Below are 110,771 nucleotides of genomic sequence, written 5' to 3'. Positions count from 1 at the left end.
TGCCGGTGCCCATGGTGAGTGCGGGCCGGGGGGTCGCTCCATCCCGGATCCCGGGGGCGGGGCAGATCCGGGACGCGGAGCCCGGGGGGGGGGACACAGGACGTTGCCCCGCCCTATCCCCGGGCGGGAGGGGGCTGCGGTGCGGCGGGCCCCGGCGCAGGGAGAGGCGGAGGTGTCGCTGGGGGTGTCCCGGCGAAGCGCCGCCAGGGGGCAGTGAGTTGACGCCGGCCCGCCCGGGGCAGCGTGTGCGCGGGGCTGTCTGCTCCTTTGCTCGCTGCACTCTTGGGCTTTTTCCTGGGGCATGAGAGTCTTGCCATTGTCTTTGCTCAGTAATATGGTCCTGGACTTAAAGGTGACCTTCAAATAGGGTGACCAGACAGCAAGTGTGAAAAATCGGGACGGGGTGTGGGGGTAATAGGAACCTATATAAGATAAAGACCCAAAAATCGGGACTGTCCCTATAAAATCGGGACATCTGGTCACCCTACCTTCAAAAGGGAACAAAGTTGGGCTTGTTGGGCCCCTTTTTCTTTTGATTTGTGTAGAAGGGCCGAAAACTTAGATTTATTTATTTTTGGCCCCTCCTGTTTTGCATTTGTATAGTCCAGAAGACACTCCACTGTCTTTGGTGCTAGTGAAATGACCTCAAAAGAGTCTAGAAAATGAAAACTGCATTTGAGAAGAGGAAGGCTTTCTTATCAGACTGCTAAACTGTTTTATACCTGTTTAACATTAGTGATTAAAAGCTCTTGGTGAAAGGACATCTCTTTTAAAGAATCAGCTTCTCTTCACTGTCAGCCAAGTTGTGAAAACTAACAGTTCACATCCTCTGAGAAATCCTTGAGGTCTTCCAGCAAAATTAGAGAGGATCACAGCTCCTGTTAGTTTTAGGACTAAAACTCCTTTTTAAAAAACAAAACCTAGACCTTTTTTATAGCTCACAAAGAAGCAAAGTCTGATTTAAATAAAACACCTTTGCAAGAGCTCTTTTGTAGGTGTGGCTGGATATGTTGGAATTGGGGGTGGAAGAATCATAAATATTAAATCAGTTGGGCTACTTCTTGCAAGAGTTTGGGTTCTCTTGACTATTGTGCTTGAAATTCTGGGTGAAAGAAAGCAGTGTTTACTTATTTAAATGATCTAATGCTATCTAATCGTCTTTCTCTTCTCTTTACTTGTTTGTCTTTGCAGGGGAAGAAGTTTTTTCATTTTGGAAAGGTTCTCTTCAGCAACACTACAGTTTTCCTGAAGTGTAAGTGCTTTTGGTGGATGAGTCTGTTATGCTAGTCTCTACTCAACCTAGTAGTCATCGCAATGTAGTAATACTTGGATGAAAGTGCTTGTAAAACTGTGAATTATCCAAAGATATTAAACTGGTTACATTGGTAGATTAAAATCATGTGCCCATACTGATACTGTTAGATCTGTTAGCAGCCTTTGACACCTTTGTTTAAATGGCGGTGTTAACTTGCTGCAAATTGCAGTAGGAGTGGATGGTGCTGCTCTTGGGTGGCTTCCTTCTTTCTTGGCTAAATATTTCCGGAAAGTGATATGGGAAAGTTGCTTCTCTTTCCTTTGGGTACCATAATATGGACTTCTGCAGGGATCTGTCTTGTCTCCCCTCCTGTTGAATGTGTGGCTGTTGGGAGGGTTAGTCAGAAGATACATGCTGCGGTGTTTTCAGTATGCTGATGACATTCAGCTCTGTCACTGTCTCCTGATATAGCCATGATAGGCCAGTGTCAGAGGAAGATTGGGGCAGTGGTGGAAGCCAGCTGGCTGATGCTCAGTCTAGATAAGACAGGTACAGTTGGTGAGTTGGGGGAAGCAATTGGATAATATGGTGAAGATGATTTCTCTCCTTTCGACAGAGGCCTTGGCTACACTCGCGGATTCACAGCGCTGCCGCGGCAGCGCTGTGAAGCGCGAGTGTAGTTGCGCCGCCAGCGCTGCGAGAGCTCTCTCGCAGCGCTGCAAGTACTCCACCTCTCCGAGGGGAATAGCTTGCAGTGCTGCGAGGGAGCGTGCAGCGCTGCAGGCGCTGATTACACTGGCGCTTTACAGCGCTGCACTCGCTGCGCTCAGGGGGGGTGTTTTTTCACACCCCTGAGCGCAGCAAGTGCAGCGCTGTGAATTGCCAGTGTAGCCAAGGCCTGAGGGTGTGTTCCTACCATTTGTTTACCCACCTTCATTGGGAATAGTATGGGGTCTTCAGGTGCTGTTAGAGGATCAAATAGCAGCAGTGTCCAGGAGAGCTTTTTACCATCTGTGTGTGGCCAGGAGACTGAGACTGTGGTTGGTTTTTTTGTTTTTCTCTTCAAATGCAAATCCTTTTGCAGTGATCCTTGTCTTTGTCACTTCAAAACTGGATTATTCCAGTTGAGACTGCATGAGGCTATAGTTGAGGTCAATCTGGAAATGTAAGGTTGTGTAGAGTGCGGCAACCTGCCTATTAACTAGTGGTACTTGGTGACAGCACACGTTACTGGTGCTCCATGATGTGCCCTGGCTACCTGCTGGTTTCCAGATGGAGATGCTGGTTTTGATATATCAAGTCTTAATTGGGACTTGATACTCTGATACTTGAGAAGACCACCTCTCCTTGTGCCATATTGCTACATTTGCAATCAATGGAGCCATTTGATTCATAGATTCCAAGCCCAGAAGGGACCATCATCTTCATCTGGTCTGACCTCCTGTATAACACAGGCCTTAGAACTTCCCCAAAATAATTCACAGATCATATATGTTAGAAAAACATCCAGTCTTGATTTAAAAATTGTCATTGATGGAGAATCCATCATGACCCATGGTAAATTGTTCCAATGATTAAATTATCCTCACAGTTTAAAAATTTACACTTTGATCGGACTCTACCTTGATTTAAACAAGGTGGCTGATGATAGTGTTCTTTGTGAGGGGTCATCATCTCAGGAATAGGCTTTCCCCACTAGTCCAAAATGGCCCAAAGTTCCAATGAACTTTATAGCACCCTGCAAGATGGCTGTTATGCAGGCTGCTGTGGAGGCAAGCCTTGGAAAGAAATCCGATATGTTGGTGAGAGGGATGGCTGGTGTTTTTAAAAATTTAAGGCATGGGCGTCTAGAGCCTTAGTACTTGACCCTCTTTATTTCTGTATAAATCTTATTATAATTATTAATTTGCATTACAGTAATGTGTAGAAATCAGGGCTGTAAGTAAGTGTTGTAAGACAGATTGTGAAGCATTTGCAATTGAAATAAATGAGCAGGCAAAGGGCAGGAGGGGAACCAGAGGCACATAGAAATGAAATTTTGTCCATGGTCACACAACAGGTCAGTGGCAGAGCTGTCAATAGAATCCAAGACACTGTGTTAAAGAATGATTTCACACATCTTCAGTCACCCAAATGGAATCCTGTAACATCAGAATGAGTGGAATTCTAGTCTCCATATGGGTCACTTTGTGTTCTTTTGAACAATAGTGACTGTCTCAGAAGAACACACTTTCTGCTCTTCTGCTGCTGGTCCCTTGTTTGAATAAGCATATTATTCTTCATTGTTTATTGTAGTTGGGCAGGGGAGTAACATTATATATGGTACTAGTCCATTAACAGCTAGGGGAAAACCTGGCATATGAAGGCTTGTTATATTTTTTTCTGTCTTGTTTTCCTTGTAGTTGAAGGAGATGAGAAGGCTTGTGATCCCTTGCAGGGTTACAATGTTACCTGGTACTTTAGATATTCTGATTGCTACAATGAAGTCTCCAACTTTGGGGTAAGAATCATCTGGAACTGCATGGTATTTTTTTTTTTTTTTTTAGTCATGGTGGCTTAGTGCAGGGGTGGCCAATGTGTGGCTCCGGAGCCACATGCGGCTCTTCAGAAGGTAATATGCGGCTCCTTGTATAGGCACCAACTCCAGGGCTGGAGCTACAGGCGCCAACTTTCCAATGTGCTGAGGGGTGCTCACTGCTCAACCCCTGGCTCTACCACAGGCCCTGCCCCCACTCCACCCTTTCCAGCCCCTTCCTCTGAGCCTGCCATGCCCTCGCTCCTCCCCCCCACCCCAGAGCCTCCTGCATGCCAAGAAACAGCTGATCAGGAGGTGTGGGGAGGGAGGGCACTGATCAGGAGGGCAGCCCGTGGGTGGGAGGCGCTGGGGGAGGGGGAGGGTAGAGCTGATGCGGGGCTGCTGATGTATTACTGTGGCTCTTTGGCAATGTACATTGGTAAATTCTGGCTCCTTGGGCTCAGGTTGGCCACCCCTGGCTTAATGGATTTGAGCTTGGATATTTCATTTATATCTCATTCCTGTCAGTCTGCTGTTCTGTGGAAGGCATCTGTACTCTGGTGATAAGACTCCTCGGTAACTGAGAAATGCAGAGGGCATAACCCAAAGCTTATTGAATTCAAGGGGAGTCTTTCTATTGACTTCAGTGGATTTTGGATCAGGCCAGTGCTTACACTAATTTTCTTCATCTAGATGCAGAGGATAAAAAGCAACTAGAAAAACCTAAACAAACCCATCAACTCTGATTAAAAACTCAAACACTTAATATTCAGTACAAAAAAATATTAGAGAATTTAGCACTCCAAGGTCAGCAAATACCTAAACTGAGTTTGTATTCAACCTTAATTCTTCCCCCATTGCAAATGCTATTTACAAGTCTGTACATTATATAAACGCTATTGTCTCTCAAATACAGTAGAACATACAACTTCTACAACTTTAGATACTTCTGTGTGGCATTTTGTGATAGTTTTCTTGTTTACTTAATTTTCATTCTCAGGTTCATAAAATGTACTGAATATAACTTATTATATTAAACTCTCTTCTGTCTAAGGTATTTTAATAATTTAGACTTCCATGTTGCAGATTTATGCTTCTCCTCTAAATTTAAGCATATAAGTAATCCCACTGATTTCATCCCGATTACTCATCTATCTAAAATTAACCACAGGTGTAAATGTTTGCAGGCTTGAAGCCTTAACAGCCATGTTGACTTTTTTTTTTTTTTTTTTAAACCAGTGGTACAATCTTATTTCAGGTGCAGTTGATTATTAAGCAAGTTAGCTCTGAACTTAGGTTCCTTTTATATGGTAACAAATGTTCACTATTAGTATTGTATAATATATGTTGTATATTTATAGTTTACAGTGCAACTTTAATGAAAATAACTTTGTAGACTGGCATTCAGTTCTGTATGTATATAATTGTGTAAGATTATGTTTAAAAAATCATGGAAGAACTAGTTGCCACTCTCTGGTTAGAGAACGGAGAGTTCAATTATAAGATGTGTTTTGATCCCCATTCTAAATTTACATGGAAGGGGTTTTTACTATGAATATCTTTGTAATTAATTTGGGTGGATTCATTTTGTATGGACAGGATGGGAAATACTTTTTTTGTTTTAGATGTCCTATTCTCTTCATAGATGTTTGTACGTTAAGAGAAATTGTTACTTTCCAGTTTTTCTAGCTGCGGAGAAAAATCATTTTGTATATCAAATGCTAAAACATAAGTTATATTATGTGTCTGACAGGATGATCAAGCAGTGTCTTATTTTGGAACCACTGCTGAAGCACATACGGGTTGGTCAGGATCCTACGCCATGGCTTCACTCTTCTTCCCCAACTGTTCTGAGCTCTTCAAACCACAGGTATGATGTTGGTGAAGGCAACCTACCTTAAAGAGGAGAAGATGTATCTTTATGTGTATATATAATTTGTTTGGTTGTCTGTTATTTGTTAATCATGATTTCTTTGTTTTGGTTTACTTAATGTTTACAGTTCAAAGTCTGGCCCCAAAAAGCAGATTTAAATGGTGGAGTTTTCCATATTGGCAACACTGTGTCTTCTCCATATTGGGGAATGGCATAGAGCTCACTGCTGGGAAGGTTGTGGGTGTGTCCATGTAGTCAGAATGGGTGCTGCTTTTGGGGGGGCTGTGGGAAGTACACAGCAAACTGGGCTTTACATTCCTTGCTGAATAATACCCTCAGCTTTTTGCCAGGTGAGTGTACAAGACTAACATTTAAATAAACATAAATTTAAAGACTAGGTGGCTAGCTAGATTATATAACACATTGTCCATAAATTAGAAACTTCAAGCAACTGAAGTCCACATAGTGAAAGGGTAAAAGAGTACTTAAAGCATAAGACCAAACGAGAGGGGGAAGAAGAGGGCCCAAGTGGGCAGTGACACGTGGAGGTATGTGCTTGTGGAAAGGAATCCAGGGGGAGTGTACAAGTACACGCCCTACACCAGTTGTATCTTGCCACGTGAATCTGCACAACTCTATTAATACCAAATGTCAGTAAATGTACTGTTTGTTTAACAGTTTGTACATAGAGATTTCAAGGAGAAATGTATAGCTTGGCATCTGTATTAGACTGTTCCCAGTTGAAACAAAGGACATTCTGTAATGAACACCAGGAAACTTCTCTTAACTACTGAATCTGGCATACTCAGTAAGCAATGAGGCATAGTTAAAGGTGACTGGAAAAGGATTTTTTAAAAATCATATTTGTGCTCTTTTAACTACTTTGATGTATAAAGATGGCTTGAAACACATTTTAAAATATGTTGCCTGCTTTTACATTTAGAAATATCAGAACTGTCAACTGTTTTCTCTGCTTTTACTGGAAGAGCTCTTGTGCATCTCAGCTATGTATTAGGAGGCCATATATTAATAGAATGGCCAAGGTGGCAAGGGTGGGATTTTCAAAAGACCATAAGGGTATGTCTACACTGCAATAAAACACTTTATCGCTGGTCTGTGTCAGCTGACTCAGGCTGCTGGGGTTATAAAATTGCAGTGTAGATCTTCAGGCTTGGGCTGTTTGCTGAGCTTGACTGTCTGCACTGCAGTTTTGTAGTCCCGCAGCCCAAGCACCCCAAGTGTAAGTCAGCTGACACAACTAGCTGTGGATGTATTATTGCAGTGTAGACATATACCCTATGTGACTTTTCCTTGGGCGCCTTTGAAATCACAACCGAAATCTTGAACAAAGACATCCTTTCTCCCAATGTGTATCAGCTAATAAACGATTGTAAACAGTCTGGCAAAGACTCTTTCACACTCAGTTGCTTAGCTTTCAGGGTCTTCTAAAGTAGTAGTTTCATTAGTTCTCCAGTCGCTGTACTATCTTTCCAGGTAGTCAAGATCTGAATTTCTTATGTAAAAAACAAGCAGCAAAAAAAAAATCTGCAAATACAACCCAACTAAACCCACCCTTTCAGGACTCTTTTATGCATAAAGAAAATAAAAGGGCTTGGGTCCAACTTTTTTCTTCATGAGTTACCTCTCACAGGGAGGTGCCTAGAACTCTCTAAGTGGTGCACACTTTATTATGGGAATTAACTTCTTTACTCCCCAAATTAAATGTCGGTTCATTTCTAAAAAAATGAAACCTGTTGTATTTAGTAATTCTGTCTCCTAAAAGGACTAGTCTAAGCAAGTGCACAAAGCTTTATCCCAGCTGTGGAGAGAGTTTGGGTTAGGGAAATGAGAGAAGGGCTTCTCCCTGTAAATTAACCCTCTGTTGCTATGTTTCAGAATGTGCTTTCTTTCTTGTAATCTAATTTTAACAGCAGAAGCACTGCTGGTATAACTTGTCTTTATATTTCTAAGGAAGTGTTTATATATATATATTTTTTATCCTAAAGATTTTCTATAAAGAGTATATTCCCCTAGAACACCTCTCAGATGAAAAACAAGAGGTAATTACTTTTCTTTGCTGTACATGATTTTAAAATGGGGTTGATGGTGGTGTGTGTGGGGGGGAAGCTTTTGGAATCTTGATTAATTGCTGCTTTTTATGTCTTTAAGAGTTTAAAAGATAAGGAGAATGCAACAAACCACACAGTGGTGGCAGAGAAAACTGTAAGTATCTGAGGATTTTAGGCATAAAGGGTGGTGTGGAATCTAGCAGCTCTAAATACAAATTTTTTTATATTTGCCCAAATTCTTTTTAGTATCTATTAATGGTAGTGCTATTAATTTTGCTACACTGAATTTTATGGAAGCTAGATATGTTTTAGCCGTGTCATAGTGTAATAATTATGTGGAACGTAGGTAATTTGGCAATAGTTCTAGGTGTTCCACATTCTTCATATGAAATGTTTAGTTCTTTTAAGTCCATATTCTCTCAGGATTCCATTAAAGGTCAGACTGGTTTTATCAGAAATAAAATTAAATACAATAGTTAGGTTTAAATTTTTAACACACTAATGTTGGTATATAATCTATATCAGCTTTAACAGATTTTTATCATTGATAATTTTGTCTTCTCAAATATCTGATTTATTGGCAGATCTGAGTTGTAAGCATGAGGGATGTCCCACAGCCAATAGTAATTTCTACAGCAAATGATCAATATGGAAAGTTCTTATTCCATCTCAATAACCTTTGCTGTTTCATGTTGTACAATTTGAATTGCTACTATCAAAGCCAAATAATTCGGTATAGTTCTGTTGTTGCTGTTGCTTTCAGAGAGTAAGAAGCAAAATAGTCTTGCTGAATGTGTTAATGTTAGTGGAGCTGAACCCAGGAAAGCGACTCTTTTCTGACATCACTGTAGCTTTTGTGGTAGTCTGTCTGATTAGCTTTACTAACTTTCTGTGCATTGCATATAAACCACATTTTTTTTAGGAGCCTGGCTCCGGTGTATTACAAGTGTGAGAACAGGTCGGAGATTGAATGAAAAGTATTAATATATATCCACTAGGTGGACATCTCCCATCGTGTTATGTAGTCGTATTCATATATTTCCTAGCATAAGGGCTTTGCGGGAGAACATCATGGTTGTAGCCTCATCTGTGAATACTGTGCCTGCTTAAAATCTTTTCAGGAGTCTTATCAGAAGATGTTAGTTTTGCATTGATCTGATTTGCTCTGTGTTGGTCTGTACATACATCTGGAAGCTTGTTTTTCAGGCAAGGAATGCTGTGATCCAAACCCGGAAAGATGGGCCATATATCTTCATTGTGCAAATTGGGATTTCAGCCTTGAAGGAGTCTAGTATCAACATGAAAAGGAGGGAGATAATGGCACCCTCCTCTGATCCAAAAGAGAGTCTCTTTACAAGTAAGCTGTCTATAGCCATCTTTCATTCTCTTATTTATTTTTGACTTATTGAATGCTCTTATCAGACATTCTTTAGGTGCTTTTATGTAACATATACTGTGCAGCCTAGTGTCAGTTTAAAGACTTCCATCTTCTATCTCACACACAATTACATTCTCCATTACAGCTCCCCTCAGCCTAAGGCAATAGATGAGCCATGCGTGGTATCAGGAGGATAACAGCTTTGGGCTTTGTCAAACTAATGGTGGAAACTATCGAGTCGTCAGTAATTCAATTCTGAGTATTGTCCCTCCATGTAAGGATCTCGGGAGAACACCCAACTAATGTAGTTGTTTATAGTAACACTCTTAAGTAGAAAGAGCAGGAGTACTTGTGGCACCTTAGAGACTAACAAATTTATTTGAGCATAAGCTTTCGTGGGCTACAGCCCACTTCCTTGGATGCATAGAATGGAACATATAGTGAGGGGAGATATATACACATTCAGAGAACGTGAAAAGATGGGAGTAGCCAGGCTTCAAGTGATGTAGCATTGCAAGATCAAAATTAACACCTTGCAGTTGCTACTAGCAGTGACTTGGAACCATGTGCACACCTTTGAGGAAATACTAAACTCTTTAGCATATCTTAAATTAAAATGTTATTGGCATGACAATTGTTTTAAAAGTGGCTACAGAGCGTAGGCAGTTAGGAAAAATAAGGAAATTCAAAATTAAGGCTTAAATGTTATCTTGAACTAGCCCTAGTCTGCACAGGTTCTTCGTAGCACAAATTAATATAATTTACTTTTCACTAACGACTACGATGTATAACCGGGCATGTCATTTTGAATACAAGCATGTAATTCGTTGTTTTATATAAGGCTTAATCTTTTTTGTGATTTAAGTACAAATTACATTTAAGAGGTGCTGCACTATGTAAAGATTTGGAATATCTCTGTTATTGTGCTGATGTCAGAATTAGGTGGTTTTTGGTTCCTGTTCAAACCAGTTGGATTGTGTTTTGACAGTGACTGTGGAACTGAAGGGTCCATATGAGTACCTCTCTCTTGCAGACTATCCTCTCATGGTTGTAAGTAAAACTGGCTTTCTTTAGTTCACCTACAGAGTTGACATAAATCCCAGTAAATTTTTTTTCTTGAGCAGTGTAGTCAACCACAGTGACTTAGTGGCTCAGCATGAATAAAGAACATTGTTTTTCATGTATTTTCCCTACTCTGCAAAGTTCAGGAATTAGCATGTTCCAGTGTTAATTTTTTTTATTGTCTGAGTGCTATAACATAGCTGCTGTAGACTAGTCGTGACAGAAGGCAACAGTATCAGTTATCCACTCATGAATTGCAACTTTCAGTACATACTCTCCTGGCTTAGGTCATCTGGGGAAACTCATTGTTCTTTGTTTTTGCTTAATGTTACCATTTTGTGTGTCATTGCTTTTTCTGCTCTTCAGTGGTAGCCACCCCCTACTGTTCTTCACTGTCACCAGACAGTGACCGAATAACTCAGCTTGTAGCTGACTCAGTTCTTAGTTGTTTCTTTCCAGGAGATGAAGTGATTTCCTGCTGGCTGAAGAAGTAAAGGGACTTAAACAAAATGTTCATCCCCTTTATAGAGACCTTGGGAAAAGACTGACAAAAAGTAATGTCTTTAGTCTGATTGCAGTGATCTCTGCTACTGGGCGGGGGTAAGCAGTAGTCTCTGGTTGTGATTGAGATGCTGCACACTTCGCTTTCTGCAGAAGTAGAAAGCATCCAGCAGAATTTTCTAAGGCTCATTTAATCTGTGTGAGTGACCCAATGTGAGAGATTCAGGAAAAGGGCCTTTAAGTCTAGAAGGCACCTGTGATGGAGGGCCTTGACTGAAGCTGCTGTGGCTAGGTCCTTCTATTTGAATTGTATGCCTAACCTGGACATGCAGGTGTATAGGGAAGAAAATCCTATCCTGATCAGGAAGTGCGTTGAGGTTCTGCAGTTTGTCTCTCGATGGCCTAGTTTAAAAACCAGTTCACTGCAGGGAGAGACTGCAGTTGTGCCTATGCTGTCCCACTTTGTTCTGGCCATGTAGTTGATCCATATTGAGTGGCCATTTGTTTTATGTGCTTTATTGTCTTCATCCTCATCTTTCTTGCACATTGAGCCTCAATGATCTATTGGAAGTTCACCATGATCTGGTTGGTGTTCTGATGTTTCTAATCCATCAAATAACTTATGAAATCTGTTTTTCAACATGTCAAGTTTGCTTCTATGCAATGCGTGTCTGAAAGATCTTGATGACTTTACTTAAGTCCCTTAAAAAAGTCACTTTGGACCTAAAACAGCAGAGTGTTAGTTTGAACATTCTTTTGTGATTAATTTCTGAGACTTTTTCTAGGTCCTGTGTCTTACTCACCTCTTTTGAATGATCTCAGATTTGGTCAAAAACTTTGTTTGCTGGCCACATGTGTCAAAAGGTGATTTTGGGACTGGGGGAAATGACCAAACAGATCTGTAATGAAAAGCAAGTCTCTTTCCTACCTGGGAGGGGAGGGTTCCAATAATCACCCCGTAACTTGTGCTTTACAGAATGGTATGAGAAATAAGCCTGCCTCTTACATTAAATCTTTCCAGGATAGATTCAGGAAAGTTTCTGAAATGTCCCTTAAGGGTGGCAGAGAAGTTTGGAACTACAAGAACAAACAGGTGCAAGGGGGGGGTAATATTTCTTGGTGTTTGGGGGATGATTTGTACAAGCGCAGATTCTAATTGGAGTTTTTTTAGGCTAGTGATATTTGCTTTACTCTTTTGGAAGAATCAGCCGAGAATAAGTTGGGAAGCTCCTCTTATATAAGAATGGAATCACTCAAACTCAATTACATTGATTCCATCTGCTGGCAGTGAGAAATTTGTACCATGCCTCCAGAATGTTACAGAACCCCAGGAAAGAAATGTGAAGTGGAACTTTTTTTAAACTTTCCACAGTAGTTGGATATAGACATTTCAAAAGCTGCTGTGCTTTACCAAGAAAATAGAGCTGTATTAAATCCATGAACTGTCCTTCCGTGGAAATGATGTTGGGTCTAACCATTCTATTAATCCCTTCCTGTTTCCCTCCTCATATAATAGTTTTTCATGGTGATGTGTATCGTATATGTGTTCTTTGGAGTTCTGTGGCTTGCATGGTCAGCCTGTTATTGGCGGGACCTTCTGAGGATCCAGTTCTGGATTGGTGCGGTTATCTTCCTGGGAATGCTGGAGAAAGCAGTCTTCTATGCAGAATTCCAGAACATCCGCTACACGGGAGAATCTGGTATGTATCAAGGACAGCTTATAATTATGGGTATATCTACACTGCTGTCAGAAGTGTGACTCAGCACATGTCAACATCCTGAGGTAGCTTTGATTTAGCCAGTTGAATAAGTCTAGCAGTGGAGCTGCGGCACTAGGAGCTGTACAAACCCTTCCGGGACCCTAGATATGTATTTGATCAACCAGTATGTGCTGCTGTGGCTTCGCTGTTATTGTTTGAGCTAGCTAGATCAAAACTAGCTCTACATATTCTGCAGTCACCCCTCTGATTGTAACGTAGTCATACCCATTGTCATGGGCAGGGTAAGGTGGTAATGACTCATCCTAATATATAACTAATTAGGTAATGTATATTCAATAACTATTTGATTAGTTGGGCACCTCAGAACAAGGAATAAGTAGTCAACGTTTTTGGGTTCTGTTCCCAATTGTGCCACAGGCTCTCTGGGTGACCTCTGGAAAGTTAGGAAACTGAAGTCTTCAGTCTTCATTGTCCCATCTGTAAAAAGGGTATAATACCTACTTTATAGGGATAATTGAATCCTGTTTCTAAAGTGCTTTGACATTCTCTGAGACTTAAATTCAGTGTGCTATGTAGGTTATGTCTGTATAGGAAAATCTTGCTAACAATAAGGATAGTTGAGCACTGGAGCAGGTTGCCTAGGGAGGTTGTGGGATCCCTGTCATTGGAGGTTTTTAAAAACAGATTAGACAAATATCTGTCATGGATGGTATAGGTATACTTCTTCATGCCCCAGTGTGGAGGGAAGGATTAGATAACTTTGAGGTTCCTTCCAGCCCTACATTTCTATGAATCTATAATGTAGTTTTTTAGAAAATACTTCAAAAACATTTTAGGATCTGACTTAAACTAATTTAAAGCTGATACTTGTGCTGTTTTGCTCACCCGTACATCTTTTTGTGTTAGAAGTTTGTGCTATAGTACATCAAAAAGCCTTAAAACACAAGGTAATAGATTACATTTGCCAAATCTAGATGCAACAAGTTGAGTTATAGACAGAGCTGGGTTGTGAATTAATGGGTTGTGTGACTTGCTTTGGGATATATGACATTTCACCTATCTAGATCACTAATTATAATCTGGCTCAGGCTGGTAGCAACCAAAATTAATTACTGTACCAACTCACTGTCAGATTGCAGTTGAAGCTGATTGGAGTGTGTTGGGTTCTAGGTGGGATGCACTAGCCCAGGGCTTCGCACCAAGATCTTAAAGAAGGATCTGAGTGAGTGAAACTACAACATGGTCTTACAGAATTTTTACATGCAGACGTCCTGATCCACAACGTAGAGGATCTTGTTAGTTGACTACTTGGGATGCTATTAATGCCCAGGAGATGCTTAAGGGCTATATCCAAAGTATTTGCAAGAAGGAATGGGGAAGGGCATTACCATATTTTGGTTTCCACATGAATTAAGATCATTAGGTATTCAGTCTGATTTAATGACTTGTGTATACCCTGTGGTGAGGTATGGGACTGAAATAACCTTCAGTTCATCTCTCTGCTAGAAGATACTTAAAGGTAGGTTTTGTCTAATCTATGTTATATAGACTGCATGCATACAGACATTTTCTGAGAAAAGTTTCTCATTAACTCCTTTGGTGCTGAATGAAGTATTCAGCTCTTCCTGGAAGCTTGCTCCAACAGTAGATAATAAAAAGATTAAAAACACTGATGCATTTTAATTTGCCTGCGTTTCTTGGAATAGTCTTGACCACTGTAGTGTTGCTCTTACCTGCAGCACTTACTCAGAACCTGAATTATATGTTTAGTAACCAAGTTTCTTGTGCTTTGTTCTTGGTAGTCCAAGGTGCACTGATACTTGCAGAGCTGCTTTCTGCAGTGAAACGTTCACTGGCTCGAACGCTGGTCATCATCGTGAGCCTGGGATACGGGATAGTTAAGTGAGTAACAACCTCATCTCATGTTACAGGCTGAACACGTTTCTTTAAAGTGGTTAAATGACATTTGAATGTTATTAGCAAACTTGGAAAATGGATGCTGCAGTGAGACAAAATGAAGTAAAATGTTAAATACAAAAACTATTGGAACCAAGAATGGAAAGAGAATTTTAAAGAGAGAGAAGGCAAAAATCTTTCTGTAGTTCAACACTCTTCTCTTTTTAAAATAGGCAAATTAGAGACCCTGTTAGTGAGGAAGCTGACCTATCTACTGAAAAATGACATTTCGTAATGCATATGAGCTTAATTAAATGTTTCTTGAAAATGTTAAAAATTAACCCTGTTTAAAAAAAAAAAAAAAGTAGCTGCTGACAGCACTAAGTAATGGATTCTGTTAACGCTGTCACTCTCCATGATGTAGTCAGGTGCGTGTGAAGGCTGTGCGCATGCATGAACAGATACTAGTATGCAGTGAATATAATTGAGTACAAAGTGCTCAGTGTCCAGGAGAGGGAGAATATCAGCAAGTAGGTGAGTTATGGGGAATGGTAGAAGTGTGATCATTAATTCAAAATATTTTCTTTAAACCCTTTAAATGTGGATAGTAACGGGACTAAAACAGGTGGAGATAACTCTGTTCTTAAGTGCATTTGCTGAATCTTCTTGAGATGGGAGGAAGTATGGAGATGAGTGGGTGGGGATGACTTTAGATACCCATTTGGGGGAATATGCAGTTCTGGTTCTGATCTCTTTTAAGAAAGATGTGGAAAAACTAGAGAGGATGCAACAAATGCAAAAGGATTAAATGATAAGACCTATGATGAAGGACCAAAGGCACTAAAATGTGTGTAATCTAAAGGAGAGAGAAAATGGGGGACAAAGCTTGGCATAGAGATCAGAATAACTCTATAAATGAAGAAAAGTATTTCAGAAGATGGTAGAACCAGGATTAAAGGAAGCCAAGAAAGGAAAATGTTAAACTAGATTTTGGGGATGTTATTGTTCTTAGACTAGACTGAGATTAATCCATTATCTCTCACAATGAAAGAGTCTAAAACTCTTTTGAATGTTCAAAAAGCGGTTAGAGAAGACCACTTGTGTATGTATATTATAAATTCCCATAAAGTGTGAGACAAACTTTTTCTGTGTCTGAAATTAAGTCTGGGTCTTGAAGTGGTTTTTATCTTACACATAGCGTGTGAAACTTTCATTGTACTGTACTCTTAAAATCACACCTTTAAATTCAAGCCTGGACAAAGCCTAACATGACACCATGAGCCTAGAGCACCATGACAAAATAACTTCCTAGGTCTATAACTTGTGATGAGAAACCTTGAATCGTGTGTCTTTTGCCAAAGTGTGTGTGTTAGCTTTTTTCACTTTTTTTATATTTCCCTGCAGGCCTCGTCTTGGAGTCACTCTTCACAAAGTAGTTACGGCTGGAGTGCTCTATTTATTATTTTCTGGCATGGAAGGTGTCCTTAGAGTCACAGGGGTCAGTAGACACTTACCTGTGTTTTCATGTGTGCCACAGATGTAGCAATTGTTGGTCTTGTGTGATTACATATACTGTAATGTAGTGAAGGATCCTTGGGTTGTGCTATAATAGGGAAATTTGGAGAATGAAATTCCCAGCGCCTTAGGGGGGAGAGAGTACAGTTGTGGAGTGTTGTTGAGAAGGCTTTATTTTTCCAGCTATTTTCCCAATTTCTTGCCATGTCTCCTCCCCAAAATGTAATTCTCGGCAATGGAAAATAATTTTGGTGCTTTGAAATAGGAATACTTGAAAATAAGTGGGGTTTTTTGGGTCCAGAATTGACAAAGTTTTGAATTTGTGCCTACTAGTCAAGGGAGGTTTCACTGGGCCTTGTGCAGTGAAAAAAACACGCTGGCAAATAGAAATGGGTGCTTCTTGCCGATTTTTCAAGGTGCATATTTTAATAGCCCGATGAAGACTCTTGTAACTCTTAAAGCTTTTATTGTAGTCATTTTTTAGGTTGATGGAGTTCGGCTTCACTAGGACAATATCAGTCCCGCAGTGGCACTGCTGCTTTTCACACTCTAAAACGAACCTATCAGAAGAGTCTTTGTCTTTGGTTCTGCACCTGACTTGATTGAATTCTTGGGACAGCTTATTTTGACTGTGTCTCTTATTTGATACCCTTTCAGCTTTTCTATGGCGCTATGGCTCTGATAGCGAACTTGGGTCTATCAGTGATTGATGCCTGTATTATTTTGTGGATATCCTTTCAGAAGTTGCCCAATATGACTAATTTTTCTAGGAAATGTTCAGTGCCTGGTGCAGAGACCAGTACAAGTGAATTTCTTACACAAATTCATTCAGGATGTTATTTTGTTATGTGCAAGAGGACTGTTGATCACATCTTGTATGTTTTCTCCTAGTGGGTTCCATCAACTTGTGCTGTTTTGTTTAAATTTAGTGCTCAACAGTGGAACAGGTGGTCTTTGGCGCCAACACAGTACCTGCAAAGATCTATAACAATCTTTCTGTAAGAAGTGTCGTTATTGCAGCGCAGCACCATCAAGGCTGTCTGCTCATTAGGGGTGCCTTTTCAATGAGTTACTCACCTGACTCTAAAAACTTACTTCTTGACATATCAGTCGCTTGTGGGGATCAGAACGGTGTGTGGCGTTGTCTGCTTTTAACTCTGCTACAAAATACTCTGTCCTTTGTGGTGAACACTAATTCAAACCCTCTGCTTCAACAGCAAAGCATAGGGTCTTCATAGCTTTCCAGTTCTGTATTTATGTTCTCTGATGGTAAAATGATAACCTGGGACTGAATGCTTGATGATTTTTGGGGTGTGTGTGCTTTGCTTTCCCAATCATTTTGTTCTCACTGGGTCTTTTTCTTTATCTCTAGGCACAGAATGATCTTGCCTCCTTGGCTTTTATTCCCCTGGCTTTCCTAGATACTGCCCTCTGCTGGTGGATATCCTTCTTCACTGTTTAATTTGGTGCAGTGTTTTTTCTTTGGAGTTTGGTCTTCAGGGAGTCTTTCCGCAGAAAACATTTTTTGCCATCTTGAATGACATGCCATCTTTTTGTCGAACAGCTACCATAGGCCCTGTGGCCTAAAGGTTCAGGTAAGCTCTATTTCCATAACTTGTGTAACAAAATTTAAATTGCCAATGGAGGTTTGTGAATTGGTTTTGAAACAGGTCCTAGCCCTTACCATAGTGAACATGTAGTTTTTGTGTTGTGGTGTTCTCTGATTATTGATGTGAATTTACTCTAAAGTTGTACTGAAGCAGTAGTCAGAACAGCAGTTTTTGGACTATGGTCTGTCCTGACCTTACTGTGGGTGTTTTTGTTTTTTTGGGGGTGGTTTGGTTTTGGGTTTTGGGTTTTGTTTTAAACTGGTAGAAAACTCTTTATTTTGACAACACTAGTGCTAAAATTTCTTCTCAGAACTTGCAGGTCTCATAAAGCAGTTTGGGGACAAGAAAGAGTTGAGTTAACTTTTTAAGCAGTTTTCTGAATCATTTTTCTAAACGTCTTCCCAGCCTCCTCTTCCACGTTTGCCATTTGTCTTCTGCTGCGCTGAGACCCCTTTGAGTTTAGGACTTGGCTAGGTTTAATATAAGCTCCCGAAACTACCAAACCTGAAAAATTAGGATATGCCAAAGTTCACCTTTCTCTTTCCAGGCCAGGGCAACCCCCTTATTCCTCTTACAATTATGTCAGTCTTTTGTCTAAACACATGTTCGATTATTGTACAAATAAAATTGCAGGCAAGGTAGGTAAAGACAAACATGGATGTGCTGTCCATTTATATTAATCTCATGACCAGGTTTTAAACTTATTTTTCTCTTCTCAAAATGCATGTAAAGTTTTCCCGCGAGTATGAGTTACTGTAGTGTAGTTGGAGTATAGTTGTGAAATTTTGCATCAGGCTAGCTTACTGATGTGGTGATATCTGAGTACTAGGCCTGGATGGGGCTGGGTGATGTAAATGGATGGGTATGGAAAACTTGTTGTAGTAAACCACTGTTCAGGAGCACTGTCTCTGGATGACCACCTACTGCTGTGCGGGAGGGCTGGGTCGCTGTGGTTGTGCTGCTGTTAGAAAAGGTTGCAGGGGCGCTATGTCTGCATGGCTTGATAGTGTTGCTTGAGATGTGTACAAAAGCTGTATCCTACTTGTTATCAAGAACTTGATTCTTAAGCTTGCTTTCCTTGACTTGCCATACATATTCATCAGCTTGACTCAAACGATGAAGCTGCTAAAACTTCGGAGGAACATTGTGAAACTCTCTCTTTACCGGCACTTCACCAACACTCTTATCTTGGCAGTAGCAGGTGAGCTGTGGATTCCATTCCTCACTAAATAGTCTACTTTCCAGGTATTATGGGTCTGGTTTAGTTTACTAAAGCTCTTCTTTGGGTCAGTTTATTGGCCTTTTGGCATTTCAGTGTTTGCTCTTGAACACTCAGCCTTGCATAGTGGTGTGCTTCTGACAGATTTTTCTGACTACCCATAAACTGTAGCTTCAAATTAGCATTTATCTGATTAAGCTTAATAGTTTTTTGGAGTTTTTCATTTTGGTCCCCTTTCCTCTCCCACCTCCTCTCCCCAGACATCCTCATGCTTCGCTAGCAGCTACATCCCATGCTGAAATCTGCTGCTGCTGAGATGGGTAGTGGCTTCCTCCAAAACTGCAGTACCACTTTGTATTGGTTAATAGGGGATTTTAAGATGTGTTATGGCTCCACCATGCTGACAGCTTAATCTTTGAGCAGAGTGGTTTCGTGAAAAAGAATGTTTGCTCATTTTAGAAAGGAGAGGGCAGGCTATTTTGGGATGGGAAATTGCAATTTAAAGTTTGTACCTATTTGCATCAAATAAAATCTAGCTAACATCAAGGACATACCTAATAATGCTACCAGACTCCTAGTTTTTCTCACCCATCCACAAACCCTATCCAGGCAGTGAGCAGATTGCTTTTAACTCAACTCTTATAAGGGACTGAGATGTTTGACACTTGTTTTACAAAATGTGCCCATTAAATAGATGGGTTTGGTTGACATTCTTGGCAGCATCTGAAACTAAGCCGCTCCAAAATACAACCAGTATAAAAAAACCCAACCCATTCTTTAAAGCCCACTATGGGGAACGCTTAGCTTCTGCATTAAAACTTGCTTTTGGTTCAGGGTAATAAGATCTAAATTCCAGGAATGGTGGGTGGGAGGCTTGGTTACTTTAAAATATTTTGTACTTGTAATTGATGATAAAGAGGCCTGATGTCTTTGAATGCCAGTATCCTAATCTGTCTCTCTAGAAGAAGGAAAGTAACATGACAATGGGAAATGGAGGTTTGAGGTTTAGCTTAGACTTTTTTACGTGAGGTATATTTTTTCATTTTTGAAGAGATAGCATATAGTATTTGAAGCCGCTGATCTGAAATATCTTGACTTCTTGTCATAAGGTCAGTTTCTGACTGGGTTAACCTAACTTTTATTTTTTTCCGAAGGCTGATAAATTGAGTTACGTGCAGTTCACTCTGAAGGTCTTTGGAATGAAATTTTTTAAAAACAAGGTTCTGCTGATACTGTACAATCATTAGATTCCTTGGCCTTTTTCATAAGATGGAGGGGTTTTCTTTGTGTAAGTCATGCAATGTATTGTGTTCTAATTGATTGCAAGTATGCTTGCTCGAGGTGACTATTCTTCACTATTGCTGTGGATGTAGCTTGTAAAGAACTTTAGATTTCATAAATGTTAAACTGTTACATTGTCTAGAATGCTGCTAGAAGGAAGTTTTATGTAATTCTTCAAAAAATAGTCCCATGGGGAAGAAGGAAGTAGTGGGGGATCATTTCCTGCCATGTCTTGGACAAGGTGTTGAAAGTATGCCTTTGGGGAAACAAGAACACTGAATTCAGCTCTTAATTTCAGTGGCTGAATTAACTGATGTGAGATGACTTCTGGAGAATCGTTCTCTCTTTGTGATTGGAAGAAAAGGATGTAACAGAAAAAGTTACAGTAAATTGCTGATGGTTTAAAAAGACTTTTGCCTTTGAAGTCCCGGGGGAGTGATTACTTAGTTCTTAGTTTTTCTATCACTAGAGTATCTAAGAGGTAACAAGCTTCATGCATTCATGTCTGACTCACCGGTTTTACCAAGTGTTCTTTTTTTTTGCCTTCAGCATCTATTGTATTTATCATCTGGACCACCATGAAGTTCAGGCTGGTGGATTGTCAGTTGGTGAGTTTGCATCTTGTACCTAAGTGGTTTCCATGATTACTACTTCCTTTCTTAAAATCTGGATTTGGAGGTAGGGGAAGTGAGGTTGGGGAAGCTGGCAAATGCTCTTCCTATAGAGTCCCCTTCATGCGGAGGAGCATACAGTGAAGTCTTAATACATGGAAATTTACACCCTATGGGAAGCCATTTAGTACAGAACCGCAACTTTACTCCTTATCACAGGTGTTTCTAGTTCACCAGTTTAAAAAAAAAAAAAAAAGGACTAAGGGCATGGATTCTCTCTGTTCCTGGCATGTTTTACTTCTCGTACTTTTCTTGACAGGACTGGCAGGAGCTGTGGGTGGATGATGCCATCTGGCGACTGTTGTTCTCAATGATCCTTTTTGTCATCATGGTTCTGTGGAGGCCGTCTGCCAACAACCAAAGGTTTAATGCGTCTTACCTTTCTTAAAGTAATCTTGAATTCTTAAAGTCAAGTCTATCCAAAGAAAGCATTTCCAGCAGTCCTGGTGTACTACATGGTCACTTGCTAAACTTTTCTCCAGGCTCTGTGAGCTGTGTGTGTGTGGAGATAGATAGATAGATAGATAGATATATATATAGGGATTGAGAAGGAAGTATAGTTCATGTAGTCTCTCTCCTGACCTCAGAAAGTGGAAGCAACATTTGTAGATTTATAGGCTCTCCTTAGTGACATTTATTTAAAAAAGAAGAATGGTATGAGTACTTAAATTACCTCAGCTTGTGGTTGATCAAAAATCTAACTTACAATTAGAGTGAGCTGTCCAGAATAGTCAAATGATAAAAATGGCAAGAAATCAGTCTCTTCAAAATGACATTTATGTAAGATATTTTGACTTTGTGCATCTGTCTCATAGTGCCTTCGTTCTTTTCCTCTTCTCCAAAGGTTTGCTTTCTCACCATTGTCTGAGGAAGATGAGGATGAACAGAAAGAGCCCATGTTAAAGGAAAGCTTTGGTAATGTTGGAATTATTAATATTAATGTGGGAGACCGCCAGACACTAATTTAACCATAAATTCCTTTAAGTCCAAAGGCCAAATGGTGTTTTATACAGTTGCTCTAAACGTACCTAACAGCCTAAAAGTAAGCAGTCACTACATCCAATACAGTAACAAAGTATTCATAAGCATGTGATCAGTATACTTACAAATAGGCCAGACCTAGAGAAAACCGTCTTATCCTGGTGTGCTCCAGCATGATCAGGTAGGGTCTGACAAAGAAGCTTCAGATTCATAGCTTTTCTTTATACCCTTCAGCTAACTCGCTAGTTTTAGCAAAAGTCCAGTTTGAAGCAGTTTCTCCTTGCTTCTTTCTTTCCTTCCTCCAAGGCCTTCCTTTATCTCCTTCCCCCAATCCTTGCTCACCAGCAGAACAGTGGGAAGGTTTGTGTTTGTTTCTCTTAAGACATTTTTTTCTTATTCTTGTTACTGCAGCTCTTTATTTTATTAGTTAGTTTTTGAACCGTACTTCCTTCCCACACTACAAGTAATACTATTTATTGTTCTCATGGCCGCCTTTTACTTGCTAATTAGAGCCCCTTCCTTACTGGCCACAAACCTGAAAGCAAATATATTATTTTCTCAACCAAACTTAAACTAACATTTTAATTCTTTTAATTTCATAACTATCCCTAAAGGTAGGAACAGAATTTTTCTGATTTTCCTTTCTGTGGGGGTGGGAAAGGAATCTTAGTTCTGAATTAATCAAGAACAGGTATAGCAGCACTGTCACCAGAAGCGTAAACTTCTCCATGCTGCCACTAGATTTAACCCTAGCCTTCAAGGAACACCACCACTAACTGTTCAGTCTCTACATGGCCTGTTCAATCTTGTCCACTAGGAACTGGACTGAGATCAACAACTTATTTAATGTAGGCAACTAGCCTTCAGATGGTGGGGACTTCCAGATGCTACTGCTGGACAGCAAAGTAAGATGGGTTTGAAATGATTGAAGCCCTGAACCCTCCAGTCCTAATCATTTTGCATTTCAGAAAGGCCCACAGAAAAAGTGGGGGAGCTGATTCTACAGGAACAGTGAAATGGATAATGCATAAAGTAGACTGAAGAAAGTAGAGTTATAGTTATCATAGGTGTTCACTGAGCTTCACTTTGAGCTTGCCTAGCCAGTGCGGCAATGCACACTAAGGGGAGTGATTTCTAAAGTATGTGAATGTGGTGTGCACTAAAGTTCCCTGGAGCGCTTTAACATAGTGCTGTTTCCACACCCACCTAGGGAGCATTGTCACACCATGCAGACCAATCCTTAGTATTGTTTGTTAAAAACATATGAATTTTTCTGAGAAGTTACTTTTGGTATCTGGAAAGGGGACTCTCCTTTTAAATAGGTAGCATGCCCTTTCCTCTAAATAATGATCTTTGGTTTCAGTGGAGTATTCCTAATAGATATGCAATCTACAGTTTACATACTGACCTAGTTTAATCATCCTGTTTCTACCTTTTCTCCCCTTTGCAGAGGGAATGAAAATGAGAAGTACAAAACAAGAACCAAATGGAAATATGAAAGCAAACAAAGCTGTGAGTATGCTCTTCCCACCTTGGCCCTATCACTAGGTAAAGGTAATGCTAGATCACTCAGTTGATTGCCACTTAAATAGGAGCTCTGTAACAGGATCAGACCAAGTATCTGTGTTTGTCCTTTCCAAGAAGTGTGAGTGATTTGGGTCAAAACATGGTAATCGTGGTGCTTGTGAACAGATTTTGAGTGTTGGCCTTCTGGTAAATCAGAATTCAGTATGTGCTTTGAGAACTTGCACATAATGCATTTAGAGACAGAACTGTTTCATATTACACCAAGTTCTCTGAAACTGGCTAATTTAGCCTTTGTGTAGCTAGTCTCTCAGGTTCTGAGATTGCTTCAAAACAGAAAAATACGTGGAAGCAGAACTGGGTTCAAAGGGAATTTACACTACTTACCCTGAGTCTCCAAATTCTGTATGCTTTTCAGTCAGATGCATGACCACCTGAGGTGCATGTATACCTTTTGTGAGTGCATGTAAGACTTCTGCAGTTTCCACATGTGACCCTGTAAAAACTCAGGATTTATTCACAATGAGGAGGTAGAAAATGCATTACAAAGTTGTTTCTCAAAAGCCTTTAGAGTGGAGCTCATTTTTTTATCTAAAGCATGCATAAACTGTAGAACCCTGATGCCCCCTGAAATCTCTGTTCTGCTTTGGCAATAACAAGGAGTTCCTCAAACTCTTGAGTCAGCAGCAAGGACATTCAAATAAAGATGACTTCTAATTCACAGATATCCTTAATATAAAGATAAAGCTGCCCATTGTTTTCTGTTCAGCAAAAAAGCAAAGTAGAAATATATTCAGTGCTCAAACATCCCAAGTAATATTATATATCTCAAATCAAAACATCAGTTCATACAAACTGGTGGCAAAGTTTACAGATGATACTAAACTGCTCAAGATAGTTAAGACCAAAGCAGACTGTGAAGAACTTCAAAAAAAAATCTCACAAAACTAAGTGATTGGGCAACAAAATGGCAAATGAAATTTAATGTGGATAAATGTAAAGTAATGCACATTGGAAAAAATAACCCCAATTATACATACAATATGATGGGGGCTAATTTAGCTACAACAAATCAGGAAAAAGATCTTGGAGTCATCGTGGATAGTTCTCTGAAGATGTCCACGCAGTGTGCAGAGGCGGTCAAAAAAAGCAAACAGGATGTTAGGAATCATTAAAAAGTGTGACAAAGTTCCTCCTCTATCTTGGTGGGTCCTGCGTTTATTGGTGGATTTGCTTGCCTCAGAGATTCACCATGTGGGTTGGGGAACAGCCCAGAGACCTTCTCCTCTGGTAGAACCCACAGTCCAGGTCAATTGGGAGGTTTGGGGGGAACCCGGTCCTGCCCTCTACTCCGGGTTCCAGCCCAGGGCCCTGTGGACTGCAGCTGTCTAGAGTGCCTCCTGGAACAGCTGCACGACAGCTACAACTCCCTGGGTTACTTCCCCATGGCCTCCTCCCAATACCTTCTTTATCCTCACCACAGGACCTTCCTCCTGATGTCTGTTAATGCTTATACTCCTCAGTCCTCCAGCAGCACATCCTCTCACTCCCAGCTCCTTACACACACACCTCACTAACTGGAGTGAGAGCCTTTTTATACCAGGTGTCCTGATTAGCCAATCTGTCCTAATTGATTCTAGCAGCTTCTTCTTAATTGGCTCCAGGTGTCCTAATTAGCCTGCCTGCCTTAACTGGTTCCAGCATATTCCTGCTTGTTCTGGAACTGCCCCTGTTACCTTACCCAGGGAAAAGGGATCTACTTAATCTGGGACTAATATATCTGCCTTCTATCACTCTTCTGTAGCCATCTAGCCTGACCCTGTCACAAAAGGGATAGAGAATAAGATGGAGAATATATTATTGCCCTTATATAAATCGATGGTACGCCCACATCTTGAATACTGCGTACAGATGTGGTCTTCTCATCTCAAAAAAGATATACTGGCACTAGAAAAGGTTCAGAGAAGGGCAACTAAAATGATTAGGGGTTTGGAACGGGTCCCATATGAGGAGAGATTAAAGAGGCTAGGACTTTTCAGCTTGGAAAAGAGGAGACTAAGGGGGGATATGATAGAGGTATATAAAATCATGAATGATGTGGAGAAAGTAGATAAGGAAAAATGATTTACTTATTCCATAATACAAGAACTAAGGGTCACCAAATGAAATTAATAGGCAGCAGGTTTAAAACAAATAAAAGGATGTTCTTCTTCACACAGCGCACAGTCAACTTGTGGAACTCCTTACCTGAGGAGGTTGTGAAGGCTAGGACTATAACAGCGTTTAAAAGAGAACTGGATAAATTCATGGAGGTTAAGTCCATTAATGGCTATTAGCCAGGATGGGTAAGGAATGGTGTCCCTAGACTCTCTTTCTCAGAGGGTGGAGATGGACGGCAGGAGAGAGATCACTTGATCATTACCTGTTAGGTTCACTCCCTCTGGGGCACCTGGCATTGGCCACTGTCGATAGTCAGGATACTGGGCTAGATGGACCTTTGGTCTGACCCAGTACAGCCGTTCTTATGTACAAATCAACAATCCTCCTAGTTCTATAAAAATGCTAATAGTCTCAACAAAAATTAGGAAGGTTACCTTAATGTATGGTATACTCTTTAATCTTTTAAATCCAACATTATGAATCATATTTTTGTGTTTTAACTCAATGTTTTATTAATTATCATAGCATTTTAAGTTAATTCTTGGCTGAGTAGGTACTGGCTTAAAATTGCTGAAAAATGTTTAAAAAATGTATTGTGACTTCCCTGATCCTCTGAACTTGATTCCTTAATCCAAAAATAACTATTTGCATTTCTTGTGTGAGCATCCACTGTAGTTAATGCTGAGCTTTTCAGGTAGGCTAGAGGAAATGTATTCATTTGCAAACCCCTTCAAAGAATCTTGTCATTTTTGGTTTTTATGTTTGTTTCTGTGCTTCTAGCAGGAAGATGATCTGAAGTGGGTAGAAGAGAATGTTCCTTCTTCAGTGACTGATGTGTGAGTATCTGTACTGTGACAAGCAGTAGTAGCTGCATTGGAGTCAGAAGCACTGGAAGTATAGTTAGAATGCCAGCAGTTCTGATGCTGGCTCTGTCTGGGCAGGTACTGAACCCTTTCTCGAGTTGGCCTCTGACTTTAAGGGTATGTCTACGCAGCATACTAAGCGTAAATTTTTAGCCATGTGTAATACTTAATTGAGTTTATAAAGTTTTTTTTAAAAAAATCCAAAACTGCACCTCCTTTAAATCTTGGTGTTTGTCCTTCTCTTGCTGCTGTGTTGAAATTATCCTTAAATGTAATGCATCTGCTGAAATGTAGACTGGGAACTTTTTAAATGTTCACTGTAGTTGGTAATGGTAGGTACAAACAGTCCCTTATGAGGATTTGACCTCAAGTTGAAAATCAACAGTACTACAAGTGAGGCTTCATAGAACAAGTAAGTCTCTGGTTCAATATTTTGGTTTGGTTTTAAGCATTCAACATTTGTATCGTTAGAGGTCTCACACATAGGTAAAGTCCTAGTCCTAGTTAAAGAACCAAGACATTTAAAAGATACAGAACAGAGCTGACACATTCTTGTGCTCTGTGGATGGAGAAATCAGTGTGACTCTGACAATGAGTAGTGATACTTGTATGATAGAAACTTGTTCCTGTTTTGGCTTCTGTATACCACCTCATGACTATGAATAATGAGCTGAAGTCAGTGTTAGCTGCCTGTGTTTTGAATCCCATGTCTAATGACTTATTTGATTTTTTTTGTGTGAAGTTAAAACCAGATTAGCTTCCCTCAGTAGTATGCTCTGGATGTACACTTGAGTGTTTTTCCTAATATAATATATAAATTGTGGATAACTTTTATTAAGTTTGGTAATTAAGACCATGTCTGAGCCTTCTGTTTAGTGACACTGGACATTGGCAGTATGGAAGCCCACTGTACACAACTGGTATCACTACTGCCTTAATATAGTGATTTTTACAATTTAAAAACTTTGGTGTTCTATGCCTAAAAATATCTTTGTTAAATCATATGTAAACCATGATGGATACTAGCTTACAATTCTGATACTGGCATTCCAGTAGAAGGCTCAGATCCTGGATTTAAATATACATTTCTGTTTACAAAAATACAATTCAGTTTATACATGATAGGATACTAAGTTTCAGAATACTACACTGAGGAAAAGAGGTGTATCTTGTGAAAATTTGTCATAATTTGCCTGGGGTTTGTCTTTATAGAATGAGTAAGGATTTTCTTTTTTAAAACACTCTAATTAGAGGGTATTGAAAGCTAGTAAAAGGCAAGATACTCCTCTCCACCACATAAAGTAAATAAGAGGCTATAGAAGACACTTGCATTTTACTTGAGAGTTTTTGAAAGTTGATATCTTCTGGCTGATTTCAAGTGATAATGGGAATTTGCGAGCTGAAAAATGAAAGCAGAACTTAGAAACTGATTTTCGTATTTGATGATACTACTTAGGTCCCATCTCACTCTGTTAATATCTTTCTCTGTCTTCCTCCAGTTCTCTAATTTTAGCGAAAGGTTGGTCCTCTTCTCCATCATAACCTACTCCCTGTCAAAAAGCTGGCGGTGTTAAAATTGACATTGATATTTTCAGTCATTTAGTGCCCTGGGTCTGTGTAACAATCTTTGTTTGTTTTACTGCAGTGCTCTCCCAGCTCTTCTGGATTCAGATGAGGTCAGTAAACAAGCCTTCAGCACAAATTGAAGTCTTATGACATGCCAAGGGTGTCATGAGTCTTTCATGAAAGAGGTTGACTTGGCCTGTTAGAACTGAGCTCTATGTTCCTATAAATGCAGCAGGAAAGGGGAGAGAAGTACTGATGTTATAATTGAATGAAATACAATAATTTGCCCTAAATATGAACAGTATAAACTAGTGTTCAGCCAAAAGACTTTCAAGAATGGTAGAACCTGTGCAGCAGATTGCAATTTATCATGAAACAATTGTTTTAAATGCAAATGATTTAAAATACTAGGCGCTCCCTTCATGCAGTAGTGCCATGCATGTTTACTCAAAGTAAAGCTGCATTTCCACGTCTCCTTCCACGTTTGTGTGTGAATTCCAGTAGCGTGTGTGGTAGCAAAACAGCTCAGTTTTTGGCTCTGCAGATGCCATTACATAAATTAGCAGCTATTTCTAGAACAGTGGTCCCCAAATTGAGGGGTGGGGGAGCATTGGGGGTGTGTGCGCGGTGGGACCTCGGCCAGCCCCGGTGGGGAGGGAGCACCATGCTTCCAGCTCCACTCTGCCTCCAGCCTCACTTCTCTCCCAAACTCATTCAGCCCCAGTCCTACTCTGCCTCCAGTCCTGGCCCAGCCCCCATGGGGGGGGCCGGGAGGGAGTGCCACGCTTCCAGCTCTGCTCTGCTGTGATTCCCTCTTTGCCCCCAGCCAAGCTCTGCCTCTAGCCCCAGCTCCTCCCCCATCCACAGTTCCGCCCTCAGCTCTGCCTTCAGTCCAAGCTCTGGTGCTGGGAAAGCCTTGGCGGTGCTGTAATGGAGGGCAGGCACAGACCGATTCCATTAATGCAGGGGTTCCCAAACTTGGTTCGCAGCTTGTTCAGGTAAGGCTTGTTAGGGTAAGCCCCTGGTGGGCCGCGAGACACTTTGTTTACCTGAGCGTCCGCAGGTACGGCTGCTTGCAGCTCCCAGTGGCCGTGGTTTGCCGTTCCCAGCCAATGGGAGCTGCGGGAAGCGGCGCCCCTGGCCGCAGTTCGCCGTTCCCAGCCAATGGGAGCTGCGGGAAGCAGCGCGGGCCAGGCCACCATTTCCCGCAGCTTCCATTGGCCGGGAACAGTGAACCATGGCCACTGGGAGCTGCGAGCAGCCGTACCTGCAGACGCTCAGGCAAACGTGGTGGCCTGCCAGGGGCTTACCCTGAACAAGCCGCAAACCAAGTTTGGGAACCCCTGCATTAATGGTAAGTGGGGTGGGGGCAACTGGAAAAGTTTGTGCACCACTGTTCTAGAAGTTGAGTTTTGGTTAATACCTTCATTTGCATGTTGCTTTTGGGGAAATAAAGGGTTAATATGTGAAATCTATGCCTCGTGTTGAATTACAATAAAATCAGTCACCCAAATAATGCTATGAATGTTAATGAGTTGATTAAATTCTTGACAAATGTGTGCTCTCAACTATATCTGGAACCACTAGGCAAAAATTGTTCTTGCTTAAGAGGACTTAATGAGAGAGATGATGATGGATTACTCCACAAATTATTTGGTGAATAGTTTTTTCCTTGTCTTTAGCACATATTTTTCTTTCCGCTTTTTGTAGTATTAGATGAGTTCCAAACTTTAAGATTTGATTAAGAGTGCCCTTTTCATCTATTTGGGAGTGACAAAACACAAACCTCCTGCTAGTTAGGGAGAAACACATTATGTCAGTATTTGAGTGTGCTTCTCTCTAACCAGCATACGAAGTTCTGTAATGTGTACATGACAAGTATCTTCACACATTCAGAGTTAATGTTGTAATGATCTCATCTAAACAGAGATCGAGTAGCAGTGTATATTCAGAAAGGTAACTTTGCCCCATATGTGCAGTTAGATTTCTGACTGGACAAATTTATATCTTGTCAAAATTTGAGCACTCTTTATATATCTCTTATTCCGTGTATAACCACTGTTCTGCAATGCATGTGTGTATCTATAAACATGTGAAGAGCGGGCTCTTAGTTCTGAGTGATGTAAACACAGAGACACAATTTACAAACTTCAATGACCTTTTTTTGAATCTTTCAGGAAAGAATGATTACACATTTTGAAAGATCCAAAATGGAGTGAAGAAGAAGCTTCTTGAAAGTTCTGTTTCCCGTAGGCTGCCCAGTGGATCGGGTGCATCCTGCTGATCTCTCTCTTGATCTTCACCTTTGGAACTGGACACTGTATTTGAGTGAGGGCATCTTACACAGTTCACTGTGGAAGAGGTTCGCAAGGACATTGATAAATCTTTGGAAAATGTTTGAATTTATGGTGTTGCTGCAAGTTTGGATTTTTAAGTGATTTAAATGTGTGTTCCAGCACCTTCTGTAACTTTCTTCAGATATTTAATCTGTCAAACTAAAAGTCCTAACATCTGACTGAGGGACTATGAATTCAATGTTACAATTAACTTCCACAGGTCAACTACCTGTTTTTGGTGGAGGGTAGAAGAAGTTGGTGAAGAGTTATTTTAGAAACAAGCTTCCCGTTTTATTGGAAATAATGGCTAATAGATGGAGACTGCACAGCTGGCTTAGAAGTAGAGGAGGTTTTTGAGTAAGAAGCCCCAGTAATTGAAGGAAATCAATTAAGATACCAAAAAGGAAATATTTGAAAAAGTTACAATATTGATGTTTTTAACAAAACCAAGTGCAATTTTATTAACACTGTGTAGGAAAGATTTTCTATTTTAAATGTCATTGACCTAGGAGCAACAGTTGCATAACTTTAGCATTTGTTGTTGTGGCACATCTCATTGCCGGCAATGTGGTGGATGCCTGAAAAATGACTTACCCATACCTTCAAAGTGTTGCGTGGCCTAATAAAAACTTCCTGCAACACTTTGCTAATGTTTGTCTGACTATGAAGTTAAGCAAATATTAACTAGATATTTCAGTAGAACTCTACTCTGTGCAAGTGACCTGTCTGCCAAGAGGTCCATACTCATCCATGAGAAGATGGCACCACCTCCCAGAAGGAGCAAGTTCTGCTTTCCCCTGCAGGCAAAAGTTTGCTGGTTTTGATGCTAATATGTTCTGCTAGGATATTTCCGCTCCTGGGGTCTTAAGGGGAAGGGGCGGGGGGAGTTTTAAAAGTCACCTGTTACGTAAGTGGTTTAGTGATCGGTTTTCCTGTCCAGTCCATCCCTGTGGCCAACAGGTGCTCTTTGTTCATTTGATCAATGTCTGAGTTGCAGATTTCTGTTCTGTACAGAATATTCTTCTCACTTTTTAAAAGCGGGGAAAAAAAGTCTTTGCTTTTGATTTTTTAATCATCTTTCATACTTTCTAGCCTGGAAGTTTCACTTGCAATAATTTACATGTGCATGCTCATTGTAGGCCACTGGTTTGCACGTGTAAGTTCCACGGGTGTGAGTGAGGCTATACTTGGCCTGCAGAGTCTTTACTACTGATAATGACAGGAGGCAACAACAGCTTGACTTTTACATCCCATGTGGAGTTTGCAGTACCTCTAGTTAAACAGGTTTTTACTTGTAAATTGAGCACATTTGATTCAGAAATTGATGAGATAATATGTAACGCTCAAAGTGCCCTTGATAGAGCTGCTCTTGTGGAGGAGAACTGCACTAAAATCTCAAACTCATAGACTTTAGATGAACACAATGGTCCCTTCTGGCCTTAGTCTGACCTCCTGCACATTGCAGGCCACAGAACCTCGCCCATCCACTCCTGTAATAGACCCATAACCTGTGTCCGAGTTACTGAAGTCCTCAAATAATGATTTAAAGACTTCAAGTTACAGGACATCAGCCATTTACTCTAGTTTAAATCAGCAAGTAAACCATGCCTAATGCTGCAGAGGAAGGCAAAAAACCTACAGGGTCTTTGCCAATCTGACCAAGAGGAAAATTCCTTCCTGACCCCAAATACGGCAATCAGTTGGACACTGAGCATGTCAGCAAGATCCACCTGCCAGACACCTGGGAAAGAATTCTCTGTAGTAACTCAGAGCCCTCTCCATCTAGTGTTCCCATCCCTGGATATTTGCTAGTAGTAGTCGCAGATGGGCCACATGCCATTGTTGGTAGTCCCATCATACCATCCCCTCCATAAACTTACCAAGCTCAGTCTTTGAAGCCTATTAGGTTTTTTGCCCACACTGCTCCCCCTGGAAGGCTGTTCCAGAACTTCACTCCTCTGAGTGTTAGAAAGCATCATCCAATTTCAAGCCTAAACTTGTTGATGGCCAGTTTATATCCATTTGTTCTTGTGTCAGCATTGGTGCTTAACTTAAATAACTCCTCTCCCTCCCTGGTATTTATCCCTCCTATGTATTTATAGAGAGAAATCATCTCTCCCCTCAGCCTTTGGTTAGGCTAAACAAGCCAAGCTCTTTGAGTCTCTTCTCATAAGGTAGGTTTTCCCTTCCTCTGATCATCCTGGTAGCTCTTCTCTGTACCTGTTCTGGTCTGAATTCATCTTAAACAAGGAAGACAAGAGTTGCACACAGTATTCCTGATGAAGTCTCACCAGTGCTTTGTATAATGGCAGTAACACTTCCCTGTCCCTATTGGAAATGCCTCACCTGATGCATCCTAGGTTTGCATTAGCCTTTTTCATGGCTGCTTCACATTGGTAGCTCATAGTCATCCTGTGATCAATTCTTACAACCAGGTCTTTCTCTCCTTTTTCACCTCCAACTGATAAGTCCTCCGCTTACAGCAGAAATTCTTGTCGTTAGTCCCTAAGTGCATGACCTTGCACTTCACACTATTAAATTTCATCCTATTTCTATTTCTTCAGTTTTCAAGGTTGTCCAGATCTTCTTGTATGATATTCCAGTCCTCCTTCCAACTTTGCCATCTGCAAATTTTATTAGATCACTCCCACTTTTTATGCCAAGGTCATGAATGAAAATGTTAAATAAAATTGGTCCCGATATAGATCCCTCAAGAACTCCACAAGTGTAACCTCCCTCCAACCTGACAGTTCCCCTTTCAGTATGACCCACTGTAGTCTCCCCTTTAACCAGTTAATTATCCACCGTTTTAGTTCTCATATTAATCCCTGTCTTCTCCAATTTAATTTATAATTTCCCATGTGAAACTGTATCAAATGCCTTACTGAAATCCAGGTAGATTCAATCTACTGCATTTCCTTTGTCTAGAAAATGGATTATCTTAAAGAGAGCAAACCATGTAAAACCATGTTTGCATGTTTTGTAACACCATAGTCACATGCTTTCATTGGCCAGTTTCCTCATCCAGCAGTCTACCCTCACAGTTCTTTAGTCCAGCTTCCATCTGTGAGTCTTGAGTTTTCCCTTCTGCCTTCTCTCGCCTTCCATCCATCATCTGCTTGAATCCCCTTTGAAACTCAACCACGGTTTACACCTGCATCTCCAAACCTTGGATCTTCTCTTCCAATAGCTCTATCAGGCAGCACTTCATACAAATGAAGAAGTTTTTGGGCTCTTTGGGTACCCACTCCAGGATAACGTACATCCCGCAGCGTCCACATCCAGTCATCTTCACTGTTTCTTCCATTTCTTGGATCACTACCACTGCTGCCTTTGTGTCTGTTATAGCATTCCCCGCCTAAACTCCTTTCAAGGGGGGGAAAAACCCTGCAAGCTCAGAATACCACACTCCCTCGCCCAGACTCCATTTTCTGCTCTGTTTGCTATCTCCTGCTGCTGGCTGGCTGCTTGGCTGCCTTTATAGGCCCGCTAATCAAGGTTCTGTTATGATCACAGGCTCTGCTTCTCTCACAGCACTCTGCCCCTACCAGCCTCTGCAAACTGAAAAACAAAAAGCAAACTAGCAAGCAAACAGACTCTCAAGAACTTAATCTCTGCCCTTAAGAAACAGGGGCTTGCCTCCCTCCCTTCTCTAACAGCTCTACACTCAAATTCCTCTGTTTTCTGGCTCTGTTTGCTGGCTCATATGCTGCTGCTCACTGGCTCTTCTGTGCTAGTCTTCATATTTTCTTTAACTCTTGTTTGATATTAAAGATGAATGGAACAAAGAATCGTCACCTGCCCTGGAACTGCAACATGGAGATGGGTATGGGGTGTGTCTGTGTGTGTCTGTGTGTTTTTTAACAAAACCTAGGCCAGGGCACTGGAAGGACCTAACTCAGTTTGATTCCTTCTGCTGAGCAGCTCTGCTTTGTGATGGGAAATGGACAGAAAATATTCTTTGTTCTTCAAAAGAGTTGCAAGGAACTTGGCTTCTTTAAACAATAATCAAACTCTAGTTTACTATTTCTCTTTTAACCCTCAGGTGCCTGCTCTCTTCTTGACCTCTTCTCTGATTCCTTTCTAATAGTTGTCCGATTCCCTGTTATAAATGAATCTCAGCAATAATGGTGATGTCACTTGCTGGTTGAAAAGCTCTTGAGATGGTTGTCCAGGACATAATTTGAGTTTTGAATCTAAGCTAAGAGGTATTTCAAACAACTTTCAAAATTGGTAAAACTGGCTAGGTGTGCAAGAGGTTTAAGAGTAGAATAAATATAGCAGAGATCGCATACTCTCAGCCAACAGCTATGCTGGGCTCTTGATCCATGCTGTTACTTGACTCTTCTCAAGTGGTAAATTGATTCAGTATTGAACCTGTCTCTCCATCCTGTGGATGGATACTACACCTAATCAACAAAATGCACACTGTTTCAGTATGTATTCTACACAATTTCTTGCTCTCAGCTACTTTCCCTTTTTTTTGTTTTGACATAGGTTTCCTATATCTTTCAGGGGTGAGAATCCATTTCCTCTCATGAAATAGCTTGATGCTATGGGCTCAGCTGTACCATCACTCTGGATAACTTATATTTGAGAGTAGTCTTATGAGCAGTAGGACACTTCACAGTGCAAGTGGTTACTCCTGAGGGAATTCTGCACCAAAAAAATAAAAATTCTGCACACAGTATTTTAAAATTCTGCAAATTTTACTTGTTAAAAGGTGGAGGCTCCAGTATGGCATTGGGGAGCACAGGTGGGAGATCCCTGTGCAGCTCCCCCTGGGACACAGACTCAGTGGTGAGGCTGCCCCTGACACAGCACAAGGGCCGGGCCTATCCCTCTCTGCCAGATGCACCAGCTGTGGGCAGGCAGGCTCAGCAAGGCAGGATCCGATTGTGGAGGGGATCCAGGTGTGGGTTAAGAGGGTTCTGTGTGGAGCAGTCTGGGTGGCTCATTGGGGGATACAGGTGTGGGGGGGATCTGGATGCACAGGGGCGTGGGGGAGTTCTGGGTGAAACGGTAATGGGATTCTGCAGGGGTGTCCAGGTGAAGGTGGTTGGGGCTCAGTGGGGGGGGGGGCACTGGGTGTTGTGGGGATAGAGCTTGGCAAGGGGGTATGGATGTAGGGGGTTCAGTGGGGAATCCAGATGCAGCTGGTTGGGGAGTGGGGGGGAGGAGCCGGGTGCAGTGGCTCATCAGGGTGGTCCAGCTGCAGGGGGCGTGGAGCTCAGTGGGGGGGGGGGTTCTGAGTGTGGTGGGGGTGAGGCTTGGTGGGAGGGTCTGGGTATAAGGGGGTCTGCATGCACAGGGGTTGGGTGGATGGGGGAGCAGCTCCCTGTACAGGGATCCCTCCTTCTGCAGCTGAGGAGCTATGGGTACAGGAAGGGGGTGAGGAAGAGGAAAGGGGAGTTTGCAGAGCTTCCTGCAGCTGGGGTGAAATCTGGGAATGGGTCTGACCTGGAGGGGAGGAGGAAGTCTCATCCTCCCCAGCCCAGCCGGGAGTAGCAGCTGAGCGCAGGGTAGGAGCCACCAGCTAGGTCTTTCCCAGTCCTGCCTCCTACCCCATAGTGACTTACTTCTCTGCTGGCTGCCCTGGGCCCCCAAAACATACTGCTGGGGAGGATCAGATGACTGCTCTTGTGGCTTCCCTTTGCTTTCTGGTCAGAAAGGCATTTTTCTGCGGGGAAGCAAAGAAATCTGCGGGGGACATAAATTGTGCACATACACAGTGGTGCAGAATTCCCCCAGGAGTAAAGTGGTGCAATATAAACTATGACTTCACAAAAGAGGAAGCTAAAATCCTGTAAAATGATTAATTAACTTTAGTTACATTTTCTGACTGCACAAAAGCAGTAGTGATTAAAAACCAACTGTATATTCACTCTTTAAAAAAAATACAGGTTAGATTTAAAGCACAAGGCACAGATGGCTTAATTTGAAGACTTAAAAGGCAACAGTGGGTGCGAGAGAAGATGACAGATTCATTTTCTTCCAATGCTGTCTGAGAGCAGAGTGTCCAGGGGCTAGAACAAGGTGTAGAAATCAGGACTGCTATGGGTTTTTTAAAAGCCTTGCCACTGATTTCCTCTGTGATGTTGGGCAACTTTTTAAGCTCTGGGTGTTTTTTTTAAACCTGTTTGTAAAATGGAAATAATATTTAAGCACAGTACATTTATTAAATAGGTCAGTAAAGAATATTTGAATAGTCTTTGTTCACAAGTATATTATCTTACTCTTTTTTCAAAAAAGGGTTTTTCTGCCCTTAACAAGAATGCCCTCTTTTTATCAGAAATTGGACAGAGTAACATTTAAGTGAATGGGGAGGAACAATAGATCAGTTAGAGCAGCAGTTCCCAAACTGTAGGGCATTCCCCCTTTTGTGGGGGTAGGGTAGTGGGGAGAGAGCGCCCCCAGCAGCAGCAGCGCCATTCTGCCCCTGATCAGTTCTGATGACAGGCCAGCTCAGCCTCTAGTCCCAGCTCCTCCCCTATCCCCAGTTCAGCCCCCAGCTCCACCTTCAGCCCAAGCTCCTCTGCTGAGCCAACTGTGCAGTAATGGGGTGGGTGATATGATAGGAAAAGTTTGGGTACCACTGTGGGTGACAAAAGTAGCACATAAAATGAGTGACCATGAGGAAGAAGGTATGAGTCAGGATCTGATGAAGGTGGTAGAAGCTTGGTAGAATTAGACGAGGGAGAGACTAGGGTCAAATGGTGAAGGGAAGAACCATCCCAGTAATGAGGGAATGAGAATGAATAAGGCTCACATACAATTGTTGAAGAGGGTGATAGTGACGGAGTTTGGCTTCCACCATATGAAGTAAAGGGTACAATTGTATCATAAATACTGTAGATACATAAAGTGATAATACATCCTTACTGATAGTACAGAAGTCAAAGGGAGTAATATGTTTGTTTCAGTACACTAACATCACTACTATTCTCACTTTAACTGCGAGAGGCAGTAAAAAGTAGGGTGACAAATGGTTGCAAAGGCATGACATGATTATATTATCAGAATGTAAACTTCATTTTATTAAACCTGATACTCTTAAGCTTTATTCATTTTCTACTGTAAAGTGTCAGGGAAAGGAGAAAAGATCCTAGGCTCGATGGCCAACTGATCTTAGCAAGTTGATAAGTTGTGCTTTTGGTGCATAGACACAGGCTGCCCCTTGGTGTTTTAGCTCTAAGGAAGCAGATGATGCTGAGGTCATGAATGTGCACGTCTAGGAGTGCTGGAAAGGAACTGCCCTTTTTTAAATTTTAGTTTGGTCTTAGTGTGAGATGGGTCATGCTTACTCAGGTGACTCTAATAACTCCTGTTACAGGGTGGGATGCACTCCGCCCCCTCCTCCCCCCAAGGCTCTCGGTACCTTAAAAACTGGGGAAACGGTCAGAAGTAAACATCAGCTTGAACTCCCTGTGCCAGCGCTTGTGTTTTAACTGGATGCCTTCCTCTGTGCCCCAGTATTTACTGCTTCACGGCCAACGGCTGCAAGGATGGTGGCTGGATGATTCTGCCAAGCTGAGCAGCAGTGAAGTAGCGAGCATTGTACCTATTTAAGGAGGCAGTAGCCTTCGATATTTCTACACCCCCCCCCGCCAATACCTACTAAGAGGGACGGGACGTTCACGGCTCTCAGGGCCTGGGTTCCTGGCCGCTTGGCTCCAGCTGCAGAGAGCAGGTTGCACATCACTCCTGGTGAACAGCGGGTTTGCTTGGTGGTCATGCCGCTGAGAAGTGACAGTCACAGCGCACAGACTAGCTCTGAGCTACAGATCGCGGGGAGAGGGGCTGAGCTACTCCGCGGGGAGGGAGCGAGCGGGCGGGCCCCACGTGCCTGTGCAGTGCCTGGGCGGGGGGATCGCGAGGGGCAGTGCCAGGCAGGGGGCGGGCCGGGCTGGCAGCCGGGGTGATTCTCCCCGTGCGGGGGGGAGGGAAGGGCCCTGGAGCGGAGTCCGGAGTAGGTGCCTCTAAGGGCACAGGTTTCAGAGTAGCAGTTTCTAAGGGCACAGGCCTTGCGGGTAGGGGGAGGAGCCGTGAGCGGGCGGCACCCACGGAGCGAGGCCGCTGGCTCGGGGAGGGGGTGGCGCTTATGGCGGGAAAGGAGCCGGGGGCGGAGCTTACCCTGTGGAGGAGGCGGAGCTTGTGGGCGGGGCTCCAGTAGGGAAGCGGAACGGGCCGGGCGCGGGGGCTGCTGGGAAGGGTCGGGATCAGCTGGGCCTGTACTTGGGGCCGCGGGGGCCCCGCGTGGGGGAGACGCAGCGTCTTCCAGCCTGGCCGGCCCGGGGGTGCGGCTGAGGCGGCGCTACCAGCCCGGATCTAGCGCGGAGAGTTGCCGCCATGCACGACGCCTTCGAGCCGGTGCCGATCCTGGAGAAGCTGCCGCTGCAGATAGACTGTCTGGCGGCCTGGGGTGAGCGGCGGGGCGACCCCCGGGCTCCTCCCCACGGGTCTTCGCCCCTCCCCCGGGGACCCCGCGGCGGGGTGGGTGAGGGCTGGTCACTCCGCCTGCCCCCGGGACCAGCTCCGAGCCGCGGCCCGCTTGTGACCCCGCGCCCTGACCGCCGTGGCTGAGCCTGCTGCCCCGGAGACCAGCGTCTCCAAACACCCCCGTGACACTGCGCTGCCGTCAGCCTCTCGGCTCGCTGCGGCTGTTCCCGTCCGTGGGGTTCCCCACAAGAAGGGCTCGAAGCTCTTTCTAAAAACACACGCTCCAGACTTTGTGGTGAATTTTGGGGTCTCCATAAACCACTTGTGTGACCCACCTTTAGCGTGGCCCAGGGCTACGGCCAGCGGGGATTGAGCCCCCGTTACAGGGAACAGAGAGAGTGGGGACTGGAATTGGGCTGAAGTGGGATTTGTAGCCTCCACCCATCAAAACTATTTTTTTTGAAGGGTAGTAGAAGTGACACACTTTGGTCTGTGTATGAGTCTGGTTTTTAAACATTTGGGTGAACTGACTGATCTGGTTGCACTCAGTTTGTATCAGTGTCTCTGATACTTGAATAGGTTTGTTTCTTGTGGGATGGAATTTGTTCTGGTCTTGTGCATCGTCCTCCATGTTTTCTTTCTCCATTGTTTAAGTGTGAGTATGAATGGTAGAAAATGTATTGTTGTGTAGCACAACAAGTGTCACTTTGCCTTGCCCTACCTGGTGTGTTTTATTTGTGAATAAACCCATACTTTGTGTCTTAAATACAAAACAATCTGACCTGGTGGGTTAGAACTGTTACCTAAGGCTGTGTATATACTATGGGACTGTCTACGGGCATAGCTACAGCACCGTAGCTATGCTGATGAAAAGTCATAGTGTAGATGCAGTCTTTGCTGGCAGAAGGTGATTTTCCATCGGTATAGGTTACCCCCTCCCCCCAAAGTGAGGTTAGCTAGGTTGATGGAAACATTTTTCCATTGAACTAGTAGCATCTACCCTGGGAATTAGCTATGTCGCTCAGGGCTATGCCAACCTATGTCAACTCAAATTTTAAGTATAGATCAGGCCTAAGTGACGATTCAAGTTACTATTATTACTGTAGATGGTGCAGTGAATACTTACAGTAGTATAAAATGGTCCAATATTTATAAATATGGCTTAGCTAGTTTCTTCCTGTAATTGTTTCTTATTTGTAGATTGCTTGTTACTATAGCAAAGCTGTGATATTAACAAATAAAGTTTAGCAAGCAGACAGTTCATAGCAAATTTGTGTTAGTGATACCTAGGTGAATAGGTTTTATTTATCATGCACCTTTGATTGCCTCGTCTGTGCTCTAATCAGTTTTCTCTGGGACTCTTTCTAATACTAAACCATTGGAGCAGTTTCAAATAAATGTTATATTATGGAACAAACTCTTTCATGTAAAAGAGTAACTTTGTCAGAAACTTCGCTTGTTTTTGGTTAAGCCTTAAAAATAAAACACTGAGACTTAAATTCGGTAGCTAAATTGAATATATTCCATACAGTGGCACTAATACAGTGGAAAAACATTGAAATTGAGAAACTTCATTGCAAAACAAATTTATTTGTTTCATTGAAGTCATAATCCTGTGGATTTTTTGAGCAACACAGTCTCATGGAATAGAGATGTCCTTCCAGTTTTATGACTTAATTCTTGATTAAATAGGAGAAGAGGTGGCTCAGGGGAAGCAAGATCTTGTTAAATCACAAGTAGCTTTGAGAAAATACGGTGTGAAAAAGGGAAAGGTAAATTTCATATGTTTAGTAAAGTTTTCCCTGTTATGAAGCTAAAGCTTAATTGAAATTTCATTAACAAGATTTTTGTGGATGAGTTGCATAGCAATACTTAGATTCAAAGCCTTCTAATATGCAATGTACCAAAGTGTGTGTGTGTGTGTTTGTGTGGAATAACAGTGGATTTTTCAAGTGTTCTACTTTGTAAATCCAAAATGACTTTTACGTGTCACGGCAACTCAAATACTATTTCTTTGTATCTAATGTAATCACTTCAGACATAACTGAATAATTCATGTGGACCACTGTGACTTCTAAATGTTTAACTACTGTGTTCAAAGTCAGAACTCACAAATGGTAGTATCTAAATTTGTCTTGCTCCCTCCAATTTTTCACTGTGTAGACCAGGCATCTATATGCAGCAGCCAATGCTTGAAAAGTAGTTTATCTTCTGTTTATGTATATTTATGAAGAATGCGGCGCTCTCTCCCTTTTACTGTACTTCATTATGAGTAGTGCCCTACCAAATTCACAGTCCAGTTTGGTCAATTTCATAATCATAGGATTTAAAAAATCTTAAATTTCATGATTTCCACTATTTAAATCTGAAATTTCATGGTGTTGTAATTGTAGGGGTCGTGACCCAAAAAGGAGTTGTGGGGGGATTGCAAGGTTATTGTAGGGAGGGTGGCGGTACTGCTACCCTTACTTCTGCACTGCTGCTGGCGGCAGCACCGCCTTCAGGGTTGGGCAGCTGGAGAGCAGCAGCTGCTAGCTGGAATCCCAGCTCTGAAGGCAGAGCCTCTTCAAGCAGAAGTAAGGACGGCGCCCTTTATGGTATTGCCACCCTTACTTCTGCGCTGTTGCCTGCAGAGCTGGGCCGCCACTCTCCAGCTGCCACTCTCCAGCCGCCACTCTCCAGCCGCCCAGCTCTGAAGGCAGTGCAGAAGTAAGGTTGGCAATACCATGACCCCTCTAAAATAACCTTGCGACCCCCCCGCCCCCTGCAACTGCCTTTTGGGTCAGGACCTCCACACAAAAGACCAGCTTTCACGGTCCAGGACACGTTTTTCATGGCTGTGAATTTGGGAGGGCCCTAATTATGAGCAAGTAGGCTCCTGTGTCGGGGCTGTGTTTCATACTTACTTCCTGATCCCTGGCAACGTTTGTTTCCCAAAACAAAGGTTACTCCATATGTAAGCACTTCCTCTAGGACAGGAGTGGGCAAACTACAGCCCGGGGTCGCCTCCGGCCCTTCAGATGTTTTAATCCGGCCCTCGAGCTCCTGCCAGCGAGCGGGGTCGGGGGCTTGCTCTGCGCGACTTCCGGAAGCAGCAGCATGTTCACCCTCCGGCTCCTACGCGTACGGGCAGCCAGGGAGCTCCACACACTGCCCCCGCCGCAAGCGCTGCCCCCGCAGCTCCCAATGGCTAGCAAACAGGGCCAATGGAAGCTGCAGGGATGGCATCTGCATATGGGACAGTGCGCAGAGCCGCCTGGCTGTGCCTCTGTGTACGAGCTAGAGGGGGGGACATGCTGCTGCTTCTGGGAGCTGCTTGAGGTAAGCGCTGCCCGGAGCCTGTACCCCTTACCCCCTCCCACCCTCTGAATCCATCGATCCCACCCTTCTGCACCCCAGAGCCCGCACCCCCAGCCAGAGCCCTCACCCCCTCCTGCACCCCACCCCCAATTTCATGAGCATTCATGGCCCACCATACAACTTCCATGCCCAGGTGTGGCCCTTGGGCCAAAAAGTTTGCCTATCCCTGCTCTAGGGAAACAATGGAAGAGCCATGCACGTTCCCCAGCTGAAATTTGCCTTAGTATGTTTTGGACCATTCAACAATGGGCTTCAGTTTAAGAAGATGAAGAATTTTCAGATTAATTTTAGCTGAGAGTCGTATTCTTATTGGTACTGATAAAAATTCTCTTATTTTATAGAGGAATGGCTGCTCGTTGGCACCAAACAAGGACACCTTCTTCTTTACAGGATCAGGAAGGATATAGGTGAGCTTGTACAAACAAAGCCAAGCTTTTGCGCAATATTATGCCAATGTATCATTCTCAACTCTTCAGTGACTCTAATAATACTGGTACCTGGTACATTTAGTATACTAAACAGCAGACTGTCACCTATAGTTTATGAAAATGTTTATACAGGGCCACTGCAGTATGTACAGATCTTACTTTCCTTTCCTTCTTTTCTGTTTACTGTCTTATAGAGTTTACCATCTGCTTTAAAATTACCCTTTCTCTCACGATTCCACCAAAGCTAATACTAATCTCTGAACTATAATGGTTTCCACATTTGTATTTACAGTAAATTAATGTAATGTGCATGAATACAATACCCACCATGCATAAACTCTAACCGAACCTAGTGAATAGATCAGATTGGCAATGCAATAAAAGGGCAACTTAATTAAAACGTGAGGCCCACCATCTTGATCAATATACATAATAAAATTAAACCTGGTTCAGAATCTTAACATTCTAATCTAGACCAAAAAGTACTCCCCTCTCTGTCTTTTGAGGAAGCAGTCACAAGTGGCCTTAATCCATTCTGGTGATGCCACAAAGAGCGCCTATTGTATTTAGAATCAGATATAAAATTACTCATGTTAAACAGATCTATATCTCAGCTATTTACCAGTTATAATGTGCAGAAAGCTATACTATTAAGTGTACCTAATTTAATAGCTCATTGGATTGCAAAGTAAAAAGGGGTGGCACATCTGTCTCAAATTACACCTGCTCTCAGAAGGATGCTATTTCTATTGTAGCCACTTGGATTACTAAACCCTAATTCCAGCTCATTTTTCCCAGCCTCCATAGGCAGTCTGTTTCAATAGATCATGCTGACTTGAGTTGCTAGTGTCTTTTGTCTCACTTGGTAAATTTCTCCCCCTTTTTGCATCAATACCAGGAGAGGTTACGTCATCAGAAAGTGGCTGTAAGTTTGTATCCATAAAACTTTTAAACCCTTGTAGTGAAGTGTTTTATTCTTTGTCCATCTTGCAGTGATGTGCTTCCTGGAGATCTGAGTTGCTGGTATTTGATTGGCTGGGAAAAAAGGTGCTTTAGTGCTGTCTTCATAGCTTGAGGTTTTTAAATATTTAATTAAATTATATTAGGATCTGAGATTACAAGGCAAGGATTTAGCTAATGATGGGACCTTCAGATTTGCTGACTTCATGAAGTTAAACCACATTTTTGGACTCCCCAGCTAGATATCTATGACAACCTCAGATTCCCCAAACTGGTTTAAGAAAAAGGAAGCACACACTTCTTACAAGACATGCAATCTTCTGGCATTAGCTGCTTTATTCGATATCTTTATTCGATATCTGCTATAATTTTGTGGGATTTAGAGTAAAAGTTTATGCAGTAATAAATCTGAAGGCAACTGTGATTTTATGTCACTCGTTAATCTCTGCTTGGTAGGTTGCAACAGATTTGAAGTGACACTAGAGAAATCCAACAAGAACTTCTCAAAAAAGATTCAGCAGGTAGGAAATGGCAGTTGTTGACACTAGGGAAAATTGCCAGTGTTTCCACTAAGAGGGTGCAATGTGAAATACTTTAATCTGGAATCTCCAGAAGGCTTTTTTTTTTTTAACAGTAAACTTTGTTGGGAGTGGCACAGACTAGCCTAACTGTGCGTTTGTCCACAGTCTCTTCCTACAGTAGGAAGGAACTTGGTTTGGTGGTTACAGCAGATGACTTGGAGTTAGGACTCCTGGGTTCTTTTCCTGACTCACTGAATCACTGTGACCTCCAGCAAATCATATATTTGTACGATGGAGATAATACATTGCTGTCCAACCTGGTGAGAGAATTAATGAAGTAAAGCACTTGATTTCCTTAGATGAAACATGCTATTAAAGTGCAATTATTGTTTTGGCTATTAGAGGCTGGAATCTAGAATAGCTGTGTACTGACTTGCTGTCAGTTTTGCCACCATTTTAATTTCAATAGATGTGAGCACATTGAATGTATCATTGCAGTAGAGCACCTTGCATTTTCATTGGAGAAGAACAATAGTTTTTAAGGAATCATTTACATCCTTTTATTGGTAAGGCACCAGAACATGGTTAAATCTTGTTAAAGGGATCTACGTTGTTAAGCTTTCTCACTAGGAAAGGATATACAGGTCTGTCTCATCTTACACTGGGGTTACGTTCCACAGTCACCGCCTAAAGCGAAAATCGCGTATAGTCAAAATTACATTGAGTGTAATGGCGGGCGGAATCGCCTGCACTACAGAAACAGTATTTAAATTGTTGTTTTTCTCTTTTTGGGGGTTTTGTTTTTGTTTTTGCTGACCGCGTACAGCTGAAATCGCACGTGTTAAATGCGCCTAAGATGCGACAGACCTGTAAACAATATAAGCTAGCTTTATCAGACATTTCATGAGTATAGGTGCAGGATTGTACAGTAGCTGTAGGAATGCCACACAGAAAGTAACAGTAGCCCCATCTTCATTGCCTTATGTGGGTAAATAAAACTATTTGCATAGACTAATTAAATCTCTGTCCAAGTTGGGGGGGCGGGGGGCAGGGAAGAGCGTTTTGGCTTGTAGAGATGTTGCTTTAATACAATTCTCTTTTCAGATTCATGTTGTTTCCCAGTTTAAAATTCTGGTCAGTTTGTTAGGTAAGTGAAGAATATGTTTTAGTATTCAATTTGTTCTTTTTTTTGTGCAATTACTTGGCTGAGCATGAACCCCGCTCTTCTCTACCCTCCCTCCCCCCCAGTACAGACATCCGTTTGTTGTACCAAGGAAAGTGAATAATTCACACTCTCACCTACTAAGGCTTATTCTTAAAACAGTTTGCCACCTTCTTGATTTGGGGAGGTCCTTCACACCTGCATGAGGGTCTAGTTGTTGAAAAGTCATTGGGTCTAGAATTCAGGCCTCTAATTTGCAGGGAAGTGTTATGCATTATAGATTAAGAAGCAGCTGGGCTACTCTTAAGCCAGTAAAGACATCTGGGGAACAGACCACAAATATTCAAATAACTTATGCAAGAGTTTTGAGTATTTTGAGTACTGTATGTTGGGTGAACTTATTCTTGAATTATGATCTTCCTTGTCTCTTTTTACTTATGGTACAACACCCTCCTTTTTGACCTCCAAGTCCCAGCAATCCCGACTCCAGCATGTGTAGAATGCTGCTGCCTGCGTTCTCGTGCGTACAAAAACTTGACCACACCAGCTCCAACTTTCAACTCTATTCACCACCCACAAATTTCAGGAGCCAGTTCAAAATGGTTGTTTTTTTTTTTTTTTTAAATAAGAGCTTCCATCATGAACTTGCTGTGGCCTGCTTTCTCTTCTGTCCTACTTCCACTTTGTTTGCTTGTTAGCACCCATTCTTGGTTCCTTCATGCAGTCTTGCCACGGTTGGTGTGAGAGTCTTCTGCAACCCAGAAACCTTTTTGTCTCACTGATTGTTTTCAAATTGTCTGGGGGGGGGAAAAACCCGTCCCTTTCCTATCCTGAAACTCTTAATTTCTCTCACTAGTTTGGATCTGCTTTGTAAACATACTTAAATTTATAAAGTGTTTTGTGATAGTTTGTGTAAATTAAAAATGAGTTGCATGTGTTAAATTATTGAACAATAATTAGGAATTTTGTCTAAAACAGAAAATAACATTTATGTCCACGACCTGTTGACATTTCAACAAATCACCACAGTCTCTAAGGCAAAAGGTGCATCTCTGTTCACCTGTGACTTACAGGTAAGTGGAGGCAGGTTAATGTTGCAAGCGTTCTGACAAAGTCTCATAACAAGGACTAACTTTCAAATTTCTCAGAGGGTTTGGTATGTTAAATTTAAAATGAAAATAACTGTATTATATGAGAAATTAGGAGATGTTGGGGTTCAGCACTTCTGAAAATCAGGCTGCTTATTTACATGTTTAACAATGGACTTAAGAACTTCACTCCAGGTATACCAAGTTTTAAAAATGTTGGTCTTGGTCCCTCCCTTCACTTTGTAAGAGTATACTTGGTTGTAATTTTGGCCTTTCACCCATTGATTCAAGACTTAACTGAATTTTCATCCTAAGTGATGAGATTTTTAAAGGGTTCTTCGAGTGCTTTTTTCATTTGGAAGCCATCCGCATCTTGGGACTTAAAATGGGGCTTACAAAGGTAATGGAATCACCATTTGAGTGATTCTTTGAATTTTCACTTCACAGTCTTTTTCTGAAGATTGTTTCTGGTAACAGTTACATTAACCTACAGTGTCTTGGAGACACTAATGTCTGATTCAATCTATATAATGTTCCATAAGGATAAGGTGGTCCTTCATCCGGGTCCTACGGTCTTATAAAAATGGTCTCTTATTTACACGTAAATCAGTTCATCAGTTTACCTGTACTTTGGTCCCCAAGCCTTGCTCATAGCTAGAGGAGACGCAAGTTGATGGTGTACCTCTAGTGCTTTGATTTACTCTTCACAGGAAGCTTGGTCTTTGTAATTAGGCAAGCCGAAACTTTTGCCCAGTGATAAACATTTTCTCATAATTATTTAGTCTTGGGCTTCTAGTGTTAACATACAGCTAATGCTAAATCTTATGAAACATGCAAATCCAAGCGTTACAGAGTGTCTTGGTGTACTTTTTGTGTGTGGGAGTCTGACTTAACGTGTACTTGCAGTGGTGCTTCTTGTCAATAAACTGTTCTAATTAACTAGTATACAAAACATAGATCATAGATAGTTCATTAATATGATCATGTCTCCCTTTCTTTGAATCCCTTGTTTCCCACTCCTTCACCACATAAGTGTCAAGTTTTTTGTCTTTACATTCCAGGTCCTGACTAATGCCAATTTCTAATGCTTATCTGTCCTTGTCTTTTTCATATTGCCACAGTCCTTTCCACTTCACCAGTAATATTATTTTCCACCTCTATCTTTTTCTCCCACCCTGCTCAACTCCATGTGGAACCCCTCTTGGAGCTGATATGTAAGGCACTGCCCTCTCCATATTCATATTCCTACCATGATGCTGTCAAGCAATTAATTAACTAATGATGAGGTGGAAGGGTAACTGGGGACAGCAAAACACCATTGACCACTTAGAGTAGGAGAAAAAGGTACAAACAACTTCTCTTGTTGACTGAAGGGTCTTGGGGAAAGACAGTGCCTTTCTTTGTTTGTACAGCACCTAGCACATTGTTGGAGCTACAGGAAAAATAGTGGGAGTAGATGGCTGAATAGTCGGCAATGGGAATTGGTGGCTTTCACCTCTTCAGATCTAGCTCAGGGTAGTAGTGACTGAGCCCTTACCATCTTGAAGGCTGGCTGGTTGACTACATGAAAGGGTTTGGTGCATCTTGTCCTTGGGGAAATGGAACAGGTGTCTTCATTGCATAAACCACCATCACAATGTTTGGTCTCTGCAGAAAGGTCAGTCTATGCCTGTTCATTCAGTCTTTGGCCTATCTTTTTCTGTATAGAGGCGGTCTCACCAAAATAAGGTTGAGGTACAGTGGCAAATGTGGGTAAGCTTATACTGCTGCTACCCAATTCAGTCTCCAGAGCTGTTCTCCTGGTAGCTTTCATTAACAGTAGAGTTCTTGATAAAAGACCTATTGTGGCCTGGATTTATCTTGCATTAATTATTTCAGAATACATCTCAAAGAATCTTTCTTCTGGCCACATGCACATCTGAACTCAAATTCACACCTTGATTGACATCCACTTTGGGTTTGGCCCAGTGAGAAAATAGTCCATGGTGACCTGATGGGAGCATGAAAGTTTACTCAGCTGCAACTTAGCTCTTCTATTGGCCAGTTGTGCTATAGGTTTAGGATTATTTATGGCCCTATATTATCTTCCTTATTTACCTTCTAATCCTAATGCATGTGAGGCTGTCTGTTTTCACAGCACTCTGATACAGGGGAGGAGGTGCTGAGGATGTGCGTGGCAGTGCGGAAGAAGCTACAGCTGTATTTCTGGAAGGACAGGGAGTTCTATGAGCTACAGGTGAGATAGTGGTGTGGGAACCACTAGACTGTATGAGAGCCCTTGCCAGAGTATCAAATTGTTTTTAATACCCCAGTTTAATCAGCAGTATAATTCAGAATTAGTGCTAGGTTCTGCTTCCAGGGTACACTTGATAATGCTGGTGCTGCATGGTTTAACAAAGAAGCAGCAATTGAAAGCAAAGTGTTGATACCATTGAAATAATGGATTGGGAGCTAGATATGGATGAAAATCACCAGGAGCCAATAGACTGACTCCTTTCTTGAAGATGATGGGTAGTGATAGAAAGATACAATTTGTATACAATCCTAATTGTCCTCTGCATTCTAGCTCTGGTCCACTTTGAGACCCAATTAAATAACTGTTCAGAAAGGTCACACTGTCTAGTTGCAGAATGCCCTGCTGCTGTGCAGAAAACTGGAGTTGGGACATTCTAGCTGAATGCTGTCGTTCCCTGGCCAGGAAGGGTTGGGAGTGATTCTAAAGTAGACTCCACTTCTTAAACAGATATAGCCTGCCCTTTCCTGCAGCAAACATGTTGCTAGTGAGAATTATTCAATGAGCATATCACTATTTTGCAGTAATATCTAATGTTTGAGGACCCTACTAGCTACAGAACTGCAATCTTAAAAGAAACCTTTCCTATTGTGTAAGAGTGAAGAAAGGGTTATGTGCTCAGTGTTACTGTACTGCCTCCTCCGCAATTAAATATGAAACAAACTTTCCAGACCACAGGTTAACAGGAGGCCGGGGAAGGCATAGTTAGCTCCTAAGGCAGCCAATATGACTTATTTTCCTTTCATCCTTCAGGGGGACTTCAGTGTGCCGGATGTGCCCAAGTCTATGGCATGGTGTGAAAATTCTATCTGTGTAGGTTTCAAGAGAGACTATTATCTGATAAGGGTAAGTACAGGACTTTGAACTGAGTATGTAAGGGGATGCTAATCATTTTAGGGAGAGTACATAGACTGCTCCCAGGGAGGGAGGATTCAGAGTGAGAGACAGAACTATTTATCATAAAAATGTGCCATTTTTGACATGCTGTCTTTCAACTGACACCTCCTTCCACAAAAGCATGCATGTTCCTTTAAATTGCCTGTCTTTCTGAAAGAAAGAAACTATCTTGCTGTTGCAAGTAATGCCTAAGATTAGTTTAACTGAATTAAATTAAGAAAACATTTTTTCATCTGGGCAGCACTTTAACTCAGTTTCATAGTTTCCCTTTTGTTTGGTGTATTTACACCTCAACATAAGAGGGGAAAATATTTTAAAGATAACCTATTCAGTAGGGTTTTTTAAAGCGAGGTTATTCAAGGGGCAGAGTAACTTCACCAAAATTATTTTAGTCCTTTAGCTGAAATTAAACAGCTTCAATTTGACAACATCCCTTTAAATATCTAAATTCATCCACTGTTAATTATTTCAGATTCCACAGCAGGGATGTAATGAAGTAGTGCCTTCTATTCGTTGGTTAATTTGACAGAAACATTAACAATAAAGTCATAACTATTACCATTACTATAGTTTTCCATCTTTATCATTTTATGCTGATATTTTAGGAAAATGGAATCCATACCTATGGTACTGTCACTTAAATAAGGCCCATATATGAATGAGAAGGGTGTCCAAGGAAAATCCATGGACTACTGCACACTTTTACTGACATCAGTATTATCGTGCTATACAGACTGTATGTCTTGGTGGCTAAATAACAAGATCATCCAGTTACAGTAATCTATTAGCAATAGGAACAGGCTTCCTCAAATTAAGAGAGAAACACAAATTTATTTTTAAATTGCAATGCTAACAAGTAATATTTTGATACATACAAAAGATGACCTACAAATAGCCTTCAAAACTACCTTCATGTGTTAATGGATATTTTGAGACTCCTGTATCACTTTCCCCAAAAAAAAAAAAAAAAGCTATAAAGTCGGTCTTTTCATCAAGTAGTCTTCTATAGTTTTGAGATGACAACTCCACAGTGAAAGCTGAATGACCTTTCCCCTCCCCCCTTCCTCTCACAGGTGGATGGAAAAGGGTCCATCAAAGAACTGTTCCCCACAGGGAAGCAGCTTGAACCATTGGTGGCTCCCTTAGCAGATGGAAAAGTTGCAGTTGGTCAAGATGATCTAACGGTAGTACTTAACGAAGAAGGGATTTGTACTCAGAAAGGTGCCTTGAATTGGACAGACATTCCCATAGTTATGGGTGAGAACCAGAAGTTTTTTCCTTGCTGTAACCCAGCCAGAATTTGTCAGCTTTCTGTTCCTTATGAGTGGAGCAGATTTAAGGTTACTAGCTTAATGTATGAGGCTTTGATTGTGTCGCACTGGTTTTATTACAATCATCTGAGTGCTAGTTAGCATGACCTATTGATTAGAGCAGAGCGGCATGGGTTATATTTTTGTCTCTACTTCCTTGCTCTCAACTTCTGTGCCCTCAGTTTCTTTTTCAGTACGGTGGGGATAACCCCATCTTTGTAAAGTGATTTGAGATCTACAGATAAGACACTACATATATGCCACTTGTTTTTGTAATTTAAAACCTGATTTTTGGCTTTTGTGAGCAGTTGAGTACTGCAGAATTTGCATGTGGTGAGAGAGAAGTGGCAAGGAAAACTGAGGGGGGGGAAGAGATAGTAATGAATTGTTGTTAATTTCTAGCATTAAGCTCATTGATGGATTTGGGGGATGGGTAAGAGGGGCGTAATGTACTGAAAATTTCTGGAAAGAAGTTATGTAGTGAGTTGTGGCCCTTTCCAGGGTATATTGGAGAAATCCATCTGATGCATGCTTGTTCCATCTCCCAAACAGAACATCAGCCTCCATACATCATTGCGGTGCTACCAAGGTATGTGGAGATTCGCACTTTTGAACCCCGGCTGCTGGTGCAGAGTATTGAGCTGCAAAGACCACGCTTCATCACCTCCGGAGGGTACAAGAGCACTTCCTTTTTCATCTCTCCCTATACCTAGTCTTTCTTCTTTGACAGCTTCTGTGTATTGTGCCCTTCCATACAATCTGAAATACAACTCTGGTAAACTAACACCATGAGTTCATCATCATGTTGTCTCTTCTCTGACCTGTGGAGTCAGAAGTTGTCAACAGCTCATAGCCAGAACCTTAATAATCTGCCTCTTTTGCCCCTACACCATGCTGTGTTGACCTTAGGGTTACTGAATAAGGGACACTGTTCTCTTGTGTTCTACTGCTTTCTTGCAACTAAATTCCTCTGTACCTCTCACAGCCCTCTTTGCTCTGCAGTGGCTAGTATAGACAGAATACTTGTATCCTTATTGCTTAGTTATGTAACCTGTTTTGATTTAATCTAACCTGGTGATTTGGGGGTATAACTGCCTTTTTTTCTTTTTCTTTTTCTTTTTTTTTTTTTTTTGTAGAAGGCAGCTAGAAGCACTGACAAGTTTGCACAAAACTTTCTCTGGGGATTTATTTTTAAAAAGGCTTAAGATTAACAAAATGTGTCTGTGCTTGTGGGGTGGGGGCTGGGGAGGCTCATGTTCTGAGCACAACACAGGAAGCTAGGAAATCCTTAATTCTGTTCTGACTCCCTCCAACCTTGACTAAGCCACTTAAACACTGTTTCTCAGTTTCGCCATCTGTAAGGTAAAAGGTAATACTTACCTACCTCGTGTGGGCATTGAGGATTAATTGGGTGTTTAAGTTGCTCTGAATATGAAAAGTAGATGTTATTCAAGGCAGCATCACTTGACTTTGATGACAGTAAATATGTATAAGCTGATCTCTCATGGCTTTCAAGGGCATAGTGGGGGTTCCCTTGCTCTCTAGTAGAACCTTTGATTCCTGTTTCAAGCTTGATTATTGGGGTGGCTGCAGTAGTGCCTTGACGACAAGCTTCTTGTGGAAATGGAATACTGTGACCCTTTACGAGGGTACCCAGGATTGTGAGGCACTTTACTGCTGCCCTTAGCGTGAAGTAGTCTTGTCTGTGTATCCGTGATCAGCTCCCCGAAACCACCACCAGCCTCTGAAAGCATAAGCACTACCTCCTAGGCCTCTGCAGAGCTCACTTTCTCTGTACAGGTAGCAACAGGTACACAACCCCCGAAAACTCAGTGTTCCCTGCAGCGTCCAGCCTCTATCCGTTGAATACTCAGACTCACCGGGTCTGCTATTCCCAAACATCAGCTTCTAAGATTTGACTCAAGAGGAGCACATTGCTTAACACTACTACACTTAAACTTGTTTTCATTATAAATATATATATTACACTGCTCTACAGCCAAAATGCTTCTGAAATAAATGTAGTCAAACTTTACTAATTCTGGGTCACTGAGAACGAAAATGATGCTTAAAATTGTTGATTGGCTCTAGTTTTCAAGATATGCTATTGGGTCAGTATATACGACCCTTGACTTGGGAATGGCGGAGGATAAGTGAGTTATAAAGGGAAGGGATCTCAATTTAAACCAGAAATGACTAAAATACATCTTTGACTGGATCTATGAATAAATCTATGACTGGGTTTGGACAGTACTTGCTTTTTAGGCAAAACAATGAATGATGCAATCTGAAGCTGGTATTGCGTCATACATGATATGAATTGCATCATGTTATTCCTAGAAGTCATGGATGATGCAATCCTAACGAAGCTTACATCACTCTGCTGAACAAATTGCCCTATATCAGCTCTAGAAATCATACAGTGTCGTGCTCTCTTATTTGTCAGTGTTTGATTTTGCAAAGGGACACATTTCTGTTTAGCCAAAGTGAGCAGAGATGCCTCGTACTTGTGTGAACAGTGCAGATAACTTCTGCTATGTTTGTGGTGAAGTGACTTTTGCATCACAAAAGCGCAGTATAACCACTATGGTTAAGAAAGCCTATCACCTTTATTTTGGCTGCAAAATTGGAGATCAGGACAAGAGGTGGGCCCCACACATATGCTGCAACACTTGTGCAACAAATCTTCACCAGTGGTTGAACAGGAAGAGGAAATCTATGCCTTTTGCAGTGCCAATGATTTGGAGAGAGCCAACAGATCATACCAGCAATTGTTACTTCTGCATGGTGCCTCCAGTTGGGAAAGGTGTGTCAAAGAAGAAAAAGTGGACTGTGCATTATCCAAACATTCCATCAGCTATACGCCCAGTACCCCACGGAGAAGGACTGCCAGTTCCTGATGCACCAGAATCATTCTCACTTGAGTCAGACGAGGAAGAGGATGAAACTTCTGGTCCTGAACCATCAATGTCACAGGACCCACATTTTCTCCCATCCTCCTCCTCTGAACCACACCTCATAATACAAGGTGAACTGAATGACCTTGTCAGGGATTTGGAACTACCCAAGAGTAAGGCAGAGCTGTTGGGCTCCAGACTACAGCAGTGGAATCTCCTGGCAGGTGATGTTAGGGTTTCCATGTTCCGTGACCGTCAAAAGGATCTTGTCCCATTCTTCTTCATGGAAGGTGATCTTGTACCCTGCAATAACATTGATGGTGTGATGGCAGCCCTCAACATCGTTCATGATCCAGATGAGTGGAGACTGTTCATTGATTCATCGAAGACGAGTCTTAAAGCTGTTTTACTGCATAATGGCAATGTTTTGCCATCAATTCCAGTTGGTCATGCAGTCCATATGAAGGAAACCTATGACAACATGAAACAACTTTTGAGGTGCATAAACTATGACCAACATCAGTGGCAGCTTTGTGGCGATTTGAAGGTTGTTGCTCTCTTGCTTGGTCTGCAGACTGGATACACAAAGTACTGCTGTTTTCTCTGCGAATGGGATAGTCGTGCAAGAGATTCCCACTACATCAAGAAAGATTGGCCACTCCGACAGTCATTGGAGCCTGGGAGGAAAAGTGTTCAGCATCCACCACTTGTTGAATCAAGGAAGATTCTGTTACCACCCTTACACATCAAGCTGGGTCTGATGAAGAACTTTGTCAAGGCCATTGACAAAACACAAGCAGCTTTCAAGTACCTCCGTGGAAAATTTCCAAGGTTAAGTGAAGCTAAGATAAAGGAAGGTGTCTTTGTTGGTCCTCAGATTCGTGAACTTCTTCGAGATGATGCATTTGACCATGCACTGCGTGGCAAGGAAAAGACGGCATGGAAAGCCTTCCAGTTAGTGGCAATAAATTTTCTCGGAAACAACAAGGCAGACAACTACAGGTTGTTGGTGGAAAACCTCCTCAAGGCATACAAAAGCCTTGGTTGCAACATGTCACTAAAGATACATTTTTTGCACTCTCATCTAGATTTTTTTTCCAACGAACTGCGGAGCAGTGAGCGACGAGCACGGCGAGCGATTTCACCAGGACATTGCAACAATGGAGAAACGCTATCCGGGCAAATGGAGCCCATCAATGCTTGCAGACTATTGCTGGACAGTGACAAGAGATGCTCCATTTAATGAATACAAGAGACAAGCCAAGAAGCGCCGAGTAGACACTGACTAGGACTAAACTATGTACATAATAGTTTTTTGCCTTTTGTTTCATAATAAATTTTATTTATATAACCCTTTTGCTGATTTTTAAAGTGTTACATAAACAGGACAGGTGAAATATTATCATGTAAAGCAACCATAAACACATGAAAAGACCTAGGTTTACAATTTATGATTAAAACTCTACTATCTACACAATATACATAGACATAAAATGTAAAAACTTAAATATCTTAGAAACAGTAGCCAATCCGTTGTTTTAATTGTCATATTTGAATTCAGCACATCAAAATACATAATAAATAGCACATTTTATCTCTGAAGCAGACGACTTCTCAAAAATTGTAGACCAGTGTTATCAGTGACTAGAGATTTAAGTAAATAATGAGTAATAATATTGGAAACAAATGGTTACATATAAAACAAAATTGTAACATGCTTTCTAGAGACTAATCTTATCTAACAAATTACTCTTTTGTCCAAAGAAATTTCTCACTCAAAGTTCTCTTCAGTGTTTTCAGCCAAGCCTGGTTGAGACTCCTTTTGCATGAAGCAAAAGCACTGTCCTTTTACTTCCTCAGTGAAGGGTGCCTGGGTGTCCCTTTGTACCCCCAAATATACACAAGCAAGCCTTTGATAAGCACCCCAAGATAAGGGTCTCTTCCTTTTAGTTCCTTTCTGAAATTCTTTCTTGCAATCCAGCTGCAGGTATCTGATTGCAGTGTAGACATACCCCGAGTGTCCTCAGGAATTCATAGTGGTGGTTTAATCGCTTTCTGTTTTGCCTTCACCACCATGTTGAGCAGGGGAAAGGAGAACTTGAGTAACCTCACCACTTTAGTATATCTGGTTAAGTCATACATGTGTTAACCAGGATTGACTATTCTTGCAAAATGTGGGATAGAGTTCCTGCCTCACTATTACATCTTGGTAACCTGCCTTTTCTCTTCCAATTATAGTACGAATATTGTGTATGTGGCCAGCAATCATTTTGTTTGGCGTCTCCTTCCAGTCTCCATAGCAACCCAGATCCAGCAGCTTCTCCAAGACAAGCAGTTTGAATTGGCTCTGCAGTTGGCGGTAAGTTGTCTTCTTTAGTGGTGTGGCTGGAATACACTATTTGTATTGCTGGGTATAGAACCATGGGCCAGTCTCTGTAGTCTGTTTGGTAACTGCTGCCACTAAGCACTGTTGCAAGCCCTGAGGTCTTAACCTCCTTGATGTCCACTTCACACAAACTCTCTAGTTCCTCTTGATTAACCCTTTAGCCATTTAACATCTTCCTGTCTCCGGGTTCTACTCTGCTATCCAATGCTGCCCATCCTTGACAAGCTGTCTGTTTTTAGAAGGTTAGGTGCTTTTGGTCACCTGTTCAATCCTGGATTTTCCCATTCTCTTCAATGAATTTCAGGCTCAACACTGTCAATGTTTTTCTTCTCCATTCTCTTTATATTTAAGCACAAGAATTCTTCCTATTATTCCTGGGTTTGTATTTGTGTAGGAAATGAAAGATGATTCAGATAGTGAAAAGCAACAACAGATTCATCACATTAAGAACCTTTATGCCTTTAACCTCTTCTGCCAGAAGCGCTTCGATGAATCCATGCAGGTTTTTGCCAAGCTTGGTACAGGTAACTTGGTATAGTCTGGGGTTGAAGAATGTGGGTGAGGGGAGACTACAGTAAATCTCACCTGAAATTGACGCTGGTTCTGAACTTCATTTTGTTTGAGAACAAGTAGTGTCGTCTTGTGCAGCCCAAAGATTAGTTTGTTGGTTAAATGCTGAACCCCCCCCCCCCACTACTCCACAAAAAGTGTCACAAGTTGGAATAGAAGTATAAGGGGCACCTGTACACTTGCCAGTTCCTTCACTCTGAGGTCTGAGCACCAGCCACTGCTAAAAATCAGTGAGCCCCTATCTGTTTTTCTGCCTGATGGACATTTCATGGAATGGAATAAGAATGAAGTGAGTGAATGTCAAAAGTTCCTGAATAGTCAACTTTCAGCTAAAGACATGACTTTCAGTGAGTCTTAGGCGCCTAAGTCACTTTTGGGCGTTAGGATCTTTTGAAATCTACTCCTGGGACCAGAGGAACAGATCAGGAGCCAGGCGGGTCCTAAATTCTAATCTAAGTAATGAACTTTAGAGTTCGTAAACTGTGTGAAACTGATACTCATTAGTAAAGGGAACTGCTGGTCAGGTCTGTCCTTGTAATCTGTTCAGAAACTCATTGGATTTATTACAATGGTGTCTTGTTCTTAGGAGCCTTTTGCAACCAGCAGTATTAATTCACAGTCCTGCCATTGAACCTCATTATTAGTGTTGGGATTCTGCACTAAGCTCTAGCAACAGAATGATTATTGTGGGTCAGGGAAGGCATGAACTTACGAGTTCTGCTCCAGCTCTGTCTGTCTCCCCCTTGCCTCACTTAACTTCTGCTTCCATTTCCTTGTGTGTAAAATGGGGATATTTGATTAGTGATTTAATAGTGTAGAGACAATTATTTGTAAAGCACCAGGAAGATGAAACTACTAAGTGTTGGGGGTTTGTCTATGATCAACTGCACTTATTACCGGAAAGCTATATAATACTGGTATTTTGAAAAACAAGATGCTATGAAACTTACAAATACTGGTGGTTTTTTTTGCTTAGATCCCACTCATGTGATGGGTCTGTATCCTGACTTGCTGCCCACTGATTACAGGAAACAGTTGCAGTATCCTAATCCTCTGCCTGTGCTCTCTGGGGCTGAGCTGGAGAAAGCACACTTAGCACTCATAGACTATCTAACTCAGGTAAATGCTGTTAATATGTACCTCTAGGGAATTTGGCTTCTGATGCCCAGCCCTGACCTGGTGACTTCAGTAAGGGGGCATTGCATAGCAGGGAGATGTGTCAGAAGAATACAGTGCTGGATTTGGAGCATACCCTAAATGTATCTGGTAGCTATGCTTTCCCTCTCACTGGTTCCCATGGACTACTATACTGTTCTCTGCCTTGAAGCCTTCTGCATAATAGACTGAATGGATAGCTCGTGTCTCTACTTATATTTTTGCTGAATAATAATTAAACTTCTCTATTGATTTTAAGAAATTGGAAAGCTGTTTAATGCCTCTAGCTTTTTAAAAAATGTCTCCATTCATCCTTGCTATTTTGAGGGTTTCCTTCACTTTTTTCTTAACTTTACAACATTCAAATGGGAAATTGGCCCTTTTCTGGATTTCTTAATAAATATGAACATTTTGTCCCTTTATTACAGTGAACAGGTTGGCAGTAAACATTTAAAAAAAATACACATTGAATCTTTCTGGGGAGCCAAAAATAGATGGTTTTAATGTGTCTGAAAATTATTGTTTGATATTTGTGTAACATAGGACTAAAGCAATGGACAAGAGAGCTATTAAGTGAGCATTCTGATAGTCAAATTAATGCTGCAAAGCTCATCTGTTTTCTTGGGACTTGGAGACGTGCTGGGATGAGAATTAATTGATGAGTTTAGTTGCAATAGAATTAATTTACAGGGTGGTTTTCAGATCTTTGAGTAGATGTAACAGTGTATTCCACTTAGTTTTATGTTTGCACAGTACACCGGAGCCGGAGAATTTTGCCTATCAGTACCTGTGGAGTGGTGATGGGGCTCGTGCCTCATGGCCATAGTCCCTCCCCTGGCTATATGAGGGGGTGGTACCACCTGGACTTGCCTCAGTTCCTTCTTACCGCCTTTGGCTGGAGTCGGGAACCGCACAGACGTCCAACCTTGCAACCTCTAGTTCTTAGTGACTTTTCTAGTTGTATATAGTTAATTAGTGTTAGCTTTTGTTTAAGTATTTCTCTGGTGGTGAGCTCACCAGGATTTAAACATTGTGCAGAGGAGCAATCTCCAATGATCCCCATGCACGGTGCTTGCTGTGCTTTGGCTACTAATACCCTGTCTTTACCAGTGGCCTCCATGCAATCTGGGACACTTCTTGGTTGCAGAGGTCCAACTCTCTTCATCTTGTTCTAAAGCAAGATCACTGGGCAGGTCTGTGCCTGTGACAGGCCCAGGCACTAGTGGAATCTTCCCGGCATGAAGCCTCCAGTGTTGTCCAGGTCCGTCAGTCCTGGAGCCGGATCCATCTCGGGCACGTTTAACTGCTTCATCTTCGTCCCTGGACAATTCCGTGGTGCCTAGTTCTTCCTCTCCTTTGGTACCAGAGGATTTCAAGACCTACCAGGGCCTCTTGTGATGCGTGGCTGTTTCCCTAGCTATTCAAGCAGAGTTCCTGCAGGCGAATACCCATACGCTGTTGGATATCCCGCAGCTGTCTGCCCCTGGGAGAGTCACCCTCTCTCTTAATGATGTGCTCTGAGAGCCTGCTAATGTTCTCTGAAGCATGCTGACTTTGATAGCACCTACTGCGGAGCATGTGGAGAAGTGCTATTTCATCCTGGTGCAGGGATTTGAAGGTTTTTACTCTTGTCCGGCCCCAAATTCCCTGGTCATAACTGCAGTGAATGATAGAGCTCAGCAGGGCAGATTTAAGTCTACTCCTAGGGATAAGGACTCTAAACAAATGGACCTGATGGGTAGGAAGATTTACACCTTCTGTTCCTTGCAGATGTGCGTTGCTAATCAGCAGTCATTGCTGTCCAAATATGATTTTGTAAACTGGACGGCTGCGTCTAAGATTGCAGGCCAGCTGCCCAATGCCTTGAGAGAGGAATTTTGGGCCTTTATCACTGAAGGATGCTTGGTGGCTAAGACTTTGTTGAAGTCCATGCTGAATGTCATGGCTACTTTGGCTAGAGTGGCCTCAGCGGTGACCATGAGAAGGGTGTCTTGGCTGCAGAATTTGGGCACTACTCCTGATGTGCAACAAGCCATAGAGGATTTGCCCTTTGGTGGCCTAGTGCTTTTTTTGGACAAAATGGATGACTCTGCATTCCTTCAAGGACTGTAGGGCTACATTATGTTCTTTGAGGGTGTACACACTGTCAGTGCAGAAGCACCACTTCAGTGATCATCATCAGCAGTATTGTCTGCCGTACACACTTGGTCAGCCTTTCCCTCCTCCAAGACAGTGGGGTTACCCCAGAAAGTGGCATAGGTCCCAGAGGAAGAGGCATTTGGCTCAGGGGTTTGGCCAGTCCACATGCCTTCCCCAGGCATCCCCCAAGCACCCATTTTGACTCCTTGGTCCGGGGCAGTGTTCCAGTCATCGCTCCCTTCTCCCTGTCCCCTGATTTGGGGACAGGCTGGCTCGCTTTCACAATGCTTGGGGCTTGATCACCACCGACAGCTGGGTCCTAAGCACGATCAGATTGGGCTGTGCCATCCAGTTCCTTCCATTTCCCCCCACCCCCTCTTCAGGGATCCCTCTCACAAGATGCTCTACTGGCTTTGGGAACGGTGAAGGGGGTTCTGCTAGACCACTGGAGTCAGGGCTTCTATTCCCAGTACTCTCTGGTGCCCAGATCCAAGGGAGAGGTAAGACCCATTCTTGATATTTGTGGCCTTGACAAATATCAGATACATGAGGTTCTCAATGGTCACTATCAACTGTCTTCCCCGCGTTGTCTCAGAATGACTGGTTTGCTGCTAAGGACCTTCAGGATGCTTGCTTTCCTGTGGCAATTCTACCGAGCCACAGAAAATTCCTTTGATTAGTCGAAGCAGAGCTCCATTTTCAGTATATGGTGTTTCCCTTCAGCCTCTCTCTCTCTTCAGGTATTTTTACCAAATGCATGGTTGTGGTGACTGCATACCTCAGGAGGAAAGGAATCCACATCTCCCCATACTTGAATAACTGGCTACTGAGAGGCAAGTCCAGAGAGGAAATCCTTTCTTATGTCAACACTACACTGCGCTTGCTAGACCGTCTGGTCTCCTCCTAAATGCCAGGAAGTCATCTTTGGTTCTCACTCAGAAAATTGAGTTAATTGGGACCCTAATAGACTCTATAAGTTTCAGAGCATTTTTGCTGACTAATCACTTTCAGGTGATTTGCCACCTGTTCCTCAGTCTGCGATGTCAGCCTTTCATGACAGTTTGGATGTGCCTGAGGCTCTTGAGCTATGTGTCTGCTTGCACACAGGTGGTCCAGTTTGCAAGGTTGTGTCTTCTCCCCCTTCAAAAGTAGCTCAGGACAGCTTACTGACAGATTGTTCACTCCTTGGACAGATTGGTCCATCTCCCTCCACTGGTCCTGGACTCATTGCAGTGCTCGATGCTTTCCAAGAGTGTTTCAGGGCATTCCCTTCGTCTGGCCCTTACCAACAAAAAGGTTGTCACTCATGTCTCCCTGATGGGCTGGGGAGTGCATCTGGGATTGCTGCAAGTTCAAGGTCTGAGGTTGGAGCAGGAATCCACTGCCTATCAATGTGCTGGAGCTTCGGGCCATCTATAATGCATGCCATGCTTTTCTGGACCATTATAGAGGCTTAGTGCAGTGGTTCTCAAACTTTTGTACTGGTGACCCCTTTCAAATAGCAAGCCTCTGAGTGTGACGACCCCCCCCCCCCCCTTATAAATTAAAAACACTTTTTAATATATTTAACACCATTATAAATGCTGGAGGTGAAGTGGGGTTTGGAGTGGAGGCTGACAGCTCGCGACCCCCCCATGTAATAACCTTGCGACCACCTGAGGGGTCCCAACCCCCAATTTGAGAACCCCTGGCTTAGTGGTTCACATACATCATCGTGGTGGCATTGTCACTATTATGTCAACAGACAAGGGGGAACATTCTCCAGGATGCTATGCCAAGAGGCAATCAGGTTTTGGCAGTTCTGCATTGAGGAGAGTATCATTCTGATAACTGATCACTTACTCGGGGTCCAGAATCATCTTGCTGACCATCTCAGCAGGTGTTCTTCCCTGAGTCACAAATAACCCGGAGGATACTTGCCTTTAGTGACTATCTTCGCAGCTTGGGGCATTCCGATGATCTTTTTGCTACGAGGGAGAAAGGAAACATCATCTGTTCTTTTCTCAGAGAGCCTCAATCTGGGCTCCGTGTCTGATGCTTTCCATCTCAGCTGGCAGTTGTCTCTCTTGTACGCTTTTCCCTGATCCTGCTCATCCCAGAGGTTATCCTCAAGCTAAAGGCGGACCTGGCCAAGCTCATTCTCATAGCTCCGGCGTGGCCGAAGCAGTGCTGGTTCTCCAACTTCCTTGCACTGTCAGTTCAGCCTCCCATACCCCTTCCCCTCCATCTCGTCCTACTCTCACAGAATCATGGTCACACCTTACCAACCAAATAGCTTTCTTTGACAGGGTAACAAGCCTTGTAGATAGGGAGGAAGCGGTAGGCGTGGTATGTCTTGACTTTATTAAGGCCTTTGATACGGTCTCTCATGACCTTCTCGTAAACAAAGTAGGAAAATGCAACCTAGATGGAGCTTCTATAAGGTGGGTGCATAACTACTGTCTGGGAATGGTTTTCCAACCAGTTATCAGTGGTTCACAGTCAAGCTGGAAGGGCATAATGAATGGGGTCCGGCATGGATCAGTTTTGGGTCTGGTTCTGTTCAATATCTTTATCAGTGATTTAGATAAAGGCATACAGCGTACCCTTATAAAGTTTGCAGACGATACCAAGCTGGGAGGGGTTGCAAGTGCTTTTGAGGATAGGATTAAAATTCAAAATGAACTGGAGAAATGGTCTGAAGTAAATAGTATGAAATTCAATAAAGACATGCAAAGTACTCCACTTAGGAAGGAACAATCAGTTGCACACATACAAAATGGGAAATGACTGCCTTGGAAGGAGTACTGCAGAAGGGCATCTGGGGGTCATAATAGACCACAAGCTAAATGAGTCAACAGTGTAACACTGTTGCCCCACCCCTTACCCCCGGCCCCCCCCAAAAAAGCAAACATCATTCTGGGATGTATTAGCAGGAGTGTTGTAAGAAGGACATGAAGGCAATTCTTCTGCTGTACTCCACGCTGACTCGGTCTCAACTGGAGTATTGTGTCCAGTTCTGGGCACCACATTTCCGGAAAGATGTGGACAAATTGGAGAAAGTCCAGAGAAGAGCAACAAGAGTGATTAAAGGTCTAGAAAATATGACCTATGAGGGAAGATTGAGGGGGGGGGGGGGAAATTGGGTTTTAGTCTGGAGAAGAGAAGACTGAGAGGGGAGAGTTTCAAGTACATAAATGGTTGTTACAAGGAGGAGGGAGAAAAATGGTTCTTGTTAACCTCTAAGGATAGGGCAAGAAGCAATGGGCTTAACTTAAACTGTCATGGGATAGGTCCTCTTATGGATCGGTAACTGGTTAAAAGATAGGAAACAAAGGGTGGGAATAAATGGTCCGTTTTCAGAATGGCAAGAGGTAAATAGTGGTGTCCCCCAGGGGTCTGTTCTGTGACCAGTCCTGTTCAACATATTCATAAATGATCTGGAAAAAGGGGTAAACAGTGAGGGGACAAAATTTGCAGATGATACAAAACTACTCAAGATAGTTAAATCCCAGGCAGACTGCGAATCGCTACAAAAGGATCTCTCAAAACTGGGTGACTTGGCAACAAAATGGCAGATGAAATTAAATGTTAAGTGCAAAGTAATGCACATGGGAAAACATAACCCCAACTACACATATAAAGTGATGGGGTCTAAAGTAGCTGTTACCACTCAAGAAAGAGATCTTGGAGTCATTGTGGATAGTTCTCTGAAAACATCCACTCAATGTGCAGCAGCAGTCAAAAAAAGCTAGCAAAATGTTGGGAATCCATTAAGAAGGGGATAGATAATAAGAGAGAAAATATCCTATTGCTTCTATATAAATCCATGGTACGCCCACATCTTGAATACTGTGTCCAGATGTGGTTGCCCCATCTCTAAAAAGATACAGTATATTGGAATTGGAAAAGATTCAGAAAAGGGCAACAAAATGATTAGGGGTATGAAATGGCTTCCGTATGAGGAGAGATTAATAAGACTGGGACTTCTCATCTTGGAAAAGAGATTATTAAGGGGGGATATGATCGAGGTCTATAAAATCATGACTGTGGAGAAAGGAAGTGTTAAATAAATAGGGAAGTGTTATTTACTCCTTCTGTTAACACATGAACTAGGGGTCACCAAATGAAATTAATAAACAGCAGTTCTAAAACAAACAAAAGGAAGTATTTCTTCACACGAAGCACAGTCAACCTGTGGAACTCCTTACCGGGGGATGTTGTGAAGGCCAAGACTATAACAGGGTTCAAAAAAGAACTAGATAAATTCATGGAGGTTAGGATGGAAGAATCACATGCACTGCTACAGACTAGGGACTGAGTGGCTAGGCAGCAGTTCTGCAGAAAAGGACCTGGGGATTACAGTGGATGAGAAGCTGGATATGAGTCAACAGTGTGCCCTTATTGCCAAGAAGGCTAACGGCATTTTGGGCTGTATAAGTAGGGGCATTGCCAGCAGATCAAGGGACATGATCATTCCCCTCTATTCAGCATTGGTGAGGCCTAATCTTTCATAGAATATCAAGGTTGGAAGGGACCTCAGGAGGTCATCTAGTCCAACCCCCTGCTCAAAACAGGACTAATCCCCAGACAGATTTTTGCCCCAGATCCCTAAATGGCCTCCTCAAGGATTGAACTCACAACCCTGGGTTTAGCAGGCCAATGCTCAAATCACTGAGCTATCCTGCTGGAAGCGGCAGCCAGTACGTCCCTCGGCCCGCACCGCTTCCAGCAGCTCCCATTGACCTGGAGCAGCGAACCGCAGCCACTGGGAGCCGCGATCAGCCGAACCTGCCGACGCGGAAAGTACACAAACCGGCCCGGCCCGCCAGGCTCTTTCCCTGCACAAGCGGCGGAACAAGTTTGGGAACCACTGATCTAGATAATACTTAGTCCTGCTATGAGAGCAGGGGACAGGACTAGATGACCTCTCCAGGTCCCTTCCAGTCCTATGATTCTGTACTCAACTCCCTGCATCTCCTGGTTTGGCTGCTTCATTGCTGAATGAGGAGAAAGTGTGGTATTTGGCAGCTGTTGAACAGGTCCTAATCAACAGATGAAAGCCCTCTACCAGAATGGCCTATTCAGCTAAATGGAAGCAGTTTTTGGTGTGCTCGTCAGCCCTCAAAATTCAACTGACCATGTCCTGAATAGGAGCCAGCTTGGAGTACTCGCTGCACCGTCAGGCATTGTGCTTGGCTTGTTGAGAGTACCTCTGGCAGCAATATCAGCATTTCATCCCTCTACTCAGGGAGGATCAGTCTTCTCCAATGCCATGATAGCAAGATTCTTATAAGGCTTCGTCTCCATCTTCCAGTCTGTGAGCTTGGTCCTCAATGGGACCATAAAATGGTCCTAGTGGCTTTAATGAGACCTCCATTTGAGCCCCTGGCATCTTGCCTTTTTGTTTGTGTCAAGGCTGTGATTTCTGATAGCAATTAACATCTGCAAGGAGAGTTTGAGAGTTGCAGGCTCTGATGGTAGTCTCCTTATATGCAATTCTCTAAGGACAAAGTGACTTTTTATGACTACCTCCAACATTTTGTCAGTTCCATTTGAACCAGGCAGTATATTTACCTCTTTTCTTTCCTAAGCTGCGGTCATCTCCGGAGGAGCAGCGTCTTGACACATTGGATGTCAGGTGATGTCTAGCCTTCTGTCTGAACAGGAATAAACCATTTTGTGCTTCCCCTTACCTGTTTGTCATATTCAGATTGTATGGAGGGGCAAGCAGTCTCTTCAGATTATCTCTAAATGGATAACATCCTGTATCAAGGCTTCACATTAAATAGCTTCAGCTGTGCCTCCTCAGCAGATGTGAGCTCGTCCTATGAGAGCACAAGGAACATCGATAGCACTACTCAGTGACGTCTCAATAGTGGACATTTACAGGGCTATTACATGGTCGTCCATACATTTATGAACCTTTATGCCGTTACTGCATCTTCCAGGACGGATGCAAGTTTTGGTAGGGTGATTCTTGTTTAGGTAGACTCTGAGCCTCGCCTCCTGGGGGTGGGTACTGCTTGTGAGGCAGCTAAGTTGAATACACACAGCTGTATAAGAATGGCCATACTAGGTCAGACCAAAGGTCCATCCAGCCCGGTATCCTGTCTGCTGACAGTGGCCAATGCCAGGTGCCCCAGAGGGAGTGAACCTAACAGGTAATGGTCAAGTGATCTCTCTCCTGCCATACATCTCCACCCTCTGACAAACAGAGGCTAGGGACACCGTTCCTTACCCATCCTGGCCAATAGCCGTTAATGGACTTAACTTCCATGAATTTATCTAGTTCTCTTTTAAACCCTGCTATAGTCCTAGCCTTCACAACCTCCTCAGGCAAGGAGGTATTTCAGACGTATCTACTCAAAGAAGAAACGCTTACTGTAACTGTAGTTCTTCAATATATGATGCAGACATGCATTCCATAACCCACCCTCCATCCCCTCTGCATTGGACTCTAGTCTCTGAATACTTGGTGCAAAGGAACTGAGGGGAATTGGGGCAGTGCTGTCTCATATAGCTGGGGGGTTGGGGGAGTGTGTGCTTATGGCCACAAAGTGCGAGTGCTGCCCTCTATGGGTACTACTAGGCAAAAGTTTCAGGTGTGCGCGCGCACCTAATACACTGGAGCTGAAGTGGAATACATATTTGCATCACCTCTCGAAGAACCACAGTTGCAGTAAGTGACTGTTTTTTATGATTTTACGCCGGGTCAGAAGTGCATTTTAGCAGTTTAATGTAATTGTAGATTGTGTATTAAAATTGGAAGAGGACCCAGACCGCAGTATTGGTGTTCCTAGTACATAGTGTAAATTTTAAACATACTGTCAATAACTTGGGTTGATAGCTAAAAAGCCTAACTACATAGTGATTTATAGGGCCAAGCTATTTTGGTAAAGATAAAAAAACAGAACTTTAGCTAGCGTGCAATCAGTGGCGCTATACCAGCTGAGAATTTGGCTGGTTTCTATAAGGTACTTACAATGCTGACAAACTTTGATAGTTTACTTTTTCTAGACTTAAATAATTAAAAGTAGTGACTAAATGTTACTTTTTCTATTCATAGATTTATTTCACTAGTTTGTGACATGCTGGCCTATTAAGGGTAGATGGTGAAAGACACCACTAAAAGGAACTGGACATTTGCGCTTTTTTCTTAAACAAATGTCAAATCTTAAATTTTCATAAAACTTGGTTAATGTAGATTAACAGTAGGCTTCTTAAATTAATTGGTGGTGTAAAATTAGTATACATTGGGGACTACTCTTGTCATGGTGTGATATCATGGAAGGTGAAATTAGTTGAGGCCCTAGAGCTAAAAGTTCCCTGGCATAAACTGGGAAGGACTGGAGGCAGGCTATTTTCAGGAAGTGATCATCTGTTCTGTAGTGCCCTTCCTCTTTGACCACTTGAGAACAAATATATTGACCAATAGATTACACTGCAGATGACGCTTATTTGCCCAGGCTTTTCCCGGACAAGAGGTTGGCAGAGCAAGCAGAAGTGGGTGGTGGCAGAACTTTGTTTGTGGGGACACTTGAACTCTGGACACTAGTTCCGATTTTATGGGTTTTAGTAATTAAATCTTTGAAATGCACCCAGATTTATGGATGGACACCTCTTAAATCTAAATTGAGATACTTGCGGAGGGACAGTTGCTGGGTGTGTGTAATGCATTATAATTAAGAGGGTTTAGGTTGGCCTATGTTTTCCTTTGGAATTGTATTAGCGGGATGGTGGAATAAAATACTTTAAAAATCTCATTCTGTGTTCTGCAGAAAAGAAGTCAGCTGGTAAAGAAGTTAAATGACTCAGACCACCAGTCCAGCACCTCACCCCTCATGGAAGGAACACCCACCATCAAATCCAAAAAGAAGTTGCTCCAAATCATTGACACCACCTTGCTCAAGTGTTACCTACATGTGAGTTCCCTGCCTAACCCAGCGAGCCTATAAAAATCTATAAAAAGTAAACTCCATTAGGAGTTTGGGGTGGGGAAAATTGGAAGACAGGATAAGGAATAGTTTCATTTGAGATTGTTGAAGTGAACATCTGTCCTTCATGGACTAAGGTGCTTTGTGGAACTTAATTTCATCTCATCTTATTTCTTCGTTAGCAGCAGACAGCTTCACCGAACTTGGCAAGCATATGTTTACTTCCCTGGATTTGCAAGGTTGCCTTTCCTTAAAAAAGAGGAATGTTCTGTTTTGAAGTATAGAGAAATACCTACATATTTGTAAGCATGCTTGTCTCTTATTGCTATGCTTAACTAGATAGAGACAGTTGTCTGAGACCATTACACCTGAAGTTAATGTTTCTCAACAGCTGGCCTCAACCATAGTGAGTAAAGTAGTGCTGGTATATAGGCCACTGGCTATCTGCTTGCTCACTGAACACCGAAGTTAAACTGCATGTAAAATGGACAGAGTAGAGGACTCCCTTTCAAATGTTAAAATCCCACTTCTTGTGCCATAATGGATGTTTTCTCTTTTCTGGATCTCCTCCCCTTCCTGTGTTCTTGATTATAGTGTTGGACACTATGAGCCTGAGTACACAGTTCATGAATCTGAAACCTCTAAATGCCCTTCCCTTGCTTGCAGACAAATGTAGCTCTGGTAGCACCGTTGCTACGTCTGGAGAACAATCACTGCCACATAGAAGAGAGTGAGCATGTACTGAAGAAGGCACACAAGTACAGTGAGCTGATAATACTGTATGAGAAGAAAGGGCTGCATGAAAAAGGTAAGTGAGGAAGGAAGAGGGGTGAATGGAGTGCACACTTCTGCTATACATCTTAACCCATCCCTTGCGGACAAGAGTCTGTTTATCCATTCTTAAACTAACAGTATTTCAGAATGGCCTACCCATTGTAGCAGTCTCTTGATTAAATAATTATTTGACTTTAGGCAATTAACAGGGATAAATACTTGAGTATGTCCTTGCCAAGAGCTGCTTGTGTAGCAAAAAGTTGACATGTAAAAATCATTTTTCCTGTTCTGCTGCATTGGTTAAGCTAATGGGGAGCACACTTTGTTGGCCTGCTCTCCCAGGAACACGAGTTCTCAGTGAATGCAGGAAGCTGCTTTCTAAATTTAAGGATAATCCCCATGGAATTGATCTTACTTCTACTAAAAGCTCTGCAGGTGCTAGTGGATCAATCAAAGAAAGCCAACTCGCCTTTGAAGGGCCATGAAAGGACAGTGCAGTATCTACAGCATTTGGGTGAGTGCAGACCAGGGGTAAGTGGGAATCTCTCTTTTAAAGGGATGCCTCTAACCCTCATTACCTAGATTCTTTTGTGAATTTTCATAAATTGCAGAGATGCCAACCATCCATATTTTCTGTAATCCTCCCAATTTGTACATGTAGTTACAAAATTACTAATTCTGGCTTAAATCTATGAATTTTGCAAACACACACATTTTTATATGTATAACATATAAAGTGTGTGCAAGCATCAGTCACTCACCACCACTTCAGATGAACACCGCAAGTAGTGCCATGGCTGCAAGGGGCTTTCTGCTCCAGCACCCCTGTGGTGCAGTAAGGGCCTGATAGAAAGCAAACCGTGGCAATTTTGAATGGGTTAGGGTGCTGTTGGGTTATGGTAATGCGCTCTGGGTACCTAGAATGTGCCAGGGGATTCCGCATAGGGCCGTTAAAGTGCAACACGCAACATGAGGCTTGGGTAATGAATCTGCTCCCCAAACCCCCTGACAATGGCTTGTTTTCTGGCTGACCCTTACTGCACAGTCTGTGGGAGAGAAGCCAGAGGGGCAGAAGAAGGCAGAGGAAGAGAGGGTACATGACAGGAGGATCATCCTGGGAAGGAGGTCCAGGCCTGGGCTGGCCAAGGTAATGAAGGGCCCCAGGCGGAGTAAGAGGGCAGCTTTCTTAAGGCCAGTATTCCCCTTCTGCCTGTTTTGATGGAAGGACGCAACCAGGGGGGCAGCTCTTGGCCACAGATGGAGGTAGGGGCAGAGGTCCCTGTTTCTGAGGGGGAGGCACGGGGGAGAAAGAAGTCATGACTATGCAAAGGAAGGAACCTCATATAAACGTGCATGCCTCTGGGGGGGAAGGGGGGGTTGCCCCTCAGGAAAATTCTGGTTGCACCTTTGATGGGCGGGATATTGCCATGGGAGGAAGCAGGCATGGTTGTGTGTTTTGGTATGCTGCAGTGACTCGCCCCAAAGTTCAGCAGCCACTACTGTTAATCAATATGACTGATGTGGGTGATTTAAAAATGAGTGAGGATATCACCAAAATCATGATTTGACCTGGTTGTGGCTATTGATGTTTGTTGTTACTAAATGTCACTTCATCTTGAATACTGTTATTACTCTGATATGCACAGAAGCGCTTCTAATATGGATTAGATGCGTTTAGGCGCTACTCCAGACTCCCGTCTGTATTTGGCTTCCCAACTTTGGCAGTTGGCACAGGTCCAAGCAACTTCCCTATTCCTCCCTAACTTTTTTCATAAACATCCCTAAGACTCAGAGCAAGGTTGGCATCTCTGAGATTATAAGGTCAGAAGCGTTATGACCATCTAGTCTGATATAGCATAGGTCTTAGGACTTCCATGAAATAATTCCTGTTTAAAGTAGACAATATTTTTTTAGAAAAATTTAAAAATTTCCAGTGATGAAGAATCTTCCACAATCCATGGCAAGTTGTTCCAATAGTTAATTACTCTGTTTTATTTTAAAAGAGCATCTTATTTGTCTACATTTTGTTACTTCAGTTTCCAGCCATTGGATCTTGTTTTTCTTGTGATTGTATAAGTCTAATGGTACCATAGTATTTGGCTGACTTGATTTTCAAGCGGGAGCTAGCTGAATAGCAAACGGGGGCCATAGCACAGAATTTGCTCTCTATAATTCAAGCTCTGTTTTTTCTTAAATCAAACTTCTAGCATCTCAGGTTTGTGAAAATATTTCACTATGCAAATCACTGCTTGTGCAGGAACTGGTAATTCAGATAGTGGTGAGTGTTATTACTTTGGTTCTTGTTCCAGGCACAGAAAACTTGCACTTGGTGTTCCTCTATTCCACATGGGTGCTCAGAGACTTTCCTGATGATGGTTTGAAGGTAAGAGTTGCTACATTAGATGTATCTTTCGTCTGGCTATTGATACCATTAGTATAGCAGCAGTTGTTTGTCCTTGTCCTCAGAAGCCTGGGTAGAGATTGGAGTCCAATTATTACCATTGAACTCCAGTGCAATGTCTAGTTTTTCACTTACATTCAGTGCAGAAATTATCTTTCTAGTAATGGAAGGAGGTAGATAGAGCATTCCTACGTGTTTCCTTATATAGCCTTCTACTTGAAGATGAGCATGTGGAAATAGTTTCACTACAACTAAAGCTTCACATCCATGCAGTTCCCTCTGCACAGGGGGCTTTTGCTGTAACCAGCAATAAGGGCCCTATGTAATGTTACGATTAATGATGTATTTTGTAGTTGCACACAGTTTCATATGGTATATTTAAATACCAACTATAACTTATGCTCTTGTTTTTCATTCCTTCTCTGCTGCAGCTTCTGGTGGTAGAACACAAGCTTAAGTGCACTTTTTAATAGGCGATGTATGTGATACGTAGGGTAGCAATGGAGAGTGTTGCTGCTCATTCCAGATACAAGGCAGCGCCAAGTGGGTGAATCTGCTGTCATTCTTCAGAGAATTCCCACATTTGATTTGAGGGCTTGTGTGTTGCAATACCTCTGACCCCTATGCCTCAGAAGAATGAGATTACACTCTACATTTAAAAATCAGTCCCTGAATAGAAATTTTGTTTGGCAGATATTTACGGAAGACCTTCCTGAAGTAGAATCCTTGCCTCGAGACAAAGTACTCAACTTCTTGATAGAAAGCTTTAAAAGCCTGGCTATCCCTTACCTGGTAAGAACTTGTAGTGAAAAAAGTGCTGCTAATTTAACACGTCTATATCAAGCTTCTGCTCTTGAGTGTTGAATCTGAAATTTTGTGACGAATACTAAGTTCAGCATGAGGCGAAATAAACAAAATGTACAGTTGTTAGGAGGTGAAAAGCGAGTGGGACTCGAGAGCCATTTTTGACATTCCTAAGTGGTGGTCAATGGAGAAAAGCATGGAACTGTTGATAGACTGCACTGAATCACTTTCTGAAGGAAGAGGAAGCATTTTTTGATGAACTTGTGAACTGTGTGTTTATGTTCACAGGAACACATCATCCATGTTTGGGAGGAGATGAGCTCAGAATTCCACAATTGTCTGATCCAGCTGTACTGTGAGAAGGTGCAGGGATTAATGAAGGAATATCTCAGCTCCTTCCCTGCAGGTACTTCTAATCATGCTCTGCCTTGCCTTGCAACAGGCAGTGACACAGGAAGGGGAGATTGCAGAGCACACTGGCTAGACGTTGCCTTAGAAGTCTCTTGGAAATGTAGGGGTGAAATGGACCTCAACTGGTTATCTGGTCCATCCTCTTTGCTGAGGCAGGATCATGTATACCTAGATCATCCCTGATAGGCGTTTGTCTAACCTGTTTTTAAAAACCTGCGAAGATGGTTTCCACTGCCTTTTTTTTTTTTTTTTTTTTTTTTTTTTTTTTTTTTTTTTTTTTTTGAACCCTGTTTCAGTGCTTAACTATTCTTACAGCTAAAAGCTTTCCTAATATCTAGCCTAAATCTCCCTTGCTGCAGATTAAGCCCATTACTACTTCTCCGTGTCCACTGAAGGGAGGACAACAGTTGTTATCCTCTTTATAACAGACCTTAACATACTTGATGACTGTTATCAGGCTCTCCCTCAGTTTGCTTTTCTCAAGACAAAACACGCTTTCCTCATAGGTCAGGTTTTCTAAACCTTTTATCATTTTTGTTGCTCTCCTCTGAACTCTCCCATTTATCCACATCATTCTTAAAGTGTGGGACCAATTCTACAATGTATCCAGGTCCTTCTGAATTCCAATCCTGTCCTCCAAAATGCTTGCAACCCCTCCCATCTTGGTGTCATCCACAGATTTTATAAACAAACTGTCCACTCCATTATTCATGTCACTAATGATTTAAATTATAGGTTCTCTTTGCTAGTGCACTTCCTAGGGAAAAGAGCACAGCATGCTTCTAATATGGGATGAAGGGAGTACAATAGTGGTGAACTTACATGGAGCTTATAGTTTTGTGTGTTAAAGGAAATTCTAGGAAGCAATGAGAAACTTTTTTTTCTTTTCATGGTTGTGTGGAGTTGAGACTACCCTTTCCTGAATTCTGGGGTTTGGGAAAGAGAGGCTTTCTGCTTCATTATCAAGTGGTCCAAAAAAGGAGACCATAGTCCTCCAACTCCCTAAGAAGAACAGGAGTACTTGTGGCACCTTAGAGACTAACAAATTTATTTGAGCATAAGCTTTCGTGGGCTACAGTCCACTTCATCAGATGCATAGAATGGAACATATAGTAAGAAATATATATACCTACAGAGAACATGAAAAGGTGGAAGTAGCCATACCAACTGTAAGAGGCTAATTAATTAAGATGAGGTAGTATCAGCAGGAGGGAAAAAAAACTTTTGTAGTAATAATCAAGATGGCCCATTTTAGACAGTTGACAAGAAGGTGTGAGGATACTTAACATGGGGAAATAGATTCAATATGTGTAATGACCCAGCCAGTCCCAGTCTCTATTCAAACCCAAGTTAATGGTATCTAGTTTGCATATTAATTCAAGCTCAGCAGTTTCTCGTTGGGATCTGTTTTTGAAGCTTTTCTGTTTCAAAATTGCCACCTTTAAGTCTGTTACTGAGTGACCAGAGAGGTTGAAGGTTTCTCCTACTGGTTTTTTAATGTTATGATTCCTGATGTCAGATTTGTGTCCATTTATTCTTTTGCGTAGAGACTGTCCAGTTTGGCCAATGTACATGGCAGAGGGGCATTGCTGGCACATGATGGCATATATGTTCTTTTTGCAGATACAGACTAACACGGCTGCTACTCTGAAACTCCCTTAGGCCTGGTCTACACTAACCCCCAAATTCGAACTAAGGTATGCAACTTCAGCTACGTGAATAACGTAGCTGAAGTCGACATACCTTAGTTTGAACTTACCGCGGTTCAGACGCGGTCCACACGTGGCAGGCAGGCTCCCCGTCGACTCCGCGGTACTCCTCTCGCCGAGCTGGAGAACCGCAGTCGACGGCGAGCGCTTCCGGGATCGATTTATCGCGTCCAGACCAGACGCGATAAATCGAACCCGGAACTTCGATTGCCAGCTGTCGAACTACCGCGGTAGTGTAGACCTGGCCTAAGAGTTATTCGTGCATCTTTTATTCCACATGTTCCCCAGTGCATGGAGTATTGTAAACAACATTTGACTTCTTGCAAAATAGTTTGGTGAAAATGCTCTGTCTCCCTGTTCCCTTATGTTACTGTGGGAGAACTCATATGACACTAACTCTGACAGTTTTCTCCCCCTCACAGATAAAATTCCAGTGCCTGCTGGAGAGGAGGAAGGAGACCTGGGGGAGTATCGGAGAAAGCTGCTCTGTTTTCTTGAGATTTCTAGCTGCTATGAACCTAGTCGTCTCATCAGTGATTTCCCCTTTGATGGTGAGTGCTAGTCATGCTCTAGCTTCCTTCAGCTTCAGGTCTATTTAGTTTCATGTTGCACAGCAATATCTTTCTGTGCTCGCCTTCCTGTTTATAAAATTATAGTAACTGAAATGGAAAAGAACTATTAGGTCAGTAGTTGCCAATCATTGTTGCATGCACCAGTGTTGGCTGTTTGGGTTTTGTGACTGGTATAGTGGGATTCCCCTCTGGGTCTGTGATGGGATAAGACGAGCTGCTGACTGACTTCTCTTTTAAATTTATACTGTAACCTGTAAATGAGCTTGGATTGCTCCAGACCAATAATGGCCCTTGAAGCATCCTATGCGCATTGCTAAGAATCCCAAGCATGTTCAATAAAAAAGGTGGTGGGGGGCACTGACAAAAATAGTTCAGGAGCCAGTAAAGTGATAGTGTTTGACCTGGTCAGACACCACCGATAGATCATCTAGTTAGTAGTCTCTGACCTTCTGTTCATGCCACAATTTATATTATTCTCCTGCTTTTCACTCCTGTCCCCATGCCATCCAGTTCCTTGGTCTGTTTTGGAGTGGAGCTTGAATATTCCCTTTTCTGTGGCAGGCCTGATTATTCCTTTATGTTCCCCTCTAGGCCTCCTAGAAGAACGTGCCCTGCTGTTGGGTCGTATGGGGAAGCATGAACAAGCCCTCATTATTTATGTCCACATTCTGAAGGATACCAAAATGGCTGAAATGTAAGCCTCTCCCTCAATGTCCATTTTTTGCAAGGGTTTTTTTTTTGTTTTTTTTTTTTAAATAGCTTCTCCAACCATTGCTGCTTCATGTCTCTGTGGGTGGGGTGGGGTTGTTAAATGTTATATGTGCACTTAGAACATGATAGGTATTGTAACCTTTTTGATCTCTCATACCTGCCACGCTTGTTAGTTAGGATTCTCCCTGTGCGCCTTCTGAACACAGCTAGCATCCCCGCATTTCTTGGGGCTTGGCCTTCCCATGCTGTTGCATTTGTCAGTGCCTCAAGCCAAGTACCTGTTTCTTTACTTGGGCTCCCATCAGTCTTGAATAGCAGAGCAGTCGCTCACAGGCTTTTAGTTTTTCACCCTGTAATATAAGCACTTCCTGTTGTCTCTTAGCTTGTGCCCTATTATTACTTGTTGCTTTCTCTTTGTTTAGCTATGAACAGCTCTCATTAGGGTGTAGACATATTAATCTTCTACTGCAATATTCTTCCTTAATTAGAAGGAACTATGTTAGCAAGGAGATTCTTTTCCATTAGTAGTTGATGGTAGTTAAACAGCATGTTTATTATGATGGGGCCTTAAGAACCAATTGAGAGTGAGGCCCCATTGTGCTAGCACTTCACAAAGACAGAACAGCGAACAGTCCCTGCTCTGATCTTACAATCTAAATAGACAAGACAGAGGCTAGGGGAAAGCATACAACACAAGCAGAGGAAGCACTGTCATAATAGTACCATTTTTTTTTGGCAGCAGGCAGGAGAGAGGGGTTAGTTGGGAGGGGCGGATAAGTTGCATAAAAAGAAAAGGGAAGGTGGTGAGGGGGACGGATATGGAGTGAAACTGAGGTTAAGAGACTGGGAAAGTGGGAGGGCTGGAGCAAACAGGCAATCAGCACATGGCAGAGAAATTTCAGTCAAAACTGTGGAAAGTTCTCTGCATGACTGAAGGTCCCTGCCTTGGCTGCTTTTGCAGTTGCTCCTGTGGGCTGTAGTTCCTTGCAGCGTTCCTCTGCAGTTTTTCCCTGGGGTCTCCTGGTGAGGGAGAGGTCCCCATTTGAGTCCAGGTGGTGCTATGGAAGGGGTGGCCCAGCTAGGGCCACATTTTACCCCCTCCCTCACCCCCGTGCAGTAGTCCCTGCTTTGTCTGCTGCTGCAGCTGCTCCTACTAGGTGGAATCGATGGCTGATTCCTCTCTGTATTTTTGAACAAATTCAAAGCATTTGGGTGAAAATACAACTAACCAGCACCTAGATATTGGCAGGTGTGCTTCAAAGGGTTTCTTTGTACTCCTCACTTAAAGTCGTCCCAGTTAACGTTGTTTTGTTCTGCTGATCAGTTAGGGAACATGCTCATTTAAAGTTGTGCAGTGCTCCCTTATAACGTTGTTTGGCAGCCGCCTGCTTTGTCCACTGCTTGCTGGAAGAGCAGCCCATTGCAGCTAGCTGGTGGGGGCTTGGAACCAGGGTGGATGGGCACCCCCCCCCATCAGCTCCCCACTCCCCTAAGTTCCCTGTGCGGCAGCCACCCAGCAGGCTACCAATTGCCGGCAGTTCAGCTGTCCCTCCCCCCACTGCCATGTGCTGCTCCTGCCCTCTGCCTTGGAGCTGCTCCCCGGAGCCTCCTGCTTGCTGTGCAGGGTGGGGGGGAAGAGAGGGCTAATGTCAGGGTGTCCCTCTTCCCCCTGCTCCTGCATCCAGTTTACTCCACCTTCCATAGAGCGGTGGGGGGACACAACAGGGCTCGGGACGGAGGGAGCTTCCTGGCAGCAGCTGCCATCTCAACTTGCTGATCTACTTAAAAAGGCAGTGTACTTACAGTGGGGTCAGCGTACTTAAAGGGGCAATGCACATCTCTCTCACACACACGGTGTGTGTCTCTGTCTGCCATGCTGTCTCCCTTCCCTCCATTCGTGCTGCCTTGTAGAGTGTGAGGCTACATAACAACAATGAGTTAATCCTTGAGGGCTCAGCCAATTGCTAGTTCATCATTTAGCAGTAAGGCATTCCCTGGGAAATTTCCCACCCTCTGACTTCACCACCTCAACCAAGCTTCACAATCATCATTGCTGTGTACCAGTACTAAATTGTTTAAAACTTTGTGTGTGTGTGTATATATTTGTGTGTGTGTGTGTGTGTGTATATATATATATATGTGTGTGTGTGTATAATATATATATATATATATATATATATATAATTTGTCTGGTTGAAGAAAAATTCCCTGGAACCTAATCCCCTGTATTTACATTAATTCTTATGGGGAAATTGGATTCGCTTAACATCATTTCGCTTAAAGTCGCATTTTTCAGGAACTCATTCCTCACATTGCATTCCTCACTTAACGTTGTAGTTACTGTAGCTAGACATGGGGGCTGTTAAATCTAACTTAGTGCCTTCCTCTTCAGGTAACCCTGTTGGGAGGCATTCACCCTGCTGTGTGCTGATCAGGCACCTCTTTTTTTATATTTTAAATTTTGTTACCATTCATTGGCCTGTTACCCCAGGATTTATCTGTTTATTTCCTTGACTGCATTGATAGTCAACCTAAGTCAGGTTTCTCAGATGTTTGTTTTTGTCTGTTTGTTTACACCCCAGAACTCAATTCACTGTCTATTTCAAATTTAAATATCTTGGACTGAGACAAGTATTTTTAAAAAGTTTTAAAATCTCCCCTTTTTACCAGCACCACATAGTTGAGAATGAAAAGTGCCCCTCGTAAATGCTCTGCTCTACTTTTAGTACATGTTCTGTATTGCTGAGGCTGTCCAAACTGTTAATACTTATAGCTTGTGTGGATTTATTGGTTTACAAGACAGTCCCACATTTCATTCATTTCACGTCTGTTGTAGGTACTGCCATAAACACTATGACAGAAGCAAAGATGGCAACAAAGATGTGAGTAGCTTTATGTCCATATTCTTGTTGTTGATGTGAGTGATACATGAATTATAACTATTGTCTCCATATTCAGCCAATTTAAAGTAGACCTATGTTTGCTCAGAACTTCTCAGGGGCAGGGTCCTCTGTATCATCTTCTACTATTGAGGAACTTGTACATTTTCCACAACTTCTCTCCTGTTTGGAATGTTGCTGGGTTGTAGGAAATGGCTGAACTTTTTCATTGGCCAACAATTCTGTTTTACAAGTAGGAATAGAATCCAGCTCTGTCCCTCTGGGCTGTGTTGATGCTGCTAACAAGAATAAAAAGTAGTAAAACTTGCTACTTACTAAAGACAACAGATGAGTCTGAATACACGCAACAGAGCTGTAGAATAAGGAGGTTCAAATTTTTAATATCTAAAACTTGTTCTGTGCTGAAGGCTTGGAAATTAATCAATGCACAAACTTGTTCAGGAGACAAGCTGCTTAACGCTAATAGATTTTAAATCTGTATCAAAATCCCTACTTGCCAATGCCATTGTGTATTGCTGAATTAGAGTTCAGTGGTGTCTGTTTGTTTGCTATACTTCAGTCTTTATTGTGTGAAACAGGTGTATCTGTCTCTGCTCCGGATGTATCTATCCCCACCTAGTGTTCATTGCCTGGGGCCAATCAAGATGGAACTGTTGGAGCCTCAAGCCAATCTCCAGGCTGCCCTGCAGGTTTTAGAATTGCACCACAGCAAATTAGATACTACCAAGGTAAGGATTCCTTCCTTTATAGGTGGTGGTATGGATAGTTGCTATATCTTGAATTACAATGAAAAACACAGGAGTTAAGGGTAGGCCCTGGGAGCAGATCCTAAAAGTATCTGGACCAAAAATAAATGGGACTGAGATTCATTTTTTTCTTTTTCCTACCATACCCCTTCGTCTTTCTTACAACTTGTCCTTGTCCCTTCTAGGCTATAAACCTGCTCCCAGCAAATACTCAAATTAGTGAGATTCGAATCTTCCTAGAAAAAGTCCTTGAAGAAAATGCCCAGAAGAAGAGATTCAACCAAGTACTCAAAAATCTTCTCCATGCAGAATTCCTGAGGGTTTGTACCCACCTCTTTCATCCTCATTTATCAGAGTGGATTTTCAAAAGTTCTGTTAAATGGAAAGACGGTAAAAAATTGAGCTCTTCATTACCAGTACAGGAAACTTGTCCTCTAGATGGTGGTGTAGTGTAGCCAAGATTACTAAATGCACACTAATCAGCAAATCATAACTCTGGCATTTCAGGATAGAGGGAAACTAAAGGTAGTTAAAAATACTATCCTTCTGTCTATTCAGACTAGAAAGGTGGCTGAGGTGTAGCATTACATTGCTTACCATGTTTCCATTCTCCTAAAGGTTCAGGAGGAGAGGATTTTGCATCAGCAGGTGAAGTGTATCATCACAGAGGAAAAAGTGTGCACTGTGTGTAAAAAGAAGATAGGAAACAGGTGAGTAATACTTCCTAGGAGAGCATTCTTCCTAAAGAGGCTTGTGGTACAAAAACAAATTAGTCTGGCTTATTTTTGCAGAGCAGTAAGTATGTGTAAATCCAGGAGCAAACAACTGAGGGAGAACTTTCAGAAGTGTACAATGAATTGGAAACTGTAATCTTAGCAGAGTGGCTGGAAAAAATGCCAAACCTCTTGATGCCTATGACGAAAAAAAATGAACTGCAAAATAACTTCTCTTGGATTGTCAAGCCTCCAGCATAGACACAGTAAAGCAATTTCAAGTTTCATGAGGCTTTTCTTCCAAGATTGATGGAGCAAGTAGTTGATATGCTGACATCACCTGAGATGTTGTCTACAGAGCTCAGAACTCTGTGCAGAGTGGATGATAAGCACTATAAAAAGTTGTTTTCCATCCTGGAATCTGAAAGCTCTTTGTAAACAGGTACAATTGGGTCCATGTGGAGTGGCTCTCATTGGGGTTAATTTAATTAATGGAGATATCTCCTAGAACTGGAAGGGCCCTTGAAAGGTCATGGAGTCCAGCCCCCTGCCTTCACTAGCAGGACCAAGTACTGATTTTGCCTCAGATCCTCAGTGGTCCCCTCAAGGATTGAACTCTCAACCCTGGGTTTAGCAGGCCAGTGCTCAAACCACTGAGCTATCCCTCCCTCCATTGCACCAACAGCCTGCACTATGTAGCTGGAATCATTCCCGCCAGCAACCACCAGGGCAAGAAACAATTCCCCTCCCCCATCCATCCATCTACTCTCTATTTAGGTAACAAGGACGCCACCGCGAGATTAAGGGCAGGGGAAGCGATTGCTAGTCACATCTGCTTCTAGAAGAAAAAAGGTCCACAGCCCAGTAACAAGCCCATCTAAACATCCCATACACAAAACCAGCCTCCTGGTTTTGCACATGGCTTCTTTATATAAATCTTTATAGGTGGTCTCTCAGTTTTGAAAGTATAATGTATATAATATAAAGGCTTTGTAAATCTGAAACCTTAAGTGTGGTGATGGCTACTTTGTGCCTCCAAAATCAACCTGCACCTTATGTGCCAATGACGTTAATACATCTGAGCAGCAGCAATGGTTTTATTTGTGTCAAAACTTCCGATAATTATTCTCCTTCCACCATTTTCATCCCTGGAGTTTTCAGGAAGAAATCAGGCTGATGTGGAGCAGAGACTTTGATGTTTCCTTCTCTCACCCAGTTCAGTGCGTCAGCTCCAAACTAAATCTTGTATATCACCTAACAACCTTTAGCTACTGTTACTGGTGGTGGGATTAATCTCCTCTAAAACATGACTGATATTCAGAATCTGGTGGGGAATAGATCTCTCTCTGCTTGCTGCTTTAATGAGCACAGTTAGTTGTCTCTGAGAGCACTGAATTATTGGTATGCATTGATCCAGTTTTCCCTGTTAAGTATGATCTTGAAGTACTGGGTGAAGGTAGGGTTAGTGTAAGCGTGCAGGATTCACCCCTGCAGCGCCTCCTGCTGGTCTCTGTTGGGAATTAGCTCTCCAGCCGTCGGCGCACCCTCTGCAGGCTGGTGATCCGCCCTACCGCTGGCCCCGTGTCCCTCCCAGGACCCCGGTGCCCCTTTCTCTGGGGTGCTGCCCTTGCAGTAACCTCCAATTTCAGGGTCTCCCTTCCCAGGGGAACCCCCACCCCCTATCCCCACCTCACCTCAGTCTTAGCTACTGCCAGTCATCACTTAGCCCCCGTTACACTGCAGTCTGCCCCAGTGATCAGTCACTCATCACAGGCAAGGGGGGTTTGGACCTGCTGCTTCTACCTTGCCTACCCGTGGGTTGCCTCCTGCAACCCAAGTGCCCCCTTGGCCTTACCCTAGGCCTGCAGCCTGGGGCTTTCCTAGGCCGGAGCTCCCAGGCTCCCTTGGCCTTTCCCCAGCCCTGCTCTACTCTAGGCACTTGGTTAAGCTCCGTGCAGCCAGGCCCTTCTCTCTCTGAACGCAGAGAGAGACACAATCTGCTTGAGCTCCTGGTTCAAGCCTTTATAGGGCCAGCTGGGCCCTGATTGGGGCATGGCCCCAGCTGAGCCTGCTTCCCACTCAGCTTGGGCTGTTCTCCCAGCCCTCCAGCCCTCTCCCAGGGCTGGTTTTAACTGTGCCAGGGCTGGAGCGGGTAGCCACCCCTCTACAGTTAGTATATACTATGTGCTTCATTTTGGGCAAGTTGGTCATTTGGATCATGCCAGACTTAGAAAAGTGATCATGTTAAAATTGCACTTTGTGGTTCCATGTTTGTATAGCAATTACTTCCAAATCAAACTTGGCTAACTAGCATTTTTGAGTCACGCTGCTGCCAAGTCCAGCTAAGTTCTTTGCTTGGGACATCACCAATAAAACTGATGCTATAATTGAAACTTAGTCAGGAATTCTCTTCATTAAGAAAGTAGCAGTCTTATGTAGTCATTTTTCTGACTGTAACAAAAATCAAACTTGTATAGTGAACAGGGAAAACTGTGTATTGATTATACTGACATTTGATCTTGTGTGCTATTCTGTTTCTTTACAGTGCATTTGCCCGATACCCTAATGCAGTAGTTGTGCACTACTTCTGCTCCAAAGAAGTCAGTACGGCAGACACCTGAAACATGTTGCCATACATTAGATGGACTGCATTAGCCACAAAACTCGCATGAAATACAGAAGTGAAGACTTGTTTAGGAAAAGTTGATGCTCTGGAGTTTTGAGGCATGTTGCTAGGAACTTCTTACAAATAGCTTGTACCCAGCGTGTCTCTGGAATGACTCTACCTACAACTTGGCAGTACTGACTTGTTCGAAAATTGACTTTTTAGCTGCCTCTTAACACACCAAGATGAGGAAGAATGGAAAATTGATCAGCAATGAGCTTGTATTGCACTCCAAACCTTGCAGCCTAGTTTCCGAACACTTCTATGGTGTTTACCAATGAGGGCATGTTTTAAAGTAAAAAAAAAAAAATTTCTATTCAGGTAAAAACTTCTTGATCTGACCTTGTTTGTGGCTCACTCTAATATTCCTCAAAAGGCAAAATCCTTGAAAAGTCACTGCAACTGTATTAACACTGTATTGAAATCTACGTTTATCCACCAAGTTGGGGGAGGGAGGGAGTAAGCAAGGGGATGAGAGGCTCTTGTGCCTGATACTTGAACAATTGTGTCTGACTTCACCTTTCTCCCAATGTTGGGAATAACTAGATGTTGAACAAAGGAACTTTTATCTTTGATGCCAAGAGTGCTTATCAACTCCCCTTCTGATACACAGAAGTTCCACAGGAGTTAGTCACACACTATAGGCTTCACTGGTAAGCATTTATTTTCCCCTTTTTTGACTTTAGTTTGTTAGAGGTATGTAAATATGAATTAGCTCACACACTGTTTGCACTGTGTACAGTCACTTCCAACATGAGTGGATGCTTTTGAGAAGCAGCAACAACTATCTGAAGAAGGGAAGCTCTCACTTGCACTTGTACCAAAAAGAACACTCCCTAAAAGTAACACTTTTGACAGGGACTGAAATGTATCTCTTGCTTGAGCTTCTAGAGCACATTTGAGATCCCTATGCATGTAAATAGCTCTTCAGTCTCTAGTTCTCTCTCCAGCATTAAAGTAAAATATAGACTGCATTTCGATGTCTCTGAGGGCTGTAGATCAACTCCCTTCTGCCCAGGCTGGTATTGTTGTTTTTTTTATTTTTACTTTGGCCTGAGGATTCTAAATACACAAAACTGGATTCAGTATACTTCTTCATAGTCTGTAATACTTTTGTCTTATTTTTCCATGAACTTTAATCTGTAACGAAGTTGATATAAGGGTACTTGCATGTTCACTTACTGTACAAAGAATTTGAGCAGCAGTGAATAAAGGCAGCAGTAGCACATGGTTCAGTGTAATTGAATGTGGGTAATAACATCCCAGTTTAGCCATACTTCTATAATTAAGTATTAAATGATATGGAACATGGCACACAATTATTATACACATTTTCTTTTAAAATCTATCATACTCCCCAAACAAGGAGTTGAGAAAATAAATTTTAAAAACAAACCCATCTGCCCAGAATGTCATTGAATTTCACTGTTTACATGTTTAAGTCCTTTTTTTAAACACTTTTAGCAACAGGTCTTCTGTAGGATATAATTGATCCTACCTCACCTTCACATACCCTGGTTATGTAGCCTGCTCCTTCTGCCATCGTTTTTTGTTTCAAGGCTATGGTTGCCAATAACCTTGGATGTCTTGGGTAATACTGCTGGTGGTGCCTTTCTGTAGAGGTTAGGGGAGTTCCTGTGCTGAGATGGAGTTACTTTTTTAACTTTCTATTTGAACAAGAGAACCTAATACATGCTTGTATTCAATTTGCACATATTCTTTATAGTGTTTATCTACTAGTTCAGGTACAAGAGGAAGATGTTTTGGGAGTTGACAGTGAAAGAAGGGTATCTATTAAGGCCCTACAGTTTTTGCATACAGAAGTCAAGACCTTTCTGATATTGGTAAGGAGGATAGGTAATTCAGACTATCTGCTGCCAGTAAATCTGCACTCTCTCACAGTTGGGGTCTGTAATGTACTCTTCTTTCACAGTGATGCTTATGTGCCTCTGTTCAGCTTTTTTGCATACATTTGCAGAGGTGTGGTTTGCGCTACAATTCTGCTGTCTGTTCTCATCCCATGGTTTAGATTTACTAGCCATATGGAAGTTTTGTTTAAAGCAATATATTGTAATAATAAATATTGTGAACCAGTCTGTTCATTTTATTGTGTGGATGAGTAGCTGAGCTGCTCTGGATTTACATATTTTCTTTCCTTTGCTCCTATAAGAGTCAGTGACACACAGTTGAGATCCCCAGTATTATTCCTATTTACCTGCTATTAGTCTTCTGAAGTCATTTCATGTTACTGAAAATAATGCAGGTGGCACTATCCTGTTTTTAAAAACCTGGGCCAAGGCCCATCTTTCTTGCCTGTTGGTTCCTGAACTTGAGCACCATCTAGAGAGCTGAGGCTCTACTATTCACTTGAATGTTTTAAAGCTCATATTTTCTATCCTTTGTTTTTTTTAATTATGCTTTGAAAGTTGCTCCCATTCAAGAGGCATTTGCTCATGTCAGACATTCATAACTTAATTACTGAAGTGATTTTCTTTGAGCAAGACTTCATATTTTTAGCTCTTGCTGAGGTCTACAAAACAGTTTGGGAACATAGGTTTAAAGCTGATATTTTCCAAGGTCCCACAAGAAATCTGTGGCAGAGCCAGAAATAGATAGAACTCCGATCTTCTGACTTCCCCATTCCAATGCCCTAGCCCCAAGACTATTCTTCCCCTCTGCCTTAACATTGATTGTATAATGCTATTTTTTACATGAAATAGACAATATTTCTGTGGTATAATGTTTTTACAGGTGAACATATGTCAAGGCATTGGGAGAGAAAAATACATCTCAGTCCTGTCAGGAAATGTAAAAGAAATGTGTTCTGAGAAACTTTTCTGTGTCTTCATGTTTTGTGTAAAGTTGAGTGTGCTGGTGCTTAAACTTGCCAGTATCCCTTGTATCTTACTACTTCACATGCCTGTCCACAACGATTTCACTCTTGGTGCGCATGTGCCCCAGGCACATGAGATTGAATTCTTTTGGCCAGCCATGTCTGTGGCCAACCTGCACCCTAAATGCCGTCATGCACCACCATCTAAGGCCAGAATGGGTCCAAATGTGCCTCATTTGCCTGTACAGGTTCCATCTTAGTGCTAGAAGCAGTAAAAGTGTCTACTTTGCACACTGCCAATTTACTTAACCTTGTATATAATAATGTAGTTAGTATAGTTGGCGGCAGTGTAGTTAATGAAATTCTTTTTTGTGCTTGGCAAATGTGTGTATATATATTTCATATACTGTACATAGATAAGTTTTTAGTTAACCCAGACCCCTCCTGTACAGGTATCCTAGCATCATGGCAGACGCTAAGTAGCTAGGAGCCTTTTTTATATGCTTTGATGCCCATTAATGACAGGCACTCCGCGTGCTTGCTTTGTCTCTGAGAATGTCCCAGAAAGATCTTCCATCTTGCATTTTCTCCAAGCATACCAGAGAGCAAAGGAGTTGAGGCTGAAACTTTTCCTCCTGGAGAAGCAGATGCAAACCTTCTCAGACTCAGAGGAGAGCTACAACCAGGACTCAGTCATCGGGTCTGTCTCTTAGAGAGCTGTGATTCCACTCCAAGCTCCCATTCTGTATCCACTCGGGCCCTATTTATCCACCATTATATTGGTGTCTGTCTGACAGGCAAAAAAGAGCACCAAGCCAAAGATGAGCTCAGATGCAAGCAAGAGACAGAAGGGTCGTCACCTGCGTAACTTCTCAGGCTCATACATCTAAGAGCTATAAGCCTGAGAAGTTCCAGGACTGACAGCCAAGGCAGCTTACATGGTACCCTCTAAATTAGCTGATCACACTGCCCTCGGTAATAACTCCTCTGCACTGTGTGTATATTGTGGGCCCAGTACTGATTGCTCTGTGGTACCCTCTGCCTTCATATTATCTTGGCACTGAAACCTTATCCAGTGGTGAAGGACTTTTTGATAGGCCTGATACTGGAGTCACCTCTAAGTGAAAACAAAGAGTTGATTTCCAAACCACCAGCCTTGGAGTCACCAGCACGCCAGGCTAGAGAGTTGTCCCCGTACCAATATCCATGATACAAAAACAGGGTATAGCTGACAGGACTGCCCCTCCCTTAGGGGATGTATACTTCTTCTTCGAGTGCTTGTTCACGTCCATTCCACATTAGGTGTACGCGCGCCGCGTGCACGAACGTCAGAAACTTTTTCCCTCAGCGGCTCCCGTCGGGCCCGCAGGGTCTCCCTTCCCGCCAGAGCGGCGCCCCGCCCCAGCGTATATATACCCCTGCTGTCCCGACCCTCCCTCAGTTCCTTCTTACCGCCCGTGGCGACGTTGGAACAGCTCTTCTCTCAACTCGAGAGTGTCCCTTAGCATAGTCATTAGCAGTAGTTATCAGTTCTTTGTTATAGTAAGTGTTAGAGTTAAGTAGTTTTTTAGTTGTTACAAAGACCAACCAAACTCTTGGTGATAGGGGTTTGGTCAACCCCGGCACCGGCCCTGGGCGGCGGGGCATGCCGCACGCCCAAGGCTTCAAGGCTTGTGCCACGTGCCGCAGGCCCATGCCAGTGAGCGACCCGCACGAGTCGTGTCTCCGTTGCCTGGGGGAAGCTCACCAGAAGGAGCGCTGTAAGATTTGTAAGGCTTTCAAGCCCAGGACTCAAAAAGAGAGAGACATTCGCCTGAAACAGCTCCTCATGGAGATGGCGTTACAGCCCTCCGCTCCCACGGCACCGTCGGCGTCGGTGCGAAGTGCCCCGGCATCGGTCCGCGACCCAACGCAAGCGGTGCAGACTAAACCTGCGGTGCCGCCTCGGCGCGATCACGCCCGGCACCGGTCTGCTTCGCCGGCCAAGCCCAAGAGCCAGCCCAAGGCCCGGGGTCGCTCCCCGCACAAGAAGGCGGCACCTACGAAGACCGCTAGCGCGCCCAAGGCCGTGCCGGCCCCGGCACAGGTCCCGGTACCAGTGGCTCCGGCGCCGAAAGGCCCGTCGAGCCCCGGGACAAGCGCGTCGAGTGAGGAGGAGGGGCTGGAGGAACTGTTGGAACAGCCCTCCACCCCAGACACATTTGAGGCGGCGAAGGACCTCATTGAATTGTCCTCCGTCAGCACACTCCGCGCCAAAGACATTCCGCCGAGACTGCCTTCCAAGGGCAAGCTGGCGATGATGCGCCCGTCGCGGTCGCCATCTTGGCACCGCTCCCGGCGCCGGTCCCGGTCGAGCTCCGCCTCGGTGGACTCCCGGCTTCCCGCCGCGCAACGGGCCTCCACGCAGAAGGGCCCCGGCGCGAGCGAGGCACTGTCCCAGCAACCCGGCCCGAGCAGGCACCGGGGCGCTTCGACGGCGAGGACCCCAAGACCGTCCTCCCACAGCCGTTCCCGGTCCCGCGGTCAACGGTACCGTTCCAGATCCAGATCGGTACGGCGCTACTCACGGTCCCGGTCCCGACGGCACCGCTCCCCGACACCGGATCGGCACCGCTCCACGGCACCGCCGTGGCCCTCCAGGTCGCCGTCGCTGGCGTCGGAAGTGAGCTCGGGGCGGTCGAGGTACGATCGCAGAGGGCATTCCGCTACACGGCACGAGACCTCTTGGCAACCGCACTGGAGCCATCCGGGACAGTGGCCGTTCTGGACCCTGTGGGCCTATCACCAGCAAGGCCCGCCATCCAGAACTTCGAGGTCGGGCCCTTCGGGGGACCGGTCCCGCTCCCCACGGTACCGTCCCACCTCCCGTGCGGAGGCTACGGTCTCCAGACCGCCTGAGGCCGAGAGGGCGGACTCGGCACCGAGCCAGGCACCGTCCGTGGCCCAGGGCAGGGGACGCACCCCGGAGGGTCAGCCCGCTGAGGAGGACTTACAGGAGGATGAGGACGCTCAAAAAGCCATGACCTCCTCCTCCTCACCAGATGAAGCCGTGGCGGGCACAACAGTGTCCGGCCCTCCCCCAATTGACCACCGGGCACACCAGGACCTGCTCCGCCGGGTGGCCCTCAACTTGGGGTTGCAGGCGGAGGAGACGGTCGAGCAGGAGGACCCCATGGTAGACATTCTCAGCCCGGAGGGTGCCTCCAGGATTGCTCTTCCATTGATAAAGACCGTACAGTGTGGCAGACGCCAGCCTCCTCTGCGCCGACCGCACGGGGCGTCGAGAGGAAGTACTTTGCCCCATCCAGGGGGTTTGACTTCCTCTTCTCCCATCTGGCCCCATGTTCGCTGGTAGTTTCGGCGGTCAACGAAAAGGAGCGGCATGGCCAGCAGGCCCCGGCCCCCAAGGCCAAGGAGGCGAAACGATTAGACCTCTTCGGCAGGAAGGTCTACTCGTCGGGAGGCCTCCAGTTGCGGACCGCGAACCAGCAGGCGATCCTCAACAGACATAACTTTAACTCCTGGGCGTCGGTGTCCAAGTTCAAGGAGGCCCTGCCTCAGGGGTCCCAGCCCGAGTTTGCGGCCATTGTGGACGAGGGAAAGGCGGTGGCCAAGACTTCATTACAGGCCTCGCTCGACTCGGCCGATGCGGCCGCCAGGACTATCGCGTCCGGAGTGGTGATGAGACGTTCAGCGTGGTTGCAAGCGTCTGGTCTTCCTCCAGAGGTGCAAAACACCCTCCAGGACCTTCCGTTTGAAGGGACGGGGTTGTTTTCGGAGCAGACTGATGCCAGGCTCCATGGCCTCAAAGATTCACGGGCTACCCTCAAGTCCTTGGGGATGCATACCCCTGTGACGCAGAGGAAACCCTTTAAGCCACAGCCTCCACAGAGGCATTACCAGCCTCGCCCTCGGCACGAGCCTTACCGTAGGCGGGGCAGAGACAATAGGCGTAGGCACAACAATACGCCTAACCAGGGTCAAGGCCAGGGCAATAACAACGGCAAGCCGCAGCCGGGCAATAAACAAGGATTTTGAAGACGCGATCGAGGACAGCGTACCGATCTCTTCCCCGGATCCTCCCTTGTGTTTCAGGGACCGCCTATCCCGTTTTTTCCGTGCCTGGTCCCATATAACATCAGATCATTGGGTGCGCCGCACGGTAGAGTCAGGATATGCCCTCCAGTTTTCCTCGCCCCCCCCCCTCCCACCCACTCCCCCCGTCCCTCTTCAGGGACCCCTCTCACGAGCAACTCCTTATGCAGGAGGTACGGACCCTCCTCGCTGTAGGGGCGGTGGAAGAGGTTCCTCCAGACCTCAGAGGAAAAGGGTTCTATTCCAGATACTTTCTCATTCCCAAGGCAAAAGGGGGCCTCCGTCCTATCCTGGACCTTCGCAAGCTGAACAAGTACTTGCAAAAACCACGTTTCCGTATGGTCTCCCTCGGTACCATCATTCCTTCCCTGGATCCGGGGGATTGGTACGCTGCCCTCGATATGAAAGACGCGTACTTTCACATCGCTATCCGCCCGGCCCACCGGCGGTTCCTGCGCTTCACTATCCAGCAGCGCCATTTTCAGTTTGCAGTCTTGCCCTTTGGCCTGGCAACAGCCCCACGTGTCTTCACGAAATGCATGTCCGTGGTGGCGGCCTTCCTTCGAAAACGACGGATGCGCGTCTACCCATACCTAGACGATTGGCTCTTGGCGGGCCGGTCAGAGGCAGAGGTTCACGCCCACGTGACATTGGCGCTACAAGTGTTCCGCGATCTCGGCCTGTTGGTCAATGTGCCCAAGTCCTCACTAGTCCCCACACAGAGACTGGAATTCATAGGGGCAGTCCTGGATTCGGTGGCGGCGAGGGCGAGCCTTCCCGTATCTCGTTTCCGGGCAATCCAGGAGGCCGTGACCTCCATTCAGAGATTCCCCACGACCACGGCCAGACGTTGCTTACAGCTCTTGGGGCACATGGCGGCATGCACCCACGTGGTTGGACACGCCCGCCTCCGGCTCCGGCCTCTGCAGCTGTGGTTGGCCCAGGTATATCGCCCCAACAGCGACCCATTAGACATGGTTGTCACGATCCCGGCTCGGGTCTCGGACGCCCTCTGTTGGTGGCTCGACCAACAGCAGGTCTGTGCGGGGGTCCCGTTCGCCGCCCCACAACCAGTCCTGACGTTGGTGACAGACGCGTCGGACCTGGGTTGGGGGGCGCACCTAGGGGACCTACGCACTCAGGGCTTGTGGTCCAGGGAGGAACAGTCGCTTCACATCAACCTGAAGGAGCTGCGGGCGGTTCGCCTCGCCTGCCAGACCTTTCACGCCACCATAAGAGGGCACGGCGTGTCAGTTCTGACGGACAACACTACCGCTATGTTCTACATAAACAAGCAGGGGGGGTCCCGGTCCTCTCCCCTCTGTCGCGAGGCGCTCCTCCTCTGGGACTTCTGTATAGCCCATTCAGTACACCTCCGGGCTGCATATCTCCCCGGGGCCCAGAACGGATTGGCGGACCGCCTCAGCCGGTCCTATCTCACGCACGAGTGGAGGCTGAGGCGGGACATCCTCCGGTCAGTCTTCCTAAGGTGGGGGTTTCCCCAGGTGGATCTGTTTGCCACCATGGACAACAGCCAGTGCCCACAGTTTTGTTCCTTCCAGAACCGCAGTCCGGGTTCTCTGGCGGACGCCTTTACAATCCCGTGGGGAGGGAGCCTGCGATATGCCTTCCCCCCGTTCCCACTCATCCACAGGGTCCTTCTAAAGACCCGCAGGGACAGGGCGAAGGTCATTCTCATCGCCCCGGCGTGGCCTCGTCAACACTGGTTCACAACTCTCTTAGAGCTGTCCGTGGCTTCTCCAATAACCCTCCCCCTCCATCACGACCTCATAACACAAGATCGAGGTCGCCTACTCCACCCGAACCTGCCATCGCTGCATCTGACGGCATGGCTGCTCTCTGGCTAAATGAGGCGGAGCACAGATGCTCCCAGGAGGTCCAGCAAATCCTCCTGGGTAGTAGGAAACCCTCCACAAGGGCAACCTACCTGGCCAACTGGAAGCGCTTCGCCCTCTGGTGTGAGTCTCAGCGCGCCCAGCCCTTGCGGGCCTCGATACCGATGATCCTGGATTACGTGCTGAGCCTTAGGTGCCAGGGCCTGGCCCCCGCTTCTATTAAGGTGCATCTAGCCGCCATATCGGCGTTTCACCCGGGGGAATTGGGGCTGTCCGTGTTCTCCAACCCTACGGTGGTCCGATTCCTCAAGGGGCTGGATAGGATGTTCCCCTACACTCGCCCACCTATACCCCCGTGGGACCTCAACCTGGTCCTCACTAAACTCATGGGGCCCCCCTTTGAACCCCTGGCCTCTTGCTCCCTCATGCACCTTTCCTGGAAGGTCGCGTTCCTCGTGGCTGTCACCTCGGCTAGGAGGGTGTCGGAGCTGAGGGCCCTCACCTCAGAACCTCCGTATACTGTTTTTTATAAGGATAAGGTGCAACTCAGGCCTCACCCTAAGTTCCTCCCTAAGGTGGTCACGAGTTTTCACATGGGGCAGGACATCTGTTTGCCGGTGTTCTTCCCCAAGCCCCATACGGACCCTCGCCATCGTAGCCTGCATACCCTTGATGTGCGGCGGGCGCTGGCTTTCTATCTGGACCGTACCAGACCTTTCCGCAAATCAACTCAGCTATTCGTGGCCATTGCGGAACGGATGAAGGGCCAGCCTATTTCAACGCAACGCCTGTCGGCGTGGATCGTGCTTTGCATACGCACGTGCTACGAGCTCGCCAACGTGCCTGCACCTCCGATCCGGGCTCACTCTACTAGGGCCCAAGCGTCCTCGACGGCCTTCTTGGCGCAGGTCCCGCTTCAGGAGATCTGCAAAGCAGCCACCTGGTCGTCGGTTCATACCTTCACAGCCCACTACGCGATCCACCATCAGACCAGAGATGACGCGATGGTCGGCAGGGCGGTGCTTCAATCAGTTATTCCTTGACTCCTACCCTCCTCCAATGGTAAGCTTGTGAGTCACCTAATGTGGAATGGACATGAACAAGCACTCGAAGAAGAAAAGACGGTTACTTACCTTCTGTAACTGTTGTTCTTCGAGATGTGTTGTTCACGTCCATTCCACTTCCCACCCTCCTTCCCCTCTGTCGGAGTCACCGGCAAGAAGGAACTGAGGGAGGGTCGGGCCAGCAGGGGTATATATACGCTGGGGCGGGGCGCCGCTCTGGCGGGAAGGGAGACCCTGCGGGCCCGACGGGAGCCGCTGAGGGAAAAAGTTTCCGACGTTCGTGCACGCAGCGCGCGTACACCTAATGTGGAATGGACGTGAACAACACATCTCGAAGAACAACAGTTACAGAAGGTAAGTAACCGTCTTTTTTTCCTCCTCTTCTGTTGAACACAGCAGAGAATCTTCTACGTGTCTACCAACCCCTTACTGGGCGTCAGGGAGTTTTTCTAGGAGAGAATCCATGTGGGGTAATAGAGGCCTGGATTTCATAGGGACCACCATATGCTCCGATCCCACTACTCTGGCCCATTCATGTTGTGGTATTACTGGACCTCCTGGGATGTGTAAACTTACTCCAGGAAGCCTGTTGCTACTGTTTCCATGGCTAGGTCATTTCCTCAAAGAAAAGCCACTTCAGATGAGTGTGTTGGTCTAGTCACAACTTCAGAGGCAGGAGAAGTGAAGAGAAACAGCTACCAGGAGAAGAGCAGCCAAACCCTGTTGGAATAGCTGTCTCCTCCCTTGAGACTGTGAAGCCATCTACCATTGGCCTCAGCTGATGAGTTTTAAGGTATTCCAGGACCTGAATCTGGTGAAATGCATGGTGGAAATCTTTTGCATCACTTTCAGACGTATGCCTGAGAAGTGGCATAAATTTGCCCACTTTGAGCTGCAGTGGGAGGGGGTGGAATATGATTGAAAAGTGGGAATTTGGGATGGTATTCAACCAAAACATCTGCAGGGAAATTGTATCACATCTGTGCCTAAACTTAGTGATGTGGTTACCTGCAGTGGGAAAGTGTGCACCCCAGAATCCCCTTTGCCTACCCCAGATGAGGAAGAGAGAGGGAACAGGGAAGAATGCTTTGCCTGTTTGCAGGGCAGGGACACACATTCCCAGAGTGGGGGGAGACGGGGTCAGCTGCTCTTACTGAGGGAGCCTCCAAATCAGCTGGAGACAAGTAGCGTTTGTTAAAGATCAGGACACAGACCCTTCCCAAGGGGAGTGCATTAGGAAAGCAGTTCACAGCAGTGCCCCTACAAAGGAAAATAGAGGTGTCTTTTTTTTTTTTTTTATGGAACCAGGTAGGATATACAGGGAAGCCCCAGTGGTCGAGAACAGGGACCATATGGAACCCCACAAACAGTTCTTGGTGAGCAGTAAATACAGGGCAGTGTTAGTGTTTAGCCCATGACTGTCCATTTTCTGGACATCTAGGAGTAGAGAGGACATTTGAAAGGCTTCAGAAAATGTTTTTTTGCATGGTATAAATCTAGAAGTAAAGGAATACTGACCATGGTACCCATCCTTATTATACAGGAGAGCTACGTAAATATAAGCACAACCTTGTGTGGGCCAAACTGATTCTACATATTGTAAAAAGCAACAGAGGGTCCTGTGGCACCTTTAAGACTAAAGCTGCTACAGGACCCTCTGTTGCTTTTTACAGATTCAGACTAACACGGCTACCCCTCTGTTACTTGACTACATATTGTAGTAAGATTTAAAGTCACCTATATTTATTTATATTTTAAATTCAACTTGTTTTGTATGTATTTGGTTGTTTCTATGTATAGTATTGTCTATTTACACACTTGTGTAAACTAAAATGATGTAAACATGACAAAATGCTAATGAATCAGCAGTTAATATATTGTGTTAAACAGGCTGTGGGCCTTCTGAAATGCTCTGGTGGGCTATGTGCAGCCCACAGGCCATAAGTTGGGCAACCCTGCTCTAAGACCTGTGATGTGTGCCAAAAGCAGAAAGACTATAGGTCTTTAACCAGGCCTTTAACCAGCTTAAGGCAACGCTCATGTCTGACCCTGTGCTAAGGGCCCCCGACTTTGCTAACCATTCCTAGTAACCACAGATACATCCGAGCGTGGTGTAGGAGCAGTTTTACGCCCATATGTTTGGGGCCAGCGTTTCCAGCTACAAACCGACCATGCTGCGCTAAAGTGGCTTCATACCGCCAAGGGAAAAAACAAAAAACTTCTTCGGTGGAGTTTAGCTCTCCAATATTTTGATTTTGAAATACAACACATTTCAATAGCTTCTAACAAAGTGGCTGATGCACTCTCCCGTGAAAGTTTCCCAGAATTAACTGGTTAAATCGTCCTTGAAATGTGAAAAATATTGTTAGTTTTTGCATAACCAGTACTATATGTAAAGGTGCATGTGTTTTATTAATCTGTTTATCCTAAAGTTCTAGGAAGAAATCACAGCCAGTGGGGTCCAACACTGTCTGAGATTTGGGGGGGCGTGTCATAAACAGACAGTTAAGGGTTAATGCCTCTTACCTGTAAAGGGTTAAGAAGTTCACCTAGCCTAGCTGACACCTGACCAGAGGAACCAATGGGGGGACAAGATTTTTCAAGAGGAAGGAGGGAAGTTTTCCTTTGTTCAGTCAGTTCATTAAGTTTTGTGCTGGAGAGAAAAGATCCAGAAATCAGCCTCCTATCAGAGTAGTGAGTATTAGAGAAGAAATAAATAGGTTTGTTTATTTTCTTTTATGACTTGTCTTGTGCATTAGAGGGATAATCAAATTGGCATTTCTTTTGTGTAACTAAGGTTTTGCCCAGGGAAACATCCTCTGTGTTTTGAATCTGTTGTCTGTGAGAGAAGCTTGTATGCTCTCTCCCAGAGGTTTTCCTTTCACCTTTTTTTCTTTAATTAAAAGCCTTCTTTTTAAGAACCTGATTGATTTTTTTCCTTGTTTTAAGATCCAAGGGGGTTGGATTGGTGTTCACCAGGAACTTGGTGGAGAAATCTCTCAAGGCTACACAGGGAAGGGTTATAGTACTTGGGAGGGAGATATTTGGGGGGGGGGGGGGGAACAGTTTCCAAATGACTCATAAATGATTTGGTGGTGGCAGCATACTAATCTAAGCTGGTAATTAAGCTCATGCAGTTCCCCACATCTGTACCCTAAAGTTCAGAGTGGGGGTGAAACCTATGACAAAGCCCCATTGCAACTATTACCTGTAATTGGAGAAGCATTCCATAGGGTTGCAATGGACATTACTGGTCCAGTCCCTAAGCCATCCAAAAATGTGAAAAATATATATTGGTGGTAGTTAACTTTGCCACTGGATACCCAGAGGCAGCGGCTCTAGCTAATATAGAAGCAGAAACAGTGGCAAATGTGTAAGTCCGTTACATATTTACTAGGGTGGGTTTTCCAAAAGAAATACTGTCAGATTGTGGGTCAAATTTCATGTCCCACACATACTCTCAGTATGTATACAAGAAGGCAAGGAACTGGGATGTGCTACTGCTTTACCTATTGTTTGCTTACAAAGACCGTACCCTAAGAATTGACAGAGTTTGCCCCATTTGACCTCTTATACAGAAGGAAGGTGAGAAGCCGCCTAGATCTGATCAGCGATTTGTGGGAAGGTAACATTGACTCAGAAGGGGAACCAGTGACTGAATTTGTATCTAAGTTCAGGGCAGAGCTATTGAACAGCATCACCTTGGAGAAAGTCAAGCTGTACAAAAATATAGTGAAAGAGTCTTTGATGTAGATGATGTGGTTCTGGTATGAACCCCTGTAAAAAAGCATAAAAGGTAGAACTCATGGGAGGGTCTCTTTGAGGTGATGAAATTAAATCACAAAGGTCAGAAACCCTATGGTCAAGACCCACCCAAAGGGTATGTATTAACAGATTGAAAGTTTACCGTAACAGGGAGGCTGTAGTGAACATGATATACTGTGCAGGTGAGGACCACAAAGTATCACCTCTCCTAGACTTAATATCTGAGAATAGGGGGGGGACGACACTCCTTTAGATGATTAATTTTAAGTGAAGAGTTAACCCCACTGAAAAGAAGGAAATAATGGTTGTGTTACAAAGCCAAAAAAGGGCATTTTCTAACAAATTCACCTGAGAGAACATCACATTGATACCAGTGAGGAACACCCACTAACTAACAGGGCTTACAGAACAACAGGGACAATGAGGGAATGGATCAAGGGGGAGGTGCAAAGAAAGCATGCTAAACATATAATTGTATACATAGAATTGTAGCAGTCAGACAGCACCTGGGTTTCCCCAGTTGTCCTAGTCACCAAGAAAGACCGTACCATAAGTTTTTGTGTAGATTATAGAAAATGTAATGCTCTTATAGTTCCAGTTACTTACCCTATGCCTTGTGTGGAGATATGTTAAATATTTAGCTCTGCTAAGCATATCTAACTACTGTGGATTTAACCAAAGGATACTAGCAAATTCCTTGGGACACTGAGTGACAGAAAAGGTCTGCATTCATTACCAATTTTAGACTTTTTAAGTTTACGGTACTCGTGATGCTTTGAAGTTCAACCCAGACCAGTAAGAGGTTGTCACCACCTGCCCTGCAACTGTGGGTGCTCTAAATGCTATGCCACTGTGACTCACAACACTGACACCAGCAGCCGGCCTACAAGCATGCAGGTGTCACCCTGGGTTTCACCACCCAGGTAGTTTTTGCAGAGTGACCCAACAGCATCCCAATCCTGCATTTCCCTGGAACTGTCTGCCTCTGCCTCTCCCTCTCCTGGAGCACTCTTAGAAATAATTAAGTTTGTTGCTCCTTTAAAGAGTCAGTACACTGCAACTCATTAATTTAACTGGTGTTTGACAAACACTCTTGTTATAATCACAGCATTGAATTTTTTTAAAGTAAAAGTAAAACAAATTTATTAAACAAAAAGTCATTGGTTTAAGTGATATTAATAAGGAATAAAGATAGAAGCTTCACTTAATTTTGGCAAGTTACAATCTTTGTCTAAGCAGGTTTCTTACCTAAACTTAGTTCCCAGAGACTTCTATCCACTTGATTGAAGGACCCAATGGTCTGTGATTTCAAAGCCCTGACCCCATGAATCCCTCAAGTAACGAACTCATCTTTTTGCCCCCCTTATATCATCCCAAAGTTCATTGTCTCTATTGTAAGAGCCGGGAAGGAAAGCTGTTCTTCCCTTCCTGTGGGCTTTCCATCCCTTTGTTGATTCATATGTAAACAGGGCTTTCTTGTTTTGATTCCATACTGCTTAATTTACATCAGAGACCAGTAGATAGCTTCCTTCGCTCCTGTCTGCAAAAGACCCTGTTTCTCCCTACATTGGACACAGACTTTAAAGCAGGTAAACTTTTTGGCCCGAAGGCCACATCTGGGTATGGAAATTGTATGGTGGGCCATGAATGCTCACGAAATTGGGGGTTGGGGTGTGGGAGGGCAGGAGGGCTCCAGCTGGGGGTATGGGCTCTGGGGTGGGGCTGGGAATGGGTTGGGGATGCAGGAGGGTGCTCCAGGCTGGGACTGAGGGGTTCGGAGGGTGGGAGGGGGATCAGGGCTGGGGCAGGCTGTGGGCAGTGTTTACCTCAAGCAGCTCCCAGAAACAGTGGTTCCTGGCCAATGGGAGCTGCGGGGGTGGTGCTTGGCGTGGGGGCAGTGTATGGAGCCCTCTGGCTGCCCCTACGTGTAGGAGGTGGAGGGGGGACGTGCCGCTGCTTCCGGGAGCTGTGCGGAGTGGGGCAAGCCCCTGACCCCACTCTCTGGCTGGAGCGGGGCAAGCCCCAGGCCCCACTTCCCGGCGGGAGCTCGAGGGCTGGATGTGGCTCCCAGGCCGTAGTTTGCCCACCTCTGCTTTAAAGCATAATATCAGTGAGTATCCATTATTCCTCATAATGTTAATACATGTATTTTGCAACTATATTAATCACCAGTGTGTCACAGGCTTTCACAAAAGATCTTACGTGATACACTTGTATAATACAGTAATATTGTATAGATTCAGTTGCTTATCAATTGAAGTTCAGGCCCCCTTTCTTTAGACCAGTAAGTGTTTGAACTGTATTCTCAGATGGTTCCTTTTCTCCTGCTGGGAAGAGATGCCATGCAGTCTGGTGAACACTTCATGCTGGATCCTCCCTGTATTAGCATGATGTATTTGTTTACCTTTTATGTAAATGCATCTCCAATGTCTGACTTACATTCAAGCAGGCACAACCACATTCTTTTGCCTAGGATAGGGTACCTTATATCCTGCCTGCCCCACATTTTAAGAACATAATTTCAGCATGTTTGTAATTTTGCATATGTTACCTGTACATACACTATGCAATAATATTAGTCATCAGTGAGTTGTTAGTTTTCCAGTGATATATTTTACATGCCACCTGTTGAGTATATATCATGACAGCATGTTGTTAGATGTAGTGAGTACGTCAGGCCTGACAAGAGTTGCTGACACAGGGTAGTGAACCACCAATGGGCCTCTGTGTCACAGTGCTATTCTTTGAATTAATTAATACAGGTGCTGCATTCCAGAGCCTGGTTAATCGAGTATTACATGGGTTCCAGGACTTTGCTCTCAGCTACATACATGATATTGCTATATTTAGCAATTCCTGCGAGGAACACACAACACATGTGAGGAAGGTTTTGTAGGGAGGCAGCCCTCACTTTCATCCAGACCACATTGCATGATCCGTTGTCTACAGCCAAGCTCTAAGATACAACCGCATTTGCTTCAATCCCTCAGACAGAGACAAACACCTACAAGATCTCTGTCAAGTGTTCTTAAAACTACAATACGCACCTGCTGAAGTGAAGAAACAGATTCACAGAGCCAGAAGAGTACCCAGAAGTCACCTACTACAGGACAGGCCCAACAAAGAAAGTAACAGAACGCCACTAGCCATCACCTTCAGCCCCCAACTAAAACCTCTCCAGCGCATCATCAAGTATCTACAACCTATCCTGAAGGACGATCTTGCTCTCACAGATCTTGGGAGACAGGCCAGTCCTTGCTTACAGACAGCCCCCAAGCCTGAAGCAAATACTCACCAGCAACTACACACCACATAACAAAAAAACTTCAAAAACAGACTCCAATGAGAAACTGCAGAACTGGAATTAATTTGCAAACTGGACACCATCAAATTAGGCTTGAGTAAAGAGTGGGAGTGGATGGGTCATTACACAAACTAAAAACTATTTCCCCATGCTAATTTTTCCCCTATGGTTACTCACACCTTCTTGTCAACTGTTTGAAATGGGCTATCCTGATTACCACTAGAAAAGATTTTTTTTCTCCTGCTGATAATAGCCCACCTTCATTGATTAGTCTCATTAGAGTTGGTACGGCAACACCCATTTTTTCATGTTGTGTGTGTGTGTGTGTGTGTGTGTGTATATATATATATATATATCTTCCTACCGTATTTTCCACTGCATGCATCTGATGCAGTGGGTTTTAGCCCATGAAATCTTATGCCCAAATAAATCCATTAGTCTCTAAGGTGCCACAAGTACTCCTTGTTCTTTTTGTTGATACAGACTAACACAGCTACCACTCTGAAATCAGCCCTCACTAGGTACATCTACACTGCAAAAAATAAAAAACCATCTGGTGCCAGTGAGTCCCAGAGTTCAGGTCAATTGACTCAGCTGCACAGTGCTCATGCTACGGGACTAAAACTAGCAGTATAGACATTGCTACTCGGCTGCAGCCCAGGCTCTGAGACCCACCCTTCTCACCAGGTTTCAGAGCCCAGGCTCCAGCCCGAGTGGGAACATCTCTACTGCTAGTTTTAACCCCAAAGCGCGAGCCTGAGTCAATTGACTTGGGCTCTGGGACTTGCTGCTGCATTTTTTGTTTTGTTCGTTTGCTACCCCCACAGTACGCTGACACGTTGATTGTGGGCATGTCTACACTGCAAAGATTCCTTACCTGGGGGCCAAATCCACCTCAGACTTGTTCCTACAACTAAAAAAAATTAGTTCAATCTTTTACAGGTCTGGCTAACTATAGAAAATGTTGTGGAAGGTTTCAGTGATATTGTTGCTATCGCAAGTCTGTGCCAGAAAAAATGCTTTGGGCAGACACCTGTCTAAAGGGTTTTGATACAATGAAACAAATTTTATCAAAGAAATCTATTTTGGCCAGTTCAGATTTTAAGAAAATGTTTGAATTCTGCACTGGTGCATCCAACATGGGTCTTGGAGCCATATTGATGCAAACAGAGGAAGATAACAGGGAATACCCCATTATGTTTCTGATCAAACTGTCTCTCACTGAACAGAATTACTCTGTCACAGAAAAAGTGTGTTATGCTATTGTGTGGACTGTAAAACACCCCAGATACTACCTATTCAATAACTAGTTCATGGTGTTAACAGACCATTTGCCATTCATATGGCTCCATAGAACAAAAGGAACTGACTCCAGATTGCTATGCTGAAGCATAATTTTGCAGGAGTATGATATAGAGATTAAACATATTGAGCGGTGGGAGATCAAGGTATCTAGAAAGGAGGGGCAGAGGTGAAGCTTATTTTATGGCCAGTGGACAAAACTCCAGCACCAAACTCATAAGAGGGATGTGACAATCAGGATCCAGACACCCCACGGGGAGAGCAGAAGGTTTAAACCCCCCAAAATGAGCAGTTAACCCAGCTGATTACATATGGTGGTATTGTATTATAAAAACATTTGAGTAAGGTCTTTTATGAAAACTTGTAATGTTCTGAACTTGATGGTATGGCTTCTAAGAGGAGTAGTGCGGGCAAAAACCCTAACTTGTTTCAAGACTGAGCTTGACAAGTTTATGGAGAGGATGGTATGATGAGATTGCCTACAATGACAAGTGGGCCATCTGCGACTGCTATTAGCAAATATCTCCAATGACTGGAGATGGGATACTAGATAGGGAGGGGTCTGAGTTACTACAGAGAATTCTTTCCCAGGTATCTGGTTGGTGGGTCTCCCACATGCTCAGGGTCCAACTGATCGCCATATTTAGTATCATGAAGGAATTTTTTGCCAGGTCAGATTGGCAGACACCCGAGGGGGTGGGGGGGTCACTTTCCTCTGCAGCACAGGGCACATGGGTAACTTGCTGGTTTGAACTAGAGTAAATGGTGGATTCTGTTTACCTTTAAGTCTTTAAATCAAGACTTGAGAACTTCAGTATCTCAGCCAGAGGATATGGGCGTATTGCCAGAGTGGCCTGACACATGCAGAAAGTCAGACTAGACAATCATGATGATCCCTTCTGGCCTTGAAGTCTGAGTAATGAGATACAGACTGTGATTATGAATCTGTATATTTGTGTTATAGAAAGCTGTGCTCATAATCTATACTACAACTTCAACAACACCTCACAGCAGGGCTGTGAGCAGTCAAGTGGAGAGGGAAACCTCCCAAGCCAGGTGTTTACACAAAACTGGCTTCAAATAACTACCCATTGTCCAGCCAAGGAAAAGACAAGGATGGATCATTAGATTAATGGAAAGAGAGAATTTCCCCACTCTGAATAACCATGAGTTACCATGGACCAAGAGGGGGGGGGGGGGAAATGAATAGAAAGATAAAAAGTCTTTTAAAGCAGGCTGGGGACTTAAATCTCTTTCCAAGAACTTGGGGGACAACAGGATGCTGTCCATGAACACTGCATCCCTCCTATAGTTAGGGTGTTCTCTGAGAAATTGTTGAAAGGCAATGGATAACTGGTATTAGAAAAGAGATTTTATCTAATGTGAAAGTAAAACTGGAGGTTGAATTTTTGTTTATTTTATGTGTAACTTTTCTGTTTGCTTTCCCTTACTATTTCAACTTTGAATCTGTGGTTTTTCTATCACAGAAACTTTGTGTTTATTTTTACCCCAAGCTGGTCTCTGGTGTGCAAACCCTTTAGATGGTTCTTGTGACAATCGGGGTCCATATGCACTCTGGGCAGCTAACCCACAGAGCACCTCTTTCTCTTCTGCTGCTAAGCCTTGTGGGAAGGTGGAGGGGGTCACAGAGCATCCTGGGTCCTGTTGCAGTGACCTGTGATGCATTGCTTCGCATCCCAGCAACCCCTGTGCTTCCGTCCACATTTGGTGCCATCTTTCAACAGTTTGTGTACTGCGCGCTCTGCCTCTTTCAGGCTGCAGGAATGGATCCCGAACCATAGGCGCCGACTCCATGGATGCTCGGGGCTTGAGCACCCAGGGGAAAAATTTGTGGGTGCCCTGCACCCACTGGCAGGTCCCCGCCCGGCCACCCACCCCAGCTCACCTCCACTCCACCTCCACCTTCTCCCCTGAACACACCACGGCTCCACTTCTCCCGCCTCCCTCCCAGTGCTTCCCACCACAAAACAGCTGTTTTGTGGTGGCAAGCACTGGGAGGGAGGGGGGAGGAGGGGGAAACGTGGTGGGCTCGGGGAAGAGGCAGGGCCGGGGTGGAGATTTGGGGAAGGGGTCCAATAGGGGCAGGGAGGAGGCAGAGTTGGGGTGGGGATTATGGGGAAGGGGTTGGAATGGGGGTGGAGGCGAGGCGGGGTGGGGGGCAAGCACCCACCAGCGCCTGGAAAAGTTGGCACCTATGTCCCGAACTGCTGACCAGTAAGCTGCTCGCTCTGACCAACACGTCATGAGTGGCAGTGGAGTTATTCCTTAAACTACAAAGGCAAGAGGAGTGCGACATTGATCTCGCCAGGTGTAGTAGCTATGACACGAGATTGCTTGTGGGATTCACTGAGGTGCTGACCACAGTGGAACGCCGCTTTGGGCTCGGGAAAAAGGCACTGAGTGGTGGGATCACATCGTGATGCACATCTGGGATGATGTGCAGTGGCTGCAGAACTTTCGGATGAGGAAAGCCACATTCATGGCACTGTATGATGAGCTTGCCCCAGCCCTGCGGCGCAAGGATACGAGAATGAGAGCTGCCCTGCCATTGGAGAAGTGCGTGGCAATTGCACTGTAGAAGCTGGCTATTCCAGACTGCTACCGATCGGTCACTAACCAGTTTGGAGTGGGAAAGTTGACCGTTGGACTTGTGTTTACAGAAGTGTGAAGGGCCGTTAGTTGCATCCTGCTCCGAAAGACCGTGACTCTGGGCAATGTGCATGACGTTGTAGATGGCTTTGCACAAATAGGCTTCCCTAACTGTGGAGGGGCGATAGATGGCACGCACCTTCCAATTCTCGCACCAGACCACCTAGCCACCGAGTACATTAATTGCAAGGGGTATTTCTCAATGGTTCTCCAGGCGCTTGGGGATCACTGTGTACATTTCACAGACACTAACACAGGCTGCTCCGGAAAGGTGCATGACGCATGCATCTTTCAGAACACTGGCCTGTTCAGGAAGCTGCAAGCAGGGACTTTCTTCCCGGACCAGAAAATCACCAGAGGGGAAGTTGAAATGCCCATTGTGATCCTGGGAGACCCCGCTTACCCCTTAATACCCTGGCTTATGAAGCCATACATGGGGCAACTTGACAGCAGCGAGGAGCAGTTCAACAACAGGCTGAGCAAATGCAGAATGACTGTTGAGTGTGCTTTTGGCTGTTTAAAAGCCCGCTGGCGCTGCCTCTATGGGAAGCTGGACCTGGCTGATGACAATATTCCTCTGCTTATAGCTGCGTGCTGTACACTCCATAATATTTGTGAAGGGATGGGTGAAAGCTTCACTCAGGGCTGGACTGCAGAGGCTTAGCGCCTGGAGGCTGTGTTCAAACAGCCAGAGACCAGGGCTATTAGAGGGGCACAGCGCAGGGCCATAAGGATCAGGGATGCCTTGAGGCAGCAATTTGAAGCTGAAAGCCACTAATATTTGTTGCTACACTCGGGATTGCAGTGCTTGTAATGCTAGGAGGTGATTGGTGCACATGATGCAATAAGGGGGTTTAAGATAATTGTATGTTGCTTTGCAGGGCTCTCTTTGCTTTCAATTAATAGAATAAAGATTGCTTTCAAACCAACACAATTCTTTTAATACAAGACAACAACCGGAGGGAAGAGTCAAACAAAAAAAACCCCCAGCAGCAGCGAGGGGGATGGGGGAAGGGAAGGTCCCAGGAGGAGGAGGGGTCCTGGGACGGCTAAAGATTTGTGTATGTCCAGGGATCCTATCCAACCTTCTCCTTTGAAGTACAATGCAGCAGGTACTGTACTTCAGCAGGGCTAAACTGCAAAGGGATGGGTGTTGAGTGCAGTGGGTAGTGGGAGTCCGCAGTGCTGGACTGTGAGGGGGGAGGAGTGGAATGCTGCGGGTATAGACTGGAGCCAGGAGGCTGATAAGAGTGTGTTGGCGGTGTCTGGGGGGCGCATGTGAAAGAGTTTTGTGACAGCGGCTTGAGGGGAGGGTGGGCGCGGAGCTGCTCAGTTTGCAGTGGTAGTATCGCCTAGAGCGTGTCTGCTTGGTGCACTATAACCTTTAAGAGCCACTCCGTGGCTTCATTCTGGCATGCCGCGTTCTCCTTTCGGTCCCTCTTCTCACTGTCCCGCCACTCATTCAATTCTTGTTTCTCAGCAGCAGAGGGCATCATAACATCATGCAGAAAGTCCTCCTTAGTTTTTCTTGGCCACTTTCTAATTCTGCCTCACCATTCAGCCGCTGATAACAAAGAGGGAGGCTGGTCTCCCAAGGTCATCTCAGTGAAGTTTAAATGCAACGTTTTACAGAAGCAGTATTGTTTGCTACACAGAGAACACTGATTCAGTGATTTAAAACATAGCCAGTATTCCCACACTTGTCACTAACTGGCTGACCCCAGGCAAGCACACATGAGCCACAAGACCCCCAAAATGGTGAGTACCTGCAGGGGCAGGGTAAATCACTCTTTCCAGACCCTGCTGTACACTGGGCACATGGCTCTTGGGGAGAGCCAGCACTGTAGGGGGGGGCCTGATAATCATTCCTGTCCCCACACTTTCCATAGGATGTGACCATTATGGAAGATATCTCGCTGCTGAGGATGAGCAGGGAATCAAGGGAGGGTCTTCTCCAAGCCTGTGGCTTCCACCCTGGCCCCTATGCGGCGCGCCTGTGTGCAGCAATGGTGTCCGTCTTCTCCCTCCCCCCCATGATGGCACAGTGGTGTGGGAAAGTGACCGTTAATGGGGCAAGAAACAAAGCAGCTCTGCTGAAGAACCTGTGGCATGGATTGCCCAGTATCTCCACGAGAGTTTCCTTGAGATCTCTGAGGGAGATTCCCGTGAAGTGAGGGAGTCAATCAACAGCCTGTTCTGCCACTCAGACTAGGCATGCAGTGGGAGACAAGCCTGCTTTCTGCAACCCTCCTGCCCCCAACAACTCTCTTCAGCAATTCCCCAAATCAGATCCACTTACCAGGGGCCTCCTCCTCTCTTGTTTGTGCTTTGCCAGGATCTGACAGCTGTGACTGGGTAGCCTCCTCTGGGGTAGAAAAGAGCTCCTGGCTGCATCTCTGACCTCCGAGTCGTCCTCTGCCTCTGGGTCCCCCTCCATATCCTCATCCAAGATTTCTTCCTCCTGGATCGGTCCACTCTCAGATGGCATGCGAGCCAGTATCCACAGTGGCCTTTGCAGCCTTTGCAGCTCATGGGCCCAGCACTGGAGCAGCGGTTTGCCTCCTGCGCCTTGTGGTAGGCATTCCACAGCTCCTTCACTTTGACCCTGCACTGCAGTGCATCCCGGTCATGACCCCTTTCTGTCATGCGTTGTGAAATCTGTCTGTAGGTGGCATAAGTCCTACGGCTGGAGCACAGCTGGGACTGGACAGCCTCCTCTCCCCAAATGCTGATGAGGACCAGCAACTCGGCATTGCTCCAAGCAGGGGATCGCCTGGTGCGTGGAGCAGGCATGGCCACCTGGAAAGATGCGCTGAGACCACTACATGCATCACCGAGCAAACAGGAAGGGGACTTTCAAAATTCCAAAGGAATTTATGGGGTGGGGATGACAGTTGGTCTCCTGAGGGTAGGGCAGTAGAGTTCAAACCGATGACCAGAGAGGCGAGAACAGGCATTGTGGGACACCTCCCAGAGGCCAATCTCAGCACTGTAACCACCATGGTGTCTACACTGGCACCACAGCGCTGTACCCCCGGTGCAGAAAGCTGTACACCTCTCATCGTTTTTTTTTTTTTTTTTTAAAGCGCTGCAACTGCGCAGTTTGTGCACTAAGTGGCTTGTCAGTGTGTACACATCAGGAATTACAGTGCAGAAAGCTGCTTTACTGTGCAGAAACTTGCCAGTGTAGACAGGGCCATCATCACCCACTACATCGACCTAGTAACTCCACCTCCATGAGAGGCTTAGTTATTAGTTTGATGTAGTTAGGGTGACGCAGTGTCTGCGTTACGTACGTTGCCTGTTGACTGTCAGCTCTGCTGCCAGGGCTGATAGCCTGGAGCCCTGCTGCCACCTCCTGGTCAAGGATTGTCCCTCCCCCCGCCCCCCCCCCCGCCAAAATCCCTCAGTGGGAGGCGGCCAGGTGCTCCCCCCGCTCAATCCCTCACTAGGAAGTGGCATTGGGGCTGCAGACTGCCAGCCCTAGGGTGGGGAGGCTCCAGCTGTCAGTGCCACATAGTGACCCACTTCAGTCAGTGGAAGTGCTCCTGGTGAGGATGCACTCCGACAGAAGGTGCTAGTGTGGACACGAAAAACTGCAGTAATTACTTAATTTTGTAGTATAGACAAGGCCTGAGACCGTGGTGCTCAACCAGGGGTACGTGTCCCCTTGAAAACTTCTGCGTACCTGCAGGGGTACATCTTAAGGCAATGCATCGGGGGCATGCAGGGTCAAATGCCTGCCCCCTCCCCAGAAGCTGGTCTGGGGTTGGGGAGCAGAAGGGTGGGCCAGAGCCTCTTTGAGCTGCTGGGACGCTGCCTGGTGCAGCGCAGTAGCTGCCTGGGAGAGTACCTGGTGGTCGCGGCTGCAGGCTGCCCCCTGCCCAGGCTCAGCTTCTGGGGACAATGGCTGAGCGAGCTGGAGCCCCCTCTACCCCCCAGCATGTTTGGTCCCTGTCCCCAGAAGCTGAGCCCAGGCAGGGTAGCAGGCTGCCGCTGCCACTCCTCCCCAGCCAGGCTCTCTCCTAGGTAGCTGGCTACACTGCACAGAGCAGCGACCAGGAGTGGCTCCATTCCTCTCCCTGCCTGGGCCTAGCTGCCAGGGAGAGCACCTGAATGTGTTGAGGGGGAGCTGGTGCACCAGGAGGACAGAGCCCCCCCTCACAGGTAATGGGGAGCGGGGAAAGCACTGGGGCCCCGGTCTGGGGGTGGGGCAGGGAGGAGACGTGAAGAAGTCACATGTCTTCCGCTTTAACTGGTGCCCCCCAAGTATGGGGAGGCACCAGTCATCGCATCTAGATATGTGCCTAGTTTTACAACAGGCTACATGAAAAGCACTAGCGAAGTCAGTTCAAACTAAAATTTCATACAGAGAATGACTTGTTTATACTGCTCTATATACTATACACTGAAATGTAAGTACAATATTTATATTCCAATTTTTATTTTATAATTATATGGTTAAAAATGAGAAAGTGAGCAATTTTTCAGTCATAGTGCGCTGTGACCCTTTTTTGCATTTTTATGACTGATTTTGTAAGCAAGTAGTTTTTAAGTGAGGTGAAACTTGGGGGTATGCAAAACAAATTGGGCTTCTAAAAGGGGTACAGTAGTCTGGAAAGGTTGAGAGCCGCTGGCCTAAAAAAGGAGGAAGTTTTCCCTACTTTGAGTATCTATAGTGACTGAACAGCTCCCCCCCCCCCCAAATGCTTTTACATGGATAAGGTTTTGAACTGAAGAGCATCCAGAAACTGAATGCTGGATCCCCCCTTCAGCTAGGTGGTATGCTGGGAAAATGGTCAAAGACAATAGATAACTAGTATGAGATTTGGGATTTTATCTAATATGGAAGTGTAAAGCCTGAGGTTGCATCTGTGTATTTGTTTTGTGTAACTTTTCTGTTTGGTTTTCCTTTATATTTCATGTTTGAATCTGTTTTCTATTAAATAAACTTAGTTTATTTTTACCCCGTGCAGGACTCTGGTGTGCAAACTGTCTGGAGTGTGGGGGCCAAAGTAAACTGATGACTAGGGGGTTAGCTTCACTCCTTTGGCATAAGGAACCAGAGTGGAAAAGTCAGAGTGTCTGGTAGTTAAGAATTTAGCGAGGACAAATTTGGGGAGACTTGGGACTGGGAGGGCTGTTGGTGTCACCCTGCAAGGAGTAAGTAGGCTGGTGAGAGCCAGAGTGAGACCTTATCCTTGTGGGCAGGCTACTGGTGTCAGGGCTCTGAGCCAGTGGTGCTGGAATAGGGTGGGCCCAGGGCCCTCCCACCTTTTGAAAGTGGACAGGCCTGGCCCATCAACTTTTTGCCGGGGTGGACCCCACTCCCTTCCCCTCCTCTTTCTCCCGTACCTCCACCCCCTGGCCAGGCCAGCAGCTGGTGGAGTCCGGCCAGGCAGCCAGGGCAGTTGTGGGAGCTGCATGTCCCCCCTCCCTCGAGAGCAGCCCCCAGCCCGAGTCCCTGCCCCCCGGGCCCACAGCAGGTGGAGGTGGACCGTCCACAACTCTGTGCCAGCTCCCCACAGCTGCCCTCATGGCTTATGCGCCGACCCAGCTTCGGTGCCTCAGAGTCGCAGCCTAGCCATGGTAAGAGATATGTGGGCTGCTGTGTGGAGCTGCAGACCCTCCACCTGCCCTGGGTGGGGGGGCAGGACACGGGCTGGGCGCTGCTCTCCTTGGGCCCCCTGCACCATGGGCAGACGAAGGGATCGCCGCAGCTCCCTACAGCTGCCCAGCCCTGCACGGCTCTTATGGCTGGGCTGCAGCTCCAAGACCCTGCAGCCCCCAGCCGGAGCCAGGTCGGGGAGAGCCACGTGGGCAGCTGTGGGAAGCGGGTCCCTCCATCCGCCCTGGGCAGCGAGCCTGGGGGTGGGGACGCAGGCACGGGGCTGCTTTTGGCCCCCATCCCACTCTGGCTGGGGGAGGGGGCGGACTCCCCGGCCCTGTTCTGGCTTCCGGCTTGGCTGGGGGCGGGGTCTTGGGGGGGAGAGGAGGAGGGGGGCCTTATGGGTGGGGGCCTCAGTCCCCCCACTTTTGGGAATGTTCCAATGCCCTTGCTCTGAGCCACAGATGCACAGCACAAAGGTACCCCAAGGTTATGGGACAGGCTGTGACGGCTCTGGGTTTTCCCCCAGATGTGTCAGTCCCTCAATGATCTCTCACATGTTTAATTTTCTAGAGCCTGTTGGGATCTTTTTGAGTAAAAGAGGCTATGGAAATGTAAAAGCACTTTAATAAAATTCATGGAGAGGAGAGGGTGGAGGGGTCACAGAATGTAAGGAAAAAGTAAACTTTGTCATTTAAACAAAAATAGATACCATCACAATAAAATACCAGTTGTAAGTGTAGTTTGTAATAATCAATTGGGAAAGAATGCCTCTTTCCTGTCCCTTTGTTGGCTTGGTGCCTGAGAGAGACAGCTTACCATGTCAAACTAAGTCAGTTTAAACACCATTTCAACTGGTTTAAGTGTGTCTATATTGGGGTGTAATTAGGTTGTTTTTCATTTTCTAGTTAGCAAGTTTTCTGTCATAGATAAGGCCTAAAATGACTGTTTCATTCATTGCTAGGGCCCTACCAAATTCACACCCATGAAAAATGCATCACCGACCGTGAAATCCGGTCTTCCCACTCTGAAATCTGGTCTTGTGTGCTTTTACCCTATACTATACAGATTTCATGGAGGAGATCAGCGTTTTTCAAACGGGGGGGGGTTTGACCCAAATGGGAGTTGCAGGGGAATCGCGAGGTCATTTTAGGGGGGTTGTGGTATTGCCACCCTTACTTCTGCACTGCCTTTGGAGCTGGGCGGCCAGAGAGGGGTGGCTGTTGGCTGGGAACCCAGCTCTGAAGGCAGTGCCCCGCCAGCAGCAGCGCAGAAATAAGAGTAGCATGGTATGGTATTGCCACCCTTACTTCTGCGCTGCTGCCTTCAGAGCTGGGCGGCCAGAGAGTGGCGGCTGCTGATCAAGGGCCCAGCTCTGAAGGCAGCAGTGCAGAAGTAATGTAGTAGTAGGATTTTATGTTTGTATTAATATAATTTAGAATGAAGGATAAAGAATAATATTGTAGCATGTATTAAATGTATTGGTGTATGATTTGATCATATCCTGCCAGCCACCCTTTTTGAATAACAGAAAGGAATGGCCATTGGTAGAGATACATCAGCCAGAATCTGTGTCTGGACTGATTTCAAGGAAGTGACAGACCTTTGAGGGTCACCAAATTGTTGTAGGTTTAGCATTTTAAAATAAGTAAAAGAATGCAATGATTCTTTCTTTTGCATTACAATTTGATGTAACTGTTCAAAATGTTCTGTGTAAATTAATTCTGTTTTGTGTGTGAATGAGGAATGTATGTGTTGAGAGAGAAGTGTGAAGGCCATCGCTGAACCAGATGTACAAGGGAGGAACCAGAGACGGACGCAAGGGTGCCAGGAGGCTGCAACACACTCCTATTGAAATGTCAGAGGAGAGCAGATTGATGACTCTAAGATGAGACCAGGCACCTATTAATGGTAGGGTGACCAGACAGCAAATGCAAAAAATCGGGACAGTGTGTGGGGGTAATAGGAACCTATATAAGAAAAAGACCCCAAAATCGGGACTGTCCCTATAAAATCGGGACATCTGGTCACCCTAATTAATGGGGACGAGATAGCTGTGATAAAGAATGAGAAGGACAATTTAAGAAAACAAGTGCTCGTCAAACAACAATTGATTACAGCATGACCGAGCAAAACTCATTGGTCCCAATGAAGGAAAATCACTATACAAACAGGGTGCCTTGCCATGAAACTTTGGGTTCATCCTGCCAAGACTTCCCCGGAGCATCGTGTTGTGACCGACGGAACCCGGCTCCTTCCTTCCGGTGATCAACCTAGTGACCAGCTAGATTGATCCGGACTGGTAACTATAACATCGACTGGCGGGACAGTGTGCATGGTGTGTGTATGTG

The 110,771-nt window shown here is 44.4% G+C and overlaps 2 protein-coding genes across 3 annotated transcripts; both read left to right on the top strand.

Moving 5' to 3' along the window:
* Positions 1 to 297: 297 nt before the first annotated feature.
* On the top strand, positions 298 to 30,172 carry TMEM87A (transmembrane protein 87A). Its single transcript, XM_065403105.1, has 20 exons — positions 298 to 352; positions 1,192 to 1,252; positions 3,658 to 3,755; positions 5,524 to 5,640; positions 7,650 to 7,703; positions 7,813 to 7,866; positions 8,919 to 9,069; positions 10,079 to 10,140; positions 12,170 to 12,353; positions 14,177 to 14,276; positions 15,675 to 15,768; positions 17,158 to 17,226; positions 18,488 to 18,596; positions 20,445 to 20,503; positions 20,826 to 20,929; positions 21,411 to 21,481; positions 22,998 to 23,059; positions 26,012 to 26,067; positions 27,740 to 27,770; positions 29,838 to 30,172. The coding sequence occupies exons 1-20, from the start codon at positions 302 to 304 to the stop codon at positions 29,877 to 29,879; spliced, it is 1,629 nt and encodes a 542-aa protein (XP_065259177.1). The 5' UTR covers positions 298 to 301; the 3' UTR covers positions 29,880 to 30,172.
* Positions 30,173 to 38,286: 8,114 nt separating this feature from the next.
* Positions 38,287 to 84,019, top strand: VPS39 (VPS39 subunit of HOPS complex). Of its 2 annotated transcripts, XM_065404463.1 has the most exons (26): positions 38,287 to 38,418; positions 42,137 to 42,202; positions 43,122 to 43,148; positions 43,640 to 43,704; positions 44,809 to 44,851; positions 45,845 to 45,939; positions 48,092 to 48,190; positions 49,001 to 49,093; positions 50,218 to 50,401; positions 51,007 to 51,127; positions 55,590 to 55,710; positions 56,132 to 56,261; positions 57,284 to 57,426; positions 67,362 to 67,505; positions 68,184 to 68,325; positions 68,719 to 68,805; positions 70,601 to 70,674; positions 71,386 to 71,484; positions 71,785 to 71,902; positions 74,039 to 74,167; positions 74,780 to 74,882; positions 77,736 to 77,781; positions 78,378 to 78,527; positions 78,731 to 78,865; positions 79,164 to 79,255; positions 81,804 to 84,019. In XM_065404463.1, the coding sequence occupies exons 1-26, from the start codon at positions 38,346 to 38,348 to the stop codon at positions 81,877 to 81,879; spliced, it is 2,655 nt and encodes an 884-aa protein (XP_065260535.1). In that variant the 5' UTR covers positions 38,287 to 38,345; the 3' UTR covers positions 81,880 to 84,019. The 2 variants fall into 2 exon arrangements, with proteins under 2 accessions (XP_065260535.1, XP_065260534.1); XM_065404462.1 differs by lacking the exon at positions 43,122 to 43,148.
* The last annotated feature ends 26,752 nt before the right edge of the window (positions 84,020 to 110,771 follow it).

Source organism: Emys orbicularis, chromosome 4 (assembly GCF_028017835.1).
Source record: "Emys orbicularis isolate rEmyOrb1 chromosome 4, rEmyOrb1.hap1, whole genome shotgun sequence".
NCBI lineage: Eukaryota > Metazoa > Chordata > Testudines > Emydidae > Emys > Emys orbicularis.
This window is presented reverse-complemented; position numbering and strand designations above follow the sequence as displayed.

Bases quoted from the DNA above. Each gene is read 5' to 3' on its own strand.
- TMEM87A (XM_065403105.1), top strand. From the start codon at position 302: ATGAGAGTCTTGCCATTGTCTTTGCTCAGTAATATGGTCCTGGACTTA. The intron at 7,867-8,918 runs GTAAGTATCTGA...CTTGTTTTTCAG, and splicing joins CAGTGGTGGCAGAGAAAACT to GCAAGGAATGCTGTGATCCA. The intron at 23,060-26,011 runs GTGAGTATGCTC...CTGTGCTTCTAG, and splicing joins ATATGAAAGCAAACAAAGCT to CAGGAAGATGATCTGAAGTG.
- VPS39 (XM_065404463.1), top strand. From the start codon at position 38,346: ATGCACGACGCCTTCGAGCCGGTGCCGATCCTGGAGAAGCTGCCGCTG. The intron at 50,402-51,006 runs GTGAGAACCAGA...TCTCCCAAACAG, and splicing joins AGACATTCCCATAGTTATGG to AACATCAGCCTCCATACATC. The intron at 51,128-55,589 runs GTACAAGAGCAC...TTCCAATTATAG, and splicing joins CGCTTCATCACCTCCGGAGG to TACGAATATTGTGTATGTGG.